The sequence below is a fragment of the Podarcis melisellensis genome (assembly GCF_964234715.1).
Source record: "Podarcis melisellensis genome assembly, chromosome: 2".
NCBI lineage: Eukaryota > Metazoa > Chordata > Lepidosauria > Squamata > Lacertidae > Podarcis > Podarcis melisellensis.
Window position 1 is genome coordinate 103,091,151 of NC_138529.1, and position 105,066 is coordinate 103,196,216.

Consider the following 105,066-nt stretch of genomic DNA (forward strand, 5'->3'; position numbering starts at 1 on the left):
GGAAAGACTGCCAGGAGGGATGGGAGCTGGAAATAATCTCTGAAGGAGATGAGGACAACTCTTTAGCCCCATCTAAGTGTGGGTGGTAGCCTCATCCTTAGTCCTAAACATACAACCCAGCTAGAAGCTTACTTCTGTGGGAAACTCTGGCTTGAGGAGGTGTGGAGAGGCCCAGAATCGGATGTGGCTTATCTGGCCATCAGGACTCTCTCCACGACATGCCCCCCTCTCCAAACACACCCGTCAGGTGTGGGGCGAGCACCAAGAAATTGAAGGGGAGGAATCATAATTCTAGTTTGCAGCCCCACTTCAGAAAGGCAATAAATATTCTTTGAACCTGCAGATTCAAATCAGTGTACACCCCCCCCCACACCCCCACACCCTTGCATGCAATAGCCAATAACACAGGAAAACATAAAGAGGCTCCCTTTTATTGATGTGATGGATCTGAAACCAGGATGCATGTTAAGGCAACTGTGCTGGTGCTGCATGCGACCATCACCCCCTGCCATGCAGGGGAAGAACGTGACTCCTGAGCAACTTGGGGCAAGGTGAGAAACCGCCTGCAGAAGCATCATCACACTTTCCCAGGATCCTCCTTCAGAGTCACCGTCCGGTTGAACACAAGCTGCAGGGGGGAAGCAAGCGACATTAGCAAGAGTCCTTTGCCAGCCAAGTTCTTCCTCCCCATCACCTCCCATTTTAGAGAGCGGCTTTTCTCTCTAGGACCCTCGTACCTACGGGACCACCTCTCCTGGTATGCCCCACAGAGGAACTTACGGTCTTCAAACAAAAACATCCTGAAGGTCCCAGGCCACAGAGAGGTTAGGCTGGCCTCAACCAGAGCTAGGGCTTTTTCGGCTGTGGCTCCGATCTAGTGGAACGCTCTGCCACAAGAGACTAGGATTTGACATCTTTCCGCAGGGCCTGCAAGACAGAGCTGTTCCACCAGGCCTTTGGCCAGGGCACAGCCTGACTCCCTTCTTTGGCAATCCTCACATAACTCTAGCCCAATTGGTTGCCATTAATCTGATTTGAATTAATTTTATAATGAAATGATTTTAGAATGTGTATCATTTTATTGTTGTTAGCCGCTCTGAGCCTGGCTTCGGCTGGGGAGGGCGGGATATACCGTAAATAAATTATAATTATTATTATTATTATTATTATTATTATTATTATTATTATTATTATTATTCTGACCTTTAGGCCTTTACAGGAACCGTTAAGAGATAGAAGGAAGCTCAAAGGCAGGTTCCGGGGGACATTTGGCCCTCCAGACATTGCTGAACGACTCCCGTCAGCTGCAGCAAGAGTGGCAACGCGGCTGGCAGCAATGGGAGCTGTAGTTCAGCAACACCTGGAAAGTCAAAGGTTCCCTCTACTGGTATATCATCCCTGGCAGAAGGCCCCATACAACCTCTGGCTGAAAACCTCTATCAAAGGAGAGAGTCTGACATCTTCCAAAGCCGTCTGTTTGTTTCACCGCCCAACCGCTCGTCCTGTCAAGAAGTTATCCCTCACGTGCAGCTGAATTTTCCTTTCCTTGCCATTTGAATGGGGGGGGGGAGGGGAAAAAACCCCTTCCATGTTTTTGCACCTTTTGGGAACTGACCTTTGCACCCGTGCTGTCAGGATCGACTGAGAAATAGCCAAGCCGTTCAAACTGGAATTTGGTAAAAGGCTTGGCCCCACACACAGACCTGTCCACCAGAGCCTCCTCAATCACAGAGAGTGAGTTCTGGAATGGGAGAGAGAACAGAGAGAGAAAGATGGAAAGGAGCGGGCAGGAAAGACTAAAACAAGGCAACAGAACTTCTCTCAGATGGGCAGGCCAAAGAGTCTTTAGCCCTGCTGATTAAAATATGTAACAGTACTTTTCTCTACTCACCAGGGACGCCCCACCCAGAAGGCAAAGTGAGGTGATCACCTCAGGAAACGGGATCCACAGAGACAGCAGATCCGGCCTCCAAGGAACGCGCTACCTGCTGCTGCCACGGTGGCAGTGATGGCGTGAGACCGGATCTGCTGCCTCCTTGGAAGCCCCCACCATGCTGCCTCTACAGCAGCCTCTTTCTCCTGCCCTTGTTCCCAATGTAGATCTTCACTCATCCCTTCTTCCCTGGCCCAGAATGGAGGCGGGCACTTTTGTAGTTTGCCTCAGGTGCCGAAGTGTATTGGGCCGGCCCTGCTACTCACAGGTGCAGCGCATGAACTCTTGTGGTTACCTGCCTTCACCAATTTTTGCATGGCTTGCTTGGGAGGAGATGCCCAGGTTGGCAGGCGCACCCTGATCCGCACACTCCAATTCACTTATAGGTAAAGTTAAGGGACCCCTGACCATTAGGTCCAGTCGTGACAGACTCTGGGGTTGCGGCGCTCATCTCGCTTTATTGGCCAAGGGAGCCGGCGTACAGCTTCCGGGTCATGTGGCCAGCATGACTAAGCCGCTTCTGGAGAACCAGAGCAGTGCACGGAAATGCCGTTTACCTTCCCGCTGGAGTGGTACCTATTTATCTACTTGCACTTTGATGTGCTTTCAAACTGCTAGGTTGTCAGGAGCAGGGACCGAGCAACGGGAGCTCACCCCGTTGCAGGGATTCGAACCGCCGACCTTCTGATCGGCAAGTCCTAGGCTCTGTGGTTTAACCCACAGCGCCACCCGCGTCCCGTGATTCACTTATACCTCCTACCAAATTGCACGCCCACACACAGAAGGTGTTGGCCTAGCAGGAACCACCTTACAAAACTCCTTAGCAAGGTGTACATTGTTAGTACAATGAGATGCTTCCCTGGCAGTTTCTTTGTGCATTGTTAACCTCACCTTTTAATAATAATAAAAACGTCAATTTCTAATATTTTATGCCCTCCTGTTCCTCTCCTTTAATCTTGTCGTATTATATAATGGAATGTGATGCCTTCTTGTTCTTGCAATTTTCTACTTTTTCATTAAAAAAAATAAAAATTGAGTACCCCCTGCTTCTCAAGCCACACCATTTCTTTCTCCCAACATAGCTCTACCTCTTCCTCCTCCCTCCTTCTGTCTTCCCTAGTCCAAGGCATTAATAATAATAAAACACTCTTCTGGGCTCAGCACTCACAGGATTGACATCACTCAGGAAACCCTGTGGCACCTCTGCGGGGTCTTCGGGGTTCTTGTGCAGGAACCTGCAAGCCAAAAAAAGGTTTATAGTTACACTGAGGGTGAGATTCGGCTGCCGGAACAGAAGACAAGAGGGTTCTGCTGCACAGGCCGGCCAATGGCACTCTTGTATCCTAAGCATGGCTCTTCCAGATGCTCTCTGTAGGCCCTGGGGAATGAGCCAAGTCCTTCTTGGGCTCGATGTTACTTCTACCTATGGTGTCAAGTCTACTCACTGAATGGAGAAAGCTGGGCAATGCAGACGGCCAGCCTCACAGAAGGTCCAGCCCATGTTCAATGAGCTCATCTCAACCCTGACTTGGCAGGAAGCAACAGCAAAACTGTTATCTCGGGGAGAAACTCCTCTTTTGTAATGGGGCAGCTGACAAACTTGATGTAAACTCCCCCATTAGCTACTAGGCTGATGCAGCGGAGACACTTTGCTTTAGGTCGGGAGGCAATTAGCCTTGCCGGTTTGGGTTTTCTCTGCCAAGTTTAGTGCCGGAAGTCTTATTTTGCCAATCTATGAAGATCTGCACTGGCTTCCAATTCATTTCCAGGTGCTTGTTTTAACTTTGAAAGCCCTACATATCTTTGGGCCCAGCGCCCTCCAAGACTGCCCTACTTCCCTATGAATCTGTCTGAATATCAAGGATAAAACATGACGACCATCTTCAGAGGCCCTACATAGGGTGTGTGGGTGTGTTTTCCAGTATTAGGCTTCTTTCAGCCGTAGCATCTGGAACACCTCCCCCCTCCTTCCCCTGGAGACTTCTGAGGCACTGAAGTCTTTTTGGTGCCAGATGGCTTTCTTTTTGCCCAGACTACCCAGAATTCCACAGGAATTCTGCACGGTTTAAACCTGACTTTTACTATGGCTGAGTACAGATTAGTGAATCGTGGTTTAATCAGGCTACGTCTATGCGTAGTTACTTCGCTGCTCCCTTCACGCAACTGAGCAAACAACCAGGAATCCATATTTAACTGTAGTCAGAACTGGGAAATGGTAGCTAATGTTTTTCAAGCAAGCTGGAATCTGAAGCCATGGTTTAAAATTGCCCTGTGGTTCCTGGCTTGTTCAGAACCATGGTTTCCCAGTTTGAACGTAACAGGAAACTATGGTTAGCTATGGCTTCTTGGCTTATTTTGCTACCCCTGCAAATGGAGAAGCAAACCAGCCGTGTACAGGATCCTGAAGCTCCAAACATGGCTGGCAAGCTCTGCTGTCTCTGTCTTTATGAGTTTTAGAACTATTTTAGTTATTTGAGCTGCTTCGAAAGAATAGTCCTAAGAGCAGCGTACAAATTCCCTAAGGAAACAAGTAAATAAATTGGAACGGTATAATCAATTTCCCCAGAACCACCCCCCCCTTTCGGATATAGTTATAAGTTTGCCCCCCTTTCGGATATAGTTATAAGTTTGATTAAAACAGATGGTGTTTCAAGATAAACTCAAAAAGTGTTGGTACCTAGCTCTGTCAACCTGCCTTTGAATACATAACACCACTATGCAATGCTTGAATACAGTATATAGCCTCTGTGAGCTAAACCCAGGGGAGGAGAGAGACAAGATAAGGAAGTGGTTTTGACCCCTGTTGCCTAGTCTTCCTCCCAGGAATAATAAGATCCAAGGTCACGAGGCACATGGGGAGCCTTCTCAAACAACAGATTTGCAAAGACGAAGCGATCCTAATACTCACAGTCGCTCATACTGTCGAACCTCACACACGAGAGGATTTGACACCCAGTGGATAAAGGCTTTGGGTTTCTCTGCTGCCTCTGACTTTGTACAGGTCACCTCTAGCTCTTTCACACGTCCATTGGTGTCCTAGGCATGGATATGAAGGTCAGTTCCATGCGGCCACCCAGCCACTTTGCCATCATGCTTCGGGCATCTAGCTCCTCTCCCAAAACACTCCCTTGCAATGTGGAGCAGATTGCCTTCCTCATCTCTTCTGCTCAGCACAGAAGAAGGGAATGAATTTGCGACGACCAGCTCACTTGCTCTTGCATGAGCCCAGACCTCAAATCCATGTCTGTATCTCCCTAAAAGTTCATTGCAGTTCCCTTTAACTGACTGGCGCTAGCTTATCTGGCCAGTTGCAGAGAAGTCAAAAAATTATTTTCCACACTCTGCCTCATAATCAAAAGACATTTTGGTTGTTTCTTCATATCAGAGAGAAAGAAAAAAGGATTCTATGGCTGCTCAACAACTGCAGGATGACCCCCCCACCCCAAAAAAAGGTTGATTCAGAGCTGATCTGCCACACATATAAGCTATTTCAACAGGACACAGAAGAAACTTACAAATATGAAATGCTTCAATACACTATTCATCAAAATCACAGTCCAACAGGAACCAAAAGCAAAATTATCAGGCCGCAAAAATATATCAAACGCCAGAAAATGTTTGGACATACAACACTTTCTTTTAAAAGCATGGAGTGGGGGTGGAAAACGCCAATAAACAGACTTGGGCTCGGCAGAATTTCATTTAGAAAAAATTATAGGGTCACCACAGAGAAGGCCCTGCTGTGCTCTTGCAGATAACTCCTCATAGTAATAGTACTGGTTTATGCAACTGTGGTCATCTCACTTAAGAGGCCGGGGGCCAGCGCTGTCCGGAGACACTTCCGGGTCACGTGGCCAGCGTGATGAAGCTGCTCTGGCGAGCCAGCACCAGCACAGCACACGGAAACGCCGTTTACCTTCCCGCTATAAAGCGGTACCTATTTATCTACTTGCACTTAGGAGTGCTTTCGAAATGCTAGGTGGGCAGGAGCTGGGACCGAGAGACGGGAGCTCACCCCGCCGCGGGGATTCGAACCGCCAACCATGCGATCAGCAAGCCCTAGGCACTGAGGTTTTACCCACAGCGCCACCCGCGTCCCATGCAACTGCATAGGCAGCAGAAAAATGGATTTCCCCCTCTTTTACTCCAATCTCAGGGACAAAATATTCAACTGGAGAATGTAACCTAGGAACAGGATGTTGGGGCAGATGGGCTTAATCACACAGTGCCTGCAACAACTTTGGGTAGTTCTAGCCTTAGCGAGAGAGATACAACTTAAGCTTCAGAAATCAATGGAGGAGAGCCAGGGAACTGGTGTGTGTGTGTGTTATTTTGTTTTCTTCTACTGCAAGCAACCTCAAGGTTTATTTGATCAAAAGACAGGTGTGAGATCTATGTTGTTTTTTAAAAAAAGAATTAGATTTCACCGCTTGCTTGTGCAGACAGACAAAAACCACTAAGGAGGGAGCGAATTGGGAGAAAGACCTAGCAGAGCCACAGCTAGAGTCTTACAGAGCTGTAAGCATAGCTGCTGGAATGGTCCATGTGGCTGATCTAAGCCGAGTGCCACAGCTGATGTTTTCTTTTATGGGAAGCTCTTAGGCCCTGATCTACAGGGATAGCTGCAGAGCTGCGGTAAGAGGGCTGTAAGGAGATGCCACGGCAGACTCACCTTAATTATGCTCTGGATAGCAATGACGTAGCCCGTGTGCCTCAAACCCACTGGCTGGCCGGGCGCCAGGCGCTTGTAACCTTTCTCTGGCACCTGGCAGGGAAGAGATGCCAACGTCAGTGGAGACCAAACAAGGGGAATCAAATCACTTCAATCTGCTGGCACATGGATGTAAAAACGTTCTGTACTAAATTGCCAGTTCTTATGGGGCAGGCACCTCCCTCATAGCAAGGATCTGCAACGTAGCTCCCTGTAGTTATTCTCAAGACATCCCCATAATAACAATAATAATTTATTATTTATACTCCGTCCACCTGGCTGGGTTTCCCCAGCCACTCTGGGCAGTTCCCATCATCAACATCATCATAAATTTTATTTATATCCCGCCCTCCCCAGGCTCAGGGCAGCTAACACCAGGTATAAAAACAATTGATACAAAAAACAAGTTAAAAGCAGGATTAAAATTCAACATTAAAATGCAGCCTCATTTCAGTAGAAACTCAAATCAAAAACTTTTTGGGGATGAAAACGTCAAATCTTCACCAAGGCCAACCATCCAGACTGGTCCTACGTGGGACAGAAAAAAGCCAGGGAAGTCCCCAAAATAGGAGTTCCATCCCAGAAAGAGAAAGGAAAAAGGAAAGAGGGGAAGGGGATCAAGTTGATTCCAAGCCAAAGGCCAGGCGGAACAACTCAGACTTACAAGCCCTGCGGAAAGAATATCAAAAACACGATAGAACATCAAACATTAAAAACTGTCCTAAGCAGGGCTGCCTTCAGATGTCTTCTAAAAGCCAAATACTTGTTTATTTCCTTGACATCTGACGGGAGGGCGTTTCACAGGGCAGGAGCCACTACCAAGAAGGCCCTCTGCCTTGTTCCCTGTAACCTCACTTGCAGGGAGGGAACTGCCAGAAGGCCTCAGAGCTGGACCTCAGTGCCCGGGCTGAATGATGGTGGTGGAGATGCTTCTTCAGAAGCATCACTCCACAGGGCATGGCGGCCTCAGCCAGAACAGCACAGCTAGCAATCAGATGGGCATCTGAACTCTTTGCCCACAGTTCCAACGCTCTGTATGGGCAGATCCTGTCATAGCTCAGGAGTCACCAATCACAGGAAGGGGGCAGAGTTAGGGCTCCTGGTGAAATTTGGCCCAGGTGATGACCTGGTTAACGTGCCTGCAGAATGTAGCCTGGTGTGGGCGGTCAGACAACAGCCCTTAGTACAAGTGGACATGGATATTGCAGACGAAAAAGGCAAACAATTTGCTTCCAGTTTAAGAGACTGTCAAATGAAGCTCAGACAGAAAACTAGAGGAGAGGGAAAGATGTGCCCTTAGAAGACTGGGAGGTGGGTGAAAATAAGCCTCATTATAATGTGTTTGCATGACAAAACATACTTTTTAATAATATAACCGTGTGTGTATACAAACACTCAGGAACATATAAATGTATAACATTTATATTGGGCAGTGAAGTGATTTTTTATATTTTTTATCTCACATGTAGTATTGTTGGACAAGGAGCATCTTCCCAAGTAAGACAGGTGCCGATTACAAGCTGCCAATCTGTCCAAGCACAAAGGACATGGATCTGGGGTTCAGCTTGTCTACCACCAGGCCTAGTTTTGGCAGGAAAGCCAACCTACATGAACAGGGCCCCTTTGGGTGCCAGAAGACGTTTTCTGGTGTGCATGGTTCTAATTTTTAAAATCTGTATTTTTAAAAGATCGTGCAGAGATGGTCCAGGCCAGTAGAAGTGGCCACAAGGTGGACTTCTAATTGTTGTTTAGTCGTTTAGTCGTGTCCGACTCTTCGTGACCCCATGGACCAGAGAACGCCAGGCACCTCTGTCCTCCACTGCCTCCCGCAGTTTGGTCAAACTCATGCTGGTAGCCTCAAAAACACTATCCAACCATCTCGTCCTCTGTCGCCCCCTTCTCCTTGTGCCCTCCATCTTTCCCAACATCAGGGTCTTCTCCAGGGAGTCTTCTCTTCTCATGAGGTGGCCAAAGTACTGGAGCCTCAGCTTCACAATCTGTCCTTCCAGTGAGCACTCAGGGTTGATTTCCTTCAGTATGGAGAGGTTTGATCTTCTTGCAGTCCATGGGACTCTCAAGAGTCTCCTCCAGCACCATAATTCAAAGGACTTCTAATACAAACAGCCAATGAGAGATTCAAAATACACTCTCCGAGTCAGAGGAGCCAGCGCTACCATGAGAAGTGAATTACCGTATTTTTTGCTCTATAAGACTCACTTTTTCCCTCCTAAAAAGTAAGGGGAAATGTGTGTGCGTCTTATGGAGCGAATGCAGGCTGCACAACTATCCCAGAAGCCAGAACAGCAAGAGGGATCGCTGCACAGTGATCCCTCTTGTTCTGGCTTCTGAGATTCAGAATATTGTTTTTCTTGTTTTCCTCCTCCAAAAACTAGGTGCGTCTTATGGTCTGGTGCGTCTTATAGAGCGAAAAATACGGTGATCTGCAGTGCAGGCATGGCTGCCGTCCAGAGAATGCAAAAGCTACACAAAATTGCTGGAAAAAAGAAAAGGTGGAACCGCAAATGACAGTGGTGACTGCCAAGACCACCAGGAACTATGGGCAACTTGAAGATACATACCCCAAAACACCGTCCCATACAGGAGGGATCGGTGGAGACAGCAAAGTCCCTTTAAAATAAGAGAAAGCCTTTGTGCTGACGCATTTTACAAACCCCGCTTTCTAACAAGGAAGAGATGATCCCTCATCTGCTCCAGAGTCCTACAGCAGGATGAAGCATGCCCATCTGTGCCCCCAGCGTCACAAATATCAGCTTCCTTCTCTTCCTCAATGCATTGCCTCTCCCCCACCATCCACAGGCTCACCTCCCGGAAGTCATTCTGCTCAATATAGACGGTTGGCTGGAAGGGGACTTTGTGGAAACCTTTGGTCTCATCAGCGGGGAAATTGGGTACGTCGATTTCTAAGGTCTGTAAGGAAGAAAGGAAGGATTGATGCACGCTCGATGGGGGTGCTAAGAGAGGCCTAGATTTTAAGCCACCCAGCCCCCACGCTGCAAAGGCCGCAGGCTTACTTTCTGCGGTGCGGGAAAATTGACGATGGTCACGCACAGTGGTTCCAGCACGGCCATGACCCGGGGCGCCTGTTCGTTCAGCACCTCCCGCACACAGGCTTCCAGCATATGAGGCTCCATTGTGCACTGGGCGACCGTCACGCCCACCTGTCGAGAAGAGGTTGGAGTGAGCCAAGCAACAGGGAAAGGTCAACCCACCAGCTCCAAGCAAGAGGTGGGGAACATGTCCTCTCTCTCTCTTTCTCCAAGGCAGCCTTTCTCAAGCTGTGGGTCCCCAGATGTTGCTGAACTACAACTCCCATCACCCCAGAGCTCAGGGATGATGGGAGTTGTAGTCCAACAACATCTGGGGGCCCACAGGTTGAGAACCGCTGCTCCAAGGGCTGAACTCCCTTTGGGGAAAGTGGTCCCCAGGGGAATTGGGGAGGCCTACACACTTGTGGTGGGAGGTGCCAAAATACACACACCCCATTCACTCACAAACTTTCCTCTGCTCGGCTTCCACACAGAGATAGGGAACTGAAAAGAAAGGGATCTGAGGACATGGGAATAAATCTCTTCTTGAATGATCAGCTCACTGAGCAGAGGAAGGGCGGGGGGAAGGAGGCACGGCTTGGAGGGGGTGCGGGGCAGTCTCGATTAAGAAGTCTGACAAGACGGATTAGGCCCATGGAGCAGGGGTTCTTCATCCCGGCTCTAAGGGGAAGATGGCCGCCCTGTAGCTCAGTGGCAGAGCATCTGCTTTGCATTCTGAAGGCCCTGTCTTCAATCCCCAGCAGCACTGGGAAAGACTCACTGCCTGAAATGCTAGAGAGATGCCACCAATCAGGGCAGACAATACTGAGCTAGATGGACCAATGGCCTGACTCGGTTCCTATGCCAACACTTAAGCCGTTTTCAGGGGCCACAGTCCCAATCTCTCCAATGCTCATATGGCTCCAGGGAGATGGCACTTTTCCCCGCTGCCTCTGGGGGCATGGAGACAGAGGTTGCACCCTGTGGCTGCTTAGCAGGAATCCAAGAGGTTCCTTAGTCAGGTCCACGTTGAAGCCATGTATCTGAGGAGCATCTCCACAACAAAGGTGCTGGGGGTGCGTCCTGCTGCTCACGCCATGCCCCAAAGGAAAAAGTGGCGTGTAAGCTCCATGACACGCAAGCAAAACCCGGAACAGCGCCTGAACTCTGTACCCAGCACCCCATGGCATTGAGGCACCCACGCTTTCCCCTTGGCTGAGCTGCACCGAACCCCAAAGGACATGTCTTTACCCTGGCGCAGAAGTTGTTGATTGCCTCTGCCGGGAAGCCCCGGCGCCGCAGTGCTGTCAGCGTAAAGAGTCGTGGGTCATCCCAGTCCCTGGAATGGCAACGGCAGCAGTGAGTGGCAAGAGGCAGAAAGAAGCCTTGCTCCAAAACGTACCTGCCTAGTTCCTTCCCAGCATGCCATGCACGTATCCCCTCGCCCCCCCCCCCCACCTGGGACTATAGCGCTGAAGTGAAACAGGGCCTTGTCCAGCAACCAAGGGGCTAAGGGCCGCTTGGATGGGTGGGTTTGAAGTATGCATGTGCTAGATTCCTATCCTATAAGCCACTTTGAGGATCCTTACATCAAAAGGTGGGATTACAGATCTTCTAAAATGTCTGAGGCCGCCAGAGGGAGAGGACGCAGCAGCAAAGGACCCCTCCCTCCAGCTGAATTACTGCCTTCTTAGGCAGATGTTTGGATTTGATATCCCGCTTTATCACTACACTAGGGAGTCTCAAAGCGGCCAACATTCTCCTTTCCCTTCTTCCCCCACAACAAACACTCTGTGAGGTGAGTGGGGCTGAGAGACTTCAAAGAAGTGTGACTGGCCCAAGGTCACCCAGCAGCTGCAGGTGGAGGAGCGGAGACGCGAACCCAGTTCTCCAGATTACGAGTATCGCTCTTAACCACTACACCACACTGGCTCTCCAGATGTGAAGGGCTTTGGCATTCAGAAAGCCCTCCAGGTGCTATTCCCACCAGCCACAGGCAACACGGCTAAATGGCAAGGGATGATGGGAGCTGTAGTCCAACGACATCTGCAGGCACCAGGTTCCGCACCATATCAGGAAGGGTATTACAAAAGCCCTTTCCACTCTTCTAACAAAACTTCACAGACTGAAGCACTGGGCCATTCAAGGAGGGACATGAATCCAGGGCTGTGGGGAGGGGCAGCATTAAGGGCTGGAAACAACTTTGGGGATGGATCACAGATTTTGCCCAGAGATGGGTAAAATGAAGCTCATTCAGGGTATATTGCAAGTGGATTGTTCCATAAAATTACTTGGGAGCCTCACGTTCCTGTTAGGCGTCTGAAGCCGATTGTATTTCGTGAACTACCTTGGCAGTGGTGCTTTGCCCTGAAAGGTGGCATACAAGTACTTCAAATAATAATAATCATTTTAAAAATCAAACTCTGTTCCTCACCTGACAGCCCCTGAATCTACCAGGCGAATGATCTTGCGCTTGGAGACCACCGTGTAGAGGAGATTGAGGCGCCCATACTCCCACTGCACGGGGCAGTAGACATCCAGGGCGTTGCACAGCCAGAAATAGGAGGAGCGTCTGCCAAGAGAGAGGAGAGCAGCAGCTGTCAGAGCAACAGCAAGTAACCTTTCTGCAGTCCAGGGGCCACATTTCTGCAGTCCAGGGTCAGCGGCAAAACTGGTCACAGGAGCACGTGGAGCATTTTGCCTTCAGTCTGCTTTCTACACTGTTACACAGCTTTCCCTATCCTCCTTACATGCAGCCAAGAGGTTTTATTGGAGTTCAACAAGGCCAAAAAAAAAAAAGTCAATGAAATTACAAAGCTCGGATAGTGAGGGGTGTGGCCAGAGGTGAGTCCTGAGGGCTGGACAAAAAAAAGTTTTGAGGCGGTCGCATTGGTTCCTGGGCCTAAGACTCCACACCCCTGTGACAGGCTGACGTCAGCTACGTGCTTGTGGCTATCTAGCTTTGCAGAATTTGTTTCGCTTTCGGGACTCCTGTTTTTGAGCAAAAATAATTATGTGCGGTCAGGATGAGAGCAGGACAGAGACCCAGTCACAGGGGACTTACTAAAATCCTGCTGCATGCTCAAGGCAGAAAATCCAGAGGCAGAGCGCCCCTGACAGACAGCCGACTATCTGACCTCTGTTCAAAGGCCTCCACTGAAGGAATGGTCATTAGTTCCACTGCAGAACTCATCCTCAAGAAATTTCCCCTAGCATTCAATTCAAATCTTCCCTTCTCTAACTTAAGCCCATTAGATCTAGTTTTCACCTTTGCCATGAGGGCTAGAAGCTTGCGTTCCACTAGAGGTAAAACCAGAATCCTCAGGATAGGATATCCAAGTGGCAGATTCTGGCCCTGTACAGATGAGGAGTCTACATCCATAGAAACCCAAGCCTCCTAAATCTGGGGTTCTATTTCTCCTCATAGGATAAGGGATTCCGCTACAGGCCTGTGGTTGCTCCCCACAACAGGAGAGCGTCTCAGCCACGTCCCAGTCAAGCAAGGAACTCTGTGCCTCTTACCTGGCCTGGAACTCTTTGGTACAGAGCGAGTGAGTGATGTTCTCTATGGAGTCGCAGAGGCAGTGTGTGTAGTCGTAGGTGGGATAGATGCACCTGGAACCCAGGGTACAGCTGTAAGGTCAAGAGCTCCAGAACCAGCCCACCTCTATGCAGCTCGACTCTTTTTCCACCCACAGCCTACCCAGCCATAAACCCCATCCCTCAAAATGTTCTTGCAGATCCACCGCACTACCATGGCATGTGCCCTTGCTTTTAAGTCTGGTTGGGGGAGAGGCCAGCCTTCCAACCTGAGGAGAGCAAGGGTCGACTGTAGCCAAGGGGATGGCATCCTGCCCAAATTCAGAAGCACCCCCCCTTCCCCCCATTCCAAAATCCGAGAGCGCCAGCCACAGTTGTCAAAAATGTTTACTGGATTTGTGAGCCGCCATTTTGCCAAGGCCCCTGAGGTGGTTTGTAAGTTTTAAACAGCAAAACAGACACATGATATGAAACGTAAAGAGACAAGAGTCCCATGGGGGCCAACTGGGAGCCGATGGTATGGGGGCATCCTCGGCCGGGCCTCCCTCGCTTCCACCTTCCCTCAGAGCACGCAGGTCTTTACGGGAAGGCGGGGGAAGCTTCTCGCCGCAATGGATGGTTCTGTCAGGGCCTGGTGGTCCGTGTGCCCCCCGGCCTAGTCTCCCTCACTTCTGTTTCTCTTCAGGGCACGCAGGGCTTCCTTAAGCAGATGGGAGGGAGGGGCTGCTGCACACACATTAAGCCCTATGGCACAGCCATCTGTCCCAACAGAAAATGAGGGCCAGAAACACCTAGCCCATCTCTGAACCAGCAACCCCAAGCCTCCAGTACCCGCACCAGACACACACACCCATCTTGCATACCACTTGTCCCCAGTGCGGTGATGTGGTGTGTATTTGATGCGGTAGGCGACAGGGTCCATCTTCCCATCTTCCATCACCAGCTTCATGCGCAGGGTGGCCTCACCCTCCGCAAACTTCCCCTTGCGCATGTCCTGCAGAGGAGGAACCCACACTGGAGCTTTGAGCCAGTCAGACATGAAAACTCACCACAAGGTTAAAAAACGGCAGCTTCTGCCACCTCAGTTTTTGCCCTGTCAGGAGCAGCCTTCCGGTTGCTCTGCTCTACAGGCAGACACATGTATATACTGTACAACAAAGGCTGCTCCTCAAATGCCAAATTCATGCCAATGAAGCCCAAGGAATGCAATCAGAGCGACGTATTTTTTTGAACTTATTTTGTAAAGTTAACCCTGCTTCCAAGATTCGGTTATTTCAATGAGTTTTTGACCAGTAATGAAAGGAAATAAACTGAGTGGAAGGGCCACTCAGATAGAGGTAGTCAACATGCGATCCTCCAGATATCGGTTGGACTACAACTCCCATCATGCCTGACCATGGGCCACGCTGGCTAAGGCTGATGGGAGTTGTAGCACCATGTTGGCTACCCCCAGATTAGGACAAAGGATAATAGCCATCTAAGGAGGGCAGGGAGAAAGGTGTATAAAATAAGGATTCTGATTGCTGGAAGCACACCTGTATAATTTTCTGAGCCATCATCAATTACTACAGGCATAACCATGAGGGCTAGAAACTTGTTGTGGTGGTGGTTTTCAAAAAAAACCCAAACAGACAAGGCCGAGAATGCTGAATTCTCTAGCAGGGGAAGCCACCCTAGACAGCCCACATGAAACAGGAGTACCTCAAAAAGCAGGAGTGATTCCTCGACCGGCCGGTCTCGCCATGGAGAAGGAGGCGGATTATGTCCCTTGATTTCTTCCACCTTCTGGTGGCAAACGTAAGCATGGCCCCTGAGGGAGGGAAAGGACACAACCAGTCACAAGAGAAGGAAGAATGAACCTGTGGTCAGGTGTTAACCCTTTCCCCCTTTTCAGCATCCACCCTCCTCACCTCCGGATGAGATCCACCGCCCAGGTGTACAGCTGGTCAAAGTAATCGGAGGCGTGCGTCACCGCATAGGGGGTGTATCCTGGGGGAAATAAGGCCAGGTCATAAGAAAGTGTGCCCCCTTCATGCCATACTTGGCCCAGTCCCCACCGCTCCCCTCAGGCCCACGACTTAGGGCAACAACTCCCCAAAACCCACCCTCAGACATCAGATCAGTCACTGTGAGAACAGGATGCTGGACTAGATGCCTGATCAGGCAGGCTCCTGGCTGCCTGATCAGGCAGGCTCCTCTGGTGTAAACAAGCTGTTGCTACTCCTAAAAGCTTCATGTAAACAAGCCATCCGTAAGGGCCTCATTGTTGCACTTGAGCTTCACACCATGGTGCAAATTGGGCTAACCAGTGGTTGTTTTTTCTGAGGGTACCAGCGCTATTATTATTATTATTATTATTATTATTATTATTATTTTATACCCCACCACTCTGGGGTATAAACAAAAGAGAAGAGAAGCCACTGGTTAAAACTGTGGCACTGATTGTAACTGTGTACTGGCATCTGTTTTTCTAGAAGGAAAGCACTGGTGTCAACCTAGCATGGGGTCCACAAAGCCAACAGCCTTCCTCCCACCCACCTGGCCCACCCAGAGACAGAGCTCTCTTTCGCCCAGGCAACATTTCCACATTTTGTAGCACAAGAGGCACATACCTAACCATTCCACTATGTCCCTGATGGCTGTGAAGTACTTCTCCTCCTCCTTTTCAGGATTTGTGTCATCATACCGCAAAAAGCAAATCCCGCCATTTGCCTGGTTGTGGGGAGAGAAATTAAGCAGTACAATTAAGCCACCCACGAGTTCAGCAGCAAGACGTCAACCTAAAAGTAATTCCATTTTGTCATTCCCCTCCCTCCCCTCTTCCTACAAATCCCTTTAAATTCTAATCATTACTGACAGAAAATACCTTTCCCTTATGGCCGACAATTTAAGCAATGCACGTTGCTATATATAATTTCATATCTGTAATAATGCTGAAATACACACACACACACACTTTGACGCAACTTGGTCGATATATTCGGAAATGTTTATCTGAGTGTTCACTGTTCAATTTTTAGTTTTAATTTTATGTAATAGTTGCACGTCATATGCTTTAATGTGAACAAAGATATAGCTCAGCGCAAATGTGTTAAAACAGTTTAAAGATGAAAATGGAGAAAAATGATGTTACCTCAAAAAATAAATAAGTAGAATTAACATGTTCCCATTTGAAACTTCAATTTAACATGTAGGGAGTACAGTGCACACTAACAATGTATAAAACACTGAAGCAAATTAATAAATGTGTGCTTTCAAACAAGGTACATATAATTCTACTGTTATGTCTTCTGGCCTATATATCTATCATATGTTCTTATATGCTACGAGCCACTTTGGGGCCTATCTTTTTGAAAAAATGACACACACATCGCTAGATGAAGATGAGGCTGTCCCTCCCCACTCACTATCGCCTTCCACCCCAACCCCAGTTCAGCAAAAAGCTGAGTTTGCAGCAGGGCAGAGTGTGGAAAAGTGACCGGTCTCTCACCTTGGCAAAGCCGAAGTTAAAATTGATAGCCTTGGCGTGGCCAATGTGCAGGATGCCATTGGGCTCTGGAGGGAACCGAGTGCGCACCTGTGGCAGAAGACATTTTCAATGCAGTTAACGGAGATCTCTCTGGATGCAGTCTCCTCCTCAAAACCTCAAAGACACCCCACACCCAGCCCCACCCAAAGGCCAGGGCAGGGCCCCCCCCTCTGGATCATAAGCTATGACAAAAATGTAGGTAAAAAGGTAATGGTAAAGGACCCCCTGGATGGTTAAGTCCAGTCAAAGGCGACTATGGAGTTGCAGCACTCATCTCGCTTTCAGGCTGAGGGAGCCGGCGTTTGCCCTCAGACAGCTTCTGGGTCATGTGGCCAGCAGGACTAAACCACTACTGGTGCACGGAGAACCGTGACAAGTGCCAGAGCACACGGAAACGCCGTTTACCTTCCCACCGCAGCAGTACCTATTTATCTACTTGCACTGCCGTGCTTTTGAACTGCTAAGTTGGCAGGAGCTGGAAACGAGCAACTGGAGCTCACCCCGTCATGGGGATTTGAACCGCTGACCTTCTCATCAACAAGCCCAAGAGGCTCGGTGGTTTAGACCACAGCGGACCCTGCAGGAGTCTGCAGCAACATCCAGCTCACTAAGCAACCATGGCTGTGTCCTCTTTTCTTACAACTTGACATCACATACACGCTAAAGGCTGGGGGAAGAGAATTTGGCTGTCTACGAGGCCTCATTTGCAGGGCTTCTGGTCCCTCTCATTATGCACAGTACACCCTTAGGGATTTAGGACATGGAAAACAGCAGCTTCACCGCCAAGGAAGTGAGGACCAGGGAAAACAGAGGTCTCTGCTGTTTCTCAAAAACCTTCGCAAAGGCGAACACTTGTTCACCTGCACATGATTGGCATCAGATTTATTCTTCCAGTGGAAACTGTTGCTGGGCAGGAAAGAGTAAATCTGGCACCTGGAAAATGCCGATCTGGCACCTCGAAATTGGCACCTGGAAATTGCTCCCATGCACAGACACCCTTGTCCTATGCCTGCTAGAGCTATGAATCTGTGGCATCTCACTGCTTCCCCAAGTCTCGGTTTTGCCATAACAGCAGCTCGGGGGGCACAAGGTTTCACAGGGACTGAGAGATGCAAGTTACGGGGATCAGATGCTCTGTGAACCCAGCCTCCTGAAGGAAGAAGGATGGAAGGTCTCCACCCCCCCCCCCAAGAGCACCTGTCCGCCTGTGATCTCCAGATGCTGCTTCAGTAAGTTCATGGTGTTGGGTGTGACAACGTAGCCTTCCGTTTTGTAGTTCTCACCTGGAAAGGTATAAGGGACATGATCAGCACACGGTATGCAAATCAGCAAACTGCAGGCAGTGGCGGCTGAGTAGTCTTCTGCATTAAAATCAAATCTCTGTGCCCAGAAGGAACAAAACACACCAGTCGCAGAACCGTGATAATTTTGCATTAAAGTTGATTCACTGTCATTCTTTAGTTGATCATTTGCCCAGGTTTGTGGGGCTTAGCAATGTGGGGTTGTGGCTTCATAAGCGATCTTCCCTACCTACCACCCCCAAATGCACTCGTTTTTTGGCAGAGTCAGGTGCTGTTGGGTGCCGCCTGGTGGCAAGTGAAGCAAACTCCACCTACAAGAGATAAGCCACCGAAAGCCTAAATATAAGCAGCGTCTCCATCAGAGCAGGATTTGGAAGCAGGGGTCCAGGTCCACACTCAAAAGCACAAGAAAGGCCACAGCAATTTTGCCCAAGCCGATTGTGCTATGATGATGTTTTGCTACTGTTTTGTTTTAAATTCTGCGGTGATTTAGTTTCTATATACAGTGGTAGCTCGGGTTAAGTACTTAATTCGTTCCAGAGGTCCGTTCTTAACTGGAAACTGTTCTTAACCTGAAGCACCACTTTAGCTAATGGGGCCTCCTGCTGTCGCTGTGCCACTGCTGCACAATTTCTGTTCTCATCCTGAAGCAAAGTTCTTAACCCGAGGTACTATTTCTGGTTTAGCAGAGTCTGTAACCTGAAGCGTATGTAACCCAAGGTACCACTATACAGAAATTGTGCTCCAGTGGCATGGCAGCAGAGTGGTGCTTCAGATTAAGAACAGTTTCAGGTTAAGTACAGACCTCCAGAACGAATTAAGTACTTAACCCAAGGTACCACTGTATGCATATCTGTGCACCTGTAGGCACGTATGAAAGTTTTTAAGGGGGGGGGACATTTCCATTACATCAAAGGAAAAATTGCAACCCGATACTGACCAACGCTGTACGGTTTTGTTTTCATCTATCTTTATAGGCCCACCACAGCCTACAATGATAACATTCAAGGATTTGTACAGTAAGCTGCCTTGAGTTCTGTCTTGTCATGGAAATGCAGGGTGCAAATATATCCCAATATATAAATAAAACGTCTCCTAAACCCACAGGCAGGCTCCTGGTGCGTCATTTCCCACAACCACATGCATGAGCACAGCACAACTGGACCCTCCTGACACCAATCACTCCTTTCCTTGACATCAGGCAATATCTGTGGTTTCCACAGGCCCTGGCATATCAGGGAGCTCATCGGTGAAGGTGAGAACCTGGCTGGAGAGAGACACGACCTCCAGGGCAGCTTACCTGGCTTATGGAATTTAAGCGCCTCGCCCCTCAGCTGCTCCATAAGAGATTTTGTCTCTTGGCACGCATCACCTGGAGGGAAAGCAGGTGAGGTCAGGATTCTACCACTGCAGAAGCCAGAGACTCAAGAAACAGACCCCCTTTTGCAGCAGCAACTGGGATAACTTCCTTCCCTTGCAATCTTTTAGCATCTCCACATACGAATAGCAGTCTCCTGCCTGAAATTCTGAGAGCTGCTGCCAGTCCGTGTAGACAATGCTGAGCTGGACCAAGGGTCTGGTTCGGTATAAGGCAGCTTCCTATGTCTTTCCTGTCCTCCCGCTGGAAACTCCTCCAGGCAGGGCTTGTCTCTTGTCGCTCGTCACTCGGCCACGTACCTTAACTAATACTAATACTGTAGAACAGCGAGCCAGCATTCATAGTGGGGGGAGAGAGACAGCCGGAAGTGAAAGGAAAGCATTTGTCAGCAGTCTCATAGCCCTTACATGCTACAGCCTGAAGGACTCACAGCCCTGGCTATGGTCAGAGGTCACGTGGTGCAGCAACCTCCCTAATGCAGGTCTGGGTCTGCTTTATGCCTACATCGATCTCCTTACACAGCAATGTAGGAAGCTGCCTTGGACAAAGGCCATTGGTCCATCTAGTTCAGGACTGACTATACTGGCTGGCAGAGCATCTCCCTTCCCAATCCCTACTGAACTTGGAACATTCTGCATGCATAGTATATGTTCTACTGCTAAGTTACTGCCCTTCCCTGGGAAACCTATATATACGATCTTCAGCTGCTCACAAGAGGAGAAAGGCAGAGAAGCAAAACCAAGTTTTGTCACAGCTACAGAAAGCCTTTGTAAGGCTGTTGTCATGATGAAGTACTTCTCGAGAACACTAGAGGGCACACTAGATCTCTGCCAAAGCTCATCACATGAAGGTTCCAGCAGGTGAGTGGAATTTTCCACGGCAGCAAGTTATTATTAAGAGCATCAGAACCACCTGCTGGATCAGCCCAGCATCTAGTTCTCACCAGATGCCTGTGGGGAAACCAGCGACCAGAGCAGGAGCAACAAGAGCACGCTGCCCTCCTGCGATTTCCTGGGGGAGCGGGTTCCATAGTGTGCTGTGTGATTATTGTTTTTAAAGCAACACAGCAAACACGATGGGAAGACACTGCTGCCAGCATTCCACCCTCCCAGTCCTCTGTGTGCCCTTTCCTAAGAGAGAGAAGGGCGCTTGGGTCCGGCAGAGCTGTGTGCTTGCCAGGAACAGGCAAACATCCAGAGCAGCTATGAGGCCTCCAAAACAAACACAAGGGAGAGCAGGTTCAGACAAGGACTTACCGTTTTCCACCACTGCTGCCTTTCCCTTCTTGTCTGGCTCGGTGGCACGGGCCTTCGGGGCCTGACAAAGCAACAAGAGAGAGCTACTGAGTTTAACTGGACCTGGCCTTGAGGGCCTCCGTGGTGAAGAGGAGCCAAGTTTTAAAGGCCGCCCCGCACCCGGAAATATAGCAGGCAAAACTCTTCCTGGTGCAGAGACAAGCCATGGAAGAAGCTTTACCTGCTGCTCTTATCTTCTTTTTTTAAGGACGTGGAAAGGTTGGGGAGAAATGGCAGTGAAAGGAAGAGTGGGGAATTAAAGATGAGGTCAATGTTTTCCTAAAAAGAACTTTGCCCTAGACTCTCAACCTTTGCCCTAAAAAACCAAATCCCTATGTCAAGCAACAATTCTTTGCTCTCCCCGGCTTACTGCATACAATGGAAACCACAAGTTTGCAACACTGCCTTATTCCCAGATTCAGAGACACGCAGGCCAAAATAAATGGGGAGAATCCATAATGCATGCTTTAAAAGACTGGAGGGTGTGGTGGAACGGATGCTTCATTGGCCCCCCAGACACCACTTCCTGTCCTGAGCACAGGTGCCACTACCTACGCACCCCGAGGTAGCGGAGGTTTCAAAGAAAGACTCACACATGCCCACCATTAATGGCTTCTGCCCGTATTAGACAAGGATGGAGAGAACCTGTGGGCCCTCCAGATGTTGCTGAGCTCCAGCTCCCATCAGCCTCAGGCAGCATGGCCAAGAGTCAGGGATGATGGGAGTTGTAGTCAGCATCTGGGAGGGCCGAAGGATTGGTGGTTTTAGATGAATCCTCTGCACTCTATTGCACACCTGGAGTGGAAGCCACTAACACACCACAAGAAGGAAGGAAGGAAGGAAGGAAGGAAGGAAGGAAGGAAGGAAGGAAGGAAGGAAGGAAGGAAGGAATCATAGAGTTGGAAGAGACCACAAGGGCCATCGAGTCCAACCCCCTGCCAAGCAGGAAACACCATCAGAGCACTCCTGACATATGGTTGTCAGGTCTCTGCTTAAAGACCTCCAAAGAAGGAGACTCCACCACACCACAGGAAGGAAGGAAGGAAAAGGAAGATAAACACTTACCTTTGATTTCTTTTCCAGATCAGCTTCTGTCTTTGGGCCCAGCAAGTGGAGCACCTACAGGAGAGGGAAAGCACAGAAGGAAGGAATTGATTGGTTGCCTTGGGTTTGACCTGGCCCTCTAAGTTCCTTCTCTCGACCTCCCCTCCCCAGGGCAAAACTCTTCTTATGTCAGAGATGGGGAACCAGATACTGCTGTCTTCCAGCCCCCACCAGCCCCACTCAGCCTGGCCAATGGAATTCAGCGACAGCTGGCCCAACACTGCCTTACAAAAAACACACACACGCAAGAAAGCAAAACCCACTAATCCGGCGTAAATGTCAGCGTGCCTCTGCAGGAGCACAAAGTTTAGCCTGATGCTACAGCCTCCTTTCCCGATTCAAGCCCGCATAGGAGGATGCAGTTGTGGTTCCACTGTGAATGCAGTGTTTCTACTGGGTAAGGAAGTATTCGGCAGAAAAAAACAGCATCCTGAGAATGCCAGGATTTTTATTTTTTAAGTTTCCAGTTACAAAAATAGACCTGGAGGGATGTGGGTGATGCTGATGAAGATCTCAGAAACCCAAGGCAGTTGTCTTAGCACAGTAATGGCCAAACTTGGCCCTCCAGCTGTTTTGGGACTACATTTCCCATCATCCCTGACCACTGGTCCTAGTAGCTAGGGATGATGGGAGCTGTAGTCCCAAAACAGCTGGAGGGCCACGTTTGCCCATCACTGTAGACTTAGCAGGAGTCCCAGTGTGCAAAGTGCAGACCTTTAGCACCCTCCCAAAAATCTGAGAAACAGATATGCAAAACAGGGGCGTGCAAATGTGTAGTTACATAATATATACAGGTCACAGGGCAGCACTGCAGGAGAAGTTTGCAGCGCCGAGTCTTGGTTATGGAACCTATTTTTGGTTTAAAGCCCGTTTTTAACCCTACCCTTCTTCCAGGGAGCTTAGTGGCGCACAAGGCTCTCTCCACACCTCATATTACCTGCACAACCATCCTGTAATGTAGGTTAGGCTAAGAGAGATCAACTGGCCCATTGGGCTTCACAGCTGACCGGGGATTTGAACCCAGGTCTCCCCAGGGCACTTAGCAGCCTCTGCATCACCCTGGTTCTTTAAGGGGGAGAACCTGCTGATTCTGTAGCAACGACCCAGCCAATCCCCACCTGCCTTCTCCAAAATCCCTTGTCTAGATCTGCAGGCCCCCCCTTGACGTACCTGAAGGTCCACCTCGTTCTTAATGATTTTCCCATCAGCCCACTTCAACTTGCTCCGCGCCTCCCCTGCAAAAGAGAAAGGAAATCAGAGCAGTCGTTGACAATCCGCTGAACAGTGAATGTTAGAATGATGTTGGAATGAATTTATGTGATTTTAGCAGAAATGTGACAAAGATTTAAGAAAAATAGACTGTTAATTGGTGAAAGGAGGGAAAGTAAACTTATATTAATATCAAGATAAATTTTCAGGACAAAAATTTGAAAAGAGGGAAAGGATTGGCTGAAATGGATAATTGACTTAGAATACAAAAAAGGGAGGTGTGAGGAGGTCAGGGAAATAAGCCAATGAAAGGAAAGTAATGGGAAGATTTGCTGTATCCTTTTATTATTATTATTATTCTTTTCGCGTAATGGATTTCAATTCTTTGTTTTTTCCTTTTGATCCCCCCCCCCTGTATTTTATCTTTTCTTGTTTAAAAGGATGTTTTTCTTGATTCTTCTTTTTGTATTTTAAAAACTTTAATAAATATCTTATAAAAAAAATCCGCTGAACAGGACTCGGAAGCACAAGTCCAGGCCCCAATGGAGCCACACACCTCCCCAGGCCCTGTTTGCAGGCTCCCCAGAGATGTCTGGCTAGCCATTGTGAGAGCACGATGCTGGGAGGATGCCCTAATCTGCTGGGAAACATGGGTGGAAGATGGCTGCTGCCCTCATGCCTTGCTTGCGGGGTTCCAAGAGGCATCTAGCTGGCCATTGCAGGAGCAGGATGCCCAACTAGAGGGGCCTTTGGTCTGGCCCAGCAGGGCTCTTCGTACATTAGGAACACAGGAAGCTGTCTTAATCGGACCATTGGTCCATCTTGGTCTAGAGCAGGGTTTCCCAAACTGGGGTCTCCAGCTGTTTTTGGACTACAGTTCCCATCATCCCTGACCACTGCTCCTGCTAGCTAGGGATGATGGGAGTTGTAGTCCAAAAACAGCTGGAGACCCCAGTTTGGGGAACCCTGGTCTGGACTGATTGGCAGCGGCTCTCCAGGATTTCAAGGCAGGGAATCATCCTCAGCCCCTTCCGATATGTTCCTGTGTTCATGGTTAGTCCTATTGCGGAGTGCGCTGGCTGAGTTTGCAAAGGGAGTGGGCGGGTTTTAGACGAAACGAGCAGAGTCTGGAAAAGCACCCAAGGCCAGGTTGCAGAATGAGCACAGTGACGCGCCAGCAGTAAGTGGGTGTCTCACAATGGGAACGTACTTGCAGACTCCCCTGCCCGGCCTGTCACTCACCCATCAAAAGCCCCATGTTAAAGCGGTAACGCTCCGAAAGGAGCTGGGCTCTGTGCTTGCTGATGGAAGCTTCCACCTAGGAAGGAAAAGAGAAAATCTGATTATAAAATGAGAGAGAGAGAGAAACTAGAGCCAGTTCAAGTGGCTTCCAGACGAGGCTAAATACAAGGCAATAAGGTAGGGTGGGGAAGGTCTAAGAGTTAGTGCTGACCTTTAAAGCCCTAAACGGCCTTGGTCCAGTATATCTGAAGGAGCGTCTCCACCTCCATCATTCTGCCCAGACACTGAGGTCCAGCACCGTGGGCCTTCTGGAGACTCCCTCACTGCGAGAAGCCAAGTTACAGGGAACCAGGCAGAGGGCCTTCTCGGTAGTGACACCTGCCCTCCCACCAGATGTCAAAGGAAAATACAACTACCAGACTTTTAGAAGACATCTGAAGGCAGCCCTGTTTAGGGAAGCTTTTAATGTTTGATGCATGATGGTATTTTAATATTTTGTTGTAAGCCACCCAGAGTGGCTGGGGAAGCCAAGCCAGATGGGTGGGGTATAAATAAATTATTATTATTATTATTATTATTAGCAACACACTTTTCTTCCTTTTTTACCGAACAACAGAGCCTCTTCCCTGCCAGACAGAGCTCCCCAAACCCTCCCTGACACTGGAGGGAAGTTACTGAGCCATTAGGACAACTTCCCAGCTTTGGGCAAAGGTGCTCCCTGGATATCTGAGTCTTCCTAAAAGCCCTGATCCTCTTTTGGCCAGGCAACTACCCAAGTGGATGTGCTTGGCAGGATTCTCTGAGATTCAGGCTTAAGCAACAACACAGACCTTGCCTTGCACACATCTCTCTTGGCAAAAAAAAAACAAAGACACACAGAGGCCTGGGTAGACACCCTTTGCCCAGCTCCAAGCGTGGAAGACGGGCCCGTGATGGGGCATGGCACCACTTGCTGCTCCTACCAAGGGCTGACACTCACCGCCTCTTCGATCTGCTCTGGCGTCACGGTCACGCCAACGCCACATTCTCTGGCAAAGTCTGTTGCGTCAATGGGCTCCACAGGGTGGCTTTTGACGTAGTCCAGAGCCGCTGCAGGCACAAAGAACACAGGTGTATTACGAGAAGGAACGCCTGTGTGTTAAGAGTGGATAAAGTGGAATGGAGAGAGACCTGGGTTCAAATCCCCACTTAGCTATAACATGTTGGGATGCTGCCAGAGAGACGGGGGCATTTGGCTGGCTCTAGCCACTGGGCAACACTCCGGTTCCCGGTACAGCATCAATCAGCGACACGAGGCTCAGATACGTTCAGAAGCTGTGCACGCTCTTATCAGCAGAGTGAATAAATCCTCACAACAGAAGTGGCGGACAGAGACATGTGTAAGCATTCTTTACAGCATTTAATCAGTATAGTTCAGGAGCAAAGGAAAAAACATGTCTGCTTCCCTTCGTCTCCAGCAAAACAGCAAAAGCAACATACAAACGGAAGTTCCCAGCAGACTGCGCTGAAAGTAAAGAGGCATGTGACACACAACAGTCATGCCTGTTCCCTTTTAAGGTGGAACGGAACTATATCCTAACATAAAGCTCATCCGGTGTTCTCTGCCAGTTAAGCGTCTCTCAGCCTAACCAACCTCACAAGGTTGTTATGATGGTAAAACTGGGGTGGAGAGAGAGGAATCGCCAATCTTCATCACCCTGACTCCTTGGAGGGCAAGACTACAGTTAAACCATAGGATTGTAGAAGAGTTGGAAGAGACCTCCAGGGTCACCTGGAAACAGAGGAATATTTTGCCCAATGTGGGGCTCGTACCAGCGTCCCTATGATTAAGAGTCTCATGCTCTACCCACTGAGCTACCCCCAGTAAATCAACACATTAACAAATCAGAGGAAAGAAAGGTCCTTGGGAGGAACAAGCAGCAGCCCTGGCCCTGCAAGACAAGCCTTCTCAAGGAAAGGCAGGCAGCGGCATTTTGAATTATGCTCATGATTCAGTTCCTTGTTAAAAAAGTTTTTTATTATACTTTTCAAATTTACTCATTTCATTAGTTTTAAGACCATTTTAACATTTCAAAATTTGACTTCCTCCCCCCTTTTTCTGTGGTTGCATAAATTTATTTTTTAATATCTTCTGCATATCCAAATGCGTTTAACCTGCTCATTTAATTATCTACTGTAAATATATGCTCTTATAAAACTGCAGGTTATTACAATAATCCTGCTAACGTTTTCATCTGTTTACAATTTATCTGCAAATATTCAACAAACCGTTTCCATTCTTTTATAAAAAGTTGGTTATCTTGATTTCTTATTCTTCTGGTAAGTTTCGCAGCTTGGGCTCAAGGAAGGATTTGTCCACAGGCAGAACTAGCCAGCAGCTGTGCCAGGTTCTTGTGCCAGGTTTCCCTGTGACAGTCTGTGTGAGCCACCTGGACTGTTTTACTAAGCCACTTTCAGAAGCCTCCAGCATGGGAGAACCAGGCCAAACACTGCCTTCTGCATGGAACACCCTAGGTTCAGGAGGCTACTAGGATAGCCAATGTGCTGGCCTCCAGATATTTGGGCGAACACTCCCACCATCCCTGACAATTGGCCCCATTGAGTGGGGCCAATAAGAACTGTAGTCTGAAGCATCCAGAGGGCACCATTTTGACTACACTGGGATTAAGCTGCAGGAGAAGAAAAGTACTGATGGACTGTGAATTACATTGCCGGAGAACTCTGTTGTTCCAGAAACTCAACCCTAATATACGGACAGCCAACAAGGTGCCCTCTCAATGTTTCGGACTACAACTTCCATTCAGCATTGCCAATGATCAGGAATGATGGGAGTTGTAGTCCACAACACATGGAAGGCACCACATCGGCGACCTTTGCCCTAACGCCTGGTTGCGTATTCAGCGCGAGGCTTGGTGACTTAAGGCAGAGCTGTGCAATTAAAAGGGTAAAATTCATGAAGGGAGCATCTTTGCCGCAGCCGGCATAAACCCTAAATGTGTACCATTGAGCTGCAGGTCTGTAACTATCTTCTTGGTAGCGATATACTCCACAAGGAAGCCAAGATGCTTTGGGTCCTTAAGCCTGGAGGCCACATTGTATAACAGGGTGCCAACTGTCTTGTCAGCAGCTGAGCCAAGGATTTCTTGAGCCTAGAAGAGAGAGAGGGGTCAACAGGAGAGTTAAAAGCTGGTTTGGTGTACAGTCATACCTCGGGTTGAATGTGCTTCGGGATGAGCGAGTTCGAGTTGCGCTCCGCAGCAACCCAGAAGTAATGGAGCGTGTTACTTCCAGGTTTCGCCGCTTGCGCATGCGCTCAAAATGACATCACGTGCATGCGCTAAAAATGACGTCACGTGCATGCGCAGAAGCGGCAAAAAGTGACGCATGCGTGCGCAGACGTGCCGTCACTTGTTACGTTTGCTTCTAGATGCGAATGAGGCTCCAGAACAGATCCCATTCGCATCTAGAGGTACCACTGTAATGGCTGATGTTCATCTAAAGATGTTAAGAAGAGGTGACAGGAAAGGTTTCTGCATAATGAGACAGAGGAGCTCATAGGAAGCTGCCATATACTGAGTCAGACCACTGAGGTCTATCTAGCTCAGTATTGTCTACACTGACTGGCAGCAGATCTCCATGGTTTCAGGCAGAAAACGTTCCCCATCCTACCTTCAAGGGATTAAATTTGGGTAGATGCTCTACCACTAAGCTATGATCCTTCTCTTCCCAGTTAATTTCTTGTGCATCAGGAGGACACCATCTCCACCCTGCCCCTTCCCAACTTAAGAGCCAGCATTACAGAACTGCCCTGGTTGCAGAGGGGAAAGTCCCAGCAACCAGCAGAGGGATTTTTATGTAACACTCATGTTGTTTCGTTGGGTTGCTGATTACAACAGCCCCAAACGGATATGGCTGTGGTTCTTTAAACCCTGTGAAGAAACTCTTGCATCTCTCTGCAGCAATGTAGGTGAATCATGTGCATTTTGGGAACTATAATTTAAACAGTCTACTCTCCAGTGACAGAATGAATAGGTACACCCTGCTTTGTAAGCAGACACCGGCTAATCCCACCCCACCCCAATGATTTCATCCTGGTCAAGAAAAACAGGAAACAAGTGCAAAAATCAGCTGACTTCTTGCTCTCTTGGTTATCTTCAAGGAGCTTCTCTCACCAGCAGGACTTTCACTTTCAGATTCTTGGAAACATTTGCAGAAGGAAATTCCACTGCAGAACAGGGCTGATGTTGTCTGAAAAGTCACTGCTTGCAACGTGGTAAGCTAGAATATGTCGGAAACGTTTCCACCAACCTTATTTTTATCACATGAACACGGAAACATACGCTGACCTTGAAAGTAAATCTGAACGCACACCTGCTTTTTAGTCCTCATCCTGAAACTGAATTAAGCCCAAGTACACATAGCTCCCCTTCTCTCTCCTTCCCATGTCACCACAACTTGCAAGCCATGCTACAAGCAAGTGAAATGTATCCTTCATGTAGGCAAAGGTAAAGGGACCCCTGACCATTAGGTCCAGTTGTGTCCGACTCTGGGGTTGCGGCGCTCATCTCGCTTTATTGGCTGAGGGAGACCGGTGTACAGCTTGACTAAGCCACTTCTGGCGAACCAGAACAGCGCACGGAAATGCCGTTTACCTTCCCACCGGAGAGGTACCTATTTATCTACTTGCACTTTGACGTGCTTTCGAACTGCTAGGTTGGCAGGAGCAGGGACCGAGCAACGGGAGCTCACCCCGTCACGGGGATTCAAACTGCCGACCTTCTGATCGGCAAGCCCTAGGCTCTGTGGTTTAACCCACAGCGTCACCTGCGACCGTATCCTTCATGTAACAGCAGGAAAAAACTCATAGTAACTTGATAAACTGAAACAACTGAAATTTGTTTATTTGAAACATTTCTACCTCTTTCCTCATCCAAAAAAAGTCCCAAAGTGGATTATGTAAGGCCAATAAAAACAAGGCAGTTCATGAAATGGGACAGAACCACAGCTAGAGCTTGAGTCCAGCCTACAACAGTTACTAAGTCAGAGGACTTACAAGAGGCTCCTGAGAAGTTATCTGTGCTATGAATCACCCCCTTTGGGGACTCACAGGAGGCCCTAATAAGTTCAGTTCCAAAACTCAGTTCCTAACCCAACAGATAATACTTATTAAACATTTGATATTATTATTCTGTTTTTCCTTTTCATTCTTGGGAGTTTCAAATTGCAGAGGTATAGTTGACCTCAGGCATCAACCAATTTTCAAACTGAGCATCAATCTGAGTCTCAGATGAAAACAGGCAGTTAAAACATAGTGGCAGGGGACAGATCCCAGAGTGACCCCATACAGAATCTACCGGGACAGAATCCAGTCTTACAGGATAATCCTAAGCATGCTTATTTAGAAATAGGTCTTACTGTATTCAACTGGCCTCACTCACAGATAGGTCTCCCCAAACCACAGTCTAAACCCACTGACCTGGAAGCCCCACTGAATTCACCAGTAGTCCCATCTTGAGTAGGACAGGACTACATGCTGGCTTATTCAGAAGTGACTGCCATTTAGCTCAAGAGGTCCAGCTGCCCAGGAAGTGCGTTTAAGATTGCATTGCTAAAATAGCTCAGGACAGCTCCTGAGGCATGATGGTGCAGCAAGTTCAGATTTGAAATAAACTATTTAAAATCAAAAATATATTCTCGCCCTTTGCAGGAGATCCCAGGAGATTCGGAAGCCATCCTTTCTTATTCACACCCAGTCTATCTATCTTCTGCCCTCTCTTTGACGAAGACTTGCAGATCTCCTAATTTTAGAGGGTTCGCCAAACTGCGTTATCTCTGTGAAGATTCACTGAAGCATGATAAAAATGAGAGATCATTCAGAACTGTGCTATATACAGTCATACCTTGGGTTGAAGTAGCTTCAAGTTAAATATTTTCGGGTTGCACTCTGCAGCAACCCGGTTGTAACGGAGCGCATTACTTCCAGGTTTCGCCGCTCACACAAGCGCAGACGCTCAAAATGACATCACGTGCATGCGCGGAAGCGGCGAAACGCGACCGCGCAGTCGCGTCTTACGTTTATTTCAGGATGTGAACGGGGCTCCGGAACAGATCCCGTTTGTATCCAGAGGTACCACTTGTATACAGTGGTACCTCGGGTTAAGTACTTAATTCGTTCCGGAGGTCTGTTCTTAACCTGAAACTGTTCTTAACCTGAAGCACCACTTTAGCTAATGGGGCCTCCTGCTGCCGCTGCACGATTTCTGTTCTCATCCTGAAGCAAAGTTCTTAACCTGAAGCACTATTTCTGGGTTAGCGGAGTCTGTAACCTGAAGCATCTGTAACCTGAAGCGTCTGTAACCTGAAGCGTCTGTAACCCGAGGTACCACTGTAGAGGAATGGAGGAGAGTGGAGGGTTTTTTGGTTTTAGTTTTTTTTTAGGGGTAGGGTCCCCCCCCCCCTTCTTCGAGCAGCTATATGACAAGCAAAACTTCAACCCCTCTGTAGCATTTTCTGGCCTGGAAATGCAGTGGTGGGGGTGAGCTACACCTGTTGGATTTCAGCCTGTCAGGTTGCTCTCAAAGCAACAGGAGCACTACCGGTAAAGGGGGGAGAGACTAGAGGGGGAGAGTTGGCAGCCTGGGAACTGAAACCAACGGAGTCCCTTAGGGGCAAAGCGACGATACCTGCACGACGGCCTCGCGGAGCAGCGCGCTGAGCGCCTGGTTCCGAAGGGTCTCGCGAGCCTTGCTTTCGCTCAGACCGATGCTAACGAAAAGCTCCAGCGCGCCCGGCTCCTCGGCCGCCATGCTGCTCCTCGCAGCCGCCTCTACTTCCGCCCGACGTAGGGCGCGCCGGCTTCCTAGCCCAACCAACTATGCGCAGAGTGGGTAGGGGCGGGGCAAGGAGCGGGGGAAAGCCAACCCGAGGCTGCCGTCGGTCTTTACGACCAATAAGGAAGCGCCGCCAGGAACGCCCGCCTCTCCATGGCCCCGCGGCAAATCCGAGAGAGGCGAATGTGGCGCTGGGCGGGGCGGCGGGTTGCTTCTCGTTGCATCATCACTCGAAGGTGAGGTTTTTTTGAAGAGCGAGGGATCAGGTGGCCATAGAGATAGAAAAAGGGTAGAGGGAGGTTTGTGTACAAATTTTTACATTAAAAGTCACATGTAATAAGATGAAGGAGATTTTAAAATTGGATTGTTTATAAGGTTTTATGGACGTACATAAACAAGTATATTATAATGTAACCAAGATATTATAATGTAACCAAGACGGAGAGTGGAGGGAAGTCGACCAAAATTTATGATTTAATTTGGTTATGATTTTTTTCCTGGTTGTTGTTTTTTTTTGTATTGTTATTTCTGGAAAATTAATAAATTGTTATCAAAAAAGAAAGAAAGAATGAGAGTAGAGAGAAAGGCAGCAGAAGGTCCTGAGTTCAATCCCTGTCCTCTCCAGGTTGTTGTTTAGTCGTTTAGTCGTGTCCGACTACCCCAGGGAGCAGAGCACGCCAGGCACTCCTGTCCTCCACCGCCTCCCGCAGTTTCGTCAAACTCATGCTGGTAGCTTCGAGATCGTCCTCTGTCGTCCCCTTCTCCTTGTGCCCTCCATCTTTCCCAACATCAGGGTCTTTTCCAGGGAGTCTTCTCTTCTCATGAGGTGGCCAAAGTATTGGAGCCTCAGCTTCAGGATCTGTCCTTCTAGTGAGCACTCAGGGCAGATTTCCTTAAGAATGGATCTTCTTGCAGTCTATGGGACTCTCAAGAGTCTCCTCCAGCACCCTAATTCAAAAGCATCCATTCTTTGGCGATCAGCCTTCTTTATGGTCCAGCTCTCACTTCCATACATCCCTACTGGGAAAACTATAGATTTAACTATACGGACCTTTGTTGGCAAGGTGATGTCTCTGCTTTTAAGATGCTGTCTAGGTTTGCCATTGCTTTTCTCCCAAGAAGCAGGTGTCTTTTAATTTTGTGGCTGCTGTCACCATCTACAGTGATCATGGAGCCCAAGAAAATAAAATCTCTCACTGCCTCCATTTCTTCCCCTCCTCTCCATGCAGGTTTGTCCAAAATCCCGGAGGACTGCTGCCGGTCAGTGTAGGCAATACTGAGCTAAATGGGCCAATGTTTTGACTCGTGTAATCATAGGATTGTAGGGTTGGAAGGGACCCTGAGCACTATGCAACTGTCCTATACAGGGATCGAACCTGCAACCTTGGCGTTGCACTACATGGTCACTTTAAAACCTTTTATGATAAAGGTGTTTATTATGGGAAGTCTTGAGTGTTGTGCAAGTAAATGGGGCATGGGCACAGCTACCTGCTTTTTGAGAGCTGGCATTGGGTTTTAGCAGCAACCGGAGGAATCCTTTGCAGTAGTTTTTCGGACATTAGTGAAGGCAGCAGTTTAAATTCTGATAACATCCCTAATTTTCTGTCTCAATAAGGATGTTCTTTGTAGTATTACAGTAGGGAATAATAATTCTGGACTACATAGCATCATCTCTTATCACGAATCCTCTCTCCACGTCTGGAAATACAAATAATTCTGGACTACCCACAATACAGATAACTGCACTATCCGCAATATCGAGATAATACTGTTGAACCTTTCCCACCCTATATTCAATAAGAATGATTTTAATTGACCACTCAGTCAGGAAGCATTTGCAGGGCTTAAAAAAATATTCATTTATAGCGTTTTCATCCTGCTCTTCTGTTATGTACTGAGTTGAATATGATCCAAAATGCAGCAGTCTGATTGGTTCTAGAACAATAGGATTCAGAATGCGGCAATCTGATTGGTCCTAGAACAATAGTGTCCAGAATTTAGTCTGATTGGTCCTAGAACAATGCAGCAGTATGATTGGTCCGCAGGAGCCACCCAATCCAGCTCCAGGTGGAAGTGAATCCGCAACCTGATTTGCCTACAGGAGAATCCCAGAATTAGCCAATCACGTGCGGCCCATTGTGTAAATAATGTATATAAAGCAGATATTTTGGGGGAACTTTCATTCCTCACTACCATGAGCTGAATAAAGAGCATGAAATCCACACTCGACTCCGAATATATTTTATCTTCAGTCAGAAAAGGCTTCCAGGACAGCTTATAAATATCAGCGATAAAACAGCCCCTACCCTGAGGTTTAGAATCTAAAAGACATGACACAAAAGGAAAAGTGATTGAGAGGGCAGAGGGGGAAAACGAAGCTTGGCAACTTGTTCTTGTAATGACCAGTTGGAATAGAACCATTTGGAGAAAAGGAGCCAAAAGTTGTTGATCTCTCATCAAAGCTGACAGAGATGCCCTGCAGTCTCATCTTTCCCTTTTCTAGAAGCTGATGGAAGACTGTGGAAATGTTTTACAAACCAACACAATAAGACCATGTGCAATAAGACCTTTCTCACAACACAATAAGAACATGTGCTATTGCAAAATCATAGCTATCATAGAGCCCTGGGAGCAAGCTGTCAGTTGCAACCTTCAAAGGAGAAGAGAAATGGTGTCAAAAGTCATCAGGAAGTCCCATCTCCAGACAGAAGGATTGTCAGCCTAGGACTTGTTTATGTCTGGGAGAGAGGGAGAGGGAGAGAGTGCCTGTGCTAAGATGTGAAGCAACTTTTGCCTACTAGGAGAGTAACACACAGTAACAGGCTAGACTAAGCACCTTCACTCCTTGTTTCATGGAAGATCTGACCCTGATTGCTGCTCACCAGAAAATTCCAAGGCTTAACTCACTATTTGACTTTGAGGCAAGCAGCTCTGGAGGGGGAAACAAAAAATGGAAGCTAATTTAATTTATAGTCCATTTTAACAGTATAACATTTCTGTATCTCACAACAGCATGGGAAGTACTCTGTCAAAATAGCAGGCCTAAAGCAGACTACTGCTACAGAAATGCAGGGTCTATTTGATTTGGGACTGAACTTATTTATTTACTTTGATTCCTTGCCCTTCCTTCACCACAAGGTCCCGGGGCAGGTTAGAAGATAAAGATCAGCACCACGTGAAAGAAAATAAGGCATCTGGTGAAACCACTTTTGATTGTTGTCTGGCTAGGACAGATTCCTTTTAAAAGCACCGAGGCTTCTGTTTTCTTCCAGTTCTGTTGCCCTGGTTTAGTTATTGTCCTTGCTGTGTCATACATACACTTAAGGGGGAATGCGGGTGGCGCTGTGGTCTAAACCACTGAACCTCTTGAGATTGCCGATCACAAGGTTGGCGGTTTGAATCCAGCAATGGGGTGAGCTCCCATTGCTCTGTCCCAGCTCCTGCCAACCTAGCAGTTCGAAAGCACGCCAGTGCAAGTGGATAAATAGGTACTGCGACGGGAAGGTAAACGGCGTTTCTATGCACTCTGGCTTCCGTTACAGTGTCCCATTTCACCAGAAGCGACTTAGTCATGCTGGCCACATGACCCAGAAAGCTGTCTGTGGACAAACGCCGGCTCCCTCGGCCTGAAAGCGAGATGAGCGCCGCAACCCCATAGTCACCTTTGACTGGACTTAACCGTCCAGGGGTCCTTTACCTTTTCCTTTACATACACTTAATTTTTTGTTGATCATAAACCACTTTGAAAGTACTTTGAACTGACGGGAAGGGTTTTGAAATAACAGCACCACCCTGCTTTAATAATCACACAAATTATTATACTTGAAATAGTTTGCTGAGGCACCATGCAGATCATAGGATAAGTCAGGCTCAGCCCCCAAAGTACAAAATGGCTGAAAAATAGAAAGGGAGAAGTTGCCACGAACCCCCTGTTCCATCAGGATCTGGCATGGTTTGATGGCTGCGGATGGAAGAGGAAGAGGAGGAAGGAGAAGAAGCAGGGCAGGGCAGCTTGAAGGTCCTGCTCCAGGAATAGAGGTCCTCCCCTTGTGACTCCAAATGTTGGAAAAAGAGGAGCAGATCCACCAGCACTCTCCATTGCCTCTCCTGAGAGCACAGAGCCTCCTTTGGGATGGGAGAGAACCTAGACAAGTCAATGGGAGGAGGCCAAGGAGGAGGCAGGTGCGGAGCTGGAGACAAGAGGGGCAGAGGCACAGTCTTGTCACACTGAGCCATGTGCCTCCTCCATAGGTGCAATTAGAGTGTAAGGAGAGCCCTGCTGGATCAGGCCCATCTAGTCCAGCATCCTGTTCTCACAGCGGCCAGCTAGGTGCCTCTAGGAAGCCCACAAGCAGGAGCCAAGAAGAAGAGTTTGGATTTGATATCCCACTTTATCACTACCCGAAGGAGTCTCAAAGCGGTTAACATTCTCCTTTGCCTTCCTCCCCCACAACAAACACTCTGTGAGGTGAGTGAGGCTGAGAGACTTCAAAGTGTGATTAGCCCAAGATCACCCAGCAGCTGCATGTGGAGGAGCGGAGAATCGAACCCAGTTCACCAGATTACGAGTCCACCTCTCTTAACCACCATAAGGGTCAGACCAAACCAAACCAAAGGCCAGGCGGAACAGCTCTGTCTTGCAGGCTCTGCAGAAAAATGTCAAGTCCCGCAGGGCCTTAGTCTCTTGTGACAGAGCGTTCCACCAAGTCAGGGCCAGTAATGAATAGGCCCTGGCCCTAGTGGAGACCAATCTAACCACCTTGCGACCTGAGACCTCCAAAATGTTGTCACTTGTGGACCTTAAGGTCCTCCACGGGGCATACCAGGAGAGGCGGTCCCGTAGGTACATGGGTCCTAGGCCGCATAGGGCTTTAAAGGTCAAAACCAGCACCTTAAACCTGACCCTGTACTCCACCGGGAGCCAGTGCAGTTGGTAAAGCACTGGATGAATGTGATCCCGTGGCAAGGACCTCATAAGGAGCCTTGCTGCGGCATTCTGCACCCACTGGAGTTTCTGGGTCAACTTTAAGGACAATGTCTACCCCTGAGCAGTAGCAGCTCTCTGGAGTCTACAGCAGAGTTATTTTGGTCTTGAGGCTCCAGAAACTGAGCTTGGAACCTTTCCCTTTCAAGACCTGGGAGAACTAAGGCAGCTTTTCCGTCACATTCAAAAATGAACAATGCCGATTCTCGTTCTCACACATCTTATACGGACACGACAACCATTAACTAAAGGGTAGGGGGCAACAGGGATATCCTAGAGGGGACACTCCTCATAGTATTGTACACGAGGCCTAATAATAATATCAGGAGGTGGACTCATTCCTTTGCATGTGCAAATCCAGTCCTTTCGCCGAATTTGATTCAGCAGTCCCTGCAAGAGAGGGATTGGGCTCCCAAGACTGTAAACATTTTTTTTTATTTGGGCCAAATGTCTGTGTCTTTTCCACAGAGTCATCAATGTCATGCCTTGCTGAGACCAAAGGGCTGTTTAATTTCATCAGGCAGGATTCTCCCCTCCCCTTGCAGAACATTTAACTAGGCCAAAGGTTACGACACGGCCAGGTCTCCGCCGGATCAATGATTGACAGCACTGAATCACCAAGTAGTGGTGACCTGACCCTTCCGAAGAGCAGAAAGGGGCCAACTTTCAGTTCCAGCGGCAACATCAAGAGACCCCATTAACTGCCTCCCTCCCCCATCGCAAGCTCAATAGGTGGACCAAGACCCACAGAGGGAGTGGAGCTCAAGTCAGAGTTGCTCTCCTTAACACCTGAATGAACAGCAGAGACCTTTCCCCCTCTCTGGCAACTCTTATGTGTTATTCTGCCGTGCACCTGAAACTCACATGATGCAATCGCATGACAACCCCAGAGGGGTCATAGTTTAATACTAGCATGGTGCAAGCCAAGGGTCAACAGCGTGAGCAAGAAGAAACAGCGGGGACAACCGGGAGTCAGAGCAGTGAAGTGACTTGTATTTTCTTGATGCTGTTCTTGACAATGTCCTGAAGATGATCTGTAGAGCTGGAAGGAACCCCAAGGCTCAACTAGTCTTGATTCCCAGCAATGCAGGAATCGCAGCTAAAAGGATCCCTCACAGATGGCCATCTAGCCTCTGTTGATAAACCTTCAGTGAAGGTCCACCACCTTCCAAGGTAGACTGTCCACGGCCACACAGCCTGTGCTGTAGCGTGGGCAAGGCTGGGAGAGCCATCACCCAGGATGTCACATTCTTCATAATGCCCTGACGCGTCACAAGCTGTTGCGTCCTTCTCACGTCGCCCTCCGGCTGGAGGGCACCATGAAGAAGAGGAGTTTGGATTTGATATCCCGCTTTATCACTACCCTAAGGAGTCTCAAAGCGGCTAACATTCTCCTTTCCATTCCTCCCCCACAACAAACACTCTGTGAGGGCTGAGAGACTTCAGAGAAGTGTGACTGGCCCAAGGTCACGCAGCAGCTGCATGTGGAGGAGCGGGGAAGCGAACCCGGTTCACCAGATTACAAGTCTACCACTCTTAACCACTACACCACACTGGCACTATCAGAAGGACGCAACAGCTCACAGTGCCCTGCGAGCCCTGCACAGTTTTGGCAAGTCTCGCAGGACCCCGCAAGGACGTCCCTCAAAGCAGGGCTGCGTCAGCCGGCCGGACTCTCCACTGGGCAGGTGACACAGCATGGCCCTGTTTAGGTCCAGTAGGCGGGGGTCGCTCCGGCGGTGCCCTCTGCCTCCACGGTGCACCCATCCACCCCGGGTACCAATGGGGAACGCTCTGCCATTACACACAGCTTTTACTGTCAGAAAGTTCAGGGTTGATTTAGCTTTCCCATTTGCAGTCTCTCTCTTTCTCAACCGGCTTTTAATCCCAGGTGGGACCCCTCCATGGTGAGAACTATCCATTTAATCCTACTGCGGTTTCCTGTTCTTGGATCTAGGTGCACTCATGATTCACTGTGCATCTTAAGGTCCTCTGTGCAATCCCGTGGGCTGGAAACTCTTTTGACAAACTCAATAAATGGGGATGGTTCTCATTTTAGCAATCCTTCTCAGAAACCCCATACAATATCCTGTTCGTTTCCCAATTCTTGTGCCAGCCGCCCAATTACTTAAGCCTACGTGGGATCAGAATTTTGAATCACCTGCCTTTCCTTCCGTTTGATGTTTGCACAACCAGGTGAGTGCAAAATTGGGGTGGGGTGAGAATTAGCAGACTGGGGAGCGCAGGAAGCTCAGCACAAAGAGATGGGCCCAAGTGAGCACTTTTATATTGCCAGGAACAAAGAATCCTATGCACTCCAATATTCCTGAGATGAAAATAGGGGCATTTCTCACTAAATCCCCCCCATTTTGTTGTGTCCCCCCCCGGAAAAGGATGAGTGCCACCAGCACATGGAACACAGCACACCCCTTTATGTCCTGAGAAAACCCCTTAAACCCCATTTTTATTTTATCGTTTGGTAGTTTTACAAAAAGAAAACACACACACATGCCAATAAATAAATTTTAGAAAGGGGCAGGATTAGATGCGGATGCACAAAACACTTCTATTTTATCTTAAATCAAGACTCCTTGTGCTCCTCTCCCCCTATCTTCCTGGAAAGCAGATGGCAAAGAAAAATCTCAGTTCTTTTTGACCAGGGGCGGCAAACCTGTGGTCTTCCAGATACAGCTCCCATCAGCCCCAGACCAGCATAACCAATGGCTTGGGATCATGGGAGTTGTAGTCCAATCCTGTTTCAGACTCGTTGCTACCCAGCATGACAGTGAAGTTGTCTCTCCCAAGCAGATGCATGGTCAAAGGAAGGCAGTCAGGACATTAAAAAATAAACAAACCAGAGAATCCTAGAATTGACAGGTGACCATGAAGAGTCTTCTGTAACCTGTGCTCACTTGCTCGAACCATTGGGATTTCGTTTTATTGCTTTCAATGCTGATGTGGTGCACCTTACATGCTCATGCTCTTCACCTCTGGTGCAACCAGACATTCTGGATGATGTACAGTGGTACCTTGGTTCTCAAATGCCTTGGTCCTCAAACAGCTTGGAACCCCAACACTGCAAACCCAGAAGTAAGTGTTCCAGCTTGCGAACTTTTTCCAGAAGCCAAACATGCTCCGTTTTTAGTGTTACGTTTACGATTTGAATGCCACACTTCCATTTTGAGTGTTACGATGAGGTCTGTTTGTTTTTGCTATTTATTTTGCATTTTTGTTTTGCAGCTCTTTTTTGTTTTGTTCTTGTGACTGTGTGGAACCCAGTTCAGCTACTGATCGATTGACTGTATGACTGCAGTACATTGTTTATTGCTTTCATTTTATGGATCAACGGTCTGGTCAGATAGTAACATTCATGTTAAGCTGGTGTTTTAGGGGTTGTTTTTAAAAGTCTGGAACGGATTAATCCATTTTGCATTACTTTCTATGGGAAGGCCCGCCTTGGTTTTGGAACGCTTTGGTTTTGGAACGGACCTCCAGAACAGATGAAGTTTGAGAACCAAGGTACCACTGTAGTCCATTTCTTTGGGTAGGTAAAGTCATTGGAAATTGCTTTATCCTAAGTCATTACTCCATCTAGCCCAGTATTACCCCTACAATGACTGGCAATAGCCCTCCAGAGCTTCAGCCAAAATCCTTGCCCAGCCCTGTTGTCTGGAAATGCCAGGAATTGAACCTGGAACCATCTGCATCCAAAGCACGGGCTCTGTCTCCTGAGCTATGGCCTTTCTTCTTGGTCCTGCCACCTTTGACCTAGATAGCCTTGCTGCTATTCTACTGCTGCTATTCTAGGACTGGTACTGGAAAGCCCAGGATTAAAGAGACGCCTCAACTAATCTTCCTCCAAGGTGGACCATTCCCTGACCATCTCCTGCCAGATAAGCATAAATATACTGTGGAGAGGCAGTTCAGTAGACTCATTCTTGGCTTTGCTATTGTCTGCTGGAAGATCCTTGAGAAAAGACTTGAGTCGTTATTCGTTTATTCGTTTATTTACATTTTGTTAGTCAACCTCATATGTTTTTCAACGTGGAAGTTGCCCTCTGAACTGCCACAGTAGCTTACTCCCATGCAATGCTATCTTCAACCCTTCTCTAAACCAACCCTACAACCCAGAAACCATCACCATGCCCAGCGATAATAGCCTAGCAGGGACGCAGAACCTATGGCCCCCCAGACGTTGCAGGTCTACAACTCCCATCATCCCTTGACCGCTGGTTTTGCCAGCTGAGGAGGATGAAGGTTGGGAGTCTAGCCACACCTGGAGGCCACAGGTCCCACACCCTTGAAATAAGACTTTCCCCTTCACCCGCAGAGTATGATATGGGAGTGGCCACCCCACAGAGGTCCTCAGGAACACCAAAAAAGCTCATTCAGGCAGGGGTTTAGGATCTCTCCCCAGACGTTCCTGGTTCAGGCTGAGCCTGGGAATTCTCCCTTGTTTCCACATGAGAAGGTTTGGTGAAGGCAGCACCCTGCGCTGTTGAGGTAGGCTTCATGGTGTACCTGGTGCTGATGGTGCGGCCAGACACACACCGGTATTCCGCATGCTCTTTCCTTTCCTTCCCATTCTGGCAGATGGTCAGCTCCACCGGCACCGAGGTGGTGGTCTCCTTCTTGACCACGTGGATCGTGAGCTGGGTGCAAGGAGGGATCTTGGCAGGCAACATAACCTCCACCTTCTCGCTGGTGGTGGTCGACTCGTGCTTCCCTTTCTCCACCGCCAAGACGTTGGCACCTCCTATGGTGACCTGGAAGGAGAAGCCAAGCTTGAGGGACGTGGTGTTGCTGAAGTGGAAGCTCTGGATGACGGTGGCGTTGTACTCCCGGCAAGTGTTGGCGGTGAACGCTTGCTCGTACTCGGTGCAATTGGTTCCCACGATCTCGTCAATCAGAACGTCCTTCTCGTCCTCCACTTTCTTCTGGTCCCACAGGAGTTTGGCAGTGACGATGGGCCGGCCGGCCTGCAGGGGGCGCAAGTGGGACAAGCTGTCGTCAAAGTCAAGCTCCGTTTTGTAGTCGTGGACACGCTCCCCGGGCCAGGCGATGTGGTACCACCCGCCCCGGTTCGGGTGCTTATACAGGAGCCAGGCGCCGCTCTGCACCACGTGGGAAGAGACCCGGTCGTTGAAGTAGCCGTAGGTGAGGTTGGTTTCTTCCTTCACCACCTTCCTCTGTCCCTCATAGTTGGGGAGTTCGTAGAGGGTGATCTGGGGGTTGGAGAGATCGTAGTGGACCAGTCGGAGGGAGGAGATTTTGTTGCTCTTGTCGATCTCTTCATAATCCCCTTCCTCAAAAGCAAAGCCATCGCCCTCAAACTTGGAGGCTTTGTAGGCGACCCAAGGCTGTCCAATCACCTTCAGGGAGGAGATGCAATCGCCAAAATCTAGGTCGTGAAGGTCAGGGATGTCGCAGGTGAACTCTTTGCTGAGCCCCTGAAAATTGGCCTTGTCGTACACAATTATCTTGTTCACGCTGGGCTGTCTGGCAGACATCGCAACCTCTGCAGGAGCGTCTCCCATGGCAAATGGGAGTCAGAAATGGTGGTGTTACCCAAGTCTCCACTGCTAGAAGGAAAAGTGGAAAGATTTACTTTCTTGGTTCGATTGTACCAATTTCACATGGAAACACAGACCTTCGCATGCATCTGCATGGGGCAACTTTTTCCCCTCTTCCTCCAAATCCTTCTGAAAATAATAATCTTATTTTTTATGAAAAAATATGATATGAAAATAGAGCCACATTTATGCCATACATTGAAAGCATTATGATACTACTTTAAACACTGGTGGCTTCCCCCAAAGAATTCTGGGAGCTGTGGTTTGTTAAAGTTGTTAGGAGATCCCTATTCCCCTCACAATTCCCAGAGTTCCTTGGGAAAAGAAGAGGACTGCTAAACTACTCTGTGAGGGGAATAGGGATCTTCTAACAACTCTCAGTACCTTTAACAAACTACAGCTCCCAGAATGCTTTGGGGGAAGCCACAAGTGTTTAAAGTAGTAGTATAATGCTTTCAATGTATGGCATGAATGTGGCCTTGGTCCTCACCCCTAACTAAAATACAGTGGTACCTTGGGTTAAGTACTTAATTTGTTCCGGAGGTCCGTTCTTAACCTGAAACTGTTCTTAACCTGAAGCACCACTTTAGCTAATGGGGCCTCCACTCCAGCTGCCGCCGTGGCACAGCCGGAGCACGATTTCCATTCTCATTCTGAAGCAAAGTTCTTAACCTGAGGTAATATTTCTGGGTTAGCGGAGTCTGCAACCTGAAGCGTATGTTACCTGAAGCGTATGTAACCCGAGGTACCACTGTACACCCATTTGTAACTGAAATGTACAAAAGTGAAAAAGCCCTCATCTGTTGTTACCTTTGCCACCATTCCCACCCAACTGTCGTTGTCTTTTTCCGTTGTCAGTAGACAGACAGGATTAAGATATTTTACGGTGCAGCAGCATCTAGGCCACATTGTACCATAAACTGAGATTACATTTCAAACTGTCCTCTCCATTCAGTACATGCATCAAACTTTCTTCTGTCAACATACCAGATCCAAACAGTTTCCATGGACTTAAAAAAAGAGACCAGCCAAGATGACACACAAATTAACTTATCATTGAAGTGAGGCTAATAGTATTGATGGGAGAGAAATTTGATTAAGTTCTCATACAAAGGCAAATCTACCTAATACACAAATCAAAACACACTCATCTTTTGAATATTAACGCTTCTCTGAATTTTGTAACACAGCTCTCAGCTGAGGAACGTGTGCAAGTATGTGAATGCTAAAGTATGCATTAAAATGCATATATTAGTGGGATAACATGCAAAAATGCATTGTATTAGGGAACATTTTGGAGGTCCCAGGTCGCAAGGTGGTTAGATTGGTCTCAACTAGGGCCAGGGCCTTTTCAGTACTGGCCCCAACTTGGTGGAATGCTCTGTCACAAGAAACTAGGGCCCTGCGGGACTTAGCATCTTTCCGCAGGGCCTGCAAGACAGAGTTGTTCTGCCTAGCCTTTGGTTTGGACTTAGTCTGACCCTTACTTTTCCCTCCCCTTATAGTTTTGATCTATGGGCTACTTTTAAAATAAGGCTGCATTTTAAATTGCATTTTAACTTGTATTTTAAATTGATGTTTTTTTCCTATTATGTTTTTACTGGTGTTAGCCGCCCTGAGCCCAGCTCTGGCTGGGGAGGGCTGGGTATAAATAGAATTTGTTGCTGTTGTTGTTGTTAACATTGCAAAAATATGTATATTAGGAGAAAATTATACTAATATGCTGGCGAATGTCCATGTTGGCTTAAAAATAAATAAATAAATCACAAACTCAAGGAAACAGGAAACTGAGAGAAACTGCAATGGTCAGTTTCACCCATTCCTAGCCCACAAATACAGATTGGATGGCTCAGCGCACAGAAATAATTGGTAAGCATTTTTAAAAATATGGATGCTAAAGAAACGCTGGTTTCACAGTTAAGAGCAGTTGGGCCTTCCCTTTAGCAGAGTGGGCGAGGATGGGCCCTGTGTCCAATTATTGGGACCAAATCAAGGTGTGTGTAGAAAGTGGAGAGAGATATGTTTTCTCTCATGCTTTTCCTAATGCTAGAACTCTCTGCTATCTAACGAAGCTTTGTGTTATCTAACGAAACATTGGAAGTTTCAGGACAGACCTCTGTACAGTACTCACTCCTGCAATGGCTCTGTTCTCCGTCAACATTTGGAGGCAACGCGCCTTTGAAAACCAGCCTCTGGGAATCTTGTCTGCAGGAATAGTGCTGTCGCACTCAGGATCTGCTTACAAGCTTCTTGTGGACAAGGATGTGATCAGGAAGCTGGGCTTGACAGGCCAGTGGTACCTCTGGTTACGTACTTAATTCGTTCCGGAGGTGCGTTCTTAACCCGAAACTGTTCTTAATCTGAAGCACCACTTTAGCTAGTGGGGCCTCCCTCTGCTGCCGTGCGCTGGAGCACGATTTCTGTTCCCATCCTGAAGCAAAGTTCTTAACCTGAGGTACTATTTCTGGGTTAGCGGAGTCTGTAACCTGAAGCGTATGTAACCCGAGGTACCACTGTATAAGCTTTTGCTTCACAGCCCTGTTTAGGGAAGCTTTTAATGTTTAATAGGTTATTGTATTTTAATACAGTGGTACCTCGGGTTACATATGCTTCAGGTTACATACACTTCAGGTTACAGACTCCGCTAACCCAGAAATATTACCTTGGGTTAACAACTTTGCTTCAGGATAAGAACAGAAATCGTGCTCCGGCAGCGTGGTGGCAGCAGGAGGCCCCATTAGCTGAAGTGGTGCTTCAGGTTAAGAAGAGTTTCGGTTTAAGAACGGACCTCCAGAATGAATTAAGTTCTTAACCCGAGGTACCACTGTATTCTGTTCTTATGCCATGCTGCTTTTTTAAAAATCTGAATTACTGAGCTGTCAAGCAAGCAGCAGCTTGTGGCGCAGGCAAGGAGAAACTTTTGTGCTATATCTAATGATCAGGTAGGGTTGCTCTGTTTTAAAAAGTAAAGACCAGAACACCCTGAAAGTTGTTGTTTTTCCAGCCTAAAAGAAACCACAAAAATTGTTGAGCCAAAAAAAAAAAGATTTTTTTGATTGACCTGCCTCAGATCCGGACGTCAATCCCGCCTTTGAAATCCCAGTAAAGTCTGGGACAATCCAGACGTCTGGCAGCTCCATGATTAAGACTACTGAGCATGGGAGGGAAAGGGTAGTCAAGTAATGACTAGCAAATCGTTCAAAATTGCCTCTTGAGGGGATTGCATAGGAGTCAGGAAGGAGGTAAAGGCATACTAGCTGTTGCAAACGGCTCACTATCACCTTCTTGAGATTTTCCTGGAACATCTGGTTGGCCATTTTTTGGAGACCAAAAGGCTGTGCTCGGTACACACTCTTGGCTCTTCTTCCCATTTTCTAAAAGGATCCTGTCCGCTATAACCCTGTAGCAATGATGTAGCTGAATACATTTCACCAGAGAGGAAGGTGATCTGAGCCTTGTGACAGATGTGAACCCGTTCCCCCTGTATTGCAATACTTGGATTGAAACCGTCTGGATATCTTCTGCGTTGCCACTTTGGCTGCAGCACACAGCACACTTCTGAAGCACCTTTAAATCTCTCCCCTCCCAGAAAGGAATAATGGGAACTGTAGCTTACTCTTGGTGCAGAACTACAGTTCCCAGCACCCTTAAAGGTAAAGGTATAGGGACACCTGGCCATTACGTCCAGTCGTGGCCAACTCTGGGGTTGCGGTGCTCATCTCGCTTTATTGGCCGAGGGAGCCGGCGTACAGCTTCCGGGTCATGTGGCCAGCATGACTAAGCCGCTTCTGGTGAACCAGAGCAGTGCACGGAAACGCCGTTTACCTTCCCGCCAGAGTGGTACCTATTTATCTACTTGCACTTTGACGTGGTTTCAAACTGCTAGGTGGGCAGGAGCAGGGACCGAGCAACGGGAGCTCACCCTGTCACGGGGATTTGAACCGCTGACCTTCTGATCGGCAAGTCCTAGGCTCTGTGGTTTAACCCACAGCGCCACCTGCATCCCTTAGCAAACTATAATTCCCATGATTCTTTGGGGCCGGCGCTGCTTTAAATGTATGTTGTTTGCAAAGCCATGTAGATTTACCACCCAATGAGCTTAGGGCTCCAAGGAAGAAACCAACCTACTCCTTCGCAGATATTGAAGGCTCAATGTATCAGAGCCAGTTTCACCTATTACATTACCCATGTTGACTGTTCAGCACCCCTGAACTCAGGACTCCAGTTAATTTCTAGGTGGAAAGAAGTGAGGCCAAATGCCATCCCCACCTCTTGCTTTGGGCCAACAGATGCAAATGCAGAACCCAATTTATTTCACCCCTTATAAGTTTTGGAAAATGTAAGCACCGGGTGTGGGAGAACATGGGTATGTCACAGGAAGCAGAAATTGGGATATGATCACGGTAGTGAAGCATTCAGGCAACCATGTCTCCCTTGATTCAGAGGACTATAACAGAACTACAGTCGTACCTTTGGTTTTCAAACAGCTTACTTCTTCAACGTTTTGGCTCCTGAACGCTGCAAACCCAGAAGTGACTGTTCCAGTTTGCGAACTATTTTTGGAAGCCGAACATCCGACAGGGCTTCTGCAGCTTCTGATTGGGGCTGCAGGAGCTTCCTGCAACCAATCAGAAGCTGTGCTTTGGTTTCCAAATGTTTTGGAAGTGGAACGGACTTTGGGAATGGATTCCGTTCGACTTCTAAGGTACGACTATACTCCCCCCCACAAGCCACTACACACCAAAAAATGTATCATATTTATCCATAGCCTTTTAACAAATTTGTTGTGGCATTTTTTTGTGCATGGAACAGAGCCTTTTTGAAGTACAGTGGTACCTCAGGTTACATACGCTTCAGGTTACATATGCTTCGGGTTACAGACTCCGCTAACCCAGAAATAGCGCTTCAGGTTAAGAACTTTGCTTCAGGATAAGAACAGAAATCAGGCTCCAGCGGTGTAGCGGCAGCAGGAGGCCCCATTAGCTAAAGTGGTGCTTCAGGTTAAGAACAGTTTCAGGTTAAGAACGGACTTCTGGAACAAATTAAGTACTTAATCTGAGGTACCACTGTAAACAATATAAGTGATGCAAAATATTCCTAGGACTCATTCACACAACCGCAGAAAATGCAGGTTACATGGCTGCACAGGTAAACCCAACTCAACCTCATGCTGAGCACATGGCCCAAAACAATATTTACTGCACCGGTGCTCTTGGCTGCTTTCCACTGACTCTGGAAATGTGTGTTAGGTTTCGAGCCGGATAAGTTCATGAGCAATGACCTGACTCCTGACTGACTCCTTCCCTGGATGAGTAGCAGATTCCTCACCCTGCTTGAGTTTCCAACATGCCAGTTTGGGCGTGTGAGTAAACCAAGCCATCTTCTTGGCACTACCCACCTTGGCTGGTTCTCACCCGAGGGCGCCAAGAAAGCCTGGCGAGGCAACTTATGGTAGCTTCAAACAGGTCATCAAGTAATAAACCTAATGACTGCAGGATTAATATGCCCCAAACTCCCACTTGGTTCCCTGTCCCAGAGGCTCAGAGTCAAAGCATGAGGCAGGCAATGAGTTTCTAAAACATCAGAAAGGAAGACCAAACTGAAGTTATTAAGTGCTCCCACCACCAGGCAACTAATTCTTCCTCTCCCATCAGGGATCGAACGCTCTATTGTTGTGTTTTAATTGTTGTAATAACAACAACACTGGTTCTCTCGGTTTTCCATTTTTCCAATATCAAAGTCAGTTTTCCACATTCCAGCAGCAAGTTTGCAATTAAGAAAAATAACCCTCTTGAAAATCCATTAAGTGTTTTAGGTCTAATTTCTCCCAGTACACACATTTAGGGGTAGCTTTGACTAACGTAACACATTCTGGCAAGCAATTTTCATGAGCATATTCCTTTTCATGCAGGACTCCCCCTAATATTTTTTTTGGGGGGGTAAACATTGGTTGGATGAGTGCATTGCAAAATTCAGCTACATGCAAATTTCAAAAGGATGGTTAAGTTTCAGTTCAAATCTCAAATGCAGATTTGATAGATTCACCTCTGAATGCGAACTGGGTTGAGTTTCTCCTCCATCCCTACTTCTAATATACTATCTGAAATTATAGTTGTGTGTGGGGTGTGTGTGGACCAATTCTTTTCCCCACTCTCTCCCTCTTCCTTTGACTTTCAGGTACCTACAGAACATTGCAGAGAGCTTCTCAATGAGGTGGCAGTGAACTATAGCTGGTTCGGTTAATTTCTCTGCAGGACCGGGCAAAAGGCAAAGAGCAAGATTTTTTTATTTTAAAAAAGTTTTAAAAAATACTTCCTGCATTTAACAAAGGCTCAAGATACTGGTTTCCTCAGCTTCTTTCGCTAAAATGATACACAAACATAATCACTCCCTCTATTACCAAACTCAGGGTGGGTGCCGACAAAACTGTAACTAAAATAGCACCACCAAGAAGCAGAAGGGTGGTATAAGGACGCTCAGAGGAACCCGAAGTTTGCATTATTATTATTATTATTATTATTATTATTATTATTATTATTATTATTATTTTAAATTGGGACGGGTGAGGACCAAGCTTGCTCAGGAGTCATGGTTAAAGTAAAATGTCTGTTTGCGGGATCACAAGTTCATCGAGGACTGGGGAAAATTTACAGAAGATCTGAAAAGTATATGTGATGAACAAACAACGCTAGTGGGATTTAAAGAAGTTTTGTGAAAGTTAGAGGAGTATTGTTAAAAAGGAATAGGATAGTAAGGGTATACTAAAAGGCAATATTAAATTTAAGAATGCGTAAAGTATGTAAAAATATGTATGATTTGCAGAGAATCTGATGGAAGTCTAAAAAGTTGAAATTTGTGAAAAAAAATTGATATGGTGAAATTGTATAATGGAAAATTTAATAAAAATTATTATAAAAATAATAAAGTAAAATGTCTGTTTGCACACTGTGCTTGTAAAATGTAAAAAATGCTGAAAACCCTAATAAGCTATAGATAACAAAAACAGAAAAAGGGGGTGGGGGTGTGTGAAACATTCCACCCTAGAGAACAGCATAGCTGGGTGGCGGAACCCCAAACAGAGCATTCCTGTTAGGTGAGGCTACCCTGCAACATTTTGTTGCAGATCCCACTCGTATGTCCTGTTTTTAGGACTTATATCTCTGTGCTGTTCTCCCTTTCTTCTGCGGTACACATTGCCCAAGCGTTCCGAATGCTGTGACAGCTGAAAACCAGATCTACATCAAGGAGAACATTTCCGCACACGTTAAAAGTGTGCAAGTTGACACAGAACAGCGATTCAGTCCATTACCTACGAACTAGAAGCCGCTGGTCCAAATCTCAGCAGCGATTTTAATGTGGGAGGGGGCGTGCAGAACTTGGCATCTCAGCTTTTCACCCTGTGCTCAAAGCATAGCTGTCAACCTTCCCTTTTTTTGCAGGAAATTCCCTTATTCCAGCACCGTTTCCCACTGCTATCCCGGATTGTTAGATATCCCGTAATCTATCCGCGGGACAGGTGAGGCTGCTGATCCCTTATTTTCAAATCTGAAAGTTGACAGCTATGGCTCAAAGACTGAATCGAGATTACTCTAATATTGTACTCCATGAATCTGAGGAAAAAATTACAAAATGCAAATGGCTGGGTAAATTTGGATGGACTCTTCAGTTCCTTTGCTGCGGGGTAAGCAATCCTGCGTGAAAATCACCAGGCTGAATTAGCCAGACTGTTAGCAACCCACCTGTGGGATGCGGATGGCGCTGTGGGTTAAACCACAGAGCCTAGGACTTGCCGATCAGAAGGTCAGCGGTTCAAATCCCCGCAACGGGGTGAACTCCCAGTGCTCGGTCCCTGCTCCTGCCAACCTAGCAGTTTGAAAGCACATCAAAGTGCAAGTAGATAAATAGCTACCACTCTGGCGGGAAGGTAAACGGCGTTTCCGTGTGCTGCACTGGTTCGCCAGAAGCGGCTTAGTCATGCTGTACGCCGGCTCCCTCGGCCAATAAAGCGAGATGAGCGCCACAACCCCAGAGTTGGTCACAACTGGACCTAATGGTCAGGGGTCCCTTTACCTTTAGCAACACACCACAAAGTTCGCAGGACACCCTCTCCCCACCCTTAAACCCCATATTTTAGGTAGGTGGCATGGCTTACCCGAGACGACTGGCATCGACAGCTTTGTGTCTTAAAAAAGACCGTCCCAGCACAAGAAGTGTTTATATGCCCGTGTTACAAACACACCCCTTTTAAATTGGGCGTTGAAGGCTGGGCTTTGATCTTGTCAGGACCTGAAGAGCAAAACTACAGGTTTTATCGGCCTCATGCCAACAGCAGACACATCCCACACATCTCGGGGAGCCAGATTCTCCCTCGCCCTGGGCGTGCAACAATCGTGTCACAAACTCTTGGCCACTTCCTTAGCAGGGCGACTACCACAGATTGCGGTAGGCTTGGCTTGTGACCTCGTTCCAACTTTTCCTCCCACCGGACGCTACCCCAGCGAAGGCTCTAGGGACAACTCCCTGTGCTTCATCAACCTGTGTGCAACCACAGATGATGAAGAACAGGTTGAATCAGTCTCAAAAGCTTGTGCAACTCCAAGTCAATCACTGCCGCTGTTTCCAGGTGTTCTTGCAACACCGCCAGTTAATTCCCTTCACACCCTTGGGAAGGTTTACCACTGCAACTTTGAAGGAAGCAGGAAAGGCTTCACGCAGACTTCCAGGATGCAAGAGACCAAACTTGCTAGCCCAGAGTTTGATCAGAGCAGATCAAGCCTTCCTGTGCTATGAATTACAGTGTGACATGGCGCTTAGTGTGTCAGGCAAGGGTCTGGGAGACCTGGGTTCCAATCCTTACTCGGGCACAAAGTTCACCAGGTGACCTTGACCCAACCACCAAGCCTCAACCCACCCTCCATTTCTTGGTCTCATTCGAACTCAATGCAAGGGTGTTCCTCAGCTACAAAGCAACCCTTAAACTCATGCACCCACAGCCTTGATATGGAGGCGGTAGGTACACATGCAGCACCAGAAAATTCAGTGCTGGATTTACGTAGAAGTTAAACAAGCTATAGCTTAGGACCCCACTCTCTTAAGGGCCCCCCAAAAAAAATTAAAGGAAAAAAAAAAGCTGAGTGTACATTTCCAAAATATAACAAACAAATAAAATGAAACCCACACACAGCAACAGTGTTTTGTGTTGTGTAGGCTCCTATAATGTAAGTAATGCTAGCCTGCTCCCTAAAATATCACTGGTTTGCTCATTTCTATATATAGTGTGCCTACATTCTGCATGTGCAAATGGCTTTAGATACCTACTAGGTCCATAAATGACCATATAGCATATATTCAACACAAAAAACAGCGACAATTTGTTGTTTGACAAAGGACAGCTGGACATATAAAGGGCCCCATTAATACTTTCAGTAGTTTAGGGCCTCATCAAACCTAAATCCGGCCCTGCCAGAAATGCACAAAAGAACGAAAGACAAGATTTGCTTCTTTTTTCTTATAAAAAGTTTATTTAATCCCGGAAAGGGGCTTGGTAGATGATGGAGCCCATGATGGGCGAGGCACTGTGTTATGTGGTTGCACAAATGTGCACGGGAGGCAGTAACAAAATTCACACACACACACACAAAAATCCACAGATATGGAAATCAAATCTTGAACTGGCATATAAATAATTCTTCAGCAACATTGCCCAGAGGTAGCAGGCTCAGAAAGCGATGCTGGCATTTTCCCAGACTGGAATCTGTCAGCCCCCATCTCCCTTGGCTAGCACTCTGCTTGTGTCAGTATGCCTTAAGGGAGGCAGTATTAGAAACCGTTGCAAGGCTGGCTCAACTCACCAGGGGTCTCGCGCTGGTGTGGCCACAGAGATCTACACAGGCAGCTGCTGGCTCGCCCCTGAGGGATGTATGCTTGAGTATGGCAAGGGAAGCATCGTTCTTAGTGTGTGTGTGTGAGAGGGAGAATAGTCTCGTTCCACACTGAGCCCTGGAAACACCTGCAAAAAGTTTCTTCACTGCTTCCCAAAGGTCTTCAGGATAGTGGGTTGAGCTCTCGCTCTCCTTTCCAATGTAAGAACTGGGAAAAAGAAGCTACCCCTGGATCTTGAACACGGCGTGGCATCATGCAAGACCCTTGTCCCTTTCATACTGCGGAGGGGCAGGTTTGTGACCAGCACGCAATAGGTTTGCTTCTTAAGGCTGGCCATGATATGTGGATACCTGGCTAACGAGGACATAAGTGGATGAGCATCCACTTTGCACCGTGTGTTTAAAGCACTATGATACAACCATGGCTTCCCCCTGAAAGAATTATGGGAGCAGCAGTTGAAGGGGTGCCGAGAGTTGTTAAGAAACCACTAGTCCCTTCACAGCGATTAAATCCCTCTTCATAGGAAACTCGGGGAACTGTGGGGGAATGGGAGGGTGGTCTCCTAACGACTCTCAGCCCCCTTAACCTGCAGCTGACAGGATTCTCTGGAAAAAGCCATGAATGTTTAAAAGTATAACACGGTGCTTGAAATGCACAGCGTGAATTTGGCCTAAGTCAATTCGCCATTGTCAGATTTAGTGGCCCCTGGCGCTAATATTTTCCTCTCCTCATGTGATTTGGCATAAATAAATTCTACAGTGATCGGAGGAGACTTGGGGCTAAGAGAAGGGCGTTGATCCGCCACTCAGGCTTGAATTGCCAGAGGTTGGGCCCAACTAGCTATCCTTAAAAATACATATCCCAGATCCTCTCTGGGGCCAATGCAAGGAGCTGACCAAGCCCCTGCCAGCACTTTTTCGAAGAACAACCTCCCATTACAAAGACAAGGCGGCATTGGCCTAATTATTTCAGGTGCCCCCAAGGGAAACATACCTCCAAGATTCAGAGTCAATGCTATAGGCTCCTGTTGTTCTCTCAGATTCCAAAGCACGCAGACACACAAACGAAGGTGGGGAGACACTCAACCTGTGGCTGAATGAGGATTTGTTCAGCTTCAGAAAAATATCTGTGGCGCCATCGGGCCTGCTCCTCTGCTAATAAAGACCTCACGTTTACAGGCTACCACTTGGGTGGACTGGGATCAGAGCCACTGGGGGGCAGTGGGGGGGCGGAGAAAACAACACTCTGCCGCAGCTACAAGCAGAAGACCAAACTTCAAGATCGCCCGGAAGGAGGAGCTGACAGATGGGAACTGGTGAGAAAAGTAGACAGCAGGAATAGCCAACTTGGTACCCACCAGACTAGCAGTTCCCACCGTTATCCCACCAACCATCAGTCATGCAAGTTGGGGCTCATGGGAGTTGGGAGCCTTAACAGCAACTTCCAAATCTGGTGGGCACCAAGTTGGCTAACCCCTCTTCCACTGTGAGCGTCAGTGGTTGGTTGGCTAGCAGGGCCAAAATACCTAGCGCCAGTGCTTTCCGAAGTTCCTTTCAATTTTGAAGCGGCAAACACAACTACAGGTCCTCATTTGTAGGGGACAGTCCTGACACCAGGGGTTTCGATCAACTCCGACAAAGAAACCCAGCAACTCATGGATTTATTTTTTTCTCTCGTTTTCACTTATTGATGAGGTTAAGTGGGGCCCGCTTTCCCCCCGCCACCCCTTTAACTTCCCCCAAGTGAAAGGAAGAGGGGGTAAAACACACACACACACACACACACACCCATCAAGTCAAGGCACTTGAGGAAACTGGATTCAGACTTGGAATGGCTGGACAGGAATGGAAGCAGGGGGCTGTTCATAATAACCACGTCACTTCCCGGCTGGGCCGGAGAAAATGTTTCTACGCCCAAAAAACCACAGCAGGTAGATGATGGCTTAGCAAAAAAACAACAGGAGGAGGAGGAGGAGGAAGAACCCGGGGCTCCCCACCAAAGGAACGTCACGCCAAATAAATAAGCAGCTGGCCACCAGAAGAAACAACCCCACCCCCGTACCCGGCGTGACATCAAAACGCCAATCCAGTCCTGGCGCATGAAGGTCGGTCCAGAGGTCCACCAAACTCCCAATACTGAAAGGCGTAACAAGAGGAAGCCAGCACGGATGGCTTCAAACACTGTTCACTCGCTGTCAGTCTTCTGCAGCCCTCACTGGTGAAGGGGGACAGTCCTTGTGTAAACAGAGCAGAGCTCATTGGTCTCTTTTGTCTTGGGGTCAGGGGCTGCACGCCAGACCCCCTGTCTAGTCGGGGTGGGCAGCGTCCCTGCCACAGACCTGGGATTTCATAGGTCGTCCACCCAGGGGCAGGAACTCAGCTATCAGCAGGAATAACGAGTATGTCAGCCTGTCGTCGCAGGAGAAACCGAGATACGTCCATCCTTTCTGCGATGGCCCGCCCCAGTACTGCTGTCCGGAGGCCACCAGAGTCACAGGCTCGTGCCGGCTTTGGGGACTGTGGGCTGCTGGGCTTTGCGTCCGCCTTGCTCCAAGAAGGCAAGGAGCCATGGATGGGCCAAGATCTGCTCCAGGGAAGGCCGGTTCTCTGGGGCCAGCGAGAGGCACCACTCAATCAGGTGACGGCAGTCTGTCAAAGGAGGAAAGAACCATGGTTATTACACTGCCCAATAGGAACACACAGGAAGTTGCACGGAGTCAAGGCACTGCTCCGGAAAGCTCAACTCTCCCTACACCAGGGGTTCCTAACCTGTTTCCTCCACCATCAGGGACCACTTGGAAACTGCTGAGGGTCTTGGCACACCATTTGATGGTTTTTCTGCCTGCTGTAGTAGTTGTGATGTGCTTTGCGTTTTTATTCCTTTTTTGTTTCTTAGATATTGTAGTACCGTATTGGAACAGCATCAAACACAATGTAAGAAACAAAAGCAGCAATACATACTTTGAGAAAATATGAACATTGGATGTGGTCGCGCTGCAAATCACCTGAATGAAGCTCATGGACCAGTTTTTGAACCCATGGGCCAGTGTTCGAAATTAGACAGGCGCATTTTGCACCTGACTACCAACCATTTGAGACCAAGTAAAGGTGCCTTGGCCTCAGGACGGCGCCTGACATCTCCACCATCTGGAGGTGCAAGCCAGGGGATCCTTGGATCTCGACTGTTTCCACACACTAATAACACATCCTGTAGAATTCTGTCCGTTATATTTTATCGGCACAATTGGAATGAATTTCAGGAACCAAAATGCTTTCCCTGTGCAGGGGCAGCGAACAACGTTATAGCTGATTGCTGTAGCTCATCTTCAATTAACCCATCCCACTGCCCTCCTCACACAGCTGTGAAGAATGTTCTTATGTTATGAATGGTCCATGTCACCATTAAGAAAAAGAGGTAGGAATAGGCCAAGTTCTTAACCTATAGCTCAAGGTTGTCATCTGAACTAGCTAGATGTTTAAGTGATAATCAATCACAGTCACTCCCATCCTTTGAAATATAAGACTTTAGAGCCATCATGCCCAAAAATGGCAGCCAGACATTCTGCTTTGTTATCCTTGGTTTAAGGAGCCATTTGGTGCCTAAGCTTAGATACCTGAGTTTCTAACACTGCCCGTGGCCTAACTCTGGCTGCAAGCAGCTTTCCAGAACTTCAGGAAGGATCCTTTCCCACAAAACCCTACCTGGAGAGATTTAACCTGGGGCCTTCTGCCAGTGAGCTATAGCCCTTCCTCATATCATTGAATATCCGATATCCGATATCTTTATTGTCATTTTCCCATGCAGAACAATGAAACTGAAAACTATATAAAACCTACATAAAACTTCCACAAAACTAGATAAAACATTCAAAAACCCCTAAAAACTAAAAGAATTGCAGGGTTGGAATGGCCCACGAGGCTCATCTAAGTCCAGTGTTCCCCATACTTGGGTCTCCAGCAGTTTTGGACTACAATTCCTATCATCCCTGACCACTGGGTTGCGCTAGCTAGGGATGATGGGAGTTGTAGTGGGGCCCAAACCCATGACTCTGAGATTAACAGCCTCATGATCTGCCGACTTGAGTTATGTTATCCCTATCTTGCAAAGCACTTCGTGCCTTGCACCTCATTAAGAACTTATCCCAAAATGCCTGACAATTAGTCCTATTTTAAGAGATAAGAATAGGAGTCGGAAGATTATTACTTTCCCCAAGGGTATTCAGGATATTATTTACAGTAGAGCACAGTCTATTCAATTCAACAACGCTCATTTCAACCGAACGAAGCAGGAAGTGCTATGCAGATGGAGCAGACTTCAATCAGCTTTTACGAGGTAGGCCAATCCACCCCCAAGGGCAGTATCCTGTCACATGAGCCTACCAACGCTCCATAGTCCAAACCACTGTGGCACTCCAGGGCTCGGCGACAAATTAAGTACAAAGGAGTTGCCAAATTCAAGAAGCATACATTAAGAATTCTTAAGCAACCCAGGGGTGAAATTGCTGGTCTAACAAAAACAAGCATCTTGACTGGGGGAAAAAAAACTTGTCCTAAAGATCAGGGGTCAGCAAACTTTTGCAGGAGGGGGCTGGTCCACTGTCCCTCAGACCTTGTGGGGGGCCGGACCCACCCTCTCCTGAAAGGACCTCCCCCACATGTTTGGCAGCGTCATCATCCTCTGCCTCAGCCAGGGGTCCAGAGCCCAGGCCGCTGGCCTGGGTGGTGGAGGCAACCTCCCTGGTGTCACCGCTTCCTCCCGCTCAGCTCTTGGCCACACACGGCCAAGTGGGAAGGAAGGGGCGTCGCCCAGAGGCATCCACGGCTTTCGATTGGCTGCAGGAGCTTCCTACAGCCAATCCAAAGCCGTGCCAGTGTCACGGATGTCAGCTGCAGCACAGGGACTGACCGAGCGAGCAGCAGGGTCCACGGGCCGTATTTACGAACCCGGTGGGCCGCAGTTTGCTGACCCCTGCTAAAGATCGGCTAATTAACTTTGGCATTCTGTTGACTAACATCTATCTCAAGGTAAACTGAGATACAACCTCTTCTTGCACCCTTGCAAATATCCACTGGCCTGGGTCTAGGCTAGTGTCTGTACCTGAGGATACCCTGCAGTGGTAGTGGAGTTTCCCAAGGAGGATGTCTTCGTCGCGCTCGAAAGGGATGTCCCCACACACCATGTCATAGAGCAGCACGCCCAAGGACCACACAGTGGCAGACACGCCATGGTACCGGTGGTATTTTATCCACTCAGGAGGGCTGTATACCCGGGTGCCTGTAAGAATGGAAAGGAGCCGGTGAAAACATACCCAGAGAGGCGCCAAAGGAACTAGAAACAGAGTTACAAAATCCCCCCCCCCAGGTTGCCCCTTCCTCACCCACGTTGAGCAGGACCACCACCATTGCCTAAATTCAAAGAACCAGATATGAAATGTTTGTGTTATTTATTAAATATGTATCCCACAATTTCTTCCCAAAGAAGCCTAGGGCAGCAGGTTCCCCCATATACGAGACTTCCACGATTAATTGGCACTGGCGTACTGCTACTCCAACCTCAGTCCCCCCATCTGTAAAATGGGGCGTTTTATCTGCAGTTTTATTTACTTAAAAGCATTTTTATGCTTACAAAGCACTAATAAGAAGAAATGTTTGCCATGTAAAATGCAAGACACAAGCAGAATTTGATATGGGAAGAGAGGGCTTTTCGAGGGGATAAGTGAAATTGCGGGTCGTGTCTCAGAATAAAAACCCACTGAAATTAACAGACAGGGACTCATTTATTTCAGCAGATCCACTCAGAGTTGGAAACACCCTCCAGATTATAAATGATCCTCTATAAATGAACGAATGCCCCGAGAGAGAACTGATTTGTGTGGAACAACATTCCATCGTACGAACCTTTACCTGCAGTTTGAGGTATTGCAACGTGAAATCAGGTTTACAGGCCAGTGGCATCTAGGCCAATGACCTTAGGGTGCGCACACACAAGAGAACACCAATATAGATGAGGCAATCGGGAGCTACTGCGCATACAAACAGACCAGCTAACAATTACCACTGACCAACTGGAATTTCTTCTCCGTGTAAACACTGGGGGGGGGGGAGAGAAAAGTGTAAACCAGGATGGCTACACTGAATTAAGGACTAACTCATCATGTGACAGCAATAAGAGTGTACACCTTCAGGCCAAAAATTAAGCTGCCGCAAGACTTTATTTTGCAACCTGTGTTTATCCAAAAGGTGCAACAATGGCATCAGAGAGCAAGAAAAAGGCTGGTCAACCTATGAACAGAGCACGCTGTTTAGGCCTTTAGCATACTTTACACATGCTCAGAAGAGAACTCCCAGATCTATACCCAGTTTGGTCCAATACAAAAGGCACAACCCAAAGCCTCTGATTTTACATGGGCAATGGCCTATAATGTGCTTTGCTATGTGGAAACCGGACGCGGGGAGACACTGAATTGCTCAAACCTCCCCATAACAACTTCCTGTACTTCTCATAGGGAGACTGCAGCCCATTTTCAGACAGTTCCTCTGACACTGGGGTGGGGAGGAAATATTTGATCCCACCAACGGCCATATTCCTCAGGGCCGCACTCTTGTCTGTGAGACAGGCGAAGCCAGCAGTGCGCAGGACTATCCCGTTCTGCTCTTCCTTCGCTTCCTGCCACCCCATTTCTCTCTCCCTTCTCTCTTTCTGACATCCCCTCACCTCATTCTCCTTCCTAGAAGGCTGCTAGGAGGAAAAGACAAACAGCTGTTGCCAGAGGTCTGAACTATGGTTCAGATTTAGGCCAAAGTCTGCAAAAAAATTGGCTGAGGTTGACCTCCCTGCCCACCAACATTGATTTGTGTTCCTAGCTTGTTCCCTTCCTGGGTGCTTCTCTGCAAAACAAAAAACCTGTCACCTTTGGCACTGGGACCACTGAGTCCCATGCAGCCGTCAACCTGGTGCCCACCAGATGTTTTGAATCACAAGCCCCAAAGTGGAAGTTACAGGAGATTCCGACTGTAAGGGAATGGCAGATAAAGCTGGTCGAATACGCTGAAATGGCAAAATTGACACACAGAATTCGCAATCAGGAGGAGACGAAGTACCAAAAAGAATGGAGTAAATTTATGGTTTATATAAGTGAGAACTGTAGAAATATGAAAACGTTGGCAGGATTGAATTAAATCTTATGTCACGGTGTAATTTTTAACCAGTGAAACTGAATTATAGATTGGAATAAGAAAACTTGTGGAAGGGAAGGACGGAAGTCAACGGCTCTATGGAGCATAAAGTAGGATATATGTAATATGTAATAAGATTTGATGTTTTTGTTGGTTGGTGATGGTGTTCTTGGGGGGGGGGGAATAAAAATAAAAAAACCACAAGCCCAAAGGTTGGCAACAGCTTGCTGATACCGACAACAGTGTAGTTGCTGTCAAATCTTTCGGCCCTCCCTGGAGATGTCGGAACTTGAACCCAGGACCGTTTTGCAAGCAAAGCGTGTGTGCCCTGTCGCCGAGTGGTGGTCTCTGGCATTCTCTCTCTCTCTCTCTCTCTCTCTCTCGCACACACACTCACCATCAAAATCTGTATAGGGAGCATCGCGAAGCAGTGCCCCCGAGCCAAAGTCTATGAGCTTTAGGTCTCCTTGCAGGAGGTCGACCAGAATGTTCTCGTCCTTGATGTCTCGGTGCAAAACACCGCAGAGGTGGCAGTGGCGCACGGCCTCCACCACTTGCCGGAAGTAGCCAGCAGCCAGGCTTTCAGGGAGTGGGCCCCTGTCAGTGATGACGTCAAACAGGTCCTGGGAGACTAGGGGGCGCTCCATCACGATGAAGTACGCGTCAGGCTGCTCAAACCAATCCAGGAGGCGGATGACGCCTCGGCAGCCCGAGGAAGACACCTTCTTCAGCAGCACGACTTCCAGCGGGACCAGGGTGCCGTTCTGGAGAAGGAAGGAAAGAGAGAGAAAGGGAGACAGGCATGAGAGCAACCTCTGGCACCGTCGCTCAACGAGTCAGGCGGCCTCAACGGGAAGAGAAACGGCGCAGAAGAGCAGCAACTCACCATGTGTTGGAATTGCAAGACTCTGTCTTTGGCAACATACTTGATGGCCACCTGCAAAAGGAGGGAAGGAGAATGCTGTTAGGAAGCGAAGCCTACTACAGAATTCCCAGCACCATTTTGCATCCACCTTTAGCACGAACCCCATGTCACAATGCACAGAGATAAGCATGGCTGTTGTGACCTGTCTCGGGTCAGGCTGCAAGCCTAGAGGAAGTGCTAAGATTTCCCCCCTAAATTGATTTTTGAATTCTGAATTTATTGTTATTCACGTTTTATACTGTATTTTATGTTCCTTTTGTTGCATCAATTGAGTGTTTTAAACTTGTTATTAGCTGCCCTGAGCCCGGTTTTCTGAACTGGGAAGGGCAGGGTATAAATAATTTATTATTATTATTATTAGGCATTCTTGGGCAACTGCCAGGGGTTCGCCACCAACACCTGCCTTGGGCTCCCTTCTGATTTGTTTACAGTGGTACCTCGGGTTAATTACTTAATTTGTTCCGGAGGTCCGTTCTTAACCTGAAACTGTTCTTAACCTGAAGCACCACTTTAGCTAATGGAGCCTCCTGCTGCTGCCGCGCCGCTGGAGCACAATTTCTGTTCTCATCCTGAAGCAAAGTTAACCTGAAGCACTATTTCTGGGTTAGCGGAGTCTGTAACCTGAAGCGTATGTTACCTGAGGTACCACTGTATTTCTTTATTTCCAATTCGGTCCTCCAAGCAGCACTAGGCAGCCAAGCCCAGCTGCCATTTCCTCACGATACCCTAGAGAGGAATGATTTATATGGCGGCCAGACCCAGCTGCCGGCCGTGCTGCCACCAGGGGGCGCTTCACTCAGGACCCCAATTCAAACTTAAAGCCAGCCCTGCTGCAACCCAGGAGTGAGACCAGATCCAGCAACCATATAGTGGACTCTTTGCACAAAGGAATGTCATCTTCCACAAGCTATGAAAGGATTCCAACCCATGGCAGGTTGCTGAAGCTTCAAGATTATATATAAGCAAGTTTATCAATTAAGGCCTACTTGGTACCTGTCTAATGCGGAGTTTCTCACAATTAACGGCATGCAAACCAGAATTTCAACAAACTGAAATGTCTAAATTGAACAATGTGGTATTTTCTCATGGAGTTGTTGCATTTCTTTACCAGGCCTTACCAAAGGCTCTACAGAGAGAGCATTGATTACATTAATTTCAATTTCAGCTTCAATTTCAGCACATGTCATCTTAGGCTTGAGAAATGCCCCTTATAATGTAAGATTCTGAAGGAAAGAGTGTACCACATTACTTGTTTCAATGCTCTCTGTTAGAAAGAAGGTCTTAATGTCTCCTTGCTGGGAAAGTATGCTGCCCCTCCCCCACCCCTTAGGAATAGAGAGAACTATTTGTTGGAAATAGTGGATTTTCTATTTATGGCTGCAAATGTACAGCAGGGGGGGGTTGGTGTTTTTGTAATTATTTTTCTTAACAACACCTGAATTTACTTGATTGAGAGCTCTTAAAATTGTAGATCCATGTTTCCCAGACTTGGGTGTCCAGCTGCTTTCGGACTACAACTTCCATCATCCCTAGCTAACAGGACCAATAGTCAGGGTTGATGGGAATTGTAGTCCTAAAACAGCTAGAGACCCAAATTTGGGAAACACTGGTGTAGTAGCCATTCTGTCCCTTTGGGAATAAGAATACCTTTAAAAGCCCCACAATGGAGCTACACTCCCTTCCAAAGAGAAAACCACCACAATTTTTCTTCTCAGGGCTTATTTTATTCAGGCTTCAAAATAGCATACCGCCCCTTGCCTCAGTATCCAGTCCTAATGCTTTTGACTCTGCACCCCCCAGAAGTTCTTGAAAAAAATACAGAACCAGGGAATTTCCACACCTTCCCAACCACTCCCTTCAGTACACCCAGGATTTTGCCCACCGACAGAAGTGACTTAACACACCTGCAAGTCACACACAACCAATGCAACATGCATCTATTTTGTAACTCAAGCAGAGCCAATAACAGATAAACAGGTGTGCATCATTATTTGCTGCAGCTGTATATTATTAAACTACTACCGCTGCATTAATTTCCAAGTTCGGAACTCAGCATAGGCCTGCGTGGCTTCTGCACATATATTAAACAGCAGTGATGCCTTCCTCATCACGGGATGAGTGTTGCTTGCGCTCTCTCTCTCTCTCTCTCCCTCCTTAAAAATTATTACCAGGAAACCGGACTGATGAGCCACTGTGTGCTCCAAGCGCCTGAAGTGGAGCCAAAGGCTTAGCGAGCAGCACAGAGCATAGCAAGGAGTCCAGGCAGGACAGTAACACACCCTCTGAGAGACAGAACAGGTTGGAGAAAGGGAAACCCAGCCGATAACCTGGGATTCAAAGCCAGCGTGCAGCCCCGAATTGGAGCAAGAGTCACGCCTCCCCCTCCCCTTTTGTCCGCTGCTGGCTTCTCTTTCTTCTCTTTCGCACGGATCATTAATTCCACTCCAGCCCCCAGACTCGCACAACCCTAATACAGTGGTACCTCGAGTTACAGACGCTTCAGGTTTCAGACTCCGCTAACCCAGAAATAGTACCTCAGGTTAAGAACTTTTAATGCTCTTTTATGCATACTATTGTGTTTCAGGTTGTTTTTATTCTTGCTTTATATCTATTTTAAATAACGTTGGGGATGTTCTTTAAGTAAAAGAAGTGACCAGTTGATTATGTGTGTCCCCCAACACAGTGGTACCTCGGGTTACAGACGCTTCAGGTTACAGACACTTCAGGTTACAGACTCCGCTAACCCAGAAATAGTACCTTGGGTTAAGAACTTTGCTTCAGGATGAGAACAGAAATTGCGCAGAGGCTGCGCAGCGGCCCCTTTAGCTAAAGTGGTGCTTCAGGTTAAGAACAGTTTCAGGTTAAGAACTGACCTCCAGAACGAATTAAGTACTTAACCCGAGGTACCACTGTATACCATTTATTTCCATCTCTCCTAAAAGCCGCTGGTTGACTTCTTGTACTGCATCTGGCCATTTGAGTTGCGCGTGCATGTGTAGATATTACGTACATTTACGCGTGTTTGTGTCTCTATAAAGTACATAATACGTACTTTGCACGTGCGACTGATATAGAGAGAGTAAAAAAGACGCCGATCGGTCACTCACCGGGAGAGAATCGCTGAGCCGGGTCCCCGCGTAGACGGTGCCGAAACCGCCGCTGCCAATCAACGCTCCCAAGCGGTAGCGCGTCTCCAAGGTCGCCTTCCCTGCGGGGATTGGTGAAAAGGAAAGCAGCGCATCAGCGTGGCCGAGTGGTGCCGGGACCCGCCCAGCCAGCCAGACACCCACGCCGGCTGCGGTTTGCTTGCAAACAACAACAACCCCGCTCGCTCCATTCACAAAAACCGCCCCACGTGCTCCTTGTTGTTACCCGCGGAGCGAGGCTCCTCTTCGGCTGCATCGGCGGCCGGCGGCCCTTCGGGACCCTGGTGGCAAATGGGGCCTTGAGCCAAGAGCATGGCCTGGTCAGTCGGTCACTCTCCGGCCAAGATTGCCTCGCGTGTGCTCGTGTGTATGTGTGTGGCCGCTCCTCCCTCCCCCACCGCGTGCGCCTCGGAATTCCTTCGCTTTTACGAACGTTCCAACTCCACGCCGACCTTAGCCAATGGCGGGGCGAGCTGGAGGAAGCCGCGAAAAAGCCGAGCCAATCAGAAGAGGCGTGTGTGGGGTGGGGGGGGTAAAAGGAGGAGTTCTATTCGGCCGCCGACAGGGCGAGGCTTTGAAACCGTCGAGGGAGAAGCGCGCACAGCAAGCAAAACGGGGCGGGGTGCGCAGCAGGCAGGAGTCCTTTAAACGAATTGGAAAGGCAACGGCAGCCAATCGAGGAGAGCCGCGCGAGGACCCTTCACGCTTCTCCTCGCCACCGCCGCTTGTTGACCCACGTGCGATATCCTATTTTAAAGTTGGCGCTTGCAAAGTCCGCTAGCAAATGCTCCGCATCGACGCGCACCCCGGACCCCACCCCGCATTTTTGCTGTCTGAGCCCAGCTCTTGGTAACTTTTGGAGATCTTCTGCCCTGGACATCAAAAGCCATCGCTCAATCAGCCCTCTTTCGTCTTTCCGAAGTGTGGGCTGAGTTGCAACCAGCAACGGCTGTGAAGTAGGAGAAAGAGGTGGGGAAAACCTTTCCTCGCCCTCCGCCTCCACTGATTCACGGGGCGAGAGGGACACTCTGCTCGACTTCCGCCTCTTTAATTAAATAGCGAGTGCCCCTATTGCTTCCAGCGTCCCACCCACCCACTGAAAAAAAAAAATACCTGCAGTCTTAAAATCCAGATTTGCTCCCCCCCCACTAGATTTGCTTGACCAGAGACCCTGAGTGTCCAACAGAAGGCACAGAGTTTCTCCTGGCGCCCCCTTCCTTGCCATGGTGGTACAAGTTTGTTTATTATATTGCTATACTGCTGTTCATTTGAGGACCACAAGACAGTTTACAATATAAAAACACAAATATAAATACCATAAAGGTAAAGGGACCCCTGACCATTAGGTCCAGTCCCAAACCACTCTGGGGTTGCGGTGCTCATCTCGCTTTACTGGCCTAGGGAGCCAGCGTACAGCTTCCGGGTCATGTGGCCAGCATGACTAAGCCACTTCTGGATAAACCAGAGCAGCGCACGGAAATGCCGTTTACCTTCCCACTGGAGTGGTACCTATTTATCTACTTGCACTTTGACATGCTTTCAAACTGCTAGGTTGGTAGGAGCTGGGACCGAGCAACAGGAGCTCACCCTGTCGCAGGGATTCGAACCGCCGACCTTCTGATCGGCAAGCCCAAGAGGCTCTGTGGTTTAGAGGTTTAGATCACAGCGCCACCCTCGTCCCTATAAATACCATAGTGGTAAACAAAATCAATAACCCACCCACCCACACAGTTTAAAAGACAATGGATTGATAGCCCCAGGCCTGGTTATAGAGAAACGTTTTTGCCTGTAATGAAGGCGTCCAGTGAGCCTCCCAGGGGAGAGCATTCTATAAGTGGGGGGCCACTGCAGAAAAGGCCCAGTCTCGTGTTGCCTCCCTCCACACCTCTCATAAAGGGGGTGCATGAAGAAGAGCCTCAAATGATAAGCACAGGATCAGTTCACACCTCAAGGACCGGGAAAGGCGGCCGTAGGGGTATTGCAGTCTTGTTGCAGTTCATGGGACCTTTCCTGTTCTGCACAGCTCTCCCTAATAAGGAGCACAGCAGTGCTCTCTCAAGGTCTGGACCCAACTACCTTAGCTGACCAAAAGTATTTCCTGCCACAAAGTCAGACCAGCTGCTCAGCTATTCAGAACATATGTCAACAAAGACAAAAACTGCTGTTTTGCAAACCCGTGGCACTAGCCAATGCACCCCCTTCTATGACACCACTTTTTGCATTCTGGAAATGGAAGTGAAAATGCCCTGGCGTGTAACACACTCTTGGCTGCCTAGGTCAAAAGTTAGCCAAACCATATCACCAGCGGTCAGCCTCCAATGCTGTAATAAAGAATCCCAGGGTTTGTATTTAGCATGGCATATATCACTGCATAGCAGACGTACGCCACATCTTCCTTTCAAAAGGCTGCATTTAATAATATTATAGGATCAGCCTTAGTGCATATCTGCCACCAGTGCACGGACTTGGGACTGATCAATCCAAGCACACGTTGCGTATTCTCAGCCATAAATCCTTTCCTCTATCAAGTAGGGCGTGAGCCGGCTACGGAAGTGACTAACAACAACAACCCCATTGACTCAATAAAGCGAGGAGGAGTACGTTGCAGCCGAGCAGATACCCCCAAATCAGTGTAAATCATCCAGCGACACACCAGATGACTACATCACCTTTTCCATCGCAGCAGAGCAAGTTTCACTTTCCCGCAAAGGCGAGCTTCAAAATGATAAGCTTCCAGCCTTGTCGTATCTATCTAAGCTCCCTTGGAATCCCAGAAATGTCCCTGGAGACAGGGAGGAATAGCCACAAACGCTTTGATACGGGACTGCCCACGTCACAGCAGCAAGGCAGGAGGCAGAGGCGATGTTTGCTCAGCCCCGAGAGAGGGCTAGTCTGTGGGTTTGGTGATGGGTGGGGGCGCCTTGACGGGACAGGAGTTTGCCTCACCAGATTCCCAGGAAACATGCCGTTTCCCGCCTGCTGGACAGAGAAACAGGCACCTTTGTTGCTTGTGTACCTTTGTGGGAGACAACACAAGCACAGCCACGTGGGATAAAGCTGCGAGGCCAAAGTCCTAAAGCATCAATCCAAAAATAAACCACTGGGAATGCCCCAGAGGGATGCAAAATACGATGACACACTAGTGTGTTTCTTCCTCATGGGCAAGCAGTCATTGAGCAGAGGAGGAAAGGATCATGCCAACGTATTTTCCCCCACCCCACTCTCAGTTAAGCTAAAGGTAGCCCAGATTTTCAGTCATCTCCCTGTGTCAATAAAACAAAGGAGAACCCCATTTACTATAGGTACAGGTGCTGGGGGTGTCACACAGGCCTGGCCCTACCATTAGGCAGAGTGAGGTAACTCCCTCAGGCAGCAGAAAGTCTTGTAGGGGGAGTGTCCCCCTAAGCAAGCCTCAGGGAAGGGGATGGTCTTGTCCTGGGACAGGTGCCAAGCTGCCAGTTTGACCAGCTTCTCTCTCTCTCTCTGTGTGTGTGTGTGGAGGTGTGCCGTGTCGCTTGCCTCAGGCAGCAAAGTGTCTTGGGCCGGCCCTGTTATTGCATGTGCAGCTGAGTGATGGAAAAGGCAGAGAGCTGAGAAAGGCCTCCTTTAAACCTTGCCTCTGCTACGAACTCACTCACACTACTGGCCTATCTTACAGGGTCGTTGTAAACAATAAAGGAGGCCATTATGTGAAATACGTTGAAAGAGCAGCAAAGGAGAAGAGGTCAATTATTTTCAAGGGTGACACTCTTTCTGGTCAGCAATGTCTCCCAACCCAGCCAGCAGACTGTTTATTCTTTTTTTTTGACAGCTGTTGTGACAGAAAGGAGTCCACTCTGGGATGGTTTCAAGGCCATGTGCAGAAAACAAGTTTCTTCTCTCTCCCCTCCCCCCCATTCAACTCAGTGGACACCAATGGGTGTTTAATATGTGTACACATTTATCTCCCACGTTTCCTGCAGAGATGCTCAAACGCCACCTTGCATGGCTTACTCCCTCGCCCCCATCTTGCCCTCTTAGCAACACCAGTCCTGTAAAAAGTAGGTTAGGCGGAGCAACGGTGACTGGTCACCCAGTGAGTGTCACGCCGAACTGGTTTGCCAGGGGTGGGGAACCTGTTGCCTTTTGGATGCTGTTCAACTACTGCCAGTCCTAACCAGTATAGCTAAGGGTTTTGTGGACGGTGGGAGTTGCGAGTCCAACGGTGAGCAACAGGTTGGTGGGGAAAAAAATGAATATTTAAACTCAGTAGCAAAGGAACGCAGAAAACCAGCCTGCAGAGGTCAGCACTGAGCGGCTACTCGGCTGCTCCCCTCGTCGCACTTGGCAGCAGGCAACCGAATGGAAATCTCCCGGAGTTTCTCAAGAGCCGCGCGCCCCCTCCTACAAGCCGAGGAAATAACCGCTCCAACTTCTGCAAATGTACGACTCATTGACGGAATCATAGAAGCTGGAAGGGGCCACCGGGGTCATCAATCCCAACCCCCTGCAATGCGGGGATCTTTCAGCCCAAGATTGGGTTTCCATCGTTAATTCGCATTCTTAGCAAGCGGATCAAGGGAAAGGAGCGGAGGAGAAGCGGAGTTTCAGGGCCCTGCGAGCGGCTTTAAAGCATTTGGCAGAGGGACGCGTCGTCGCTCTACGGATCCCCAGCGCTGACTAAAAGCAATCTGATCGCAGACTCGGGTCAACGACCCGGCCACGCACTGCAGCCTCCGATCAGAGAGGGGGTGTCACCTTCCGCGGGACGGCTATTCATTCGATCTCCCTGTCGCTCATTCGGAGGAGCGCAAGGAGTTAGGGAACCTCTCGTAGAAAACTCTCAGCAAATTAAGTTTGCACGAGGCTGCGAGAATTAAACCGATAATGCAAAGCCAATATTATAAGCTTGTGGTGCAGCTAAGAGGCAGCCCCTTTTTTTATTTTGGTGGGTTCTCAGAAGTTTTGACACCGGGCAGCAGGAAGCCCGTTGCCCCCCGATGGGCAGCGTGAGGATCCCCAGAGGGCAAAGACGAGTGAGATCCCATTGCAAGGGATCCGCTCTGACCCCGACTCTTATCAAGCCGCGGTGGGTCCTTGCAGACCTCGCAGCCCCCGCGCGTCCGCCCCAGTCTCCCCCGAACTGCGCCTCCGCCGCGGCAGCGGAGCAACTCACCCTGCGCCGGCTCGTCTTTGGGGAACGCCGCCGAGCTGAGCATGCTGCAGCGGTGCACGTTGGGAGGGTAAAGCACCTGCACCGAGGACATCGCGGCCGCGACTCGGGCCAAGCCAGGAGAAAGTTGCGAAGAAGTTGCAGCAGAAGCGCACCTCCGACGACACCGGAGCCGCAACCTGAATCCCCGGGGAAGCCTCTCGGAGTTGGAGACGGGCGGAGAGCCACGCCCACCGCGGCCAAGCCACGCCCCTCCCCTCTGATGCAGCCCCGCCCCATTCTCCTCCCACTCTCGAGCTCCGCCCTGCTGGGCGGGCTCGGCCAGGCTATTGGTCGCTCTGGCTGTCAGCAACGCGAGACGGGCAGGCTGCGCGCTTCGCTTGCAAGCACTGTCAGAGGCATCTGCGCTGGTGGAAGCGGATTCTTCAAAAAGTAGCAGCAGCCTCGATCGCACGTGGAAACGGCGCAAAAGAATATCTCGCCTGCCAGAGTTCGCCAAACACGAGTTAAAAATAAGACCCTTGTGGCACTTAAGAAACTTAATTTTATGATGGGTTAAGCCGACCCGGATAGATTTCATCAGTTGCTGAAATAAAATCCCGGACTAATGACTCCTGAGAGGCAGCGTGGTGTAGTGGTTAGAGCAGGTGGTCAGCAAACCTTTTCAACCGTGGGCTGGTCCACCGTCCCTCAGACCATGTGGGGGGCCAGACTATATTTTTTGGGGGGAAATGAACGAATTCCTATGCCCCACAAATAACCCAGAGATGCATTTTAAATAAAAGCACACATTCTACTCATGTAAAAACACCAGGCAGGCCCCACAAATAACCCAGAGATGCATTTTAAATAAAAGGACACCTTCTACTCATGTAAAAACATGCTGATTCCTGGACCATCCGCGGGCCAGATTTAGAAGGCAATTGGGCCACATCCAGCCCCCAGGCCTTAGGTTGCCCACCCCTGGGTTAGAGTGTCAGGCTAGGAACTGGGAGACCAGGGTTTGAATCCCTTTTCAGAGGCAAAGATCGTTGGGTGGACTTGGGCCAGTCTTGCTCTCTCAGTTTAACCACCTCATTAAAAATATTTTAAAAAAATACTGTGAAAATAAGAAACCATGGCTGGTTTCTGCTGGCATCCAAGACTGGCCATGGGTGAAGCAAGAACCTTATAATACTATAAGCCCCTCCATCAGAGACTTAGGTTGTATATATATGTGCAATTAAACCATATATCATAATGACACTACCGTCTCCAGTGTGCCGCATTTCCAAAGGAAAAACAAACCCTGGACCCCTGGAATTTCACACCACTTTGGAATTGGGGTGGTGAGTGACACTATTTAACCAGTACTAGGACTCAGTTCTAATACTGCAAGTATTGCCAATTAGCTGTGTCATCCTTAGGAAAATTATAAGTATGCTTCTGTTCCGGCTGGTCATTACAAGAAACCTATAACCAAGAAGCACTGCCTTCTTTTTCCTCCTCACTCCCAATCCCTTTTCCTTTTGTGTTATCACTGAACTTGCTGGGGTGGGGCGGCGGCTAAAGAGTGAGCTAAAAATGCTGATAGCAGTGAATCAGAGTGCAAAGCACTTTGTTCACCTTATTGGGCTGCTTGCCATCACAGCAGGTTTGTGAAGTAGGAAAGGGAGTGACATGATGGCTTGCCCATGGCTACCCAGCAGACAGAACTTATTGGTGGCGGCCCCAAAGTTAAAGCCTGATCATCTACAGAGAGGGGGGGAAAGTATTTGATCCCCTGCTAAATTTGCCCGTTTGCCCTCTGACGAATAAATGACCAGTCCATAATTTTCACCGTAGGTTTATTGTAGCTGTGAGAGACAGAATAACAACAGGCAAACTGGCAAATTTAGCAGGGGATCAAATACTTTCCCCCCTCACTGTACTAACTAGAGACATTGTAAATCTTTCCTATCATAACTGGATCCTGATGAGTAAGAATAAACTGTTCATTGTGCATTAGGCATTTTTTATATTGCTTATTTAACAACAACATCATTTATGAATTGCTTCCCATGAGCCACCTCAAAGCAATTTACAATACGACGGAAGCATATGTAAAACAGCTGCCTATATAAAAACAGTGAAAACAATTGCATATCTAACATTATTCTATGTTCTATGTTTTTATTAAATAATAATAATGTTATTATTTATATTATTTATTTAAAAGCAACAATGAGTACATATAAAAATTAAAACAACAATTACATATATAAAGTTTGGTATACAGTGGTACCTCGGGTTACATACGCTTCAGGTTGCAGACTCCGCTAACCCAGAAATAGTGCTTCAGGTTAAGAACTTTGCTTCAGGATGAGAACGGAAATCGTGCTCTGGCGGCGCGGCAGCAGCGGGAGGCCCCATTAGCTAAAGTGGTGCTTCAGGTATAAGAACAGTTTCAGGTTAAGAACGGACCTCCGGAACGAATTAAGTACTTAACCCGAGGTACCACTGTATTATATTATTAGAGGGAAATTATAGTTTATGTAATTTGCTTTCTCAACATGAGCTTCCAAAGTGGACTGGACTACAAATCAAACACACACGCACACAGAGGACCACATTATAAATTATAGAGGTACCCCACAAGCCCTCATAATAGACAGTTAATACAATATGGTTAATCATTACGCATTATGAAGCAGCTCCCTGATGTCATGCTAGCAGAGCAAAGCAGCCGCTAAGGCCCTGTTTGCTGAGCTATAACCAGAGCTACTCACTATCACATGGCAACCGCGAAGGGCTCTCAGTGTGTCCAAGCTGCTGGGCCGGAGCAAACTGTCCATTCTCTTTCCTTATGGCAGCATGTGATGTTCTTTAACTAGAACTCAGCTGCCCCTGGGCCAGCAATTGACTTTGGATAAAGCAAATTGCATTATTTTCCACAAGAATTTGCTTTTTCCGGGATCTTGCCTACTGCACTAACAGTAGCTAGAGAGAAGGCTGTAATATCCGTATGATTACGCCTACCCCTCTTCTCCAAGTGATGAGAAGTTCCAGCTAATGGGGCCTCCCGCTGCCGCAGTGCGATTTCTGTTCTCATTCTGAGGTAAAGTTCTTAACCCGAGATACTATTTCTGGGTTAGCGGAGTCTGTATCCTGAAGCGTCTGTAACCTGAAGCATCTGTAACCCGAGGTAGCACTGTAATTACAAACTGAATTGAATGTTTATCCCATCCCTAAATCCTGCGCCACCACCAAACAAACCTCTCCTAATGGTGGGAAATAAATGTTGGCTCCCCACCTTGGAAGCCAACTCCTAGGGACCGTGGAGGCTTTGGCCCCAACAATAACATATTTGAGGGGCATTCCCATTCAAGTGGGGTGTGCACACTGCGTCATGTGATCGATGATGCAGGGCCGAGCTTACCTGGGCCCCCACATAATTTTATTCAAGTTGGCACTCCTGCTCCCCACCCTCGACCAATGTTTAAGAAGAAGCAGACTGACTTGGAAGAGGTATTGTTCCAAATATTCAGGTCCTAAGTCATTTAGGTTTGAAAGGTAAGCACCTGAAGCAGACAGGTAGCCAATGCAATTCTTTAAGGATTGGTGCAATATGATCTGCCCTGGTTGGTCCAGATGGCATTGTGACAACTCACTGAAGCTTCCGATTCGTCTTCCAAGGGCAGCCCCACGAATAACTCCTTCAAGTAATCCAAACAGGAGGTTACAAGAGAACACTCTTAAAGCCTCTCTGTTTTCTAGTTCCACTATCAACCATGTTGATCTCTGTCCCTTTCCAAAGGGCCCGGTGACAGTTTGTTGTGACATTAACTTAGTCAACTGAGTTCGCTGACACGGCAGAGTCAACAATTCCTAAATATTTCTGGGGGGAACCTGGCGACCACGGTGGACTCTCCTGGGGTGTGTCCTTCATGACATGCTTGCCCTTTGACCCCGGGGAAACGGAGGCTAACTAAGATAGTTTCCATTCAGGGGGGCTGGCCATTCAGCGCTTGGAATCAACTGGTTAACTGTTAGGGCTGCCATACACCCGGAATTTCCTGGAATACAGCAGTCGGAAGCAGCATCTGGGCAGAAATTGGGGAAAATGCCCGGGAAAATTCGGACATATGGCAATCCATGTCAGCAGTTTCAGTTTTTTGCTGAGTTTCCTTTAAAACAGCTCATTATTTCTTTTGCAATTCTGTCATAAAAGCTCAACAACTTTGGCAAAAAAACCCCCCAAACAAACAAATTATCACTTTTTAAAGTGACCCTTATCTATCTATCTGTCCGTTATGTACTAAGCTTGAATCCTATAGGCAAGTAGGATCCTAGAACGCAATAGCTGATTGGCTTGCAGGAAAAGACCAATCAGGCTCCAGGAGGAAGTTAATCAGCCTATGAGGCTGGTAGGATTGTGGAATGCAACAACTGATTGGCCTGCAGGAAAAGACCAATCAGGCTCCAGGAGGGAAGCAGAATCAACCAGTCAGATGGGACTCATTGTGTAAAAAATGTATATAAAAGCCTGAGGTTTGGGGGGCAATTCAATCACTGTTTTGCAAGCTGCAATAAAGAGCATGAAATCACTACAGGACTCCGAGTATATTTACTGTCTCTATCATCTATCTATCTATCTATCTATCTATCTATCTATCTATCTATCCTACAGGGGCGTCATCTGGGGGAGCTGAGCCCCTCAAAAAAAATTCAGGGAGGATGCCAGGACCTCTCAATATCCCACAGCCTGCAGCAGGCCCTGTCAGGCATTTCTGCGGCCCCACCAGACCTACATGTTGCCACGCCAAACCCCTACTCAAAGCCACACAGGGGCTCGCATGGCCTCCTGGAGCCATGCAGGGCCCTGCCAGGCCTTCCCACATCTATGACAGACCTTGTCTGGCCTCCTCCCACTATGTGACGTCACACACACATGCTGCCCCCCCCCCAAATTTTTTGGGAGGGACGTGTACTATTTTACGTTTCTTCTAAGGAGCTCAACGTTCTGGGGGACATGAAAATAGCTCAAAAACAGCTTGCATTGTACAAAAGCCTTCTGCTTACAATGACTTGCACAAATGGGAGCTTTTTTTGTGGCGTTTGTCCACAGACAGCTTTCCGGGTCATGTGGCCAGCAGGACTAAATTGCTTCTGGCACAATGGGACACCATGACAGAAACCAGAGCGCACGGAAATATCGTTTACCTTCCCGCCACAGTGGTACCTATTTATCTACTTGTACTGGCATGCTTTTGAGCTGCTAGGTTGGCACCCATCACCTACATCATATCCTTGCAACAACCCTGTGAGGTAGGTGAAAGCTGAGAGAATGTGACTGGCCCCAAGGTCAGTGAGCTTCCTGGCTGAGTGGGGATTTGAAGCCCTAACCACTACACGACACTGCCTCTCCAGGCGCAGAGCAAAGATGTCCTTCCTTTAGCTCGTTGTGAATCTCCCACCCTGCATTCGATAACCTCCACCCTCCACCCCTACCCCTAGTTCTGGTGGGAGGGGGAGAAAAACATCTCCCTGTGTTAATAGATGAGCAAAAATTTAAGCAAAAAAACCCCAACTTTCATCCTAGACGAGCCCTAGAAAGGCTCCGGTAATGCAGACAGGATTCGTATCAGAGTACTCACTTTTTGCTTTCTCAAAAGGCAGGTGCTGTGCACTACTGCCTGAACACCTTGCCTCTAAAGCCAGGTATGTGAGTATTAGTTAACCTCAGAGACATTATTTTCTCATTACTCCATATGCTCCCAGACCTAAACATTGGCAAGGCGATTAATTGGTTTCCAAGGAACAGGAACGGCTCAGATTAAGCCCCGTGCATACTCAAGATAATTTAATACCAATTAGGTGCCTTTAATGACACTGGCTTGGATCCAAACGCACCCCTCTCTCGCTCATAGAAAGGCTGCTTCCAGCTTAGCAGACAAACACTGTGTGCGGAAAGCTATCCCAAATCCACACAAAAAAAGCTCCCATTTGTGCAAGTCATTGTAAGCACAAGGCTTTTGTACAATGCAAGCTGTTTTTGAGCTCTTTTCATGTCCACCGGAACGTTTATGCCAGTCTGCATCTTCCAAGAGGGCCTCTAATTTTATAGGAGGAGAAGAAGACTGTGCATGCAGCGTGCAAGTTTAAGCCTGGCAGGAGCTGGCTGCAAGTTATAGCATACACTATCTGGGGTGGGGTGGGATGCCTGCCTTCTCCGCTCCCCTCTCCCAATTAAGCTCTGTCTCCAGGTGCTAAAGGTAAAGGACCCCTGGATGGTTAAGTCCAGTTAAAGGCGACTCTGGGGTTGGGGCGCTCATCTCGCTTTCAGGCCGAGGGAGCTGGCGTTTGTCCACAGACAGCTTTCCGGGTCATGTGGCCAGCAGGACTAAATTGCTTCTGGCGCAATGGGACACCGTGACAGAAACCAGAGCGCACGGAAACACCGTTTACCTTCCCGCCACAGCGGTACCTATTTATCTACTTGTACTGGCATGCTTTCGAGCTGCTAGGTTGGCAGTAGCTGGGACAGAGCAATGGGAGCTCACCCCATCATGGGGATTCGTACCGCTGACCTTCTGATCGGCAAGCCCAACAGGCTCAGTGGTTTAGACAACAGCACCACACGTCCTTCCCTTTACATCTCCAGGGACAACCCCTATATCTCAGGTTTGGGCCCTGATATTCCAGGGTCTGAAGGGACGCAGGTGGAGCTGTGGGTTAAACCACAGAGCCTAGGACTTGCCGATCAGAAGGTCGGCGGTTCGAATCCCTGTGACGGGGTGAGCTCCCGTTGCTCGGTCCCAGCTCCTGCCAACCTAGCAGTTGGAAATCACGTCAAAGTGCAAGTAGATAAATAGGTACCGCTTCAGCAGGAAGGTAAACGGCGTTTCCGTGCGCTGCTCTGGTTTGCCAGAAGCAGCTTAGTCATGCTGGCCACATGACCCAGAAACTGTACGCTGGCTCCCTCGGCCAATAAAGCAAGATGAGCGCTGCAACCCCAGAGTCGGCCACAACTGGACCTAATGGTCAGGGGCCCCTTTATATTTTACCTATGTCAGGGTCTGAGGTGATCCTGACCAAGCAACCCTCATCACAACTATCGCTTAGTAATTGGTAAGTATCGTGCACGACTCCATTGTGGCAGTCAGATTTCTGGTCCTACAGTTTTGTACTTTCCATGCTGTGCTGCTGATCTGTCATGACCTCTGGCCTTTTGGGTTGATCCTTCTGTTAATCTTTCCCTTCCCTACATTAAAACAAAGCAAGTGTGAGCTTGAATACACAACCTAAAAAGAAACCTACAAAGCTGTACACCCTTTATGCTAAAGCCCTCATCCTTTTATACTAGAACCCTCATCCCTATTTGCCCTTTTATCACTTTTTTTTTACTCATGCCAAAAAAGTCTCTCTCACACATGATTTTCCCTCTGATCATTTTAAAGGTGACCTTTCCAAGATCCCTCAGCATATCGGTAGCAATGCCAGAAATAGAACAGGCCTCCTGCCTTTCAGGTCAGGGAATGACATCTAGTGATCTGGAAAACCTACGCTAAGGAGGGAAATGTGTTCAAACCCTTTAGAAAACGGCTTCCCAAACTTGGGTCTCCTGCTGTTGTTGGACTACAACTCCCATCATCCCCAGCTAAAAGGACCAGTGGTCAGGGATGATGGGAACTGCAGTCCAAAAAAAGAGAAGAAGCTAGAGACCCATGTTTGGGAATCCAGGATGGATTTCAGTCTGCTGCCCCTCACAGCAGAACAGCAATATATGCAGCTTAACCGTAAGCACAGTAAAACCTTTATATCTGACCTAACTCACTGAGCGTGTCAATCCACTCACTCCCAGCCCCCTTCAGTTACGCAAGTGGGGTGTCAGCTCTGTATACAACCACTGCATTCTTCAAAGGTGGAGAACCAGATGTTTCTGGATTCCAATGCCCATCAGCCTCAGCCAGCATGGCCAATGGTCAGAGATGATGGGAGCAGTGCTCCAGCAGCATTTGGGGGGTAGGGCTATAGGTTCCCTTTTAAGTTGTGGGTGAACATATCAGACGACACAGCGATTCTGCAAACAGCTCTTGTTTATTCACAGAACAGAACTGAACTGAAGGGTTCAGCCAGCCTGCTTATATAGAGCTCCACTAGAACGCAACAGTAACCACTTTCTGTAACTATCCAATCACTGAACGTCACTTTCGATCCCTTATTTGCATATGTGGACCTGAACTATCTACAGTATCCCCCTGCTGGCCCAGGGTGAGAACTTCAGTACATAACATTCCCCACCCCTGTTTTAGCCTTAAAAAGAGAACTGGAATGCAGAACTAGGAACCAGTTCTCAACACTTTCTACGACTTCACGCTTGATTGATATTGTAGCTGAGCCTTTCCTGAGCAGGGCTGGCCCACCTATGAGGCAATGTGAGGCAACTGCCTCGAGTGGAAAGATCCACAGATCTGGCCTCCAAGGAGTACATCAGCCAGTACTGCTGCCGTGGTGGCAGCAATGCCTGGGGAAACTGAGGTCCTCCAGATGTTGCTCTATTGGCCATGTTGGCTGAGGTTGATGGGTGATTGAAGACAAGGACATCTGGTGGACCTCCAGGTTCCTCAGCTCAGCTATGTCCGGTAACCTGGGAATAAGCCTCATCAAGCCCATTGAAGCTTACTTCTTGAAATATACCCAGTCGAGTGTGGATTTCATGCTCTTTATTCAGCTCATAGTAGTGAGGAAGAATGAAAGTTCCCCCCAAATATCTGCTTTATATACATTATTTACACAATGGGCCGCACGTGATTGGCTAATTCCGGGATTCTCCTGTAGGCCAATCAGGTTGCGGATTCACTTCCACCTGGAACTGGATTGGGTGGCTCCTGCGGACCAATTGGACTGCTGTATTGTTCTAGGACCAATCAGACTGCTGCATTTTGGATCCTATTGTTCTAGGACCAATCAGACTGCTGCATTTTGGATCCTATTGTTCTAGGACCAATCAGACTGCTGCATTTTGGATCCTATTCAACTCAGTACAATGCGAAACTGTCCAATGTGCCCTAACAGGTGCACTTAAAGTTACAGTAGCTCTTCAGAGGAATGCTGACTTGTTTTAGTATATTCTCTTTGAGAAACTGTTGTAAAAGGAGATACCTGTGAACACCAGATTCTGAGGACAAATACTTGCTGGGCAACTCTGGGTGGGCTAGATTATGTTTGGCCTGCTTCCACAGGGCAATGTCTTCTGTTTATATTATTTTCCAAACAGATTGATGCTCCCATGATGCAGAGTCATCACATACATTGGCAGTCCCAACAGAACTATACATTTAAAGTTACAGATAGGTAGCCGTGTTGGTCTGCCATAGTCAAAACCTGAAGAAGTGTGCATGCACACGAAAGCTCATACCAAGAACTAACTTAGTTGGTCTTTAAGGTGCTACTGGAAGGAATTTTTTTTGTTTTGACTATACATTTAAAGCTGTATCATACCACTTTAAACGCTTGTGGCTGCCCCCAAATAACCATTTTTTGTGCTCTCCCATTAAAATTGCATCACCCTCTGAACTTTGAAGACTGGCCTTTTTCTTAGGGCCAAGAAACCTTCATAGTTCCCTCTTGCATCTTCGCACCACAAGAGCAGCGAAGGATTAAATGTCACCCGGCCTTGAGCAGCTGTGTTCACACTTTGTTTAAGACTGAGCGGTGGATCTCTTGACCCATGGGTGAGGTAAGCCATGTTTGTGATCAACAGGTATGCGCTACATGTAAAAAGATCTGCAGGGAGATAAAACATATCTCTGCAGTGACCCTAGCCTGCAAATAGCCAGGACACAAGTAAACTTCCTCCAGACAGGGATTTAATGTGGCAAACAGGCCATTCACATATCAAAAATGGGTCACCGGTAAGAGTTTTAATAAAACTCACCTGATTTTTTCCAGTAGAGAGTAAATCCGGATTTTAATTGGGGGGAAATCCAGGCTTATATTTTGATGCCAACAACATTGTGTGGACTCTTAGAAATATATTTTTGCCGTACGTTTAAACAATCTGCTTTGCCGATCACTGAAATCAATTGAAACAAAAATAACATGCTTGGTAATACATTCATTTTTATAGTTGATACCCTGCCGAACAGTGAAAGATTCATTCTGTTCCAAATCTGCAAATTTCTTTTAATATCTTCCCAAGTTTTAAAATAATTATCCCTATACAGATTTATATTATTTGCTGTTAACCATACACCTAAATACTTAACCTTCCCTTCAATCTTTAATACAGACATATCTTGTAATTTATTTTTACTCTCATCATTCATATTTTTAACCAAAAATATCCTTCCATCTCTTTCGGGGACGTTTCTGTGGGTCGTCTCTGTCGCCACAGTCCTATTTCGTTTGCTTCTCATCTAAGCACAACCTAGCCATTTTATTTTGAGTGGCCTAAACAGTACACAAATTGCTGTACGGTGGTCCCTTGGTTCTCAAACTTAATCCGTTCTGACTGTCCGTTCGAATTCCAAAACCATTCGAAAACCAAGGCGCAGCTTCCGATTGCCTGCAGGAGCTTCCTGCACTCAAGCGGAAGCCACGTCGGATGTTCAGCTTCCGAAATACGTTCGGAAACCAGAACACTCACTTCTGGGTTTGCGGCGTTTGGGAGCCGATTTGTTCGACAGCTAAGCTGTTTGCGAACCAAGGTACCACTGTACAGTATACAGTGGTACCTCAGGTTAAGTACTTAATTTGTTCCAGAGGTCCGTTCTTAACCTGAAACTATTCTTAACCTGAAGCACCACTTCAGCTAATGAGGCCTCCTGCTGCCGCCGTGCTGCCGGAGCACGATTTCTGTTCTCATCCTGAAGCAAAGTTCTTCACCTGAAGCACTATTTCTGGGTTAGCGGAGTCTGTAACCTGAAGCATATGTAACATGAAGTGTATGTAACCCGAGGTACCACTGTATACTGAAGGCATGTTTGAATTTCAGAAAACCTGTTAGGAGCCGCTGCATTTTGAAGTATGTGTGGGAGATTGCCCTGAGGACTGCAATCACAGCACACACACCTCACTTAAAATCACTGAAATCATCATTGTAATCATCCTGCAGACATCTCTTGGAAAGCCTCTTTATTACTCTTGCACGAGACCTCTGTATTAATTTTTAAAAAACCAAAAAACCCAGACAAATGGATCTCATGGAGGGCTGGGGGAAGAGTGACCGAACAGAAGGACCACAGCAGCAGCAACCACCCATAAACATCCCTGGATACGTACCATCAAGCTCCACCCACTGGTGTGGACAGCAAGTGATGAAATAGTAATGAATATCTATGACGGAAAAGACAGGAATGCGCTGCGCTAATGTACCAAGCAGGAATGTGCGGCGCTAGCAGACTAAACGCACACATAGGGTCTGAACAACCTGTCTGAGATCGAAGGCCCCTGTCTGGAAAAAAGCACCCCAGATGTAGATAATGATAACCGTTTAAGGAAGGCAGGTGGAGAGGGTGATACTTATGGGGTGAGCATTTGTATCTGAAATACTTGCCAGTTACTTTATGCAAGACGTAGTATTTTTTTTTTGCAGTTTATCTGCTATGGAAAATTTTATTTGTGTCTTTTCTCCCTATATTTAGTCAGCCTCCTTCCATTGACAGAAGATGAATGAGAACCTCTGGCTGCTTCCTTGCAACTAATTTATCTATCTGCATAGCTAGAGATCACCTCCATCCTGATTTGTCCATATCTGTTAAGAAATGCCCTCTTGGTTATGCAGCCTGTGAGTTCAGTTTGGCTACCAAGGGCACAGAATGAAACATTTTTGGGTGGGGGGACAGGACACATTGTTCTATCAATCAATCAATCAATCAATCAATCAATCAATCCGTCACTTCTTTTATTGAAAGAACATCCCCAACGTTATTTAAAATAGATATAAAGCAAGAATAAAAACAACCTGAAACACTCACAATAATATGCATAAAAGAGCAAACCGAAGCTCAAGCTTTGATTGCAGAGAATGAAACTGCAAAGATCTGGGTGAATAAGAATGTTTCTAAAGGTAATGGGACCCCTGACCATTAGGTCCAGTCATGGCCAACTCTGGGGTTGTGGCGCTCATCTCGCTTTATTGGCCGAGGGAGCCGATGTACAGCTTCCGGGTCATGTGGCCAGCACGACTAAGCCGCTTCTGGCAAACCAGAGCAGCGCACGGAAACACTGTTTACCTTCCTGCTGGAGCAGTACCTATTTATCTACTTGCACTTTCACGTGCTTTTGAACTGCTAGGTTGGCAGGAGCAGGGACCGAGCAGCGGGAGCTCACCCCCTCGTGGGGATTCGAACCGCCAACCTTCTGATCAGCAAGTCCTAGGCTCTGTGGTTTAACCCACAGCACCACTCACGTCCCTCAATAATGTTTTTACCTGGTGCCTAAAAACAGATAGTGAAGGTGTCAGATATGTGTAATATTTTCAGCAATCAGGGAGCCACCACCGAGAAGGCCCTTTCTTATGTCACCAACTTCTATACCTCCCTCAGATGGGACACACAGAGAAAGGCCTCAGATGAGGAACATATAGTCTAGTTACCGTTGTGAGAGGTGGTCCTTGAAAATGTTGGGATCCTGAGTCACATAAGGCTTTGATAACACACACACACACACACACACACACACACACACACACACACTTTGAATTGGTGTTATATGTTCAGACTGTCTTAGTTTTGCTGCTGAATTCTGCAGTGGCTGCAGTTTCTGAACCATCTTTAAAGGCAGCACCACGTATAACACTTTGCGGCAATCTAACCTAGAGGTTACTAGAGCATACTAGAGCAACGGAAGTAAGGCCATCTCTATCCAGAAAGAGGGTGACTGATCCACCAGCTGAAGTTGATGGAAGGCACTTCCCACCACTGAAATTACCTCTACAGCAGGCATAGGCAAACTCGGCCCTCCAGATGTTTTGGGACTACAACTCCCATCATCCCTAGCTAACAGGACCAGTGGTCAGGGATGATGGGAATTGTAGTTCAAAAACACCTGGAGGGCCGAGTTTGCCTATGCCTGCTCTAGAGGCAGAAGTGGATCCAGAAATGCACCTGCTCCTTCCGAGGGACTGTGATCCCATCCTGATCAGGCCACCCCCCACCCAGCCAGGGGAACTACCCACTAACAGTGCCTCAGTCTTGTCTAGATTCAGCTTCAGTTTATTCACTACCAAGGTCAGGTGCATCGGCCCACCTGCGGATATAAAGGAGGAACAGAGCTCAGCAGCAACAGAACTCTTGAGGAGTCACGTCAAAGCTTTAGCCTTTGGGGGAAGTGTTGCGAGCACTTTGGACCAAGCTTCCTTAGGCTGACTACATCTTTATAGCTGAATTTGGATTTATTAACAGTGTTCTATAGGCCAAGTTAGGCAGCACTGGATTTAGGGTGGTTAACCCACAGGGTGGTGAGCAAAAGGGACACAAAATAATAAAGATATTGCAAAGATCTACTGTGGTACCTTGGTTTACAAACATAATCCGTTCCGGAGGTCCGTTTGTAAACCAAAACAGGTTGCAACCCAAGGTGTCCTTTCGCCAATGCGGCCTCCAAAAAAACTTGTTTGTAATCCAAAAAAATGGGTTGTACAGTGGTACCTTGGGTTACATACGCTTCAGGTTACATACGCTTCAGGTTACAGACTCCGCTAACCCAGAAATAGTGCTTCAGGTTAAGAACTTTGCTTCAGGATGAGAACAGAAATCGTGCTCCGGCGGCGCAGCAGCAGCAGGAGGCCCCATTAGCTGAAGTGGTGCTTCAGGTTAAGAACAGTTTCAGGTTAAGAACGGACCTCCGGAATGAATTAAGTACTTAACCTGAGGTACCACTGTAATCCAAAAAAAGGTTGCAAAGTGGGACTTCACTTCCGGGTTTGATGTGTTTTTAATCCAAAATGTATCCAAACCAAGACGTATGCAAACCAAGGTACCACTGTATTTAAAAACCAACTGTACCAAAAGGAATTATTGTGAAAATAAGAAATATTTGGGGTTCCCCCCCCAAAAAAAACCCTTGTCCTTGCTCAGGGTGCCATATTACCAAAGTCCTCCTGGGTTAGATTATACTTAAGGGGACAGTGCACAGTTAATTCACTGTGCCAGAATACAACACAGGCATAGTTATTCTTTACATTGAATGGCAGGTTTTAGTTATGTTTGTCTGTATGCATTGCTTTGAAAAAAATTAAGTAAATAACCTCAGATCATGAGGACTAGAATAGTGCATCTTTCTCTTTGTAAAGCTAAGGTTTGGAGGATTCCAGCAAACTCACCTGGTTCTGGTCTTAGAAAGCCACATGGCATGTGTCAAAACCCTGCAGAAAGCCATCTAATTAGGTTTTAATTTGATCCTGACTTGTTTTTAGGAGGTAATTCAATTATTGTTTGATTTTATACTAGTGTTATATATTTGATGTTAGCCGCCCTGAGTTCGATTTCGGCCGGAGATGGTGGGATACAAATAAAAGTTGTTTATTATTATTATTATTATTATTATTATTATTTGCTGACCTCTAGATCTTGTAGACATAGAGTCATGCTTTGGAGCAAGAAGACCGGCAAAAGCAACAAAAATCCTGTTCTAGTCCCCTCTTGCCTCATGAGGCAGTGGGGCAAAAGAAAACACCCACCCCATTCTGTGGGTCTGTGTTTTATCTCTGACTCAAGTCCTGCATATGGAGAGCGGTTAGTTTTCTAACAGCTCAACAGGCTGATGTCACAGTGTGCTTGGACAGGCACAAATAGGGCAAATTCAATAACGGCCACATAAAATGTGCCATCAGGCAAGCTTCTGTGGAGAAATAAGTCGCGTCGGAAAGAATGTTTCTTAGGAAGAAAGGAAGATTACCAGAGTTGGCTGTTAGGAGAGAAAGGTGTCCTGGCTTTAATCTCTGGAGCTGACATGTTGCCACCCATTCGGATGATGAGGAGCCTTTGGGATGCCTCTGCTATCCCAGCTTTGCTTCTCTTTTGCCATCCTGGAGCCTGGCCATGGCTCATTAAAATGCCTTATAAGACGCTCAAGTCCAAAGGCCATTTGAGCAGCGCTGAAACATTTCCTTCTGCAAATTCAGGTCAAATGCTATTCAGTGGTACCTCGGGTTAAGAACTTAATTCATTCCGGAGGTCTGTTCTTAAGCTGAAACTGTTCTTAACCCGAGGTACCACTTTAGCTAATAGGGTTTCCCGCTGCTGCCACGCCACTGCAGCACGATTTCTGTTCTCATCCTGAGGTAAAGTTCTTAACCCGAGGTACTATTTCTGGGTTAGTGGAGTCTGCAACCTGAAGCGTCTGTAACCCGAGGTACCACTGTATTCAGCAACGCTTGATGGAAATAATGTGCTTATTTCCCCAGTTGGTAGGAAATGTATTGCGTGGGAATATTCACCCTTGGCATTTGGCACGCTCTTGGAAGATAGGTGTGTGGGTGGTGATTATTGTCTGCAACTTTTCACGTGATTTAGAATCATAGAACTGTAGCGTGGGAAGGGAGCCAAGGGTCATCTAGTCCAACCCCCTGGAATGCAGGAAGCTCAGCTAAAGCACCCAAGACAAATAGCCACCCAGCCTCTGCTCGTAAACCTCCAAGGAAGGAGAGTCCACAACCTCCTGAGGGAGACCGTTCCACTGCCAAACAGCTCTTCCTGTCAGAAAGTTCCTTGTGACTTTTAGTTAGAATCTCCTTCCTTGTAACTTGAAGCCATTGTTTGAGTCCTGTCCTCCGGTGCAGGAGAAAAACAAGCTTATTCCCTCTTCCACGCGACAGGCCATATTTTGCTGGGGAAACGGCACGAAATTGCGCAAGATCACGGCAACAAAAATGGCCGCAATGTCAGGAGTAAGCATGGACCAATGGTACCAAATAGTATGGGAAATAGCCCTACTAGAAAAATTAACCAGTACCTCAGGTTAAGTACTTACTTCAGCCATTTGAGCAGTGCTGAAACATTTCCTTCTGCAAATTCAGGTCAAATGCTATTCCGTGGTACTTCGGGTTAAGTACTTAATTCGTTCCGTAGGTCTGTTCTTAACCTGAAACTGTTCTTAACCAGAAGCACCACTTTAGCTAATGGGGCCTCCTGCTGCCGCTACACCACCAGAGCATAATTTCTGTTCTCATCCTGAAGCAAAGTTCTTAACCCGAGGTACTATTTCTGGGTTAGCGGAGTCTGTAACCTGAAGCATATGTAACCTGAAGCATATGTAACCCGAGGTACTACTGTATACTGAAACTGACACGGGGACAAATAGAAGAAGACACCTTCACCCCGGTATGGCTCCCCTTTATCACATACACAGCCCAACAAGACAATGAGAAGAATCCACCAACAGCATACAAATCAATATGGCTAACCTGATCCAAAACACCCATCCACCCTACTCACACATGAAAACAAAGTGCACCACAGCCAAATGAACACCCACACCCTAGGCCAACCCCAACCTCTCTCACCACCACAAGTGAACAGCAAAGAACCTGCACAAGCAACGCTGACACCAAGCCCTACGTATAGTAAGTAAAATAGAAACATCGCCACCTGACCCCACCCCCACCTATCTCCCCCCCTCACCTCTTTCCCCCTTTTCTTCCTAATGTCTCAGCAAATGAAACTGATTTGTAAAAATGTTACATGGGGGGGGGGGGAAATACGAGAGAGAGAGACATTGCAAACACTTTTGTAAATCAAGAAAATCTTTAATAAAAATAAATATTTTTTTAAAAAAATGGCTGCGATAAAAAACATGAAGATTTTGGCATTCAGGAAGAAGGCATCCTGGATTTGGGCTTCAAAGTGTTGGAGGGTAGGCCAGTGCCATTGAGTTCCAAGCCCCCTGGAGCAGCCTTTGCTATCCTGGTGTCCTGCAGAGGTTTTGACCTAGAACTCTCATCAGCCCCACCTCAACCTTTGAGGGCTTGGGTTTATGAAAGTTGTAGTCCAAAATAAACTGGAGGGCACCAGCTTGGCGAAGGTCATCCACTTCATAGCTGTCAACCGTCCCTTATTTGGTGGGAAACTCCCTTATCCTAGTGCTGTGTCCCGCTGCTGTCCCTTATTGATGATGTCCCTTAAATTTCCAGGGTTTCATGCTCGCCTGGCTTGGGAGAGAAGCAGCAGCTTGGGGTCCTCCGCCGCGAGAGAGAGCGTGCACACAAGCTGCTGCATCTCCGTCTCTCCCTTTCCCCCCTCAGGGGCGTGTTGTGAAGAGACGGGTGGCGGTGGGCGGGCAGGCAACCCCTCTCTTGCAAGACTTCTGCCGCGCTGCCAGGCGAAGCCGGAGGTGGCAGTGGCGGAGGCGGCTGAGGTGGTGGCCTGAGGGGGGAGGAAGAGGAGGGGATGGGGAGGGGCGCAGAAGGGCGGCGCTTCAGTGGCCGCCGCGGTGCCGGAACTGCCTCATGCCAGGCTCGCGGGCAGTGTGGGTGAGAGTCTCTCCCCCTCCCTTCCGGGCGGGGAAGGGCCGATGGAACACCTCGCGCCAGGATGACGGCAGCCCCGACGTGCTGCTTAGCATGCCCTCCAACCAGTGCAGCATCTTATTGTAGTGATTTCTCCCTCTGCATCCCTTTCATAACTCTATTTTGATAAATCATTTGTCCATCCATAGTTCAAATTTTTACTACAAGTTTTCTGTCAATCCTACCAATGTATGTACCTCTTTACAATAGCTTTTCAGCTAAATTATAAACTTTCCCCATTCTTTATTAAAGAGGTCCTCTTCCTGGTTTCTAATTCTGCCTGTAAGCTTTGCCATCTCGACATCGTTCATCAGTTTTGTCTGGCACTCTTCTTTGGTCGGAGTTGTAGACCCTTAGGATCATCTAGTCCAACCCCCTGCAAAACACAGTCGCAGCAAAAGCAGCATGGCTCCATCAGTGGCAGATTTCTGTATAAGCTAAGCCAAAATCCCTTATTTTGGCTGCTGATCCCTTATTTTCGAGGCTGCTGGTCCCTTATTTTCAAATCTGTAAGTTGACAGCTATGATCCACTTACAAGCCCTGGGATTCACTGGAGTGGAGGCCGTTGTTTAAGAGGGAGAGCCGGCGGTGGTGTAGATTGTCCTGGTGATGCTTTCATCTCATTCCTCACTGCTGGAAAGAGCAGGCTAAAATTAGCCTCTGTGCAGCTGTGCACAGGTAGTCGGCCACTTGATGGAAAAGATGAGTCTGCCAGTGTTTACACGACAGCTTGAGCAGACACTGCTGTGCTGACAGCTGCTTTTCTGCACTCCAGATTGGAAAGAATCTGCCTGGAGACATTCCAGCCTCTGCATGGCTGCGTGGCTAGCGGGCCAAACTTATGCTTAGGGGCTGCCCGGCCTTTGCCAAAAACTGATGATGATTTTGCTGCAGGGCCACCAGCTCTTTCTTGGGGAGAGGGGGGCTGGCTTGGGCTGCTGGATACGGGTGCTGCAGAAAGGACTCCACATTCTGCTCACAAAATGCCCTCTCCAGGTTGAGAATGCTGTGCCAAAACCACAAAAAATGCATCATGCTTATTATGTGCACATTTATCTAGTTTGCACCATTGAAACATATGCTGGTGGTTTTTTGCTCAGCAAACATTTTGGCAAGGGCCGTGACCAGCAGAAGCAGCACATCAGAAGAGGCAGGTGTGCAATAAAGTCAGGGAACACAGAGTATGGCTGTGTACACATGACATTTTATTCTAGACTCAATGGAGACTTGAGTACTTGGTTTTTTTCCTACATAGTGCACACACAATCTAGACCTCCTGCAATTTTTCTTTTGAAAAAGCGCTTCTCAAAAGACTGGTTTCATTCCAAAATGAAAACTTTACTGCATATTAATTCTACATCATCCCACAGCGTGTTGAGATATAGGCAGTCCCAGCAATGTATACACACCTGCCCAATGACAGGTGAGGAAGAAGGTAGGGAAGAAAAAGTGTGGATAATATAACCAAGGGGTGGGTTTTCAAATGTGTATAAAATAACCACAACCACCTTTAATAATAATAATAATAATAATAATAATAATAATAATAATAAATTTTATTTACGGTATACCCCGCCCTCCCCAGCCAAGACCAGGTTCAGGGTGGCTAACACAAAATATAAAAACAATTGATTGAAATACTGCTTAAAAAACAAGACTAAAATACAACATCAAAACATTAAAATGCAGCCTCATTTCAGTAAAAACTCAAACTTTTTGGGGATGAAAATGTCAAATCTTCACCAAGGCCAACTATCCAGACTGGTCTTACGTGGGCCAGAAAAAAGCCAGGGAAGTCCCCAAATAGGAGTTCCATCACAGAAAGAAAGGAAAAAAGGAAAGAGGGGATGGGGATCAAGTTGATTCCAAGCCAAAGGCCAGGCGGAACAACTCTGTCTTACAGGCCCTGCGGAAAGAAATCAGATCCTGCAGGGCCCTGGTCTCATGAGGCAGAGCGTTCCACCAGGCCGGAGCCAGTGTTGAGAAGGCCCTGGCTCTGGTTGAGGCTAATCTGACTTCCTTAGGGTCCGGGACCTCTAGGGATGGCAAGATGACCTTTGTGGATGGTAAGATCTGGAACCAGTTTAGGTTGCAAGCAGCATGTTGAGGATGAGCATGAACAATTCAAGACAGAGGAAATTTGATTTTTTTGTGCCATAAATGAACCATAAAATCATTCATAGAATCGCAAAGTCAGAAGGGACCCCAAGGGTCATCTAGTTCCACCCTCTGCAATGCCAAAATCTCAGCTAAAGGGTCCATGACAGATGGCCATACAAGCTCTGCTTATAAACCTCCAAGGAAGGAGAGTCCACAACCTCCCAAGGGAGACTGTTTCACAGCTCTTACTGTCAGCTTGTCTCTACCCTAGACCTGTAAACCATTTCCCCAAACTGTTCCTCTGCTATTATACATCATCCTAACCTTAGAGTGATGAGAGTCTCCAGAAGTTCCGAGCCCTTGCCCAGGGTTCAGTTTCCTTGGAATAACGGTCAGCAGAGACCATTGTATCTTTAGGATAAATGGTTTTATTTACACATGCATACAACCTGAGCAGAATGGCGGGGCTCACAGCATTAACACCTCAACAGATCTTGCTTCTCTATTCAGTTTCCAGGACAGCCCTAAACTCCAGAATGGAGCAAAACATGTTTTTTTTTTTTTAATATCGAGGATATGGTGTGTGGCGCGGTTGTCAGAAATATTCGCCACCATCACCAGACCCTATTTTCCAGGAACAGTCCTAGATTTACAGAAGCCATCCCGATTTCTGATTTGATCCCAGAATGTCCTGCTTTTCCTAAGGATATCCCCGTTTTCATCGGAGGAACGTTGAAGGATATAGAGTTATGTGACCCCGCCAAGCCAAAGAGATAAATAATTATACAGTCATACCTCGGGTTGAAGTTGCTTCAGGTTGAGCACTTTCGGGTTGCGCTCCGCGGCGACCCGGAAGTAACAGAACGTGTTACTTCTGGGTTTCACCACTTGCGGAAGCGTCAAATTGCGACCCGCACATGCTCAGATGTGCAGTGTTTACTTCAGGATACGAACGGGGCTCCGGAACGGATGCCGTTCATATCCAGAGGTACCACTGTACAACCTTTAAAAGGCAGCCCTGCATAGGGAAGTTTTGGTTTTTTTAAAATGTTTAATGTTTTATTACATTTTTTGATATGTTGGAAGCTGCCCAGAGTGGCTGGGGCAACCCAGTGAGATGTGTGGGGTCTAAATAATAAAATTATTGTGATGATGATGGAATCAGACGTCCCTATTTTTATCGGAGAAAAGTTGGGAGGGTATGCATCGCCGCTGCTTTATATTATTTGGCAAGAGCTATGCCCTGCCTGGCACCGAAAACAAAGGTTGGGGGCCGGGCCTGGCGAACTCTGGTTCAAATTAAGCTCCTCACTAATGAGAGGACGGGCAACCAAGTGGCGTCTTTGCCGCGAAGCACGCTCTTTCCTGGATTTTGGCCCAGTGAAGGGTTTGAGAGGAGGAAAGGTCAACTATTTATAGAGAGGGGGCTCCAGCCTGGCACGGGGCTTACTTAACGCAGTGTGTGACTCACTCACCAAGAACAACAACACGGCAGGGACCTTATCGGAGTCTAAGATAAACAATGGCATTTGCTGGGGGAATTCAGGGCCTCAATCCCCTCACAAGAGGAAGTCGCCGCATTTAGGTTCTCCTCGGCCAGCCTCGTGTTTTCTGCCAGCTTGGGGAGAAAACGAAGCCATCCTTCCTGAGGTACCCGAGGACAGAGCTGGCCGGCCGGCAAAAGTCCCGTGCCTCTCGAGCGGGAAGGACACCCAGGGGTGGACACAAGTCACGCTCATGCTGAGAAGGGGTTGCAACAGGCAGCTTCCTTCATCTCTTAAATTACGGGCAGTGTTTTCCTGGCTAGGCCACAGCGAGGTACAGCACGTAATAAGTCCCTTGGGTCAGGAGCTTATTCGTCCCCACCCGACTCCAACGTGTCCCTTTGGCTCGCTCCCAAGGGACTGTACTGTCGCTTGTCCTCCTAACCTTGCCAGGAGCATCCCATCTGCTTAGAGCAGAGGGGTGGGGGGTTTTTTGGACCTGTCAGAGATGGTGTGGCCATCTTGGGCTTAATTCCCTGGCTATTGAATGGGAAAGGAGAAAGCTTGTTCTCCTCTTCCTATCTTTTTTTTTTTTTAAGGGATGTGTGTTTGTGAGTACGTAAAAAAGGTAACGGTAAAGGATTCCTTGATGGTTAAGTCCAGTCAAACTTGACTATGGAGTTGCGGCGCTGATCTCACTTTCAAGCCGAGGGAGCTGGAGTTTGTCCGCAGACAGCTTTCTGGGTCATATGGCTAGCATGACTAAACTGCTTCTGGTGCAACAGGACACTGAGACAGAAACCAGAGCACATGGAAAAGCGGGTGGCGCTGTGGTCTAAACCAGTGAGCTTCTTGGGCTTGCTGATTGGAAAGTCGGCGGTTCAAATCCATGTGACGGGGTGAGCTTCCATTGCTCTGCCCCAGCTCCTGCCAACCTAGCAGTTCAAAAGCACACCAGTTCGGGTAGATAAATACCGTATTTTTTTGCTCTATAAGACGCACTTTTCCCCTCCTAAAATGTAAGGGGAAATGTGTGTGCGTCTTATGGAGCGAATGCAGGCTGCGCAGCGTTCCCTCTCACTGTTCTAGCTTCTGCCTTCATCCCGCTGCCCTGCGGAGGCTTCGCACGGGTATCCCTGGCTTTTGCGGGAGGTGGGGGAAGGGACAGAGCACACGGCTTTGTCCCTTCCCCCACCTCCCAGAAAAGCCCCCAAGAGCCGTGCTCCCTTTAAAGAGCGTGCGGCTCTTGCGGGAGGTGAAAGCCAGGAGGCTTGCTTTCACTGAAGCCAGGAGGGCAAGAGGGATCGGTGCACACCGATCCTGCTTGCTCTCCTGGCTTCAGGGATAGCCGCAAAGCCTCCTGAGCGAAGATGGAGGAGTGCTCCCTCTTCGTTCAGGAGGCTTTGCGTTTCTTTCTTATTTATTGTTTTCCTCCCCTAAAAACTAGGTGCGTCTTATGGTCCGGTGCGTCTAATGGAGCGAAAAATACGGTAGGTATCACTGCGGCAGGAAAGTAAAGGGTGTTTCCGTGCGCTCTGGCTTCTGTCACGGTGTTTCATTGCACCAGAAGCAGTTTAGTCATGCTGGCCACATGACCTGGAAATCTGCCTGTGGACAAACGCCGGAAAGTGAGATGAGCGCCACAACCCCATAGTTGCCTTTGACTGAACTTAACCATTCAGGGGTTCTTTATCTTTACCTGTGAGTAGGTAGGTATAGGGGACAAGCCTGTCTGAAAACCAACCACACACTAACCTGGAAACTTGCCCCTTATTCCTGGATGTGAGGAGGGGGGGCCATGCTTGCCAGTACTCCATAGTAAATGAACTCTGCACATGTTCAGAGGCACTTTCTACTATGCCATACATTCTAGGGCCAAAGCCTACCAGCTTGAGCCTGGCAGGGTAGGGCACTACATTATTTGCAGGGCTACTTTGTTATTTTTTAATGAGACTTCTGAGATGGCTTAGGGCAGAGAGGCGCCTAGAATTAAGGAACACACTTTCAGCCCAGGACTTAGTTTTCACAAACAGAACTCAGCTCACAAACCTGTTATGCAAAAATCCCCATCTCCACCACCACCACTCAAAAAACGTTTCTTCATCTTAGCAGCCTAATTTAGGAAGAATTGTTGTTGTTGTTAAACAATTGGGAGTTGGAAACCCTTGGTGATCTACTGCAAAGTGCCCAGAGATCTCAATCTTGCTTCTACCCACTCCTGCTCTAACGGACCAGCCTTCACTGTAAACATTTGCAGATGTGTGCAGGTAAGGCGTGGAAAACAACAGGGCAAGCAAGACTAGACTTATCCCAAGACAAAATCAGTTCAGACCCCAGAGGCCAACACCTCTGCCCAGGTCTCTAGCACGCATCTTTCCAAGCTTGTGTATCCAGATTCGAAAAAGATAGGTTATTTCTCCCAGAAAAAAATATTCCCTTTTTACAAAAAATTATTACAATGGCCACTTTCCAATCCTCAGCTGTGGAGGCTAATCTTAAAGAGGCAATTTTCACATTTGAGCTGTTTTAAGAACTCTCAGGTGGATAACATCTGTACCCGGCAATTTGTTTTGTTATCATTTGTCAATAAGGCCTAGAACTTTGTCTCTTGTCACAACTGTTTGTCTCAGTTCCCTTGCCTGAGACAGTTAGTTCAGGCACCGGGTGGGTCTGCCTGAGGCGGCCCATCCCATTTCGCCACCTGAGGTGAAACGGGAATTGCCGCTCCTGTCCACCACGGCGCCCCAGTTCTCACTGAACTCGGCAAGAGCCAGGGTGCTCCTCAAAGCGTTGCCGCTCAGCTTCTCTGCCCAGGGGAGGGGAATGAGTGGCAACGCAGGACCCCAAATTGCCCCCCTCTTAGTGGTGTAAATGGGTGTGCAGAGTGCCACCTCTTGCAGTGGGTAGGCCATCTCTGGGTCCTGCCCTCAGGGCCGGATTTAGATTTGATGAGGCCCTAAGCTACTGAAGGTAATGGGGCCCTTTATATTTTCAGCTGTCCTTTGTCAACAACAAATTGTCATTGTTTTTTGTGTTGAATATATGCTATGAGGCAACTTATGGACTTAATAGGTGTCTAAAGCCATTTGCACATGTTGCCATGCAACCAGTTCATGCAGAATGGAGGCACCCTATATAAAGAAATGAGCAAACCAGTGATATTTTAGGGAGCAGGCTAGCAGGCGGGGCCCATGACTTACATCCTAGGAGCCTACACAACACAAAACACTGTTGCTGTATGTAGGCTTTAGTTTATTTGTTTTTTTTTATCTTATATTTTGGGAATATACATCCAGTTCTGTTTTCCTTTAATTTTTTTGGTGGGGGCACCAAGAGAGTGGGGCCCTAAGGCATAGCATGTTTAGCTTATACGTAAATCTGGCACTGCCCGCCCTTATTTGTTTATTTGTTTGTTTGTTTTCCATACTGCCCTGCACCCGGGCCTCACAGGGCAGTTTACAGTATAAAAACTCAACAATACGTACCATAGTAACAAACCAAAACCAACAACATCTTCTGCAGTCTCTGCTAAGATGCAGCTCCACTTGGAATACTGTTTACAGTTCTGGTTGTTGCACCTCAGAAAAGCATATCCTAGAGTTAGGGGAAAGGTTCAGATAGGATATTGCTAGGAAAAGTTCAGAAAAGGGTAAACGGATAATATTAAGGGGTAGCTATGTTAGTCTTTTGCAGCGGCAGAAACATCAGTCTGATGGCATCCTGAAGACCAATAAATTAATTGCAGCCTAAGCTTTTAATGGACCCGAGCCCAGTTTGTCAGATGTGAAATCTTAGCCGGCAGGTATACAACAGAGAAAATTGTAATGTGGGAGATGAATGGCAATGAGATGCAAAAATTACAGTCAGTGATAGAGCTCAAATGTATATTAAACAGACATAACTTTTACAGCAGCAGACTGCTGATAATTTACTCAGCATTGATGATGATGATGATGATAATAATAATAATAATAATAATAATAATAATAATAATAATAATTTATTATTTGTACCCCACCCATCTGGCTGGGTTTCCTCAGCCTCTCTGGGCAGCTTCCAACAAAGATTAAAAATACATTAAAATGAATTATTATTATTAATAATAATAATAATAATTATACCTCTAGAGAACCATTAAAAAAACCAGTCATAGATAGCGCAGATATCCTAGCATTGATAAACAAATGAACACATGTAGCGCAATTTTTATTTTTAAAAAATCTCTCTTGAACCCAAAAGCAATGGTATTGAACTGCTTCATGAATTGTAATCCAGCTGTTTCATCTTGTACAGTGGTACCTCGGGTTAAGAACTTAATTTGTTCCGGAGGCCCGTTCTTAACCTGAAACTGTTGTTTACCTGAGGTACCATTTTAGCTAAGGGGGCTCCCACTGCCACAGCCGTGCAATTTCTGTTCTCATCCTGAAGCAAAGTTCTTAACCCGAGGTACTATTTCTGGGTTAGAGGTGTCTGTAACCTGAAGCATCTGTAACCTGAAGCGTCTGTAACCCGAGGTACCACTGTATTCTTTTATGTCCCTTTGTTCCTTTATTCATGGGGCTGGAACAACTCTCTTACAAGGAAAGGCTACGTCATTTTAGGGTTTTTTAGTCAAGGGGGCATGTAGAGACGGAGCTCACTGACGTGAACTCGCCTCTCCCATACAGTCGCTGGCATGTCTGTGAAATGGTACAACATTGCCTGAACACTAGAAATTTGTTTTCAAGCACTTTGCTTAGTCATAGTACCAGTAAAGTGGGATGTAATGTTTTGCATCAGTGCTGGGCAAGGTCAAAAGGGTATCTGAAAAGATCTTCCGTGATCTAGCAAAACAAGTCAAAGATGCAACTGAAAGCCGATAAAATCAATAGGAATTTCACCATTGACATAAGCAGGATGTGAACTTTGAGCAATGTTATGTTCCTATCCCCCTCCCTTACCTTGTTTGTGGAGAGAAAGCAAGGAGGTGTGGAAACCTTTAAGATCCTTTTAACTATGGAAACTGTTCAGGCTCACAAACAGCTCAATTAAAAAGTGGTGAGTGGTTCAATTCACGTTGGTGAAAAGAGCTGAGATTTGAAAACAGAGCAGTTGTGAGTAGGAAACTTGTAGAAGATGGCAATTATTCCAACCTAGGGCAAAAGGGTGTTGCTGCAATGTACAACCACAAAAACAATAGTTTATACATTTATTCCTCACGATTTCAGAGAAAATATTGTGCTTACGTTGTGCCAGATTTTTTGGATTTTTTAAAATAATGAAGAACTGTTAACATTGAAGTACAGTGGTACCTCAGGTTAAGTACGGTACTGTACTTAATTCGTTCCATAGGTCCGTTCTTAACCTGAAACTGTTCTTAACCTGAAGCACCACTTTAGCTAATGGGGCCTCCTGTTGCTGCCGTGCAGCTGGAGCACGATTTCTGTTCTCATCCTGAAGCAAAGTTCTTAACCAGAGGTAATATTTCTGTGTTAGCGGAGTCTGTAACCTGAAGCGTATGTAACCTGAGGTACCACGGCATTGCAGGATCCCTGTGTTTTGTTCTGCCCGTTCCTTGGAAATTACTTGGAATAATATATGACAAATTAGATTGTAATCCTAATCCCATTTACCTGGGAGTAAGACCCATGAAATTAATAGGCATTGCTTCTGAGTAGACATGGCTGGGGTTGTACTGTTAATGTCTCTCTCCCCCCCAAAAAAATTCTCAGGTTGTAACTCAAATTTACATTTGGGACTCACACTGGGATAAGCCCCCCCCCCGTTGACTTTCCCCATTCCCTTTATGACAGAGCCCCCCAAAGCTGCAACAGAGCTTTCCGTACTTCTGCCTGAAGGCTACTAATTTTTCTAAATTATTCCGGAGCTCTATTCCTCTTTGCAGGGACTGGATTAAAAAGCTCAGCAGGGAGAAAACCCATCTCGCTTTCCCACCCCACAATTCTCCAGAAGAGCTCCCTAGAATTGGAGGCTAGATGGATGGGACAGGCCCAGCATTCCAGCCCAGGCTTCTGTGATGTCATCAGCTTCTCAGGAAGGATGCGTAGCAGGGAATCGTGCTGGATCATATCTGAAAATGGAGAGAACAAGCACTAGGTGAGGCTCACACAGCTCAGAAGCTAAGAATAGAACAGCACTGGTGGTGGGGTGGAGGGAGGCGGCAGCGGGAGGCACTGCCCCCCTCCATTCCCCCCCCCCCCCAGCCCTGTTCACTCAGCACATACATTCACAGGCAATGCAGCACCTCCCAGCCTTGCCGGCTCTGACCTCTCTTTTTCTAACAGGCTCCCCCTCTCCTCCTCCCATCCATTACTGGATCAAATAGCGAGAAGCAAGAGAGGCACCTGATGCCATTGAAATGCCAAGCAGAAGTTACTGGGGTAGAGCCTAGTCCTCAGACTGTGGGGGACAGAAAGTGGATTTAATCTGAAAAAGGCAGGCGGGCATAGAGGTGGTGGTCTTCTGTTAGGGTCTGCCCAAGGCTGGATGTGGTCCAGCTGTTTCTCCAGGGATATCTTCAAGGTTGCTTCCGTTATGTTGCGTTTTGTGTTTCTGTTTTTCAAGTTTACATGGTGGGACTCGATGCAGCCAGTCTTTGAGCAGAGATGCATAGGATTGCACTGCTAAGGTGTCTTAGTTATATTTCCCCTTATTTACAAATATACAAGCAGAGCTTAAGGGGAGGCCAGTGGGTGACACTCCAAGGTTCTCTCCAGAGAGCAGCCTGGTCAACTCCTTCCAGAGTGCATGCCCAATTTCAGCTGACTCCAAGTAGTCAGTCAGTCAGTAAGTCAATCAATCAATCAATCAATCAATCAATCAACATTTGCCTCTTCCAAAACAGCCAGTTCCCTCAGCTAGAGGTGTATCAACTTTTCCAAGCCCTGATGCCTATCTCGTTCAGAAACACAGGGAGGTTTCCCAGCTTTCAGGAGACCCATCTCCTAACCATTATCTGTCACTGATTAAAAATAAACCCACTCATCCTCCTGCAAACGGCCTAAAAATGGTCGTCAGGATTCCATAGCTCATTTAACTTGCATCATGGCGTGTGCTAGTGTAAATGGTGGGATTTTTTTTGTCAGCCACATACTCTCAAATAGAGGCCTGGTGACGACAGGGCATTTTCTACTTTGGAACAGAACGTATGTTGGTGTTGCCTGGATTTAAAACCCAGCCTAGCTTTTCTCCTGGCAGTGTGCAGTTGTACTACCTATGGTGCCAGTGCAACCCTGGAGGGCTGGATTGTGAACCTGCCAGTCCTTCAAGGGCCCTTTGTTTAGTCGTTTAGTCGTGTCCAACTCTTCGTGACCCCCTGGACCAGAGCACGCCAGGCACTCCTGTCTTCCACTGCCTCCCGCAGTTTGGTCAGACTCATGTTTGTAGCTTCGAGAACACTGTCCCACCATCTCCTCCTCTGTCGTCCCCTTCTCCTTGTGCCCTCCATCTTTCCCAACATCAGGGTCTTTTCCAGGGAGTCCTCTCTTCTCATGAGGTGGCCAAAGTATCAGAGCCTCAGCTTCAGGATCTGTCCTTCCAGTGAGCACTCAGGGCTGATTTCCTTAAGAATGGAGAGGTTTGATCTTCTTGCAGTCCATGGGACTCTCAAGAGTCTCCTCCAGCACCATAATTCAAAAGCATCCATTCTTTGGTGATCAGCCTTCTTATGGTCCAGCTCTCACTTCCATACATCACTATGGGGAAAACCATAGCTTTAACTATACGGACCTTTGTCGGCAAGGTGATGTCTCTGCATTTAAGATGCTGTCATTGCTTTTCAAGGGCCATAGAAATCTCTTTAACCAGGGACACCCAATCAATGTGGGCCAACAAGCAAGGCACGGGAAGGGCAGGGACTGAGTCCAGCCACTCCATGCAGCCTTCAGTATGCCACCCCTGACAGAGGCAGGTGCATGGTAGGTGCTTTGAGGCCAGGGCGCCCAGTGCTGATGTTGTTGTTTCCCTTGAGGCTTGGGGAAGGAGGAGGGAATAGAGGATGGGGCAGAGCTTGCCAGCAGGCAGGTGGCCAGCATGCAGGAGAAGCACATATGTGTGGGGTTGTAAGGGGACACCCGGCCTACTAAAGATAGGAACTGACAGCTGCAGCTTGGGCCAAGCATTGCCAGTGCGGGGCAGCGGGAGGGGGCAGCTCTCTGCAGCCTATCTTGTGCTGCCTGCCGTGTGCCTGGGCTTTTGCTTATACAGCTGACCAAGGCACCTGCTTCCAGGGCGGGTGGGGCCCTGGAGCAGCCAAGCCTCTGCCAGAGCATGAAATGCAAGGAACTGAGGGTCAAGCTAAACGTTAAGGGCAGGGCTGGGGTTATTTTACACACGTTGCCAGGGCAGGGCCTGGAACCTCTAGTTTAAGCTTGGGACCCTAGAGGGGGAGACAGGTTTAGGGGAGGGGCAGTTTGCCTAATCTGGATTGGGCTCCCTGTGTGTGCAATTTGCAGGAGGGGCGGGCGGTTAGATGACCATTTATGCAGCCCCAGGAGAAAGGACAAAAGAGGAGATAGATGTGAATAAATGTGCACATGCTAATTTACACATGCATATGCAAATGTAAAAATAATTGCCTTAATTTAAGTACAGTGGTATCTCGGGGTACAGACGCTTCAGGTTACAGACTCCGCTAACCCATAAATAGTACCTTGGGTTACTTGGGGTACTTAATTCGTTCCAGAGGTCTGTTCTTAACCTGAAACTGTTCTTAACCTGAAGTACCACTTTAGCTAATGGGGCCTCCTGCTGCCGCCGCGCCGCTGGAGCACGATTTCTGTTCTCATCCTGAAGCAAAGTTCTTAACCCGAGGTACTGTTTCTGGGTTAGTGGAGTCTGTAACCTGAAGCATATGTCCCCTGAAGCGTATGCAACCCGAGGTACCACTGTAGTTCCCTTTACCTCAAAGGAAATGAGTAATCAAGCCTATTGGTTAACCTCCAGTCCGCCTGAGAAGCTCAGACCGCATGGCTCTCACAAGCCACTCTTGAGTTTCTATACCAATATTTCACCATTTTGTAACTAAGCCAAGCAACCTTTTCTGAAGCACATGAACCTGACCTTTGGAGAGTTTGTAAGTAAATCATTTTTTTAACTTACCAAACGTGTCGGCTTTTTCCTATGCTGGGGGAAGAAGGAAACTTTGCAGCTCACAAGGTCTAGCAGCCTCTATTTCCACTCTTTACGTTGCTGCATCTTTTGTGATTTTAAGTCTCTCCTGGGGTTCTCTCACCAAAGAGTACTTGCCCCAAACTTGGATCTGGGCATCCAGGACTCCTTTTTATACCCATTTTCCCTTTGAACCAACAGCTAGATCAAAGGTGCCAGGAGTCCAGCGACAAATTCCTAACTGCAGACACGTAGATGCTTTGGTACACACAAGTTGGCCAAGAAGTTGTTTTCCTGACCGCAACACTAGACAGTGAAAGGCTTAAAAAATCGATTTATTTTGGTCACTGACCAGAGTGCTACTGAAAGGCTTGACATCCCTGCACTCTTCTGTTTTGCCCTCAAGGAGAAGGTCAGAGACATTCCTATATAGCTAATTGTCCAGTTCCTTTGTAAAGCCATCATCACCTTTCATGGGTTCCACAAAATCTTTTATGAAGTACTCTTGCCTGCTCTGAAACTAACATGGTTTTGGAAATAGTTTTTTCATTGATGGTCCACATAAACTCAGCCTGTCCTCTTCCACCAACAGAAACCCAGGATTTCTGTGATGTAAGCACTAGCAGATAGCCAACTGCATGTTTCTTTTAAAAGCTGCGTCTCATTTCTATATGCCCTTCATCCTTTAAGTGAAGCTGTTGGGAGCGCTTGGTGTGCTGTGTAACACATATACTGACCCACCCGCTAGCACCTCACTGCATTGTGATGTGTTATAATTCTTTTAAGGAATAACAAGCCAGGGCCTGGACTGGTAGTGGCTAGCAGACATGACAAGTGTCCCCTCACCCCTCTTTGGAATTTGTATAGCTCTGCAGTAGGCCCAGCAGAGGGAATAATCGGGTTTGTTGGCAGGTAATAATGAACAGGACACACCTCCAAGCTGGTTCTTTGGCAAAGAGCAGGAGTCAGCAACCTTTTCCAGCCGTGGGCCGGTCCACCGTACCTCAGACCATGTGGTGGGCTGGACTATATTTTGAAAAAGAAATATGAACGAATCCCTATGCCCCGCAAATAACCCAGAGATGCATTTCAAATAAAAGCACACATTCTACTCATGTAAAAACACCAGGCAGGCCCCACAAATAACCCAGAGATGCATTTTAAATAAAAGGGTTCATTCTACTCATGTAAAAAACACACTGATTCCCAGGCCGTCCATGGGCTGGATTTAGAAGGCGATTGAGCTGCATCCGGCCCACAGGCCTTAGGTTGCCTACCCCTGGCAAAGAGACAGGTGAGGTGTGTGCCTGATCATCACAGCTGCATGTATGCAGGTGTATCTATTTATTTAAAGCACTTCGCTCTGATCTTTAGCTGAAAAAACTCCCAGTAGCTCACAAAGATTGGTGGTTAGATGGCTTGAAAAGGAAAGTTGGCAAATTATTGGGAGGGTAGGTTTGCCAGTGGCTGTTGATGCTGGAGAAAACAATCAGGGGAAGGCTCTTCTTTCAGACCCTGCCTGTTGGCTTCCCAGAAACACTGTTGGAAAAGGAATGCTGATCCAAACAGACCTTTGATCACGAATCTTTCTGGGCAGACGTCTCCTTCTGGGAACCAGCTACTCCTGAGCTTTCGGTTTTGTTTTATTGTAAGTTCTAAGATGAAAACATACGCACCCTCCTGGAATGAGGCCACTGACCCCTGGCTAAAGAAGCAGATTAATTGTCTTATACGTATGGAGTATATATGTGTGTATGCAGAATCAGTGTGGTGTAGTGGTTAGAGCTTGGGATTAGCGTACTCTTGAGTACCCACAGAAAAAAGCACTAGGGGCATGCAGTTCACCCAAGCATACTTGGAGTGCAGGCTTCCTCTGTGTAAAAGTTTGCTGTTGTTGTTTTATTTTGAGGCTCAACACTTTAACGGGAAGATTATTTTTAGTAAAGTGGAACCTTGGTGGTCGATTGCTTCAGAAGCTGAACAATTTGGAACCTGAAAATGAATGCTTCTGTTTTCAAACTCGCGTCGGAAGTTGAACGGCTTCCTAGGCACATTTCTCCATTTTTAAAAAAAGGAATTTGCCGACTGACAATTGTGCCTCAGTTGTTGAACATTTCAGACGTCGAAGGGTCTTCCGGACTGGATTACTTTCAACAACCGGGGTTCCACTGCATTGCTCCTTAACCATTGCCATCGTTATTTTGAGCCCAACCCCTGGGAGAGATTATTAGAAGTAGTATTAGTATTTAAACATCAACATTATTATTTTGAGGCCCAATGCTTCAAAGGGAAGACTGCTGTTCATCGCCGCCATCATTATTTGGAGGCCCAACGCTCTAAAGGGAAGCTCTTCCTTTCTCTGCCTGGCCTTACAGAAGCCTCCCTTGTCCTCACCGGAGTGTCTTTTGCCAGGCACCCCAGTTAGGCCTGAATGTTTCTGCCTTCAGGAGGCCCTGGGACTAGCAGTGAATAAGCTTCTTTGGGCCTGGAGTGATGGAGGTCAGCAAGCCCTCACGAGTCGGGCACTCACGTGTCAAGGCAGCGGGACTGTTTGTCCCGGGCTCCCGTTTACTCTGTCAACAGGATCAAAGGGCTTGTGTTTGACAAGTGGGAGGAGAGGACAGAGAAGGAAAACATGTCCTTTTGTCCCTCCCTCTGCCCCACAGCCATGGTCGGAGAGGCAAAACGAGAGTCAAGGTGGGAAGAAGAAGGAGAGGAGTGAAAAACACACCCAGATTAATGGTACTCCAAAACACAGCTGGAAAACAGGGCTGTCATTATATTATTATTTCCTGGCAGAGTTCCTGTGTCGTTATAATTGCAGCACGATAGGCGCTGTTTCACCAGCAATACAACTGTGTGCTAATAAAATCTACGTTAAAGAGGCCTGCTTTGTGCAAGAGTAGCCGTCTGAGGTGGTACCCTTCAGCCCAAGTCAAGTACACAGTAGTACTTGAGGCTGTTGAGATATCCTGGCAACTGAGGCAAAGATTCCCGCTGGTTCACCTGCCCCTCCCTGTCCGTAAAAACACAGCAATAATAACAGAGGGATGTGTGTTTCTTTGAATAACCTCTCCCCACTTCTTTTAACGCCTGCCACCAGCGCTGCTTCCTCACTTTCCTGCTGGTGTTGGCATGGCCACCTAGTGGCAGCCATGCAAATTGAAGAGCGTGACGACAGCCTTAGATTGTTATGTATATAGGAAGATAAGACTGAATTATAGTGACAGTTTTATTAGCAATTCAAGGCCCGTGATCTGATGTGCTGCTAGTAGCTTGCAGCTGGAGCTGTGTTCAAGGCAAAGATCCATGAGCAAGCAAGACTCCACTGTGAACTCACCAACATCTCTTCTTCCAGAGTGTAGGAAATGTGGCATCATATTTTTCAGTGAGTCACATAGATACAGACACTTTAGGTACTGAATTGCATCTTATTCTCATAAGCAGACTTAGCCAGGGCACTTTTTCCATATTGCAGGGATGCAACAGCCCCTCATTTTGCCCTTCTGAGCTCTGGGTTGTCTTACTTCCACTGCTACAGAGTGCCAGAGAGGCCCCAGCTTCCCAATCTCTTATTTGGTCATTTGGCTGCGTTTCTCTCAACACGGTGCCCTTCTCTTGGCTGAGCTCCATGATTCGTTACAAATTACTCTGACAATAAAGGCTATCAGTTTAAAGAGTGTCTAAGCTCTTGAGATAGATACACGGGCAGCATGGAATGGAAGTTAAGCCTCAGTCGTGTCTGCAGAGGAAATGACGTGGGGTATGAAAGCTTGCAAATATTTCTTGGTCCATTTAGAACCTTTTTGGCCAAGAAGGCCAGATCTTTTATCTCCTCCCACCGCACCAGCCAGCTGTGACAGGTGGGCAGAGCCACCCATGTGTCAATCAACTCACATCACAAAGGCACCAGGCGACTGATAGGTGGATGGATTCGCCCACCTGTCAGATGTGACCCATGGAGGGAGGGAGTTCTGCTTTGCCAACACATTCCCCATAGGGAATGTGCTGGCTAGCCTGCCACTCATCAGCTGATGAGCAGAGTGTTCAGTCCTGCTCTGGGTAAGGGCCTGAGCAGCTGATGAGTGGTTAAATCCTGCTGCTTTGGCAGTGCACACCACTTCCCTGTGGGAAGCTGGCTGACAGGTGGGTGCATTCAACATTGATGGGAATGCCACTCATCAGCTGACATCACCCAGTGGTTTTTTTGGGGGGGCAGAGGTTCCCCAATTCTTGATTTACAGCATGAGGGGGCAACCTTTTTCCTGCTGAGAGCCACCTTCTTTTGCGAGGGTAATCTTCCAGGTGTTGCATGCCAGCTGTGCAGCCAGAGGCGGGGGCAACTAAGGCCAGCCACAAGTGTGTGGGGCCACTCCTTACTTCTCTGATACCCCCATTCAGTCCCTCTCTCTTCCTCCCCAGCAAGTCAGTGGAGAGAAAGATCACTCTGTGGCCAGAAGCCTGAACTGATTCTTTGCAGAGAGCTTTTGAAATTGGGCTAAGGGCTGCATAAAATTAGGCCTGAGGGACACAAGATGCCCCATTTGGATTGCGATTTGGTCCCAACGTGTCACCCTCCCCACCAAAACACACTTCAGACGCATTCAACGCATATTGAGAAGTGGTAATAGTCAAGACGCACTTCAGACGCATTCAGACGCATATTGAGAAGTGGTTAATAGTCAAATGATCTGAATTGGTGACCTATGTTACGTAACGGAGAATTAAATTAGAACTACACATTATGCTGCAAGGATGGGGTTTACAACCCTGTGACTGCTGCAGGGGGGCCGGCACTAATGCTTGGGCTGGCCTGATAGCGAAACTGCCTTCCCACCCAGGTCAAGGGACATAGTGTCTCATGCTGGTCAAGTTCTTTGGGCCCCTGGGGTGGAAACTGTTTTGGCAGCTGAGGCAAGACAATAAGGCACCTCTTCCCACTCCCTTATCAGGCAATATTGTAAGATGCATTAAAGGACAACGATTTGGCGCCCTCTGTGACGCCCAGAACCACTGTCTCAGGGGCAGATGTCTCATTCTGCCTAATGGTAGGGACAACTCTCAATCTAACGTGAAGGCAAAAGAGGTACTGGCAGGGGAGCTTCAGTGAGCAGGAAATGGGGTGATGAACTCTTCTCTTGCGCCAGGTTTCCAACTGTTCTGCACCTTCCGTCAATCTGGGTGCCAAGGCTGGCAATGGGCCTGGTTGCTGGTTCTGGGGCACAGCTTGAAGGTATGGGTTGTGGGGAAATGTGGGGAGCAAGGGAAGCATGAAGTATCCATTCCCTATGAACACACCCACAGCCCACATTAGCCATTCCCTGTATATATGGGTTAGGTTGCCAAGGCAGTGTTCTGTTCCCACCTTAGCCGCCTGCCCATTGTTGCTGATGAAGATCTTTGCCTGACCTGAAATCTTGCAAGCACCTACGCCAGGTTTCTCTAATCCTGGTGATAGATGGCTATGCCGCCCTAAGGTACATAGCAGCCCACAGTGAAAAAGACCCCAGAATAAATCTTGTGTTGTTGGTCAGATGGTGGTGAGAGCTGGGTCCACAGAATATGCCCTGGGATGGCAGGTCTGCCTGGCAGTGCCCTCTCGCTCTCAGTAAGGGCAAGATTGCCCTCTGGTGGCAATGTAGCAGACCAGGGGTGGCCCAGGTCTCAACCCTGCCCTTTTTGGGGAGGGGCCAGTGCATGCCACACACTGCTGTAAGACACTTAATTCCTGTCGATGTCAACAGCGGCTTAGGAGGGCTTTCCCAGTTACATAAATGATGGGCTCCTGCAGTTCAACCACATTGTTTTGCAACACTTGAAAGAGGTTGGGGTGTGTGTGTAAAGTGGTAGATGTGCTCTTAGGAAACGGAACTTGCCGAGACGACCACACAAAGCCCTCTCGAAAAGGTACAACCTGCACCAGCCTTCGCTCACCTGGTGCCTTCCAGGTGATTGGGTTACAACTCCCAACATCCAGAGCCTGCATGGGCTGGTGGTAGCTGTGATCCAAAACACCTTGAGGGCATCAGGTGGGCCAAGGCTGATCTACATTCTATAAATAACACCGTCACATAAGGGGGAAAACTTTCACAAACGGTTTTGTTCAACCGCCACGCAAGGAACAAAACTCACAAACGGAAGCATCACACAAAATCACCAAAGTTTTTATTTATTTGTGCGTAGCTTAAGTGAGCTACATTTGAGTTGTCTTAATGGAGAACTTAAAGGAATGGGGTGTATGGATAGCTCTTAGAAACACCAAAGCTGCACTCCTAGGAACAGAAACAAACAGCTCTGGGGTGGTTTTATGTGGGGCTTTCCCCCCAGCCTAATCTGTTTTGCTTCTTCAGTGCTGAAACCCACTTAAGGACTCCTCCTAGATGTTTGGTACCAGGGAATCCAAATAGTGCCTCCCTCTTGGAGATATATATACCGTATATGCTGAATAATTGATACTGTGATTACCTAAAATACCTTGCCTGAGACAAGCTGTATATAACCATCTCTAACGTTAGGGCTGGCTCCGGCATGCAATACTGGTTTTCCCTCGGAAGGATCATGTGCAGTCTTGTGTAGATATCCAAAAATCCACACACACACACACACACACACACACACACACACACCCCAACCACTTGAAAATTGCCAAGCATCTTGGTGGAGCACTTAAAATGATTTTTCTACCTGCTGTACAAATTGTAATGCATTATGCTAGATGCTGTGTGATACAATTAAAAAACAATACAGTGGTACCTCGGGTTACATATGCTTCAGGTTATATACACTTCAGGTTACAGACTCCGCTAACCCAGAAATAGTGCTTCAGGTTAAGAACTTTGCTTCAGGATAAGAACAGAAATCAGGCTCCAGCGGCGCGGCAGCAGCAGGAGGCCCCATTAGCTAAAGTGGTGCTTCAGGTTAAGAACAGTTTCAGGTTAAGAACGGAC

The 105,066-nt window shown here is 47.7% G+C and overlaps 3 protein-coding genes across 6 annotated transcripts; all 3 read right to left on the minus strand.

Moving 5' to 3' along the window:
- Positions 1-415: 415 nt before the first annotated feature.
- On the minus strand, positions 416-31,129 carry QARS1 (glutaminyl-tRNA synthetase 1). The gene is made up of 24 exons (XM_081901756.1): positions 30,973-31,129; positions 27,291-27,438; positions 25,269-25,378; positions 24,290-24,365; positions 23,009-23,073; positions 21,800-21,853; positions 20,696-20,756; positions 19,362-19,433; positions 17,958-18,043; positions 16,722-16,808; positions 15,844-15,943; positions 15,142-15,220; positions 14,933-15,041; positions 14,095-14,225; positions 13,214-13,306; positions 12,126-12,263; positions 10,943-11,030; positions 9,677-9,823; positions 9,468-9,572; positions 6,606-6,698; positions 4,842-4,969; positions 3,102-3,168; positions 1,616-1,741; positions 416-628 (listed from the first exon to the last, which is right to left on the minus strand). The coding sequence occupies exons 1-24, from the start codon at positions 31,093-31,095 to the stop codon at positions 578-580; spliced, it is 2,337 nt and encodes a 778-aa protein (XP_081757882.1). The 5' UTR covers positions 31,096-31,129; the 3' UTR covers positions 416-577.
- Positions 31,130-40,091: 8,962 nt separating this feature from the next.
- On the minus strand, positions 40,092-104,005 carry LOC309364983 (epidermal differentiation-specific protein-like). Of its 3 annotated transcripts, none has more exons than XM_081903052.1 (2): positions 103,992-104,005; positions 40,092-41,682 (listed from the first exon to the last, which is right to left on the minus strand). In XM_081903052.1, exon 2 carries the CDS (start codon positions 41,638-41,640, stop codon positions 40,504-40,506), a length of 1,137 nt encoding a protein of 378 aa, XP_081759178.1. In that variant the 5' UTR covers positions 41,641-41,682; positions 103,992-104,005; the 3' UTR covers positions 40,092-40,503. The 3 variants fall into 3 exon arrangements, with proteins under 3 accessions (XP_081759178.1, XP_081759177.1, XP_081759176.1); XM_081903051.1 differs by lacking the exon at positions 103,992-104,005 and adding an exon at positions 49,829-50,088; XM_081903050.1 differs by lacking the exon at positions 103,992-104,005 and adding an exon at positions 49,829-50,087 and having other exon boundaries at positions 40,092-41,685.
- On the minus strand, positions 53,056-68,172 carry LOC309364861 (serine/threonine-protein kinase pim-3-like). 2 transcript variants are annotated; one of them, XM_081902817.1, is made up of 6 exons: positions 67,960-68,172; positions 62,766-62,866; positions 59,620-59,670; positions 59,131-59,497; positions 56,656-56,832; positions 53,056-54,206 (listed from the first exon to the last, which is right to left on the minus strand). In XM_081902817.1, exons 1-6 carry the CDS (start codon positions 68,048-68,050, stop codon positions 54,049-54,051), a joined length of 945 nt encoding a protein of 314 aa, XP_081758943.1. In that variant the 5' UTR covers positions 68,051-68,172; the 3' UTR covers positions 53,056-54,048. The 2 variants fall into 2 exon arrangements, with proteins under 2 accessions (XP_081758943.1, XP_081758944.1); XM_081902818.1 differs by lacking the exon at positions 67,960-68,172 and adding an exon at positions 63,031-63,138 and having other exon boundaries at positions 53,086-54,206.
- Positions 104,006-105,066: the final 1,061 nt, after the last annotated feature.

Excerpts from the sequence above, each read along its gene's own strand:
- QARS1 (XM_081901756.1), bottom strand. The coding sequence starts at position 31,095 with ATGGCGGCCGAGGAGCCGGGCGCGCTGGAGCTTTTCGTTAGCATCGGT. Across the intron at positions 27,439-30,972 it reads TCCGCGAGGCCGTCGTGCAG|GCTCAAGAAATCCTTGGCTC; the intron begins GTATCGTCGCTT and ends TCTCTCTTCTAG. Across the intron at positions 14,226-14,932 it reads AATCACTCCTGCTTTTTGAG|GACATGCGCAAGGGGAAGTT; the intron begins GTACTCCTGTTT and ends CCTCCTCTGCAG.
- LOC309364983 (XM_081903052.1), bottom strand. The coding sequence starts at position 41,640 with ATGGGAGACGCTCCTGCAGAGGTTGCGATGTCTGCCAGACAGCCCAGC.
- LOC309364861 (XM_081902817.1), bottom strand. The coding sequence starts at position 68,050 with ATGTCCTCGGTGCAGGTGCTTTACCCTCCCAACGTGCACCGCTGCAGC. Across the intron at positions 56,833-59,130 it reads TCCCTATACAGATTTTGATG|GCACCCGGGTATACAGCCCT; the intron begins GTGAGTGTGTGT and ends CCATTCTTACAG. Across the intron at positions 54,207-56,655 it reads CCACTGCAGGGTATCCTCAG|ACTGCCGTCACCTGATTGAG; the intron begins GTACAGACACTA and ends CTCCTTTGACAG.